At 42.6% G+C, this 120,911-nt stretch overlaps 7 protein-coding genes and 1 long non-coding RNA gene across 15 annotated transcripts; 2 read left to right on the top strand and 6 right to left on the bottom strand.

The window, feature by feature from the left end:
* Positions 1 to 1,477: 1,477 nt before the first annotated feature.
* Positions 1,478 to 14,874, bottom strand: LOC110525668 (DNA-directed RNA polymerase III subunit RPC4). 2 transcript variants are annotated; one of them, XM_021606003.3, is made up of 9 exons: positions 14,665 to 14,874; positions 8,255 to 8,423; positions 8,113 to 8,156; positions 3,540 to 3,697; positions 3,287 to 3,411; positions 3,022 to 3,190; positions 2,682 to 2,932; positions 2,449 to 2,601; positions 1,478 to 2,127 (listed from the first exon to the last, which is right to left on the bottom strand). In XM_021606003.3, the coding sequence occupies exons 2-9, from the start codon at positions 8,420 to 8,422 to the stop codon at positions 2,008 to 2,010; spliced, it is 1,188 nt and encodes a 395-aa protein (XP_021461678.2). In that variant the 5' UTR covers position 8,423; positions 14,665 to 14,874; the 3' UTR covers positions 1,478 to 2,007. The 2 variants fall into 2 exon arrangements, with proteins under 2 accessions (XP_021461678.2, XP_090093617.1); XM_090237491.1 differs by lacking the exon at positions 8,113 to 8,156 and having other exon boundaries at positions 14,665 to 14,848.
* A 46-nt stretch (positions 14,875 to 14,920) lies between these two features.
* Positions 14,921 to 18,546, top strand: LOC110525669 (uncharacterized). The gene is made up of 4 exons (XR_002473807.3): positions 14,921 to 16,223; positions 16,317 to 16,637; positions 16,808 to 17,382; positions 17,501 to 18,546. It is a non-coding gene; the product is annotated as an uncharacterized LOC110525669 (long non-coding RNA).
* Positions 18,547 to 41,241: 22,695 nt separating this feature from the next.
* Positions 41,242 to 49,262, top strand: phyhip (phytanoyl-CoA hydroxylase interacting protein). 2 transcript variants are annotated; one of them, XM_021606004.3, is made up of 5 exons: positions 41,242 to 41,627; positions 45,924 to 46,103; positions 47,743 to 47,917; positions 48,070 to 48,187; positions 48,278 to 49,262. In XM_021606004.3, the coding sequence occupies exons 2-5, from the start codon at positions 45,936 to 45,938 to the stop codon at positions 48,819 to 48,821; spliced, it is 1,005 nt and encodes a 334-aa protein (XP_021461679.3). In that variant the 5' UTR covers positions 41,242 to 41,627; positions 45,924 to 45,935; the 3' UTR covers positions 48,822 to 49,262. The 2 variants fall into 2 exon arrangements, with proteins under 2 accessions (XP_021461679.3, XP_021461681.3); XM_021606006.3 differs by having other exon boundaries at positions 41,281 to 41,627; positions 45,927 to 46,103.
* A 1,475-nt stretch (positions 49,263 to 50,737) lies between these two features.
* On the bottom strand, positions 50,738 to 62,909 carry LOC110525671 (DNA replication complex GINS protein SLD5). Of its 2 annotated transcripts, none has more exons than XM_021606009.3 (8): positions 62,632 to 62,892; positions 62,386 to 62,472; positions 62,161 to 62,274; positions 61,955 to 62,052; positions 61,714 to 61,802; positions 61,474 to 61,564; positions 61,039 to 61,143; positions 50,738 to 52,267 (listed from the first exon to the last, which is right to left on the bottom strand). In XM_021606009.3, exons 1-7 carry the CDS (start codon positions 62,722 to 62,724, stop codon positions 61,047 to 61,049), a joined length of 669 nt encoding a protein of 222 aa, XP_021461684.1. In that variant the 5' UTR covers positions 62,725 to 62,892; the 3' UTR covers positions 50,738 to 52,267; positions 61,039 to 61,046. The 2 variants fall into 2 exon arrangements, with proteins under 2 accessions (XP_021461684.1, XP_021461683.1); XM_021606008.3 differs by lacking the exon at positions 50,738 to 52,267 and adding an exon at positions 60,169 to 60,686 and having other exon boundaries at positions 62,632 to 62,909.
* On the bottom strand, positions 51,133 to 51,630 carry LOC149982826 (protein phosphatase 1 regulatory subunit 3C-B-like). Its single transcript, XM_090239415.1, has 2 exons — positions 51,394 to 51,630; positions 51,133 to 51,321 (listed from the first exon to the last, which is right to left on the bottom strand). Exons 1-2 carry the CDS (start codon positions 51,628 to 51,630, stop codon positions 51,133 to 51,135), a joined length of 426 nt encoding a protein of 141 aa, XP_090095541.1.
* A 269-nt stretch (positions 62,910 to 63,178) lies between the features above and the next one.
* On the bottom strand, positions 63,179 to 73,597 carry arid5a (AT rich interactive domain 5A (MRF1-like)). Of its 2 annotated transcripts, none has more exons than XM_021606011.3 (7): positions 73,474 to 73,597; positions 69,632 to 69,714; positions 66,420 to 66,585; positions 66,152 to 66,204; positions 65,147 to 65,244; positions 64,908 to 65,061; positions 63,179 to 64,765 (listed from the first exon to the last, which is right to left on the bottom strand). In XM_021606011.3, exons 1-7 carry the CDS (start codon positions 73,475 to 73,477, stop codon positions 63,536 to 63,538), a joined length of 1,788 nt encoding a protein of 595 aa, XP_021461686.3. In that variant the 5' UTR covers positions 73,478 to 73,597; the 3' UTR covers positions 63,179 to 63,535. The 2 variants fall into 2 exon arrangements, with proteins under 2 accessions (XP_021461686.3, XP_021461687.3); XM_021606012.3 differs by lacking the exon at positions 73,474 to 73,597 and adding an exon at positions 69,859 to 70,099.
* Positions 73,598 to 78,388: 4,791 nt separating this feature from the next.
* dbnlb (drebrin-like b) lies at positions 78,389 to 96,762 on the bottom strand. 3 transcript variants are annotated; one of them, XM_021606013.3, is made up of 15 exons: positions 96,333 to 96,555; positions 95,357 to 95,412; positions 94,814 to 94,926; positions 94,642 to 94,716; positions 93,804 to 93,950; positions 90,814 to 90,891; positions 90,494 to 90,645; positions 90,329 to 90,383; positions 89,994 to 90,068; positions 84,222 to 84,336; positions 83,749 to 83,865; positions 82,418 to 82,531; positions 82,147 to 82,226; positions 81,852 to 81,933; positions 78,392 to 81,620 (listed from the first exon to the last, which is right to left on the bottom strand). In XM_021606013.3, the coding sequence occupies exons 1-15, from the start codon at positions 96,413 to 96,415 to the stop codon at positions 81,484 to 81,486; spliced, it is 1,479 nt and encodes a 492-aa protein (XP_021461688.3). In that variant the 5' UTR covers positions 96,416 to 96,555; the 3' UTR covers positions 78,392 to 81,483. The 3 variants fall into 3 exon arrangements, with proteins under 3 accessions (XP_021461690.3, XP_021461692.3, XP_021461688.3); XM_021606015.3 differs by lacking the exon at positions 83,749 to 83,865 and having other exon boundaries at positions 78,389 to 81,620; positions 96,333 to 96,762; XM_021606017.3 differs by lacking the exons at positions 82,418 to 82,531; positions 83,749 to 83,865 and having other exon boundaries at positions 78,389 to 81,620.
* Positions 96,763 to 103,976: 7,214 nt separating this feature from the next.
* On the bottom strand, positions 103,977 to 115,300 carry ube2d4 (ubiquitin-conjugating enzyme E2D 4 (putative)). Of its 2 annotated transcripts, none has more exons than XM_036979778.2 (7): positions 115,223 to 115,300; positions 108,980 to 109,043; positions 108,724 to 108,755; positions 108,538 to 108,615; positions 108,334 to 108,439; positions 107,064 to 107,157; positions 103,977 to 106,838 (listed from the first exon to the last, which is right to left on the bottom strand). In XM_036979778.2, the coding sequence occupies exons 1-7, from the start codon at positions 115,283 to 115,285 to the stop codon at positions 106,793 to 106,795; spliced, it is 483 nt and encodes a 160-aa protein (XP_036835673.1). In that variant the 5' UTR covers positions 115,286 to 115,300; the 3' UTR covers positions 103,977 to 106,792. The 2 variants fall into 2 exon arrangements, with proteins under 2 accessions (XP_036835673.1, XP_021461693.1); XM_021606018.3 differs by having other exon boundaries at positions 115,000 to 115,283.
* Positions 115,301 to 120,911: the final 5,611 nt, after the last annotated feature.

A 120,911-nucleotide genomic window follows, 5' to 3' on the forward strand; every position in this document is an offset into this window, starting at 1 on the left:
TATCACATTTACATAAGTATTCAGACCCTTTACTCAGTACTTTGTTGAAGCACCTTTGCCAGTGATTACAACTTCAAGTCTTCTTGGGTATGACACTACAAGCTTGGCACACCTGTATATGGGGAATTTCTCCCATTCTTCTCTGCAGATCCTCTCAAGCTCTGTCAGGTTGGATGGGGAGCGTTTCTGCACAGCTATTTTCAGGTCTCTCCAGAGATGTTTGATCGGGTTCAAGTCCGGGCTCTAGCTGGGCCACTCAAGGACATTGAGATTTGTCCCGAAGACACTACTGCGTTGTCTTGGCTGTGTGCTTACGGCCGTTGTCCTGTTGGAAGGTGAACCTCAAATAAAATTGTATTTGTCACACACATGGTTAGCAGATGTTAATGCGAGTGTAGCCCCAGTCTGAGGTCCTGAGTCCTCTGGAGGAGGTTTTCATCAAGGATCTCTCTGTACTTTGCTCCGTTCATCTTTCCCTCGATCCTGACTAGTCTCCCAGTCCCTGGCACTGAAAAATATTTGCACAGCATGATGCTGCCACCACCCTGCTTCACTGTAGGTATGGTATTGCCAGGTGATGAGCAGTGCCTGGTTTCCTCCAGATGTGACGCTTGGCATTCAGGCCAAAGAGTTAAATCTTGGTTTCATCAGACCACAGAATCTTGTTTCTCATCGTCTGAGTCCTTTAGGTGCTTTTTGGCAAACTCCAAGCAGGCCGCCATGTGCCTTTTACTGAGTAGTGGCTTCCGTCTGGCCACTCCACCATAAAGGCCTGATTGGTGGAGTACTGCAAAGATGGTTGTCCTTCTGGAAGGTTCTCCCATCTCCACAGAGGAACTCCGGAGCTCTATCAGAGTGACCATCAGGTTCTTGGTCACCTCCCTGACCAAAGCCCTTCTCCCCCGAATGCTCAGTTTGGCCAGGCGGCCAGCTCTAGAAAGAGTCTTGGTGGCTTCTTCCATTTAACTTCTTCCATTTAAGAATGATAGATGCCACTGTGTTCTTGGGGACCTTCCATGCTGCAGGTACCCTTCCCCAGATTTGTGCCTCGACACAATCCTGTCTCTGAGCTCTACAGACAATTCCTTCGACCTCATGGCTTGGTTTTTGTTCTGACATGCACTGTCAACTGTGGGATCTTATAGACAGGTGTGTGTCTTTCCAAATCATGTCCAATCAATTGAATGTACCACAGGTGGACTCCAATCAAGTTGTAGAAACATCAAGGATGATCAATGGAAACAGGATGAACCTGAGCTCAATTTCAAGTCTCATAGCAAAGGGTCTGAATACTTATGTAAATAAGGTATGTTTATTTTTAATTAAATTGTCTTTTTAATAAATTTGCTATTTTTATTATGGGGTATTGTGTGTAGATTGATGAACATTTTGGATTTAATCCATTTTAGTATAAGGCTGTAACGTAAAATATGGAAAAAGTCAAGGGGTCTGAAGAATACATAAAGCACACAGGAACTTTTCTTTGTTATTTTTATTAATCTTACATCCAAGTAAAATGTCATCTTACATCCAGTAATTTAGGTATGCGTTTACAGGATACTACAGGGGCAATATTACTTTTCCCACTTATCCCTCACGAGCAGAGAACTGATAGGGATCTGCTTATAACACTGGAATAGGCCATTTAGAATTTGGCACATTCATGAAGAGAATACTGTACCTTCCCTTTATTGGAGTCACTTAGCACATCTTTTTTAGAACACATCTCAAAATATATTCTCCTATCACTTTCTGCAGAGAGAAAAATAAATACAATGTTCCGTAAACAAGCTGTCTATTCTTACAAAATAGTGGTAGGAGCTCTGACTTTCTATTACACATTCTGCGACTTTCCAGGACCAATTAACCACATTGGACACCTGAAAAAAGCTGGGTGTTGTCTGCTTGTGGTACTACTGTCCTTATAGACCTGATACAGCACTGCATGGTCTGTGTGTCTTTCTGGATTAGGTCCCCACTGTAGTGTAGATATTGCCTAATGGTTCGTCACACTCTGTTCTCCAACAGGGCTTCAAAGTCTGGCGAGCAGACCAATTTGTGTTTGATGTGTCCCAGCACTGACAAGTCACCAGTCCGGCCCTCTCCTGTTCCAACTGACACCAGCTCCTAATGGAATTAGAGGGGGGGGGGGCTTGTCAGACAATGACATACAAGGCAAACATAAAATAATATGTATATGTTTACATACTGTACAACTATAAAACTACAGAGAAGTGAAGATTTAAAGGGAAATTCTTCTTTCAACATCAACTTGAAAGAACATCAGCACCACCCCCAACATCAACATGAAAACGGCAGGCTTCTATGTTTTGTAGTAAAAAAGATGGAAGATAAGTATTTCCAGTGACATCATCCTGATACTGATCATCTGGTGTGCATCATATGATTTTAACCAACTATGAGAAGCCAAAAGTTGTTCTCTCTGACCTGGAGGAAAGCACACGAGGTTCCCAGAGCCACATCTAGTGTGACATGCCCCAGTATGAGCTGAACCCGACCAGACTTCCGCACCAACAGCCGTCCAACCAGACCCTCCTGCAGGTCCCTCAGATGACAACTGTTTTCCTCCTGCTGCTCCTCCTATTCCACAGAGGACAGACATGGAAACTGATCGTATACACAGTAGTCTTGCTCTCTGAACCACATATTTAAATACCTACTTGAGATTCCGTTTTCAAAAGCATGGACTGTCCATCCTCTGACTGCATCTCTGTCTTCACTGGCCTGACCTCTTGGGTGGGCGGCTGCCCTGGTAGGGAGTCAGGAAGCTGAATAAAGAACAGCTCCTCTTCTTTGGTCTGACTCCAGCTCTCCAGCAGCTCAGATAAAACTTCAGGCTCAGGGAGAGGTGGTGGTCTGAAAGTGGGTTCCATTTTCTTTACCTCTAGCGCATCTTCTGGCTCCTGTTTCACTGAAGAGAGAGGGAGACACATGGCTAGACAGTTGGAGCCCATTGTTTTGCCATATTGTTTCATTTTAACTGACATGTATTATTGTTACCTTTGACTGCATTTATGCCATCCATGGCCTCACTATCCTCTTCAGACTTGTCTGGTTTGGAGGAGGCTGTCACATCACTTTCCTCCTTGAATCCCCACCCTGACACAGCCAGGGGCAGCTGGACAGGACAGCTCCTTACATCACTCCTTAGGTGAGGGTCATCCAGGAACTGGTGGGAATTAGTTAAATTACTTTTAAGTAAGTGGGCAAGGAATAAATGCACAGGCAGACAGCATGATGAGACATAAGTACATGGAGGACTCACATTGTCTCGTTCCAGAGCGCGCAAAATTTCTTTGGTCTCTTCCTCGGTCTCCCTCCTCTCCTTCTTGATGTTGATGATGGGTGAGGGACCCACACTTGGTGCATCTCTCTCACCTTCATAGCCACCTGATTGGAGCACAGGAAGAAACTCATGGGTTAAAACACAAATCACAATACATCAATATGGTCTACACAAAATATTACACCATATAACATGTAATGGAATCCCAGCTGAATGAATGACCCGGCCATACCTCTTTTCTTAATCATCATCTCTGCAGGCCCCTGCTCAAAGATAGAGTGGGACTGGATGACCTCTGGACGTCCCCGGCCCCGACCGCCCCTACCACCTCGCTCACGACCCCGATCGTTCTCCCTCCTCTCCCTCCTTTGTCCACCCTCAACCTTCTGCCTATGGTAGACGAAAGTCAAACTCTCAACATATGGTCATTCCTAAGATCCAGTATGTGCTGGAACATTTTTAGAATCATGCACTGTATTTAAATTTGTCACTTAGCAGACCTACAGCTAGCGCATTCATCTTGAGATCTGTGTGTGTGTGTGTACACACACACGAAGTCAGAAGTTTACATACACTTAGGTTGGAGTCATTAAAACTTGTTTTTCAACCACGCCACAAATTTCTTGTTAACAAACTAGTTTTGGCAAGTCGGGTAGGACATCCACTTTGTGCATGACAAGTCATTTTTCCAACAATTGTTTACAGACAGATTATTTCACTTATAATTCACTGTATCACAATTGCAAGTGGGTCTGAAGTTAACATACGCTAAGTTGAGTGCGTCTTTAAACAGCTTGGAAAATTCCAGACAATTATGTCATTGCTTTAGAAGCTTCTGATAGGCTAATTTACATCATTTGAGACAATTGGAGGTGTACCTGTGGATGTATTTCAAGGCCTACCTTCAAATGCAGTGCCTCTTTGCTTGACATCATGGGGAAATCAAAAGAAATCAGCAAAGACTGTAGACCTCCACAAGTCTGGTTCATGGTTGGGAGCATTTTCCAAACGCCTGAAGGTACCACGTTTATCTGTACAAACAATAGTACGCAAGTATAAACACCATGGGACCACGCAGCCGTCATACCGCTCAGGCATGGAGACACGTTCTGTCTCCTAGAGATGAAGGTAATTTGGTGCGAAAAGTACAAATCAATCCCAGAACAACAGCAAAGGACCTTGTGAAGATGCCGGAGGAAACAGGTACAAAAGTATCTATATCCACAGTAAAAACGAGTCCTATATTGACATAACCTGAAAGGCCGCTCAGCAAGGAAGAAGCCACTGCTCCAAAACTGCCATAAAAAAGCCAGACTGCGGTTTGCAACTGCACATGGGGACAAAGATTGTACTTTTTGGAGAAATGTCCTCTGGTCTGATGAAACAAAAATAGAACTGTTTGGCCATAATGACCATCATTATGTTTGGAGGAAAAAGGGGGAGGCTTGCAAGCCGAAGAACACCATTCCAACCATGAAGCACGGTGGTGGCAGCATCATGTTTTTGGGGTGCTTTGCTGCCGGAGGGACTGGGGCACTTCACAAAATAGATGACATCATGTGGAAGAAAATTATGTAGATATATTGAAGCAAATGGGTCTTCCAAATGGACAATGACTCCAAGCATACTTCCAAAGTTGTGGCAAAATGGCTTAAGGACAACAAAGTCGAGGCATTGGAGTGGCCAGCAAAAAGCCCTGACCTCAATCCTATAGAAAATTTGTGGGCAGAACTGAAAAAGCGTGTGCAAGCAGGGAGGCCTACAAACCTGACTCAGTTACACCAGCTCTGTCAGGAGGAATGAACCAAAATTCACCCAACATATTGTGGGAAGCTTGTGGAAGGCTACCCAAAATGTTTGACATAAGTTACACAATTTAAACGCAATGCTACCAAATACTAATTGAGTGTATGTAAACTTCTGACCCACTGGGAATGTGATGAAAGAAATAAAAGCTGAAATAAATCATTCTCTGTACTATTATTCTGATATTTCATATTATTAAAATAAAGTGGTGATCCTAACTGACCTAAGACAGGGAATTTTTACTAGGATTAAATGTCAGGAATTGTGAAAAACTGAGTTTAAATGTATTTGGCTAAGGTGTATGTAAACTTCTGACTTCAACTGTATATATACACACACATACTACCGTTCAAAAGTTTGGGGTCACTTAGAAAAGTCCTTGTTTTTGAAAGAAAAGCTATAACAAATTCCATTAAAGTAACATCAAATTGATCAGAAATACAGTGTAGACATTGTTCATGTTTTAAATTACTATTGCAGCTGTAAATGCCTGATTTTTACATGGAATATCTACATAGGTGTACAGAGGCCCATTATCAGCAACCATCACTCCTGTGTTCAAATGGCACGTTGTGTTACCTAATCCAAGTTTATAATTTTAAAAAGGCTAATTGATCATTAGAAAACCCTTTTGCAATTACAGTGGGGCAAAAAAGTATTTAGTCAGCCACCAATTGTGCAAGTTCTCCCACTTAAAAAGATGAGGCCTGTAATTTATCATAGGTACACTTCAACTATGACAGACAAAATGCGAAAAAAAATCCAGAAAATCACATTGTAGGATTTTTAATGAATTTATTTGCAAATTATGGTGGAAAATAAGTATTTGGTCAATAACAAAAGTTTCTCTCAATACTTTGTTATATACCCTTTGTTGGCAATGACAGAGGTCAAATGTTTTCTGTAAGTCTTCACAAGGTTTTCACACACTGTTGCTGGTATTTTGGCCCATTCCTCCATGCAGATCTCCTCTAGAGCAGTGATGTTTTGGGGCTGTTGCTGGGCAACACAGACTTTCAACTCCCTCCAAAGATTTTCTATGGGGTTGAGATCTGGAGACTGGCTAGGCCACTCCAGGACCTTGAAATGCTTCTTACGAAGCCACTCCTTCCTTGCCCGGGCGGTGAGTTTGGGATAATTGTCATGCTGAAAGACCCAGCCACGTTTCATCTTCAATGCCCTTGCTGATGGAAGGAGGTTTTCACTCAAAATCTCACGATACATGGCCCCATTCATTCTTTCCTTTACACGGATCAGTCGTCCTGGTCCCTTTGCAGAAAAACAGCCCCAAAGCATGATGTTTCCACCCCCATGCTTCACAGTAGGTATGGTGTTCTTTGGATGCAACTCAGCATTCTTTGTCCTCCAAACACGACGAGTTGAGTTTTTACCAAAAAGTTATATTTTGGTTTCATCTGACCATATGACACTCTCCCAATCTTCTTCTGGATCATCCAAATGCTCTCTAGCAAACTTCAGACGGCATGGACATGTACTTGCTTAAGCAGGGGGACACGTCTGGCACTGCAGGATTTGAGTCCATGGCTGCGTAGTGTGTTACTGATGGTAGGCTTTGTTACTTTGGTCCCAGCTCTTTGCAGGCCATTCACTAGGTCCCCCCCGTGTGGTTCTGGGATTTTTGCTCACCGTTCTAGTGATCATGTTGACCCCACGGGGTGAGATCTTGCGTGGAGCCCCAGATCGAGGGAGATTATCAGTGGTCTTGTATGTCTTCCTAATAATTGCTCCCACAGTTGATTTCTTCAAACCAAGCTGCTTACCTATTGCAGATTCAGTCTTCCCAGCCTGGTGCAGGTCTACAATTTTGTTTCTGGTGTCCTTTGACAGTTCTTTGGTCTTGGCCATAGTGGAGTTTGGAGTGTGACTGTTTGAGGTTGTGGACAGGTGTCTTTTATACTGATAACAAGTTCAAACAAGTGCCATTAATACAGGTAAGGAGTGGAGGACAGAGGAGCCTCTTAAAGAAGAAGTTACAGGTCTGTGAGAGCCAGAAATCTTGCTTGTTTGTAGGTGACCAAATACTTATTTTCCACCATAATTTGCAAATAAATTCATTAAAAATCCTACAATGTGATTTTCTGGATTTTTTTTCTCATTTTGTCATAGTTGAAGTGTACCTATGACGAAAATTACAGGCCTCTCTCATCTTTTTAAGTGGGAGAACTTGCACAATTGGTGGCTGACAATAATATTTTGCCCCATTGTATGTTAGCACAGCTGAAATCTGTTGTTCTGATTAAAGCAATAAAACTGGCCTTTTTTAGACTAGTTGAGTATCAGGAGCATCAGCATTTGTGGGTACGATTACAGGCTCAAAATGGCCAGACACAAAGAACTTTCTTCTGAAACTGGTCAGGCTATTCTTGTTATGAGAAATTAAGGCTATTCCATGTGAAATTGCCAAGAAATTGAAGATGTCGTACAACACTGTGTACTACTCCCTTCACAGAACAGCGCAAACTGTCTCTAACCAGAATAGAAAGAGTGGGAGGCCCCAGTGCCCAACTGAGATAGAGGACAAGTAAGTACATTAGAGTGTGTAGTTTGAGAAAGACGCCTCAAGTTCTCAACTGGCAGCATCATTAAATAGTACCCGCAAAACACCAGTCTCAATGTCAACAGTGAAGAGGCGACTCCGGAATTCTGGCCTTCGAGGCAGAGTTGCAAAGAAAAAGCCATATCTCTGACTAGCCAATAAAAAGAAAAGATTCAGATGGGCAAAATAACAGACACTGCACAAAGGAATTCTGCCTAGAAGGCCAGCATCCCAGAGTCATGATGTACATGTCCTCTTGCTCAGTTGTGCACCGGGGCCTCCCACTCCTCTTTCTATTGTGGTTAGGGCCAGTTTGCACTGTTTTGTGAAGGGAGTAGTACACAGCGTTGTACGACATCTTCAGTTTCTTGGCAATTTCTTGTTTCACCCAGGACAAAGGAAGAGCTTCATATATCGTCACAGACTGAACAACTGAACTTACTCTTCTTTAGCTTTGCGGCCAATAATGTTAGGGGTGAAAGTTTTCTGAAAGATAAAACATGGGAGTCAAGATTTACTTCGTTAAACAAATACAAAAGTTCTGGTGGGACCATTAAACACGGTATACAATTCACTGAGCCTACCTTTTTCACACCTCCCAGGGTGAGGTCTCTGGAGCGCATGGAAGGGAGACGGCCAGGGGAGATAGTAGCTGGTAGCCGGCGTCCCATCACCAAACCCCTGCCACTTCCTCCGGGCGTTGCCGGAGTGTGAGAAGGGCCACCGGGGTTGCTTGAGCCTGGCTCAGCCATCCTGGACAACGCAATTAGAAATTATTTATTTGAAAAGTTAAAAACAGATGACAACTATCCACACACCTTTATTCAAGAAGTCTTCATAAGAACACCTATACTCCCCTCTGTATTTATGTGGATAGTTAAGCTAAAAATGTGTCGATTTGGCTCTTACTCCAGCATTTTGGATTTGAGATCAAATGTTTCATATCAGCCGATTTTATCTGAAGATCATGCGTCTCCAAAACTGCTATCCTCTCACCATTGCCAAAAAGAGTGGAGGTCACAATGTTTTAGGGGGTATGATCATTGTTCCTCTTACTTTGTCATTCATCATTATTCTGGATTCATTCATAATTATCCATATTCATGGTACATTGTTTCCCCTATATTCATTTAGCAGTGGCAGGCCACTCGGATGGTAACACATTCAGTGTAAACTTAAACGACTCAAACCAAATATAAAGTAGAAAATATATTGGAGTTAATTATTTTTCAATAAGATCTTTGAGAACCTACAATCACCGAAAAAAAAAAAAACTAGAGACTGTCAGGGAGAATCTAAAATTCCCAAAATGTCATGGCATGAGGCCTCATTGATTTTGTTATTATATTTTAGTCATTCAGATATAGAATTTCAGGAAATTTGTCTCTAAAAAAACTGCAAATTTTCTCTCAACCTCATGGCAAATGTGTAGGATTGCAGGAAACTAGCTCAAACTAAGAATCTTCTCGGCCCTTGGCAAAACCAATGATGTACACAGTGTACAAAACAAAACTCTTTCCGTGACAGACTGATCAGGTGAATGCGGGATAAAGCTATGATCCATTATCGATGTCACCTGTAAAATCAATCAAGACCAGTGGTCGAAAAACAGTTCACTGATGAAAAAGGACAAAGGAGGCTGACTTGTTCAGAGCAACAGATGGACTAGTTAGTCAACTGACAGTCCAGTACAACATTGGTGACCAAAGACCCATAAAAGAATGCACAACTCATCGTACCTTGACACAAATGGGGTATGGCAGCCAAAGAGTTCCACTTCTTTCTTTTTTTTGCTGAAACTGCGGTTGTAGTGGGCTAAGGAATGAAAACCAAAACATTGCCTGGACTGAGGAAGCCTGGATCCTGCTGTTTTACGCTGATGGGAGGACAAGGGTATGGCAGAAACCACAATACATGCATCCATCATGTTGTGTGTCAACGTTGCAGGCTGGTGGTGGTGGTGTGGGGTGCTTTTTCATGGCACACATTGGGCCCCTTGATAAAAGTGGAACAACATCTGAGGTCGAAGGAATTGTCTGTAGAGCTCCGAGACAGGATTGTGTCGAGGCATAAATCAGGGGAAGGGTATAAAAAAAACTTCTGCAGCATCGAAGGTCACCAAGAACACAGTGGCCACCATAATTTATAAGTGGAAGAACTTTGGAACCACCCAGGCAAACTGAGCAATCGGGAGAGAAGGGCCTTGGTCAGGGAGGTGAACAGAGCTCCAGAGTTTCTCTGTGGAGATAGGAGAACCTACCAGAAAGGCAACCATCTCTGCACACTCCACCAATCAGGCCTTTATGGTAGAGTGACCAGACAGAAGCCACTCCTCAGTAAAAAAGGCACCTGACAGCCCACTTGGAGTTTGCCAAAAGGCACCAAAAGGACTTTCAGACCATGAGAAACAAGATTCTCTGGTCTGATGAAACCAAGATTCAACTCTTTGGCCTGAATGCCAAGTGTCACGTCTGGAGGAAACCTGGCACCATCCCTACAGTGAAGCATAGTGGTGGCAGCATCATGCTGTGGGGTTGTTTTTCAGCGGCATGGACTGAGAGACTAGTCAGGATCGAGAGAAAGATGAACGGAGCAAAGTACAGAGATCCTTGATGAAAACCTGCTCCAGAGCGCTCAGGACCTCAGACTGGGACAAAGGTTTACCTTCCAACAGGACAACGACCCTTAGCATACAGCAAAGACAACGCAGGAGTGGCTTCGGGACACGTCTCAGAATGTCCTTGAGTGGCCCAGCCAGAGCCCGGACTTGAACCCGATTGAACATCTCTGGAGAGACCTGAAAATAGCTGTGCAGTGACGCTGCCCAACCAACCTGACAGAGCTTGAGAGGATCTGCAGGGAAGAATGAGAGAAACTCCCCAAATACAGGTGTGCCAAGCTTGTAGCGTCATACCCAAAGAAGACGAGGTTGTAATCACTGCCAAAGGTGCTTCAACAAAGTACTGAGTAAAGGGTCTGAATTAGTAATGCACCAATATGACATTTTCCTTGCCAAAAAACCCCCGATACCGATCACTGATATTTAATTTTTTTGTGGCCGTTTAAGCATTCTAGTACAGTTAAATAGTTAGCACACACACAGAGACGGACGCGTCTGGAAGAGGTGTCACTACAGTCCCTGGTTCGAAACCAGGCTGTATCACATTTGGCCGTGATTGGGAGTCCCTTACGGCGGCACACAATTGGCCCAGCGTCGTCCGGGCCGTCATTGTAAATAAGAATTTATTCTTAACTGACTTGCCTAGTTAAATAAAGGTTACACAGACACACCAAAAAGTTATTTTGTTGGCATTTACATATGTCCCCATTACCAGTAAAACATATATCAAAACCAATTTCTTTCACTTATTTGCTGTACTGTTTCGTTGTTCAGTCATTTCATTCTCAACCAGGATTTCTATGGAACGCCGTTTGGGTCTTTGTGTATGTTTGACGACACGCGTCAAATACACAACATAATCTGTTTCAGTAGCTATATAGCTAGGTGTCATTAAAATAACCCTAATTTATAAGACAGTTCTTATTTGATTAATGGTGGTCGGACCCATCTGTGTGAAGCTAGCCACAATAAGGATTAGCCACAATAGTGGACTTTGGGGGTAGCCTTCAAAATAAAAGTATGGCATAATTCTACTATTTGTATTCATTTGCATCACTGTCAATGACATACTTTAATTTTGAAGGCAAACCGCAAATTCCACTATTATGCTTATCTTTATTGTGGTAGATTCACAACACATAACCCTGTCCGGTCGAGTCTCACTAGCCAGACCAAGCTAGCTGGCTGCTTATAATGTTAGTTTTGGGCAGCAGGGTTAAGTAGCTGGCTAGCTATTTATTTTCAGGAACTGAAGTTTAATTTCAATAGGCGAACAACAAGTGGCAACCTAGCTAAGACTTACAAGGATTCCTAAATCATTAATAAGAATAATGAAAATGACTGCAGTTTCTACTGGTCACTGTTTTCAGGCTGGTTGTAATGGTGCTAGCTTGGTACCGAGCTAAATCTAGCTACCCCAGAAGTTGTTTTTTAGCTAATATCGGAAGCTTCCGATATGTTCACCGATATACAGTGCATCCCTAGTATGAATACTTATGTAAATGTGATATGTTTTTTTATTTTTAGTACATTTGCAAAAATGTGTGTAGATTGATGATTTTAAAATAAGGCTGTTACATAAAAGGTGGAACAAGTGAAGGGGTCTGAATACTTTACAAATGCACTGTATATATAAATATATATATTTTTTGCTGACAATTTAAAAGCATGCAAAACATGTTGAATTGAAGGAAATTAACTTTGTAACGGCAACATTTTGCCTCTGCGGCCAAGAGGGGGCCTCAAATTTTGGTCGGAGACTATGCCATTAGCTATGCCCACCACCCCCCACGCCAACTTTGACACTGCTGCCGAAGAAAATCCTAAGGTAACCACTGTGGTAGCATCCAAATTAATGTAGAAGTGTTCCGAAGCATCTTCTATTCTTATTTACAATAAAAGTGACTCCAAAATGATAATACATTATTTACCATTCAGTTCTCATTGAGCAAAACATTATCCGAAGCAATTAAAACAAACTGCAAATGCATCCAACAAGTTTGTAGAGTCACAAGCTTGATGTCGTCATTGCATGCTAAGAATAGGAGACAAAATACTAAACTTTTAATACACTAAGTGAATTTGTCCAAATACTTATATATATAAAAAAAAAAGTACTTCAACTCATTGAGGGCTTGATGATTAGTTGACAAGTTGAATCGGGTGTGCTTGTCCAGGGTTACAATAAAAATGTGTACTGTTGGGGCAACTCGAGGACCTGGGTTGGGAAACACTGTTCTCTCATATTAAACATTGTATCCGACATCCAAAATGTTGGAGTATAAATATGACGGGGAGTGTATATGCATGTAACCCATTTATCGACGCTACTATCTTTAGCGCCTATAGACCATAGTATCTCTTCTGGCCGGGCAAGTTTTGTTAAAGGGCGACTGCACTTCCTGATTTGGCCTCATTTTTCATCCATGTTCATTAAGAAAGGTCAAGACTGCAGGCAAACAAGAGTTATCTTGGGGGTGTTGTTTGATGCTTGTGATTGAATGGCAAAGATACACACAAGGGCAATAGTGAGTACAGCAAGGTAAGCGAAGTTAGCTTTGCAATGGAAAGAACCAAGTTTAGAAGCTGAGGACCCTGACATGCTGACCACACCGATCACGTCGCGTGCGTGAGCATTGCAAAATAAATGTACACATACATGTTAGTCAATCATTGCACCCACACTGCTCGCGCTTGCCAACGAGCGTCTGCGTTTCCAAGTGCTAAAATAGAAGTCAGTTCTATTTGTGACGCTGAACGGTGCAAGTCTTGCCTCTCCCATCTCCTCATTGGTTTATTGAAGCAGATAACCAATGAGGAGATGGCACGTGGATGATTGGAAGATGAACGGAGGTCGGTCGATCGTGGTAATACACCTTTATGAAAGTTAGACGCCAATCGCCATATAAAGTCCAAAGAAGAAAGAGCCTGAAGGAGAAGAGATGACTAGAAACGATTTGGTTGACTGTTTTATGTGTGGATTAATTGTCGAAGTAGAGGACCTTGTGTATTTCAGGTAAAATAACTCAACGTTTATATCCCTGTACAAATTAGCTAGCAACTGCAAGCTAGCTAGCAAAATTGGCATAAATGTTTAATGCTTTTCGACCTGTCCCCAAATTTATATAATTGGTTCAGAGTTTGTTCTGACATTTCACCCTGCGTGTCGTGATCATGTTTGGTGTGGGGGACAAAAATCAATTTGCGCGTGTCCGGTTTGGGGATGGTGTGATTCAGTTCTATGCTTAGGCTAAAGCCTGCGCTGACCTTGTGTTTAGCCAAGCTGACAGAAGCTATCTGGCATAGCTTGGTTATGGCTGCAGCTGGCTATCCTATCTACCTGATATTTCTCAGTCAAATCAGTTATGGCAAGAGAACAGGTATCCCCTGTTAATAACCTCGTTATTGTTATTTTATTGTGTTCCCCCGTCCCCACTGCTGCTACTTGCTGTTTATTATCTATGTCACTTTACAAATTACCTCCATTAACCAGTACCCCTGCACATTGACTCGTACCAGTATATACGTATATATAGCCTCGTTATTGTTATGTACATTTCTTGTGTTACCTATTGATTAAATGTTTTACTTTAGTTTATTTAGTAAATATTTTGTTAACTCTACTTCTTGAAGAACATTGTTGTTTAAGGGCTTGTAAGTAAGCATTTCACGGTAAGGTCTATTAAAGCTGCTGTATTCGGTGCAAATGACAAATACAATTTGATTTTAACACTGCCCCTTTAAAACAAAAAAGCTCTTTACCTGACTTGCTTTTCAAAGATGGCTAGAATGTACATGTTTTGTGCTCTTGTAGGAACCAACAGAACTAACAGTGATTGAGTTATATTATTAGCCTAAATCAGGACGATCCAATCTATTCATCACATTACGAATAGTAGGCTCTTTTACATAAGTCAGCAAATGCGATGATACATGGAATGCTTTATTTTTATGGTGAAAATGTACTCCCCCAAACTTGACTCAACGTAAATCGATTATTTCAATTGCGATACGGTTCTAGAAACAACGCCATAGGCGTATCGCAATTGAAAGAATCGATTTACGTTTATATGAAGTATTTGGCTGCCAGAACCAGTCCACGTCTAACGTACAAGGTCTTTGGACCTTAAGGAGTAAAGGGTAAAGTTAGGCTACATAAAAAGTATTTTTTGCGCTAATACAGAGCGCGCCTTTAATGTTTGTCTTTGATACCAAATGATTCAAGTTTTACCGGGCCTTTTTGTTAGGCCATTGGTATAACAGCTAATCAAGGAGTTACTGTCAACACATGTCAGCAATGCATGCTGGTTACATTATCTAGCTAGCTATGACTCTGACAATGCGTTTTTGATATTGTTGCCTTATTCAAATTACCTGATTGCTTCTTTAGATGTTCACCAAACCAAGAGAATTGCGTTTAAATTGACTGCACCCCTTCAATAAGCAAATCCGTGGCGATTTCTTACGTCATTGGTCAACAAGAAAAATCGGCATTATCTGCAGTACAGCGCCATGACTGCTAGTCCTGGCAGACTTGTGTTATTCACGGATCACGTGCGCGGAATTCTTCTTCTACTTCAATATGGCGGTTGGTTGGGGTTGCATGTCGCCACTTACTGTACTGGAGTGTGTAAATCAATCACCAGTGCTGCTAATTTTTGAAGATCCCGTAGTTTGGAGTGATATTTTCTATTGTGAGGGGGATTCTACAATTCTACATATTTTCATATGGTTTAGGCCCATGACCTAGGTGAGATAGATTTCAAAACATTTTAGCATTTTTTTTAAATCACGATTCTTTTAAAATGTAATACACACTCAAAACCCGATGACTTGGTTTGAAGTTACCTTGAGATTATTTGGGCATGCGCTTTATAGTATGCTAACTGGGGGACATTGAATTAGATTGTTCTTTCATTAGAACATGCTAATATTAATGATACTGTAGCCATAGGATTTATTTCAGTCTCTTCTTGTCTACAAGAAACCAACATATTACTAATTTGGCTGAACTATCCCTCTGAAATGTGACCCAATTCAGGAAACTAGGCATATGTCGCAAATCACGACTTCACAGGAGAGCCTTTTGGACATAAAAAATGTGTTTTTATCAAAATGCGTTTTTTTTAGCAGAAATGCCTTCTCGAACATGTGAACTTTCATGTGCCTTAATATCATTTCTTTTTTATATAATCTGTAAATACAAATAAAATGGCTAAAATACGAGCCTAGTTGGTTTAGCCACAATGAAAGCAGGAACCTTCCAGCTAGCCATGATTGGCTGAGATAATGAGTGGGCTGGACATGCCGAGAGAGGAGTTTGGATTGATCTGCGGTGTTGTACTTGTGTCTCTTGAAAGATACCGTATAACATTAGCCATGGAGAGCTGCAAATATGTTACTACTGCTCTCAATAACACTTCTGCCCTGAATTTATCAGGCGCTATCAACAAAGGTCAGTGGGAAAAAGTTGTGATGGACTACTTTCTGGAGGACGATTGTGCCATGCTAACTCTCTCTGACTCTGAAAATGAATCAGACGATGAGGAAATCCCTGATTTAGGTAAAAACGTTACATGTGTTAATAACAAAAGAGTCCAAGTTAAAGCGTGCTGTAAACTAGCTAACGTTAGCGGAGGTTAGATGGCTGGCTTGCTAACGTTACTCTATGGATTGGGATTTTTGTTCATTTTTTTAGCTAGCTAATATTACATGTCTAAACAAAAGACTCCAAGGTAAAGCTTGCTGCTTACACCTGAAGCATGAGGACTTGCTGCGAGTGGTGAACTTCATCAACAACTATGCAGAGGATAATGCAATAGTATTACCAGGATGCCACCCAGGACACAAACACTTTGGTGGAAAGCTGCTGCCATCTCATGTGACAAAGGCAGTGGTGTGGTGTCTCTACAAGGAATCGATGACAACACTTGGTATGTAAAACATAAACACATTTTGATTATTTAATTGACCTCCAACATGATTAGCACTACTTTTATTGATCTCACATTTTGTCTGTTTTCCAGAGGTACATGTAGTCGGGCTGTCTTCCTTCAGGAATCTGTGTAGAAATTGCTGCCCCACATCTCAAGCACTAAACCGAGGGCAGACCTGTGCTGGCAGTGCCAGAGGAACAACTATCAAATCTGCCAGAAGCTGTTAAGTCAGCCAAGCTGAAGAAGCAAGAGCAGCATCTCCTACTTGTTCAGAGTGAGCGGTCTGTCTACCAGTAGGTGGTTGCTGACTGCAAGACCAGCTGTCAAGACCTGCAGTTGTCTCAGTGGGCCCCTACTGAACCAGGAAGCAAAGACATCAGGATGCATTGCATCTTTAATTTTGCTCAACAAGTAAGCAACATGTCCTCCTTTATACTGATTAAGGACATAAATATACACCAAAAAACAGATAATAAATATATAATATGGGAGGCAGGCAAATACATTTCAACATGTAAAGACAATGACAGAGGTGAGACAATTAATTGCAATTTATCTTAATGTTCTTTTGTTGTTTGCAGGTGCACTATCCTTCTGACCCTATGCAGCCAGGTCCAATCTACTTTTTAACTCTTCGCAAGTGTGGCTTGTTTGGTGTCTGCTGTGAAGGAATACCACAAGTCAACTACTTGATTGATGAATGCATGTCATCCAGTAAAGGCAGCAGTACATTCATCAACTACATGCACCATTGTTTCACCAACTACAGAGTTGAGGAAACACGTGTGGACCTGAATTGTGATAACTGCAGTGGCCAAAACAAGAACAAGTTTGTGCTCTGGTATTGTGCCTGGTGGACCATGCACTAGCTCCACCACGGTCTGGACCTTCACTTCCTGATCACAGGCCACACCAAGTTTGCCCCCGACTGTTGCTTTGACCTCATCAAGCAGCGCTTCAGAAAGACCAGAGTGAACACTGTCTGAGATTGCTGTCCTTCACAACACCAGCACTGTGACGGGTCAACATCCCACAGCTGGTTGGACTGGAGGATGGTACGGTGCTGGTGGAAAGCTATGGCTGGCAACAACACCTAACTTCGTACGACTCCATACTTCAGGCCACTGCCACAGATCAAGCAGTACCAGCTCTTCAGGTGAATATAATTTTCATTGCATTGTATGAGGTTATTCTTATTATCTAAAATTGGGAGGTGCATTGATGTTGTGCAAGGTTGTAATGTCTTCTAATAGTTTTTATTTCCTGTTTTACAGCTTCGATGCTCTGGAGTCTGGTGTTGTCGCCAAGGAGCGTTTGGTTGGAGCGCTCAGTTGGGACCAGGTTTCCAACGCTGACATTCTTCCTCCCATAGATGGTCTGCCTGTACAAGCACCACCTGGACTGGATACAGCTAGACAAACTTATATTTTTGAGAAGATCAGGGAGTTTTGCGATGAAGAGGCTATGGACATCGCATGCCCTGCACCAAAGTCAAGGGCAGGACAGAAACGGGCTCTCTGAATATAGATTCCTTTGTTCATGCGTGGTTCGGATGGACCAGTCATTAGCACTACCTCTATTCAAATGACTCAACACACGCCGTCCATTGCTGCTACAATTTTTTTTATCCTGCTGCTAACTCTTGTCTATCACTGATATCGTTATTGGTATTGTTCTTGTACATACTGTATATTTTATGTATATTGACAATATATCTATTTCTGATATTGCAAGTAACCATTTGGCTGTACCGTGTACACCTTCTGTAGAGACCAGTCACTTAGCAAGACTTAGCAAAATATTGATATGTGTGGTCGTAACATGATTTGACATACCACAAAAATATGTGACCGTATCACATGTCCACCACAAATATGGCGCATGAATCTGTTTATGTACTGTACATGTGCACCTCATGCAGGTTTCAACTCAGGTTGCATGTCCTTAACTTATGTGATATGTGTAACAGTATATAAAGTATGCTAATGTACTGGTGTGAAGGCATTTGGGCAGTGGTGTAAAAATACTTCAAAGTACTACTTAAGTAGTATCTGTACATTACCATTTATATTTGGCCAATTTACTTCACTACATTCGTAAAGAAAAGAATGTACTTTTTACTCCATACATTTTCCTTGACACCCAAAATGAAGGAAAGGAAGGAAAAGAAAATTGTCCAATTCATACACTTATCAAGAGAATATCCCTACTGCATCTGATCTGGCAGACTCACTAAACACAAATGCTTACTTTGTAAATTGTTGGAGTGTGCCCCTGGCTATCCGTCAATATCAAAATACAATTGCGCCGTCTGGTTTTATGAGGCATTTAAAGTTATTTATACTTTTACTCAAGTATGACAACTTAGTACTTTTTCCACCACTAGATGTGGCTGGGGGTTATAGCATTTATTTCGCATGACCCATCAATTTAGACAAGTGTCTCTGGGAACGTATCATCTAATATTTAGAACATTTTTATCTGGACACTGTTTACATGGAATTGTTCCTCATTGTAGGCTACTACCACTTTTAGTCTTAATCTAGACTACTACCACTTTTAGTCTTAATCTAGGCTACTACCACTTTTAGTCTTAATCTAGGCTACTACCACTTTTAGTCTTAATCTAGGCTACTACCACTTTTAGTCTTAATCTTTACTACACACTGTTTAGCACATGACCTCACATGTGAATCCTTAAAGAGATGGGTGGGGCTGGTTTAAGAGGGTGTGAACAATGCTGAATGGGTGTAGACAAAGTAGAGCTCTCCAGTATGTAACAACTTTCAAAGGCCCTTTTCTCAACTTTCCCATTGCTCCTAAAAAATGCAGTGTATGATATACCATTTTGTAGCTCTGAGTCTCTGCTTTTATCCAATGTAAAAAAAAAATTTAAAAACTATTGCAAAATTTGCGACATAAAACAGCTGGTCAGTCACAAATAGGACCTGCCTAGAGGTAGTTAACCACCCATCTCTGATCTATATTTCCCATTCTACAAATTACCCCACATTTAAAAAAAAATAATCAAATGAATATCAATCTTCAGGTGGTTGAAGCTGATTTACAAAACCTTTCCATCATCTTAATCTACATAGGCAAGATCTACTGTTTTTGCCTAGCAGCGTGAGCACAATGCTAACATGACAAAATGTGATTATTTTTGTCAAGGGGCATTTCATTATAGCCTATTCTCATTTTATGACTTAGCCTATATTCAACACTGTCCAGTAATGCATAGCCCTCATTGAACTTTACATTTATTTTCAAAGATACACTGAACCGCTAATGGCGCTGGAGGGGGATGGCTACAATTTTATAGGCTCCTAACCAACTGCTATTTTGTTTGTTTTGTCATTTTTTTGTAGCTAATTTTGTACATTATGTTGCTCTCTTATGACCACAAAGAGCTTCTGGACATCAGAACAGCGATTACTCACCTCAAACTAGAAAAATATTTTTTCTTTAATGAGTCCGATGCAAAGGATATGCTGCTTTGTCAAGACAAGGCCCAAATTGCTATCGCTCGCGTGAAGAAAAGACGGAAATGCCGGGGGCGGAGGTCTGGGTGCCTTGTGAGAATTAGTCGGCGAGTGAGTAAACCACCACTACCCTCTGTATTATTGGCCAACGTGCAATCATTGGAAAAAAAACTGGACAATCTACGATTAAGACTATCCTACCAACGGGACATTAGAAATGAATATCTTGTGTTTCACTGAGACTTGGCTGAACGACGACAGAGTTGGCTGGCTATCTCCGTTTTTCGGCAGGACAAAGCAGCTACGTCTGGTAAGACGAGGGGCGAGGGTGTGTGTCTATTTGTCAATAACTGCTGGGGCGCGATGTATAATATTAAAGAAGTCTCGAGATATTGCTCGCCCGAGGTAGAATACCTCATAAGCTGTAGACCACACTATCTACCAAGAGAGTTCACATCTATATTATTCGTAGTCATCAATTTACCACCACAAACCAATGCTGGCACTAAGACCACACTCAACAAGCTGTATAAGCCCATAAGCAAATAAAAAAACGCTCATCCAGAAGCGGTGCTCCTAGTGGCCGGGGACTTTAATGCAGGCAAATTTAAATCAGTTTTACCTAATTTCAATCGCACTCCACACTTCCCTTTCCCACCTGGACAAATGGAACACCTATGTGAGAATGCTGTTCATTGACTACAGCTCAGCGTTCAACACCATAGTGCCCACAAAGCTCATCACTAAGCTAAGGACCCTGGGACTAAACACCTCCCTCTGCAACTGGATAAATGGACTTCCTGATGGGCCGCCCCCAGGTGGTAAGGGTAGGCAACCACACATCTGCCACACTGATTCTTAACACTGGGACTGCTCAGGGGTAGTGCTTAGCCCCCTCCTGTACTCCCTGTTACCACCATCATTAAGTTTGTTGACAACAGTGGTAGGCCTGATCACCGACAATGATGAGACAGCTTATAGAGAGGAGGTCCGAGACTGCCAGGACAACATCTCCCTCAATGTGAGGAAGACAAAGAAGCTAATCGTGGACTAAAGGAAGAGGAGGGCCGAACAGGCCCCCTGTTACGAACCCCTTTTTTCCTGCAGTCTAGGGGGGATGGAAACAAGACCCGTAACATATCTCATGCAAATCACACCAGTGAAAAAGTAACCGTGAGAACGAAAAGCCACAGACAACATAAATCTGTCAAACACTTCAGGTTTACTTCAAACACACAGTAAATTGGGGTGTGGGAAAAAAGGGGCCGAGCTGGACCCAAGGAAAGAAATAAAATATCCAAACAAACCCCTAAGCTGGTCTAGCCTGCTTTAAGAACAGCTAACTAACCAAAAATACAGTGGGTGGTCTGCCCAGTTCTAACTAGGGTATGTAGACACTGTTTTCCTGCGGGTAATGTAGGCCCATGGGCAACTTGTCTGGTTATCCCCTTTTCCCACCAACAAACAGCCATACACCATAACAATGCAATGATCACAGACAAAGTGACATGTAGGTGCAAAAACAAAATACTGATTGGGATACTTTTAAAACTATTTTAAACCGATTAGGGAATGATGATTACCAGCTGTGAGTAGGGGAGAAGGAGAGAAAAGAAATACACACAGGATACTTGTATCTGTAAAACCCCCATTAACATCAACGGGCTGAAGTGGAGTGGGTCGAGAGTTTCAAGTTCCTCTGTGTCCACATCACCAACTAACTATCATGGTCCAAACACACCAAGATAGATGTGAAGAGGGCACGACAACACCTTTTCCCCTCAGGAGACTGAAAATAATTGTGATGGGTCCCCAGATACTTAAAAAGTTATACAGCTGCACCATGGAGAGCATCATAACCGGTTGCATTACCGCCTGGTATGGCAACTGCTCAGCATCTGACCGGAAGGCGCAGAGGGTAGTGCGTACGGCCCAGTACATCACTGGGGCCAAGCTTCCTGACATCCAGGACCTATATACTCGGAGGTGTCAGAGGAAGGCCCAAAAAATTGTCAAAGACTCATGGACTGTTCAATCTGCTACCGCACGGCAAGCGGTACCTGAGCGCCAAGTCTAGTACCAATAGGCTCCTTAACAGATTAAATCCCCCCCACTGCTGCTACTCGCTGTTTATGATCTATGCACAGTCACTTTACAAATGACCTCGATTAACCTGTACACCGGTACCCCCTGTATATAGCCTCGTTATTGACTAGTACATTTCTTGTGTTACGTATTGATTGACTAGTACATTTCTTGTGTTACGTATTGATTGACTAGTACATTTCTTGTGTTACGTATTGATTGACCACATGTTTTTACTTTAGTTTATTTAGTAAATATTTGATTAACTCTATTTCTTGAACTGCATTGTTGGTTAAGAGCTTGTATGTAAGCATTTCACGGTGCATGTGGGGCGACAGGTAGCTTAGTGGTTAGAGCGTGTGGCCAGTAACTGTTGCCGGATCGAATCCCCGAGCTGACAATGTAAAAATATGTTGTTCTGCCTCCTGAACAAGGCAGTTCCTAGGGCGTCATTGTAAATAAGATTTTGTTCATAACTGATTTCAAATAGCCTAATTACGCCAGCAAAATTGGTAAGTGAAATAATACCAATTTTGCTGGCGTAATTAGGCTATTTGAAATCTGATGTCAAATTTAATTTGTCACATTTATTTTTTGTTTTTTTAATGTTTTCAAGTACTGGTGACAAATAATTCATCCCGATTACTGCATAGATTGTAATGGACAGCTATGATGTGCGTAAAATACTTATTTGAAGCTTGTACTGATTATAATAAGTTAATGTCGAGCTATTTTCCAGCTATGTGTTGCGCCATGTTTGTTGACAATAAACAACGCATTCTGGGTGTTACGTAAACGGCTGTCAGACCAAAGATGTTATAATAAGGTGAAAGATTGGTTCACTCATATTTCGAGTAAACTTCCGGAAGTGAATGATTGTAGATGACACACCTCTTTTAACATTAATACTGCGAACAGACCAGATTCATCTTGTCTACTCTTATCTTTGGTTGATACGAAAAAACAAACATGGTGGTGCGTAGAAAGTACCCCTCGTAGGATTGGGTTTTACTCAATTATTGAGATCAATGTTGAGCTCACCCGAGATGTGAATAATTATAAACAGTAATTGCTATTTGCTAATTCATATTGTGGTTTCTGCCAGCCGAGAGTTATCTAAATATGACCGCTTCTGTTACGTCTATCTTTCCTCAGTTAACGCTAGGACTAATGTAGCCTACTTTTTCCGTTTCGATGATTGTGTATGCTGTCGCTACTTCTGTGCATGTCTGAACATTGCATCCAAAATAAACTGGTCACATTCAGGACATAACTTTGTAATCACACCCTGCTCAAGGGCACTTCGACAGATCTCCCACAAGGCCAAAAACGGAGATTCGAACCCTCCAAGATCCCCCCCAAGGTTCACCAAGAGCTGTCCCTCAACCATCCGAGACCCCTCCCACAGTCCCCCCCTCTCCAAAGGAATGTTTTTATTAAAAATAAAAATGATTCCATTACCCAAACCGCAGACCCCCCTATTTCTAGGGTCAATTTTAGATCAATGTTATACATTTTCAGCCTTTCCTGAACCTGAGACCAGAAACAGGCTACCTGAGAGCAATACAAAAACAAATGGTCTATTGATTATGTATCCTCACAACAAAATCTGCAGAGCTTCGATGATTTTATGGCCCAAATATTAAACATTTTGTTGATGGCAAGAATTCAATATAATAATTTTAGCTGAACAGTCTTGAATCTTGCTTCGTTTTATTTACTGCTCAAAAAAAAAAAGGGAACACTTGCATAACACAATGTAACTCCAAGTCAATCACACTTCTGTGAAATCAAACTGTCCACTTAGGAAGCAACACTGATTGACAATAAATTTCACATGCTGTTGTGCAAATGGAATAGACAACAGGTGGAAATTATAGGCAATTAGAAAGACACCCCCAATAAAGGAGTGGTTCTGCAGGTGGTGACCAAAGACCACTTCTCAGTTCCTATGCTTCCTGGCTGATGTTTTGGTCACTTTTGAATGCTGGTGGTGCTTTCACTCTAGTGGTAGCATGAGACGGAGTCTACAACCCACACAAGTGGCTCAAGTAGTGCAGCTCATCCAGGATGGGACATCAATGGGAGCTGTGGCAAGAAGGTTTGCTGTGTCTGTCTGCGTAGTGTCCAGAGCATGGAGGCGCTACGTGGAGGAGGCCGTAGGAGGGCAACAACCCAGCAGCAGGACCGCTACCTCCGCCTTTGTGCAAAGAGGAGCAGGAGGAGCACTGCCAGAGCCCTGCAAAATGACCTCCAGCAGGCCACAAATGTGCATGTGTCTGCTCAAACGGTCAGAAACAGACTCCATGAGGGCCCAACGTCCACAGGTGGGGGTTGTGCTTACAGCAGGACGTTTGGCATTTGCCAGAGAACACCAAGATGGGCAAATTCGCCACTGGCGCCCTGTGCTCTTCACAGATTAAAGCAGGTTTACACGGAGCACATGTGACAGACGTGACAGTCTGGAGACGCCGTGGAGAACGTTCTGCTGCCTGCAACATCCTCCAGCATGACCGGTTTGGCGGTGAGTCAGTCATGGTGTGTGATGGCATTTCTTTGGGGGGCCGCACAGCCCTCCTTGTACTCGCCAGAGGTAGCCTGACTGCCATTAGGTACCGAGATGAGATCCTCAGACCCCTTGTGAGACCATATGCTGGTGCGGTTGGCCCTGGGTTCCTCCTAATGCAAGACAATGCTAGACCTCATGTGGCTGGAGTGTGTCAGCAGTTCCTGCAAGAGGAAGGCATTGATGCTATGGACTGGCCCGCCCGTTCCCCAGACCTGAATCCAATTGAGCACATCTGGGACATCATGTCTCGCTCCATCCACCAACAGACTGTCCAGGAGTTGGCGGATGCTTTAGTCCAGGTCTGGGAGGAGATCCCTCAGGAGACCATCCGCCACCTCATCAGGAGCATGCCCAGGCATGGTAGGGAGGTCATACAGGCACGTGGAGGCCACACACACTATTGAGCCTCATTTTGACTTGTTTTAAGGACATTACATCAAAGTTGGATCAGCCTGTAGTGTGGTTTTCCACTTTAATTTTGAGTGTGACTCCAAATCCAGACCTCCATGGGTTGATAAATTTGATTTCCATTGATAATTTTTGCGTGATTTTGTTGTCAGCACATTCAACTATGCAAATAAAGTATTTAATAAAAATATTTCATTCATTCAGATCTAGGATGTGTTATTTTAGTGTTCCCTTTATTTTTTTGAGCAGTGTATATCAACTCATACACCCTGTACCATTTGTTGGTATGTGTGAAAAGGTTTATGTGCCATGAACATGTTTTCATCTGATTGTAAAACAAAACACTTCAAAAATTAGGTTCCCTTCACACAAATTTATCCAGCATCCGAACAGTGCATTGTGCAACCGCCAACTTTCCCCCTGCTGGCTTGAGCAGGGGGACCTTGCGTGCACTGCAGGATTTTAATCCATGACGGCGTAGTGTGTTACTAATGGTTTTCTTTGAGACTGTGGTCCCAGCTCTCTTCAGGTCATTGACCAGGTCCTGCCGTGTAGTTCTGGGCTGATCCCTCACCTTCCTCATGATCATTGATGCCCCACGAGGGGAGATCTTGCATGAAGCCCCAGACCGAGTGTGATTGACCGTCATCTTGAACTTCTTCCATTTTCTAATAATTGTGCCAACAGTTGTCTTCTCACCAAGCTGCTTGCCTATTGTCCTGTAGCCCATCCCAGCCTTGTGCAGGTCTACAATTGTATCCCTGATGTCCTTACACAGCTCTCTGGTCTTGGCCATTGTGGAGAGGTTGGAGTCTGTTTGAGTGTGTAGACAGGTGTCTTTTATACAGGTAACGAGTTCAAACAGGTTCAGTTAATACAGGTAATGAGTGGAGAACAGGAGGGCTTCTTAAAGAAAAACTAACAGGTCTGTGAGAGCCAGAATTCTTACTGGCTGGTAGGTGATCAAATACTTATGTCATGCAATAAAATGAATTACTTAAAAATCATACAATGTGATTTTCTGGATTTTTGTTTTAGATTCCGTCTCTCACAGTTGAAGTGTACCTATGATAAAAATGACAGACCTCTACATGCTTTGTAAGTAGGAAAACCTGCAAAATCGGCAGTGTATCAAATACTTGTTCTCCCCACTGTAGGTATGAGATAAGTAATGTAGGGTATGTAAACAATATATAAAGTGTCATTGTTTAAAGTGGCTAGTGATACATTTATTACATCCAATTTTTTAATATTAAAGTGGCTAGAGATTTGAGTCAGTATGTTGGCAGCAACCACTCAACGTTAGTGATGGCTGTTTAACAGTCTGATGGCCTTGAGATAGAAGCTGTTTTTCAGTCTCTCGGTCCCAGCTTTGATGCACCTGTACTGACCTCGCCTTCTGGATGATAGTGGGGTGAACAGGCAGTGGGTCGGGTGGTTGTTGTTCTTGATGATCTTTTTGGCCTTCCTGTGACATCGGGTGGTGTAGGTGACCTGGAGGGCAGGTAGTTTGCCCCCAGTGATGCGTTGTGCAAACCTAACTACCCTCTGGAGATCCTTACGGTTGTGGGCGGAGCAGTTGCCGTACCAGGCGGTGATACAGACCAACAGGATGCTCTCGGTTGTGCATCTGTAAAAGTTTGTGAGTGTTTTTGGTAACAAGCCGAATTTCTTCAGCCTCCTGAGGTTGAAGAGGCTCTGCTGCGCCTTCTTCACCACGCTGTCTGTGTGGGTGGACCATTTCAGTTTGTCCATGATGTGTACGCCGAGGAACTTCAAACTTTCCACCTTCTCCACTGCTGTCCCGTCGATGTGGATAGGGGGCTGGCTGCTCCCTCTGCTGTTTCCTGAAGTCCACGATCATCTCCTTTGTTTTGTTAACATTGAGTGTGAGGTTATTTTCCTGACACCACACTCCGAGAACCCGCACCTCCCTCGTTGTTGTTGGTAATCAAGCCTACCACTGTAGTGCCTATTGGGGTGTTAAGCAAATTGGAGTGGGTCTAGGGTATCAGGTAGGGTGGAGGTGATATGACCCTTGACTAGTCTCTCAAAGCACTTCATGATGACAGAAGTGAGTGCTATGGGGCGATAGTCATTTTGCTCAGATACCTTAGCTTTCTTGGGAACAGGAACAATGGTGGCCCTCATGTGGGAACAGCAGACTGGGATAAGGATTGATTGAATATGTCCGTAAACACACCAGCCAGCTGGTCTGCGCTCTGAGGACGCGGCTAGGGATGCCATCTGGGCCGGCAGCCTTGCGAGGGTTAACACGTTTAAATGTTTTACTCACGTTGGCTGCAGTGAAAGAGAGCCCGCAGGAGGGCCGTGTTGGTGGCACTGTATTGTCCTCAAACCGAGCAAAGATGTTGTTTAGTTTGTCTGGGAGCAAGACATCGGGATCCGCGACGGGGCTGGTTTTCTTCTTGTAGTCCGTGATTGACTGTAGACTCTGCCACATACTTCTCGTGTCTAAGCAGTTGGATTGCGACTGTACTTTGTCTCTATACTGACGCTTAGCTTGTTTGATTGCCTGCGGAAGGAATGGTAGCATTGCCTTTCCCCAAATCCGAGGTCCTGAGTGCTCTGGAGCAGGGTTTCATCAAGGATCTCTCTGTACTTTGATCCATTCCACAAGCTTCCCACAATAAGTTGGGTGAATTTTGGCCCATTCCTCCTGACATTTTTACAATTCCTCCTGAGTCAGGTTTTTAGGCCTCCTTGCTCGCACATGCTTTTTCAGTTCTGCCCACACATTTTCTATTGGATTGAGGTCAGGGCTTTGTGATGGCCACTCCAATACCTTGACTTTGTTGTCCTTAAGCCATTTTGACACAACTTTGGAAGTATGCTTGGAGTCATTGTCCATTTTGGAATACCCATTTGCGACCAAACTTTAACTTCCTGACTGATGACTTGAGATGTTGCTTCAATATATACACATAATTTCCCTCCCTCATGATGCCCTCTATTTTGTGAGGAGCACTAGTCCCTCCTGCAGCAAATCACCCCCACAACATGATCCTGCCACCCCCGTGCTTCACGGTTGGGATGGTGTTCTTCGGCTTGCAAGCCTCCCCCTTTTTCCTCCAAACATAACGATGGTCATTATGGCCAAACAGTTCTATTTTTGTTTCATCAGACCAGAGGACATTTCTCCAAAATGTACGATCTTTGTCCCCATGTGCAGTTGCAAACCGTAGTCTGGCTTTTTCTATGGCGGTTTTGGAGTAGTGGCTTGTTCCTTGCTAATCGGACATTCAGGTGATGTCGATATAGGACTCGTTTAACTGTGGATATAGATATTTTGTACCTGTTTCTTCCAGCATCTTCACAAGGTCCTTTGCTGTTGTTCTGGGATTGATTTGTACTTTTCGTACCAAAATACATTCATCTCTAGGAGACAAAACGCGTCTCCTTCCTGAGCGGTATGACGGCTGCATGGTCCCATGGTGTTTATACTTGCGTACTATTGTTTGTACAGATGAACGTGGTACCTTCAGGCGTTTGGAAATTGCTCTTAAGAATGAACCAGAGTTCTTGGCTGATTTCTTTACATTTTCTGGTGATATCAAGCAAAGAGGCACTGAGTTTGAAGGTAGGCCTTGAAATACATTCACAGGTACAACTCCAATTGACTCAAATTATGTTAATTAGCCTATCAGAAGCTTCTAAAGCCATGACATCATTTTCTGAAATGTTCCAAGCTGTTTAAAGCACAGTCAACTTAGTGTATGTAAACTTCTGACCCACTGGAATTGTGATACAGTGAATTATAAGTGAAATAATATGTCTGTAAACAATTGATGGAAAAATTACTTGTGTCATGAACAAAGTAGATGTCCTAACCGACTTGCCAAAACTATAGTTTGTTAACAAGAAATTTGTGGAGTGGTTGAAAAATTAGTTTTAATGACTCCAACCTAAGTGTATGTAAACTTCTGACTTTAACTGTATAGACACACTACCGTTCAAAAGTTTAGGGTCACTTAGAAATGTCCTTGTTTTTGAAAGAAAAGCAATTTTTTTGTCCATTAAAACCACATCAAATTGATCAGAAATACAGTGTAGACGTTGTTCATGTTGTTAATGACTATTGTAGCTGGAAACGGCTGATTATTAATTGAATATCTACATAGGCGTACAGAGGCCCATTATCAGCAACCGTCACTGCTGTGTTCCAATGGCACGTTGTGTTAGCTAATCAAATGCAAATAGTCTGGGTCACCATTTGATTACCTGTTCAGGAGTCTTATGGCTTGGGGGTAAAAACTGTTGAGAAGCCTTTTTGTCCGAGACTTGGCACTCCAGTACCATTTGCCATGCGGTAGTAGAGAGAAGAGTCTATGAATGGGGTGGCTGGGGTCTTTGACAATTTTTAGGGCCTTCCTCTGACACCTTGAAAATAAAATACAGCCGCACACTCTAGGAGGTCAGATGCAAAAATGTAATATCCAACGTTTCGACAGCCAAGCTGTCTTCATCAGGGTATGACACCGCCTGGTGTAGAGGTCCTGGATGGCTGGCAGCTTAGCCCCAGTGATGTACTGGGCCGTACGCACTAACCTCTGTAGTGCCTTGCGGTTACAATTGCCGTACCAGGCAGTGATGCAACTCGATGTTGCAGCTGTAGAACCTTTTGAGGATCTGAGGACCCATGCCAAATCTTTTTAGTTTCCTGAGGGGGAATAGGCTTTGTCGTGCCCTCTTCACGACTGTCTTGGTGTGTTTGGACCATTCTAGTTTGTTGGTGATGTGGACACCAAGGAATTTGAAGCTCTCAACCTGCTCCACTATAGCCCTGTCGATGAGAATGGGGGCGTACTCGGTCCTCCTTTCCCTGTAGTCCACAATCATCTCCTTAGTCTTGGTTACGTTGAGTGATATGTTGTTATTCTGGCACCACCCGGCCAGGTCTCTGACCTGCTCCCTATAGGCTGTCTCGTCGTTGTCGGTGATCAGACCTACCACTGTTGTATTGTCTGCAAACTTAATGATGGTGTTGGAGTCGTGTCTGGCCATGCAGTCGTGGGTGATCAGGGAGTACAGGAGGGGCCTGAGCACGCACCCCTGGGGGGGGCTCCAGTGTTCAGGATCAGTGTGGCAGATGTGTTGCTACCTACCTTCACCACCTGGGGGCGGCCCGTCAGAAATTCCAGGATCCAGTTGCAGAGGGAGGTGTTTAGTCCCAGGATCATTAGCTTAGCGATTAGCTTTGAGGGTACTATGGTGTTGAATGCTGATCTGTAGTCAATGAATAGCATTCTCACATAGGTGTTCCTTTTGTCCAGGTGGGAAAGGGTAGTGTGGAGTGCAATAGAGATTGCATCATCTATGGATCTGTTTGGGCGGTATGCAAATTGGAGTGGGTCCAGGGTTTCTGGGACAATGGTGTTGATGTGAGCCATTACCAGCCTTTCAAAGCACTTCATGGCTACGGACATGAGTGCTACGGGTCTGAAGTCATTTAGGCAGGTTGCCTTTGTGTTCTTGGGCACAGGGACTATGGTGGTCTGCTTGAAACATGTTGGTATTACAGACTCAATCAGGGACATGTTGAAAATGTCAGTGAAGACACCTGCCAGTTGGTCAGCACATGCCCGGAGCACAAGTCCTGGGAATCCAACTGGCCCTGCAGCCTTGTATATGTTGACCTGTTTAAAGGTCTTACTAACGTCGGCTACGGAGAGCGTGATCACACAGTCGTCCAGAAAAGCTGATGTTCATGCATGCCTCAGTGTGCTTGCCTCGAAGGGAGCATTGAAGTGATTTAGCTTGTCTGGTAGTCTCGTGTCACCATGCAGTCTGTAATTGTTTGCAAGCCCTGCCACATAAGACGAGCGTCGGAGCCGGAGTAGTATGATTCAATCTTAGCCCTGTATTGAGGCTTTGCCTGTTTGATGGTTCGTCGCAGGGCATAGCAGGATTTCTTGTAAGCTTCCTGGTTAGAGTCCCGCACCTTGAAAGCGGCAGCTCTGCCCATTAGCTCAGTGTGAATGTTGCCTGTAATCTATGGCTTCTGGTTGGGGTATGTACGTACAGTCACTGTGGGGACGATGTCCTTGATGCACTTATTGATAAAGCCAGTGACTGATGTGGTGTACTCCTAAATGCCATCGGAAGAATCCCGGAACATATTCCAGTCTGTGCTAGCAAAACAGTCCTGTAGTTTAGCATCTGCTTCATTTGACCACTTTTTTATAGACTGAGTCACTGGTGCTTCCTGCTTTAATATTTGCTTGTAAGCAGGAATCAGGAGGATAGAGTTGTGGTTGGATTTACCAAATGGAGGGCGAGGGAGAGCTTTGTACGCGCCTCTGTGTATGGAGTACAGGTGATCTAGAATTTTTTTTCCCTCTGATTGGAAAAATCTAGAGACATCCTCAGATTTTGTGCACCAGCTGTTGTTTACAAATATGCACAGTCCGCCCCACCTCGTCTATCCTGCCGGTGCAGCGTGTATCCCGCTAGCTGAATATCCATGTCGTCATTCAGCCACGATTCCGTGAAGCATAGGATATTATAGTTTTTGATGTCTCGTTGGTAGGATATTCGTGATCGTACCTCGTCTAATTTATTATCCAATGATTGCACGTTGGAGAGTAATATTGACGGTAACAACAGCTTTCCCTCTCGCCTTCTGCCGGGCCTCACGAGGCATCCCGCTCTGTGTCCCCTGTACCTGCGTTTCTTCCTCTTGCAAATAACGGGGATGTTGGCCCTGTCGGATGTTTGGAGAATGTCCTGTGCGTCTTGCTTGTTGAAGAAAAAATCTCAGTCTAATCCGAGGTGAGTGATCGCTGTCCTGATATCTAGTAGCTCTTTTTTGCCGTAAGATACGTTTGCAGAAACATTATGTACAAAATAAGTTACAAATAACGCAAAAAAACCCCACATAATAGCATAATTGGTTGGGCGCCCGTAAAACTGCTGCCATTTCTTCCGGTGCCATTTTACCTCGTGTGGGTGTGGGTTCGATTAAAGGCTCAAAATGGCTAGAAACAAAGAACTTTCTTCTGAAACTCGTTAGTCTATTCTTGTTCTGAGAAATGAAGGCTATTCCATGTGAGAAATTTCCAAGAAACTGAAGAAGTCATACAACACTGTGTACTACTGCCTTCACAGAACAGCGCAAACTGGCTGTCATGTATTGTCATGTTGTGTCTTGTTTCTGTCCTTTCCTTTCACCCTGTCTCCCTCTGCTGGTCGTACTAGGTTACCGTTTCTGTCCCTCTTTCCCCCAGCTGTTCCTTGTCTTCTCTGACTACCTCATTCACCCCTTTTCCCACCTGTTCCCTTTTTCCCTCTGATTAGGTCCCTATATCTCTCTCTGTTTCTGCTCCTGTCTTTGTCGGATTCTTGTTTGTGTGTCTCATGCCTGAACCAGACTATCATCGTGTTTGCTGCAACCTTGTCCTGTCCTGTCGGAATCTACCTGTCCATCTGAGCCCACGTGTGTTCATCATTAAAGAAACTCTGTTTGTTAATTCGCTTTTGGGTCCTCATTCACGCACCTGACAGAAGAATCCGACCAAGAATGGACCCAGCGACTTCGGATCCTCTCCACTCAGCCGTCGAGATCCAGGGAGCGATGCTAGGCAGACACGAGCAGGAATTGTCTGCTGCTCGACATGCCGTTGAGACCCTGGCCACCCAAGTCTCCAACCTCACAGAACAGGTTCACCATCTCCGCCTCGATCCACCGGCCACTTCCAGGGCTTTCGAATCTCCGGAGCCCAGAATCAATAACCCGCCGTGTTACTCTGGGGAGCCCACTGAATGCCGCTCGTTCCTCACCCAGTGTGATATTGTGTTTTCTCTCCAGCCCAACACTTACGCCAGGAGCACTGCTCGTGTCGCCTACGTCATATCTCTCCTTACTGGACGGGCTCGTGAGTGGGGCACGGCAATCTGGGAGGCAAGGGCTGAGTGTACTAACCAGTATCAGGACTTTAAGGAGGAGATGATACGGGTTTTTGATCGATCTGTTTTTGGGGAGGAGGCTTCCAGGGCCCTGTCTTCCCTATGTCAAGGTAATCGATCCATAACAGACTACTCTATTGAGTTTCGCACTCTTGCTGCCTCCAGTGGCTGGAACGAGCCGGCTTTGCTCGCTCGTTTTCTGGAGGGTCTCCGCGCAGAGGTAAAGGATGAGATTCTCTCCCGGGAGGTTCCTTCCAGCGTGGATTCCTTGATTGAACTCGCTATTCGCATTGAGCGACGGGTTGATCTTCGTCACCGAGCTCGTGGAAAGGAGCTCGCGTTCTCCGTTGCCCCCCTCTCCGCATCACTACCATCTTCCTCTGCCGGCTCGGGAGCTGAGCCTATGCAGCTGGGAGGTATCCGCATCTCGACTAAGGAGAGGGAACGGAGAATCACCAACCGCCTCTGTCTCTATTGCGGTTCTGCTGGTCATTTTGTCACTTCATGTCCAGTAAAAGCCAGAGCTCATCAGTAAGCGGAGGGCTACTGGTGAGCGCTACTACTCCTGTCTCTCCTTCAAGATCCTGCACTACCTTGTCGGTCCATCTACGCTGGACCGGTTCGTCAGCTTCCTGCAGTGCCTTAATAGACTCTGGGGCGGAGGGCTGTTTTATGGACGAGACCTGGGCTCGGGAACATGACATTCCTCTCAGACAGTTAAGGGAGTCCACGGCCTTGTTCGCCCTGGATGGTAGTCCTCTCCCCAGGATTCAGCGTGAGACGCTACCTTTAACCCTCACTGTTTCTGGTAATCATAGCGAAACCATTTCTTTTTTAATTTTTCGTTCACCTTTTACACCTGTTGTTTTGGGCCATCCCTGGCTAGTTTGTCATAATCCTTCCATTAATTGGTCTAGTAATTCTATCCTCTCCTGGAACATCTCTTGTCATGTGAAATGTTTAATGTCTGCTATCCCTCCTGTTTCCTCTGTCTCTTCTTCACAGGAGGAGCCTGGTGATTTGACAGGGGTGCCGGAGGAATATCACGATCTGCGCACGGTGTTCAGTCGGTCCAGGGCCACCTCTCTTCCTCCACACCGGTCGTATGATTGTAGTATTGATCTCCTTCCGGGAACCACTCCCCCCCGGGGTAGACTATACTCTCTGTCGGCTCCCGAACGTAAGGCTCTCGAAGATTATTTGTCTGTAGCTCTTGACGCCGGTACCATAGTCCCCTCCTCCTCTCCCGCCGGAGCGGGGTTTTTTTTTGTCAAGAAGAAGGACGGGTCTCTGCGCCCCTGCATAGATTATCGAGGGCTGAATGACATAACAGTGAAGAATCGTTATCCACTTCCTCTTATGTCTTCAGCCTTCGAGATCCTGCAGGGAGCCAGGTTTTTCACTAAGTTGGACCTTCGTAACGCTTACCATCTCGTGCGCATCAGGGAGGGGGACGAGTGGAAGACGGCGTTTAACACTCCGTTAGGGCACTTTGAATACCGGGTTCTTCCTTTCGGCCTCGCTAACGCTCCAGCTGTCTTTCAGGCATTAGTCAATGATGTCCTGAGAGACATGCTGAACATCTTTGTTTTCGTTTACCTTGACGATATCCTGATTTTTTCACCGTCACTCCAGATTCATGTTCAGCACGTTCGACGTGTCCTCCAGCGCCTTTTAGAGAATTGTCTTTTTGTGAAGGCTGAGAAGTGCACTTTTCATGCCTCCTCCGTCACATTTCTCGGTTCTGTTATTTCCGCTGAAGGCATTAAGATGGATCCCGCTAAGGTCCAAGCTGTCATTGATTGGCCCGTCCCTAAGTCACGCGTCGAGCTGCAGCGCTTTCTCGGCTTCGCGAACTTCTATCGTCGTTTCATCCGTAATTTCGGTCAGGTGGCAGCTCCTCTCACAGCCCTTACTTCTGTCAAGACGTGCTTTAAGTGGTCCGTTTCCGCCCAGGGAGCTTTTGATCTCCTCAAGAATCGTTTTACATCCGCTCCTATCCTTGTTACACCTGACGTCTCTAGACAGTTCGTTGTCGAGGTTGACGCGTCAGAGGTGGGCGTGGGAGCCATTCTTTCTCAGCGCTCCCTCTCTGACGACAAGGTCCACCCATGCGCGTATTTTTCTCATCGCCTGTCGCCGTCGGAACGTAACTATGATGTGGGTAACCGCGAACTGCTCGCCATCCGGTTAGCCCTAGGCGAATGGCGACAGTGGTTGGAGGGGGCGACCGTTCCTTTTGTCGTTTGGACTGACCATAGGAACCTTGAGTACATCCGTTCTGCCAAACGACTTAATGCGCGTCAGGCGCGTTGGGCGCTGTTTTTCGCTCGTTTCGAGTTCGTGATTTCTTATCGTCCGGGCTCTAAGAACACCAAGCCTGATGCTTTGTCTCGTCTCTTCAGTTCTTCAGTAGCCTCCACTGACCCCGAGGGGATTCTCCCTGAGGGGCGTGTTGTCGGGTTGACTGTCTGGGGAATTGAGAGGCAGGTAAAGCAAGCGCTCACTCACACTCCGTCGCCGCGCGCTTGTCCTAGGAACCTTCTTTTCGTTCCCGTTCCTACTCGTCTGGCCGTTCTTCAGTGGGCTCACTCTGCCAAGTTAGCCGGCCACCCTGGCGTTCGGGGTACGCTTGCTTCCATTCGCCAGCGTTTTTGGTGGCCCACCCGGGAGCATGACACGCGTCGTTTCGTGGCTGCTTGTTCGGTCTGCGCGCAGACTAAGTCCGGTAACTCTCCTCCTGCCGGCCGTCTCAGGCCGCTTCCTATTCCCTCTCGACCGTGGTCTCACATCGCCTTAGATTTTGTCACCGGACTGCCTTCGTCAGCGGGGAAGACTGTTATTCTTACGGTTGTCGGTAGGTTCTCTAAGGCGGCTCATTTCATTCCCCTTGCTAAGCTTCCTTCTGCTAAAGAGACGGCACAAATCATCATCGAGAATGTTTTCAGAATTCATGGCCTTCCGTCAGACGTCGTTTCGGACAGAGGTCCGCAATTCACGTCTCAATTTTGGAGGGAGTTTTGCCGTTTGATTGGGGCTTCCGTCAGTCTCTCTTCCGGCTTTCACCCCCAGTCTAACGGTCAAGCAGAACGGGCCAATCAGACTATTGGTCGCATCTTACGCAGTCTTTCTTTTCGCAACCCTGCGTCTTGGTCAGAACAGCTCCCCTGGGCAGAATACGCCCACAACTCGCTTCCTTCGTCTGCGACCGGGCTATCTCCTTTTCAGAGTAGCCTCGGGTACCAGCCTCCGCTGTTCTCATCTCAGTTTGAGAAACAGACACCTCACAATTCCTCAACTGGCAACTTCATTAAATAGTACCCGCAAAACACCAGTCTCAACGTCAGCAGTGAAGAGGCGCATTCGAACCCCCCCCCCCCCCCCCGTTTATTAGCTATGCATAGTCACTTTACCTACATGTTCATATTACATTAATTACCTCGACTAACCTGTGCACCCACACATCAACTCTGTACCGACACCCCCTGTATATAGCCTCGTAACAGTTATGTTACTGTTGCTCTGTTATTTCTTTTTTACTTCAGTTTATTTTTGTAAATACTTTCTTAACACATATTTTTCTTTAAACCACATTGTTGGTTAAAGGCTTGTAACTAAGCATTTCACTGTAAGGTCTACACCTGTTGTATTCGGCGCATGTGGCAACTACAATTTGAATTGATTTGATATACATACAATATATTGTGTATGATAGCTGTTAGATATTGGGCTTTGTGGGATGTGCTTTTGCATGTTATTGCTGTAAGATGGAGTTAGCTAGCATGCTCTTATTGTAATGGTCACATTAACTCCCTGCTCATTCAGTTATTTCGTGATCGTATGAAGTACGATCACATCTGTTACGCTGGTGCCGAGACCAGTCTTCGCTGGACATCTGTTACACCCACTCCCAAGTGGGCTGGGACCCAGCAGAATCTCACTAATACTCCATAATACTAATTCTCCATAATAACATTAATGCCTCCAATAGTTGGTCACTCCTATTAGATTCTATTCAATACAGACAGGGATTCTGAGCATCCTACTATTCTGACAGGTTGAGCGTCCTCCACTCACTGGAGGGCAGCTACTATTGTCAACAGTTGAACTGAGTATACAGACAGTTAATCTGTTTGTCTTTAACATAGGCCTATCTATCTCCACATCAAGTTCAGGGATGTAAACGCTCGCTCCTGTACGTCAACTATCTGGGTGCTTGGAGCCATCTGTAAAAATCGGTAAAAAAAAAACGATCAACGCTTCTACAGTCGTGGCCAAAAGTTTTGATAATGACACAAATATTAATTTCCACAAAGTCTACTACCTCAGTTTGCATGATGACAATTTGCATATACTCCAGAATGTTATGAAAAAAGATCAGATGAATTGCAATTAATTGCAAAGTCCCTCTTTGCCATGCAAATGAACTGAATCCCAAAAAACATGTCCACTGCATTTCAGCCTTGCTACAAAAGGACCAGCTGACATCATGTCAGTGATTCTCTCGTTAACACAGGTGTGAGTGTTGACGAGGACAAAGCTGGAGATCACTCTGTCATGCTGATTGAGTTCGAATAACAGACTGGAAGCTTCAAAAGGAGGGTGGCGCTTGGAATAATTTTTCTTCCTCTGTCAACTATGGTTACCTGCAAGGAAACACGTGCCGTCATCATTGCGTTGCACAAAAAGGGCTTCACAGGCAAGGATATTGCTGCCAGTAAGATTGCACCTAAAGCAACCATTTATCGGACCATCAAGAACTTCAAGGAGAGCGGTTCAATTGTTGTGAAGAAGGCTTCAGGGCACCCAAGAAAGTCCAGCAAGCGGCAGGACCGTCTCCTAAAATTGATTCAGCTGCGGGATCGGGGCACCACCAGTGCAGAGCTTGCTCAGGAATGGCAGCAGGCAGGTGTGAGTGCATCTGCACGCACAGTGAGGCGAAGACTTTTGGAGGATGGTCTGGTGTCAAAAAGGGCAGCAATGAAGCCAGGAAAAACATCAGGGACAGACTGATATTCTGCAAAAGGTACAGGGATTGGACTGCTGAGGATTGGGGTAAAGTCATTTTCTCTGATGAATCCCCTTTCCGATTGTTTGGGGCATCCGGAAAAAAGCTTGTCTGGAGAAGACAAGGTGAGCGCTACCGTCAGTCCTATGTCATGCCAACAGTAAAGCATCCTGAGACCATTCATGTGTGGGGTTGCTTCTCAGCCAAGGGAGTGGGCTCCCTCACAATTTTTCCTAAGAACACAGCCATGAATAAAGAATGGTACCAACACATCCTCCGAGAGCAACTTCTCCCAACCATCCAGGAATAGTTTGGTGACGAACAATGCTTTTTCCAGCATGATGGAGCCCCTTGCCATAAGGCAAAAGTGATAACTAAGTGGCTCGGGGAACAAAACATCGATATTTTGGGTTCATGTCCAGGAAACTCCCCAGACCTTAATCCTATTGAGAAGTTGTGGTCAATCCTCAAGAGGCGGGTGGACAAACAAAAACCCACAAATTCTGACAAACTCCAAGCATTGATTATGCGAGAATGGGATGCCATCAGTCAGGATGTGGCCCAGAAGTTAATTGACAGCATGCCAGGGCAGATTGCAGAGGTCTTGAAATAGAAGGGTCAACACTGCAAATATTGACTCTTTGCATCAACTTAATGTAATTGTCAATAAAAGCCTTTGACACTTATGAAATGCTTGTAATTATAATTCAGTATTCCATAGTAACATCTGACAAAAATATCTAAAGAAACTGAAGCAGCCAACTTTGTGGAAATTAATATTTGTGTCATTCTCAAAACTTTTGGCCATGACTGTACCAATGTAATTGTCAACCAGTCCCCCTACAGTATATCACTCACTTCTGAGCAGTCTTTTTATTTCACATGGGTTAGATCAACAGGATCCGGGCGCTGGATTACCTCGTGCTGCACCTTTCGTGTTTTGCATAGAGGTGTGTGTAGCCTACTGTACAATCATCTGGTAAGCCTAATTAAATGGACACAACAAGGCTATATACATTTACACAGCCATAGATCAATATACTATTTATAAACAAACTATTTGTTTTTTATTTGGTGTGTTATTTTTATATTGTTTATGAATTGCATGAAAACATAATAATAGCCTGACAAGCATCCTACTAAGTTTGCAGTCGGCTTTTCCCAGCTGACAACTAACATTCTCACAACTTTAGAGAACATTCATGTGTCCAGTTTTTTGTGGGTTAAGAGAATATTCCATCAACGTATCACCAAACGTACACAGAACATATTAACATTCTAGACACATTTCATGGGAACATTGCGAGAACGTTTAAATGTCCAAAGAAAAATTCATTACACATCAGGTCTTATTACTATTGCCAAGCAAGGCTCTGATTGGTGAACCACTGATCCATTCATAGCTCTTTGTCTGTTGGCAAGGTTAGGGATACACATACAGTGCTTTTAGCATAGTGTTTTCAACCTATATACACTGTATTTGACATAGATGATTACATTGTGCATGTATACAGTAATTATTATTCTGCATATCATCACCTGGGATTTGAACTCACAAACTTCTTGGTTTACTGTCCGCCGATCTTCCTGCTATGCCACCAAGGCCATATCAGGTATCAGTTAATCTGACTATTCTCATCAATTGATTTTATTGACTTATTTCAGTAAAGGAAGGGCTTTCTCTATTTGTCTAATGTTGGTGTGGCATATTAAAAGCACTGTGTGTGTGAGTATCCCTAACATTGCCAACAGACAAAAAGAGTTGTGAATGGATCAGTGGATCACCATTCAGGGCCTTGATAGGCTTGGCAACATTAACAAGGCATGATGTGTAATGTCATTTTTTGGGGAGAGAGAACGTTTCTTTGGGATCATCAGGCAACGTCCTGACAACTGATATACAGAAATATTCTTGCAACGTTCACATAAAAAACTTGTCTAGAACATTAATATCTTATTTTCTGAGAACATGGCAACCATGTTCTGTTTATGTTTGGTGGGACGTTGATGGAATATTCTCCTAACCCTCAGAAAACTGGACACGTTAATGTTCTTGCAATCCCATAAAACACATCTAGAACATTAAAGTTGTATATTCTAAGAACACTGAAACCATGTTCTAGATAAGTTCTGCTTGACATTAAGGGAATGTCCTCCTAACTTTAACACCAAAACATGTACAAAAAATAAACTGGACACTCAAACATTAAGGGAATATTCCAGGTAACGTTTTCTCTCCCTATAATTCTTAGCTGGGATGTAGCTACAAAATGAACAAATAAAATGTTCTTGGATCAGCTGAATTAGTTGTTAGGTGTCCCTGCTGTCTCCGCCACCTCCATCTTGCCCTTGCATGGCTGCCTGGCATGTCTAATGATGGATGATTGTATTTTAATTACATTTTGATGGAATCAGTGAACTGTGGCTGGCTAGCCCTATAAAAAACTCTGGTGCTAGGTAATAACTCAGGGGGTATCTCTAAAGACAATGCTCCAGCAAACAGAGTATTCAGTCACCAATGCCCTAGAGAGGATGAACAGCTTTTATGAATGTACAACATGCACTAGATCACCTCACCCAAGGCTGTCTACACAGCTTTTTCCACATGCCCTTTTGTCCTATGTTGTCTTTATGATTCAATGACCACATGCGTTATTTAAGCCTTAGATTACCAAAATATAGGCCTACACCTGCAGCAATGAGTCTTTTCATTTTATTTAATCAAACAATTAGGTTGCTATTTTCACTTACATCAGGACCGACAAACATTTGTTATTGTGCGCAGGCACACATCATCAATAATCATTTGATTTGCAGGCATCCAGTACCAGTCTCTTCCTGTCCCATCAATGGACAAGGATGGATGTCCTGTGGAGGATGTCCATATGGTGTAGCATATTGTGAGCTACATGCATCCTCAGCAGATCTCCTGAAAGTGTGGCAATGGGAGCATTGGAGTCCTCTGATATCCAGTACGAGTCAGGAGACGCACTCTTTTCACAGCACTTTGATACAGCTACGACCGTACGTGATTTTCGTAGCAGGTTCAGAGAGCATTTTCGCAGCAGGTTCAGAGAGCATTTTCGTAGCAGGTTCAGAGAGCATTTTCGTAGCAGGTTCAGAGAGCATTTTCGCAGCAGGTTAAGAGAGCATTTTCGTAGCAGGTTCAGAGAGCATTTTCGCAGCAGGTTAAGAGAGCATTTTCGCTAACCCTAAACCTTTTCCTAACCTTAACCTAATTCTCCTAACCTGCTACGTTAATTTCCCTAACCTGCTGCATAAGTTCTTCCAACCTGCTACAAAAAAGTAACTTCCGGTCGTAGCTGTATCGAAGTGACGTAAAAAGAGTGTTTCTCATGAGACAGTGTAGTAGGATGTAGGATGATTTCTCTGAATGTCAGCTAATACTGTCTGCTACATAATGCTGCTGTCCCATGATTAGGAGCGTGCTGGTCAGTGATGTGTAATTCTGTTACCATTTGTCAGCAAGTTCCTGCTAATATGGGTGAGTAACAATTGCTCAAGCACCTCAGTTACAAATCTCTTGTTTGTGTTCTCAGCATCAGCAGTTGCTCCACTTTAGGCGATGCAGCTGTACAGCAGGCAAGTAAACATCCTCCTCAGATCCCAGCTAGGGGAGGAGGAGAATAGAGAGAGAGGGGGAGCATGTGAGGTAGAGAGAGAGTGAGGTAGAGAAAGGAGACAGAGAGGAAGAGTGAGCACGAGGAGAGAAAGAGCAAGTGAGAGAGAGAGAAGGAAAGCGAGTGAGAGTGTTCATTTCACTTCCTAATCGGTTTTCCTGGGGATCTATCATCGACTGCAGAAGAAAAGAAAGAGGCATGATAGAATAGATTTCTGCTCTTATCTTCTCTGGTTAAGGACCTATTGCACTTTTTACAAAGACACTTATTCACCACACAGAGGTAAGGCTATATATTTAGTCAGTCTCCTCGTGCATCAAGTGTTCAGAAGTTAAACAACAGCTATTGTTGAGTCACCGTAAGAAGAATTACAGTATGTTTGTTTATATGCTTGAAATGGCATAGTCTATTTTTCCATGCTTCGCCAGGTACTGTTTGACACTATGTAGATCCATTGATCCACGGATAATGTGAGTGAGGTTAATACTAGAATGCTTGTTTGAGTTTCTTATTATTGAGGTATAAGGAATCCTCATATTATGCGATAAGGCATATCTTGGAAATGGCTATTTGTCAGGGTTATAATGTCTAGTCAATGAACTCAGCTGTGGTACAGGTATTTAGAATTTAAGAAAATGTTGTTCCGTTCGCAATGCAGGTGTGATTATCATCAGCCCATTAGTGGAGATCTGCCAGTGTCATTAATAACCTGCCTGAAATTTGGATTAAACAGTCAATCACAATCACGAACAAGCTTTGAGAGATTACAAGAACCACTGTGTAAATAGGATCCTATTTGAGAAAATGTTGTTCTGTTCGCAATGCAGGTGTGATTATCATCAGCCCATTAGTGGAGACCTGACTATGACTGCCAGTGTCATTAATAACCTGCCTGAAATTTGGATTAAACAGTCAATCACAATCACGAACAAGCTTTGAGAGATTACAAGAACCACTGCATAAACACGATTATTTTTGTTGATAGGATAATGATTACCACACGATGATTACCACACAGTGATTCAGTGTAGAGTAGATCATAGGAGGATACAATTCAATTGAGATCATACATTCCCTCTTCCATATGATCTGATCCAGAGCAGAACGCACGCTCCACTTGCCTCTCCATCGCTTCACTTCCTCAACCTCAGTCAACTGACTGTCACTTATGTATGACACTCCCCCTTAGGATGCATTATCTGACTTTTATCTGGTCTTATCTGATAACCACTGCACTTGTAGAAAAATGTCTCGCAGGCATGGAGCTGCTTTCTGTGCATACACTATTCAGTGTATTTTTAGTTATTCTTTATTTAACTAGTTAGGAACAAATTCTTATTTACAATGATGGCCTAGGAACAGTGGGTTAACTGCCCTGTTCAGGAGGCAGAACAACAGATTCCTACCTTGTCAGCTCTGGGATTAGAGCCACCAACCTTTCAGTTACTGGCCCAACGCTCTAACCACTACGCTACCTGCCTCCCCTGTATGCAGCAGCATTCATCACAATACTGTCACAGCACAGTGGTAAAAGGGTTCTTTGGCTGTCCCCAAAAGAGAACCCTTTGAAGAACCATTTTTGGATGCATGTAGAACCCTTTCCCCGGATAGTTCTACATGGAACCCAAAAGAGTTCTACCTGGAACCAAAAAGGGTTATCCAATGGGGACAGTCAAAGAACCCTTTTGGAACCCTTTTTTCTGAGTGTAATGTATGTATCAGGGTTCTACATCAATGGAGAATGAGTAGTATGCCCTTTGCCGGTCCCTCTGTGAACACATTACAGCTTTACATAACAAAGTGAACAAAACTGTAAAATGTGGTACTATCAAAGATCAGAGGCCAAAATGTGAATGTTCACATTAAATTGCTTTACCCCATAATGCAATTGATCTATGTAAAGCTCAGTAGTCTGTTTTCTTCTTACAAATCTAAATAGCTGATTTATGGCCAATTAGATTTGGAGTGGACTCACAGTGCCATGAATTCTCTCTCACTGTTTGCATACTGATAAATAATTAAGAGGGCAAGCAGGACTATTTAAACGATGTGGGGAACTTGCGTTTGAACTGTGTTCAGACATATTCAGTCAGAAAGTGGTACAAGCACGACTAGGGAATATGAGGCTTTGATGGTTGTCCTATGAGAATCTCTTTTTGCCATAAATGCTGTGTGTGGAAGGAGAGGGAGAGGAGCAGGCAGCAGCTGGGTAACACAGGAGACCCAGGGAGGGAATGTGTGTGGTGCCACAACCAGCTTCCCCAGCCCCGTGTAAAAGACATAGCTCAGACGTTTCACAGCTCTGCGGCTTTAATGAGCTGCCGCGCTGCAGCATGTCCATCATGAGGTGGACCAGAACATAACACCTCTCCAGGCCACATACAGTGCGCAGATGCAGTACAGCACTACCCATCATGTTCACCCGTGTGTGACACAGCCAACCTAACACAAACCACACACTCCGTCTCTCCACCATCCACTCACTGTAACATCCACTCTCACTAATACACAAGCAGCACACAATATAGCAGAGATACTGGCTGTACAACTTACTGTTTATTGCTAGCAGCATACTGCTGAGTGTCTTACTGTTACAGCATATGTTATGTGTGTTTGGGCTTATAATCGGGGAATGGGCCATATGTTATGTGTGTTTGGGCTTATAATCGGGGAATGGGCCATATGTTATGTGTGTTTGGGTTTATAATCGGGGAATGGGCCATATGTTATGTGTGTTTGGGCTTATATTCGGGGAATGGGCCATATGTTATGTGTATTTGGGCTTATATTCGGGGAATGGGCCATATGTTATGTGTGTTTGGGCTTGTATTCGGGGAATGGGCCATATGTTATGTGTGTTTGGGCTTATAATCGGAGAATGGGCTATATGTTATGTGTGTTTGGGCTTATATTCGGGGAATGGGCCATATGTTATGTGTGTTTGGGCTTATATTCGGGGAATGGGCCATATGTTATGTGTGTTTGGGTTTATAATCGGGGAAATGGGACATATGTTATGTGTGTTTGGGTTTATAATCGGGGAATGGGCCATTTGTTGTTGGTGCAAAGCTGTTGTCATTATGAAATGGGAGAAAAATAGTACATGGAAGGTAATGAAGGATGAGAGGGTTATTAAAAAGAGCTATATTGTATTATAAGCAATATTGGCACTTTAAAAAAATATATATTTATATACAATGATAATTCCTCTCAGGAATGACTGAGAGAGTAAAAACAGCAAGAGTAGACAAGTCGATGCCTCCCATGCCTGTCTTTCATACTCACAGCAGGCAGGAACGGAGAGGAAGATGCATTTTCCCCCCTGGAAGGCACATCCATGGCATCATCAATTCAGCAAAGGGAAGGTGACAGCTAATCAAACACAATAGGCTGACCCACAGATTACACACAGTCCAGTCTTTAAGGCTATGTGCACCAGGCTGGATCCCCTGGTTGTTATTGGCAAATAAATAAGACCATAGGTCTTATGGTGTTACGTCTCACTTTTTCTATTTATCCCAACACTTCAGAGGCCATGAAACATTTTGAGATTTTCCCTGAGCTGCACTCTTCCTGCTTACTCAGCTTTCATTGTGCTCTGAAGACCATTGGAAATAAATTACATCAAAGGTGATTAACAGAACTTATGAGTCAGATTTAGTTGAACTTTCCTTAAGGAAAACTCTATGACTGTAGGACCATGTCCTCAGATTTGCAGATTAGGAAAATTAGGTGATGTGAAGCTAGAGGATATAGTGAACACAGGAGTCAAATCTGCCTGGTTGCCAGGAGACTGCCGCTGGTGGATTATGAAATAAGTCTCAATGCTTTACACTTTCCCAGGTATGAACAGGGACTTGACAAATTGTAACTAATCCAACAGTCGATACAGCCAAGCTGTGTGACATCTTGTTTCATCCATTAGTACTAAAAGTCCCAATGGATTTAGAATGATTCAAAAGGAAGGAATTGAGATCGGACATGGGACAATATTGCAATGTAGCTATTTACCGGTAGGTTATTTTATGATGTAAAATATTGCCAGTCCTGTACCCAGAGGTATTTACTATACAGGTCTATGGCATATGGCTCCCCTTGGTGATCAAGCAAAGAAAAAGGCAAAGGTTTTCATTTGGACAAGGTTGTCTAAGTAAGAGAAACCACTGCATTGCCCCTTGTGCCCCCTACTGCTGGTCAGATGTATTCATTTGAATGATAGGTATGATGTGCAATGAATAGATTGTTTTTTAGATCGAAATGACAAATACATATGGGTGATTTTTAAGGTTTCGGGAAACGTGCAGTGAATAGTGCCACTTTTTTTAGGATGTCAATATAAATGAATGTATTTATGGTAGTTTGTAATTTTGTCTTGCCTTTTAATCATTATGTGTGTTATTGTTTTTACCACCGAGGACCACTTTGGAAACAAGCAATTTCATTAAATGTTTTAAGGGATATCCTCAGGGTCCACATTGTAAATTTTGTTGTATATGTCTGTTACCCAATATAAATTACATTTACAAAAAAAATCAAATCTGATCCCATCATATGACCCTCCTTTCTCTTCTTGTTCAGCAGCTAACAACAATGGAGACAGCCCTTTCCACCCCCAATAATATCCAGATATGTGAGGTGACCTGCGATTCCTTCCGCATCGCCTGGGACATGACCCCTGAGGATACTGCCAGGGCCACACACTTCTTCATAGACCTGAGCCGCAAAGAGGGCAGGGATCCCAACCTCTTCAAACACAGGGTGTGTCTGACAGATTGTCACTGCTTTTCCCCTTCATAAACCTCCCCAGGCCCCCCAGGCTTCCCCCATGACTCAATGACTATTACTCTTTCCACCGATAGTGACTCTGACTCCCGCTGTCTAGATCCATGTTCTTTACTTCTCATCACAGGAGGCTGGGGAGAACGGCTCATAGTGATGGCTGGAATGGAGTGAATGGAATGGTATCAAACACATGGTAACCATGTGTGTGATGTTCGTGTCACCATTCAAGCCATTACTATGAGCCTGTCCTCCCCAATTAAGGTGCCACCAAACCGCTTGTTCTGATCCCTCCATGTCCTGTTCTCCAATAATAGACATTTCACTGCAACGTGATGTAATATGTTTTGATATAACCCAAGATAGCCTCGCATGAGACAGTGTCTATGCAGAACAATAGATAAAAGCCTGGTAATGAGTGTATCTGACTCTGCAGCAGTTACAACCCAGAGAGCAGTGCCCTTTAAGTCACTTCCAGTGGAGGAGAATGAGAATCTTGTGCTGCAAAATAGCTTTGGGCAAGTGACTCATGGGCACATTCGTTTCCTTTTGAATGGCCAGAAAACGGACAAAGCCTAAAAACTACAGCTCTGTTCTCTTTACTATGAACTGTGATTTTATTCCAGACCAGTCACTGAACTGATTATCTGTATACTACCCATTTGTTTCTTCATTTTGTATCTCTCAGCATCATGTTGTGAGTCCAAAAATATAGACCTAGCTAATTGCAATCAGTATTTGAAATACAAGAACGATTGAAATGGAAAATTAAGTGGCCATTTGTTATTTACAATGGGATCCTTTCAAACAGACTGGAATTATGCACTATAACATTTACTCTTTAGTCATTTAGCAGACGCTCTTATCCAGAGTGACTTACAGTAGTGAGAGCATACATTTTATTACTTTTTTCGTACTGGTCCCCTGTGGGAATCGAACCCACAACCCTGGCACCATACTCTACCAACTGAGCTACGTGGGACTACAACAGATTCAATCTGCTACTAAAACAGATCCAATCTGTTTACTGTTGGAAGGACAGATAGACTTGAGGTTAGCTCTTATCGTAATACCCATGAACTAGAATGTAAGATGTCATGCTCAGTCATTCCTGATGGGTGTTTCTGAGCCTTTCTTACATCAACCCTACTCTAGCCACACATGAGATACTTGAATAACTACTTTGGTACAGTTCTCTATTTAATATAATCTTCCAATGCCTTTACAAAAGCCCCTGATTTATGTTGTACAGAGCTGTTCAGGGTTGTGCTGCACTTGATTGGAAGTGTGTTTCTATCACTCGGAAATCAAAGCAACACAAACAAACTTGCACCAGGGTGGTTGCCATGGTTATGTGGGCCCTGTGAGCTTGTTTTAATTAGCTGCGCTTCTTAGAGGCCCTGGCCAAAACAAAGCCACTAATTTGATTAGATATACAGTAGCTTAACTAGACCAGTTTGTACCAGAATATGCTAAAGAAATGTATAATCTATGAGTGTGTTTACATAAAACATTTAGACCTACTGCCAATCCCATTTTTTACCTATGAAATGCTGTATTGTAGTAATTCAACTGATGAGTCACTTGAATTAACATGTATCCCTGTTTCACCCATCAGGATGTGCCCACCAAACTGGTGGCCAAGGCAGTGCCTTTACCCATGGCAGTGAGAGGTCATTGGTTCCTGAGCCCACGGACAGAGTACTGTGTTGCTGTGCAGACTGCAGTGAGACAGGCAGACGGAGAGTACCTGGTGTCTGACTGGAGCCAGGTGGTCGAGTTCTGCACAGGGGGTATGTCATAGAAATACATCGATTTCTATAGTAGGACATTTACCAATGTAATGCAGGCCTTATGACCTGCTGTAGCGTATTGATTCAATTGAATATGCCTACAAAGGATTTGAACAAGGAACTTCATAATTGACTGTTTTTGTATGAAACAGATTATGCCATGGACCACCTCAAACAGCTCCTTGGTAAAGCACAGGGTTCTGCTGGAAGATTGCTGCGGTTCTCTGTGTTCTATCGCAACCAGCACCCTGACTACTTCCACTATGTCAGGTCAGTACTATACCATACTCTGTAAATACACACACGTATAGGGATGTACTTGTGAAGTTCAATAACAAAATGTTTCTCCTTTTCTGTTAGAACTGAGTGCGGGGGGTTGATGCGCCCAGCCCTGAAAGACAATAGTGGAAGTCATGGCTCCCCTATCAACAGCAAACTGCAGGGAGTCTTCCTCAGCTGCAACACTGAGTTTGACACAGGTCTTCCTCCAAACGACTCCCCCTACGGCCCCCTGCGTTTCCAGATCCCGGCCGGGAACCTGCTGAATCCCAACACCAATCTTTACTTTGCTGACTTCTACTGTATGTACACAGCCTACCACTATGTGGTGTTGGTACTGGCCCCTTCTGGCTCAGAGGGGGATAACTTCTGCCGTAGTAGTCTCCCACTGCTGGACCTGACTGCCAACCCCTTCCTGACATACATCCCCCCCCAGAGGCAGGGAGAAGACCCCCTGTTCTGCCACGCCAGTGATGTCATCCTGGAGGTGCTCTACACAGAGCCGCTGTATCTGGAGCAGGGCAGTGTGCTGGAGATCAGTGGCCACCACCAGATGAGCCAGACCACGGCCAACGCCAAGAAGGACCCCAGCTGCAAGGTGTGCAACATCAGTGTGGGCCGCTGAGAGAACTGGCAGGACTGACAGGGTTTAGAGAACAGTGAGGATGTATATCGCCATCGTTGCAACAACAACAAAATAACTTGATAAATGGGCTGAGTGATTTAAACCAGTGTGAGGGACAGTAACACAACTGGGACAGCCCATCTCTTGGAGTATGTGCATGCTGCTTCCCCCATCCCTCCACATCACTACTAGAATTGCAAATCTCCATTAGCCTCTGTATTAGCCTCCACTGCTGGAGAAAGCTGAGATGTACACGTTGTATTTGTCAAATAACATTACGTAAGATATACATTTCTGTCTTCTCCTTACAGTACCTGTTGGTCTTAAGAGGATTCCAAGATGTCTTATACCTAAAAACACACTGTCAATTTGAAAACTTTCAAACATGATGTTATTCCGTTAATTCTCATAAGTGAATAATAAAGATTTTATTTGACTGTAGGATGTCATTTGGTATACCAATGCCCTCAACGAATGTGTCATGATTCCTGTGAAAGTCACACAGTAGCTGTGAATCATGTACACAGGGACCCATTCTCAGTGGTCAGGATGTCCAGTCACAGCTTGCCTCTGTCATCTTTCCTTTTGTCTTTTAGTCGATAAGTAATGACATGTCTCTGGCTGTCGGGATCAATGGAAGCATAATTCAATAGAAACAATGCCTGCTCCCTATAGTGTCTAATAACAGGCTTTAGTCATGTGGGCACCAGAGAACACAATACTGGGATAAGATTAGCTCACACTCACTCTCCTTTGAGGGATCTACACTGAACAAAAATATAGACACAACATGCAACAATTTTGAGTTACAGTTCATATAAGAAAATCAGTCAACTGAAATAAATTCATTAGGCCCTAATCTATGGATTTCACATGACTGGGCAGGGGCGCAGCCATGGGCATAGGCCCACCCACTTGGGAGACTGGCCTACCTACTGGGGAGCAAGGCCCAGCCAATCAGAATGAGTTTTCCCCCACAAAGGGGCTTTATTACAGATTTAAATATTCCTCACGTTTCATCAGCTGTCAGGGTGGCTGGTCTCAAACGATCCGCAGGTGAAGAAGCTGGATGTGGAGGTCCTGTGCTGGCGTGGTTACACGTGGACTGCAGTTCTGAGGCCGATTGGACGTAATGCCAAATTCTCTAAAATGACTTTGGAGGTGGTTTATGGTAGAGAAATGAACATCTGGCAACAGTTCTGGTGGAAATTCCTGCAGTCAGCATACCAATTGCACACTCCCTGAAAACTTGAGACATCTGTGGCATTGTGTTATGTGACAAAACTGCACATTTTAGAGTGGCCTTTTATTGTCCCCGGCACAAGGTGCACCTGTGTAATAATGAGCACGCTGTTTAATCAGCTTCTTGACACCTGTCAGGTGGATGGATTATCTTGGCAAAGGAGAAATGCTCACTAACAGGGATGTAAACTAATTTATGAGATCTTTTATTTCCCTTCATGAAACATTGGACCAACACTTTACATGTTGTGTTTATATTTTTGTTTGGTATAATTTTTTCACTTCAGTATTCCATGATGTACTCAGGATATCAAAGATTTCTGGGATATCCTGTCTACAGCAGTCACATGGACACTGAAATTAGCAGTCAGACAACCGTAAGTGTTTATGAGGCACTATTTCTTGGTTAAAACCTGGCAGTTACTCAACACTGTTACTCAACACTTGGTCAGAGAGGAAGTGCACTGCACACTGACAGAATTATAGAAGACTAGATAATCTCAGGCTTTCCCTCCAGCCATATTGTAAATATTACAAATAATTTTAGCTTTCGGTGAGCATGTTTGAAACTGAATAACCAGACCCATCTACAATTTCCTAATGACTATTCTATCCTACTGACTCTTCTTCCAGAATGCAATTTACAGAGCAAGCAGTGCAAGCAATGGAAAATATGAAAAACAGAACAATAGTTTATTTTAGCTGACATTTTAGCATATTACAGTTCACCTCAGATGAACTTAGTGAAGATGAGGGTCGAAGCATAAAATGTTACGGTGAAGTTCAGTGTAGCCTAGTGCAGTCTTTCTGTTGTCCAGATTATGCCCCACAGCGTTATGCCCCAGGCTTGTCAAAGACAAACATGCTGTAGTTCTGTCCATTGCTATTGTCCCAGAATGGGGTGCTGTACTTATCAGGTAGATAAAACAAATAATTTAATCTTCTCATCGAGCATGGGCAGGGTGATGTCAAATTCAAAGATGTCTGTGTCAGCTCCACCATAGCGCTCTTTCAGGAAAGCACAGGGCACGTCTTGTTGGCTGTGCTAAGAGTCAAAGGTGATGCGGATTCACACAGCCTTCTGGAAGGTCTGGTTCTTCACACTGCAGTTCCCCAGGAGAACCATGCCCTCCCTCAACCTGGCACGGAAACACTGGAAGTCTGCAGAGGGCTGTGGGAAGCCCAGTCGCAGCCTGCTCTCCTCAATAGATTTGCTGACAGTGCAGCTAGAACCATCCTGTCGTGTTGCGCCACCTCTCTGGGCGTGATGACCGTGGGTACATCCACTCCACCATTTAATAGAATATATTGGCTGCAGTTAGGGACAAACCTTAGAGTCAGTGAAAATCACATGCTTTCTCTTAGCCTTGACTTCATCCTCACCACTCTCATTCAGAGGCACATGTCTGTCTGGGGTAAGTGCTGTAGGACTTAGCCTGCTCTGGGAGAGCTGCTCTGGCACGGGGGTTCTGATGCAGGGTCTCAGAGAGGATGCACAGAACAGCTGGCACAGTGGTGAACACTGGCTCCAGCACAGCCTTACGGCCATGTCCAGAGGACCCAACATCTGTAATACCCTTTGAAGGATAAAGATGAAGGTCAATAAGCAAAGAACAATCTTCTACAGCTTACTGATAAATCATATGCATCATGATCATATAACCATTCTTACGTTGTACAGGCCACCATCTGTTGTTTCAATTTCTACATGGTAGCACTCTAGGCCTGTCAATAACAGACACATTTTATTTTGTGTGAGGAGTTACTTAATTTGGTCCTTACTACTACTATTCATAACACTGGATGGTATTAACACCAATCACCTTTTCTATTCAGACCTAAATTGGAACAAGTCATAGGAGTCATTACTCAGCCCAAAACCTAACAATAAAAACACATAAAAGCATACAAATACAAAAATCGTCAAGCACAGACTATGAGTCATGAATAAAAGTCAGTCGGTTATGAGGCTGCAGAGAGATATTGATTGTTGCTGATGTGGTGTTGAAGCTCGAGCAGCTTTCAGAAATTCAAACCTTCACTGATATTGTGGAAACAATTCCAATAATCCTGGCCTCTACTCCTGGCCATGGTGATCGACCCATGGTTCCACCAAGACCTGGGCCCAGGTCCAAGCTTTCCTCTGCCAGTGAACTCTCCCCCCCAGTCCCTCCTCCTCTAGGATGCCAGTAGTCAGCAGGGACCTGCAGAGACATATCATGTCACATAACACTTTCCACAACTGATTTTCAGAATATATTTACATGTCAAAGAAGTAGGTCACCTACAGTTTCTCTGTTCAACAGACAACAATATGTTGACGAGATAACATTGTGTGTTTTTCTAATTTACTGCACATTCATAACATACTAGTGTTCTACTATCCACAGGGTACTGTTCTAGATCTGTTATTGACTGGGAAACAAAGTATGAATGTAAATGCTATCAGTGGTGAACTACACTGAGTGTACAAAACATTAGGAACACCTGCTCTTTCCATGACATAGACTGAACAGGTAAATCCAGGTGAAAGCTATGATCCCTTATTGATGTCACCTGTTGAGTCCACTTCAATCAGTGTAGATGAAGAGGAGGATCAGGTTACAGAAGGATCAGTATGTCTTGATGACATTATTTATCATTCAGAGTGTAAATGGGCAAGACAAAAGGCTTAAGAACTGCAACGCTGCTGGGTTTTTCCACGCTGAACCGTTTCCCGTGTGTATCACAAATGGTCCTCCACCCAAAGGTCATCCAGCCAACTTGACACAACTGTAGGAAGAATTGGAGTCAACAAGGGCCAGCTTTCGGCACCTTGTAGAGTCCACGCCTCGAAGAATTGAGGCTGTTCTAAGAGAAAAGGGGAGTGCAACTCAATATTAGGATGTTGTTTCTAATGTTTTGTACTCTGTGTGTAGTGCAACTACACTGCACTATAAAGATGATTGAATGTTAAAGGAGATGTGTATAAGCTAAACTTTCTCCAATCGTCTATTCCTGGTTCTCCCAATTACATGAAAGAAAAATACAATAAGCATGAAAAATATCCTGTGCTAAAATGCCTTATTACCACACAGAAATGCTGGACAACACCCCATTTCTTTGGGCCGTACCTGGACTTTGACCCAGTGATGTAGTGGTGCCTGGAGAAGTGAGTATACTAATTAATTTAGTATAAATTAATTTTGCTAACTCTCTCTCTCTCAAAGAGTGCAGCGTATAAAGTCAGAACATCTGCTGTCTCAGCCACTGCCTGAAACCCACGGAGTACCACAAGGCTCGATCTTAGGCCCTACGCTCTTCTCAATTTACGTCAACAACATTGCTCAGGCAGTAGGAAGCTCTCTCATCCATTTATATGCAGATGATAGTCTTATACTCAGCTGGCCCCTCCCCAGATGTTGTGTTAAATGACTACAACAAAGCTTTCTTGGTGTCGAACAAGCTTTCTCTGCCCTTAACCCTGTTCTGAACACTTCCAAAACAAAGATCTTGTGGTTCGGTAAGAATAATTAACCCTCTCCCCATCAGTGTGATTAATACCTCTGAGGGTTGAGCTTGAGGTAGCCACCTCATACAAGTACCTGGGAGTATGGCTAGACGGTACACTGTCATTCTATTCATGCTAAGGTTAATCTAGACTTGGTTTCCTCTATTGTAATCGCTCCTCTTTCACCCCAGCTGCCAAACAAACCCTGAATCAGATGACCATCCTACCCATGCTAGATTACGGAAATGTAATTTATAGATCGGCAGGTAAAGGTGCTCTAGAGCAGCTAGATGTTCTTTACCATTTGGCCATCAGATTTGCCACCAATGCTCCTTATAGGACACATCACTGCATTCTATACTCCTCTGCAAATTGGTCATCTCTGTATACCTGACCACAAGTGGGTCTGGGTGTATCAACCAGAACTACTGGTTGATGCTTATTTTGAAGAAGAAAAAAAACCTATTAAGGCATAACTCCCCCCTATCTGAGATGCCTACTGCAGCCCTCATCCTCCACATCAAATCAAATCAAATTTATTTGTCACATACACATGGTTAGCAGATGTTAATGCGAGTGTAGCGAAATGCTTGTGCTTCTAGTTCCGACAATGCAGTAATAACCAACGAGTAATCTAACCTAACAATTCCAAAACTACTACCTTATATACACAAGTGTAAATGGATAAAGAATATGTACATAAAGATATGAATGAGTGACGGTACAGAACGGCATAGGCAAGATGCAGTAGATGGTATCGAGTACAGTTTATACATATGAGATGAGTAATGTAGGGTATGTAAACAAAGTGGCATAGCTTAAAGTGGCTAGTGATACATGTATTACATAAAGATGCAGTAGATGATAGAGTACAGTATATACATATACATATGAGATTAATAATGTAGGGTATGTAAACATTATATTAAATAGCATTGTTTAAAGTGACTAGTGATATATTTTACATACAACACCCATTCTGCCAGTCCCATTGTTAAAGGTCCCCAAAGCACACACATCCCTGGGTCGCACCTCTTTTCAGTTCGTTTCAGCTAGCTACTGGAGCGAGCTGCAAAAAACACTGTTTTATCTTAATCTCTTCATTCAAAGACTCAATCATGGACGTACTAACACTTGTGGCTGACACGCATGATGTATTGTTGTCTCTACCTTCTTGCCATTTGTGCTGTTGTCTGTGCCCAATGTTTTTCTTTTACCATATTTTGTGTTGTTGTCATGTTGTGTTTAAAAAAAAAATCCCAGTAGGAACCCTTTTGCCTTGTGGTAGGCTGTCATTCTAAATAAGAATTTGTTCTTAACTGACTTGCCTAGTTAAATAATACATTAAAAAAGGCTCCCAGTGACACAATATGAATGACCTAAAAGCTGTTCTGAGCATTAGACTAATAAACTCAGCAAAAAAAGAAACGGCCCCTTTTCAGGATCCTATCTTTCAAAGATTATTTGTAAAAATCCAAATAACTTCACAGATCTTCATTGTAAAGGCTTTAAACACTGTTTCCCATACTTGTTCAAAGAACCATAAACAATTAATGAACATACACCTGTGGAACTGTCGTTTATGACACTAACAACTTACAGACGGTAGGCAATTAAGGTCACAGTTATGAAAACTTAGGACACTAAAGAGGCCTTTCTACTGACTCTGAAAAACACAAAGAAAGATTCCCAAGGTCCCTGCTCATCTGCGTGAACGTTCCTTAGGCATGCTGCAAGGTGGCATGAGGACTGCAGATGTGGCCAGGGAAATAAATTGCAATGTCCGTACTGTGAGATGCCTAAGACAGCGCTACAGGGAGACAGGACGGAGAGCTGATCGTCCTCCAAACATCACACCTGTGGGACAGGATGGCAACAACAACTGCCCTAGTTACACCAGGAACGCACAATCCCTCCATCAGTGCTCAGACTGTCCGCAAAAGGCTGAGAGAGGCTGGACTGAGGGCTTGTAGGCCTGTTGTAAGGTAGGTCCTCACCAGACATCACCGGCAACTACGTTACCTATAAGCACAAACCCACCGTCGCTGGACCAGACAGGACTGGCAAAAAGTGCTCTTCACTGACGAGTCACGGTTTTGTCTCAGCAGGAGTGATTATCGGATTCGCGTTTATTTTCAAAAGAATGAGCGTTACACTGAGGCCTGTACTCTGGAGTGGGATCAATTTGGAGGTCCATCATGGTCTGGGGAGGTGTGTCACAGCATCATTGGACTGAGCTTGTTGTCACTGCAGGCTCAACGCTGTGCGTTAATCTCGATGCTGTGCATTACAGGGAAGACATCCTCCTCCCTCACGTGGTACCCTTGCTGCAGGCTCATCCTGACATGACCCTCCAGCATGACAATGCCACACTGCTCGTTCTGTGCGTGATTTCCTGCAAGACAGGAATGTCAGTGTTCTGCCATTGCCATCGAAGAGCCTGGAATCTCAATCCCATTGAGCACATCTGGGACCTGTTGGATCGGAGGGTGAGGGCTAGGGCCATTCCCCCCTAGAAATGTCCAGGGAACTTGCAGGTGCCTCGGTGGAAGAGTGTGGTAGCATCTCACAGCAAGAACAGGCAAATCTGGTGCAGTCCATGAGGAGGATATGCACTGCAGTACTTAATGCAGCTGGTGGCCACACCAGATACTGACTGTTACTTTAGATTTTGACCCCCCCATTTCTTCAGGGACACATTATTCAATTTCTGTTAAGTCACATGTCTGTGGAACTTGTTCAGTTAGTTTCTCAGTTGTTGAATCTTATGTTCCTACAAATATTTACACGTTAAGTTTGTCGACTGCGTTTATTTTCAGCAATGAGAGGACTTTTATTTTTTTGCCGAGTTTAGTAGGTCTACTATTGAAACAGATAAATAAGGCTGTCAACTGGGTCAGAAATTCACACGCTTCTGATTTGTTCCTTTTTTTACCTCAGGTTTTTGCTCGAAGTCATACTTTGTTGATAGTACAACATCAAAATTGGATGTTGTAAGTCCATAACAATGCTTAAACCACATCAGGAGACCACTTGGAATGTGTTTTGTGTAGTTATTAACCTTTAATTAAAGTGCACAGGCACCTAGCACTGTTGTTTGGTTAGAGGTGTTTCTGTAGCACATGAGATGGATGCTAATTGGATGGATGGATGCAAATGATCATGATTTCATTCTGCCAGGTAGGCATAGGCTTCTTTGTAGCTAGTTAACATTTAATTGAGAAGGTTTTTGGGAAAGCCTTTCCATCTACAGTACTAGAGTATGGTTAGGCCTATCATTAGCATTGCTTAAACAGCATGATCATTACACAGGTTCACATTGTGCTGGGGATAATAAAATGTGCAGTTTTGTCACACAACACAATGCCACAGTTGTCTCAAGTTTTGAGGGAGCGCAGGAATTCTGGCACCAGATATGTTGCTAGAATACGGAACATTCATTTATCTACCATAATCTGTCTCCAACGTCGTTTTAGAGGATTTGGAAGTCTGTCTAACCGGCCGACATAACCGCAGACCACATGTATGGCGTGGTGTGAGCAAGCAGTTTGCTGATGTCAACATGGTGAACAGAGTGCCCATGGTTGCGCTGGCATAAGCTAGACATCGAACACAACTGCATTTTATTGATGGAAATTTGAACGCACAGATACCGTGACGAGATCCTGAGGTCCATTGTCATGCCATTCATCTGCTGCCATCAGGTTTCAGCATGATAATGCACAGCCCCATGACGCAAGTCAATCAATCAAATGTATTTATAAAGCCCTTTTTACATCAGCTGATGTCACAAAGTGCTGTACAGAAACCCAGCCTAAAACCCCAAACAGCAAGCAATGCAAATGTAGAAGCACAAATGTGTTCACAATTCCTAAAACCTGAAAATGCCCCAGTTCTTCCATGGCCTGCAAACTCACCAGACATGTCACCCATTGAGCATGTTTGGTATGCTCTGGATCGACGTGTACGATAGCATGTTCCAGTTCCCGCCAATTTCCAGCAACTTCCCACTGCCATTGAAGATGGGTGGGACAACATTCCACGGGCCACAATCAACAGCCAGATAAGTCTATGCGAAGATGTTGCGCTGCATGAGGCAAATGGTGGTCACACCAGATAGTGACTGGTTTTCTGATCCAACACATTCATATCTGTATTCCCAGTCATGTAAAATCCATAGATTAGGACCTAATGAATGTATTTCAATTGACTGATTTTCTTTATATGAAAAGGAAAATCTTTGAAATGGTTACATGCTGTGTTTTATCTTTGTTCAGCATATTTTTGTTCAGTATATAAACACAAGTGCACAGATCAGGTTTCCAGATGAGATGCTGTAGCTAAATAGCTAAATGTCTCAAAGACCATGAGCTCATTGATATGGCAAGTGTGTGCGTATGCGAGCACTCGTTTCAGCTGTTAAACTTGGTAAGCCAAGTGTAAGCCATCCTATCATTATTATGATCGGATCATTCAGACCATGCCATAACCATTCTCGCCAGCTATGGCATATAGTAAGGTGAATAGTTCAACTAAGGATGTGATGTACAGCTTTCACTTTTGAATTGCTTCAGAGAAAAGCAAAGTGATGCAGCAAATTTTCCCACCAAAATGAATGCACTCTCTCACGTACACAGTATGACTCAATGACCTAGTTATTTAGAAGAGGATGAGCCGCAATTCCCCATACCGTGACCCTGATGCAATTACTACCCGGGGTTGTTTGTTTTCAACGAGCCATAAAGAACCAACCCTGACCTGACATTGACTCAACCGGATGTAGCCTAATAAGGGAAAGAACCATGACTACTAAAAAAGGGGCTATTAAATCCATTCTCTTGCATCAAGTACAGTTCTCAATCACAAGCCCTTCATTATCAGCAACAATGACAACTTATGATTCAACATACTTCCATCATAATTGGTTAAACTATAAAAATGTATGTCTTATCATGAATGGTCACTATGTTTTTACTGATGTACTTGAAAAGAAAGAGGTATACTGGGGGGGGGGGGTCATTGGATGTGTGTAAAAGTAATACATGTAATGATGCAGGCGTGTTCCTGAACAGCTGGTGTCTTTGTGGACCATTGGTGCACAGTTTATGGCTGATTAACCATAACTTAACTAGGGGCAATGTGGGACAAGGTCCTATTTCTTAGACTTAAATACCATGGTGTCAAAAATATTAACTTCTTATGGCTGGGAGCAGTATTGAGTAGCTTGGATGAATAAGGTGCCCAGAGGTACCCAGAGTAAACTGCCTGCTACTCAGTCCGTTGCTAATATATGCATATTATATTTGGATAGAAAACACTCTGAAGTTTCTAAAACTATTTGAATGATGTCTGTGAGTATAACAGAACTCATATGGCAGGCAAAAACCTGAGAAAAAAATCCAACCAGGAAGTGGGAAATCTGAGGTTGGTCATTTTTCAACTCATTCCCTATTGATATTGGTCATGTTGCACTTCCTAAGGCTTTCACTAGATGTCAACAGTCTTTAGAACCTTGTTTGAGGCTTCTACTGTAAAGGAGGGGCTCATAAGGGCTCTTTGAGTCAGTAGTCTGGCAGAGTGCCACAAGCTTGTGACGCTCGTTCACGTGAGAGTTAGCTCACATTCCATTGTATTTCTGAAGACAAAGGAATTCTCCGGTTGGGACATTATTGAAGATTTATGTTAAAAACATCCTAAAGATTGATTCTATACATCCTTTGACATGTTTCTACAGACTGTAACGGAACTTTTTTACATTTCGTCTGCTCCTAGTGAACGCGCTTCGTGAGTTTGGATTTGTTTACAAAACGCACCAACAAAAGTAGCTATTTGGACATAAATTGACATTATCGAACAAAACCAACATTTATTGTGGAACTGGGATTTCTGAGAGTGCATTCTGATGAAGATCAAAGGTAAGTGAATATTTATAATGTTAATTCTGACTTCTGTTGACTGCACAATATGGCGGATATCTTTTTGGCTTGTTTGGTTTCTGAGCGTCGTACTCAGATTATTGCATGGTTTGCTTTTTTCATAAAGCTTTTTTGAAATCTGACACAGCGGTTGCATTAAGGAGAAGTGTATCTAAAGTCCATGCATAACACTTGTATTTTCATCAACATTTATTATGAGTATTCCTGTAAATTGATGTGGCTCTGCAAAATGGAACTACTGAACACAACACGCCAATGTATACTGAGATCTTTTTAAATAAATATGAACTTTATCGAACAAAACATATATGTATTGTGTAACATGAAGTCCTATGAGTGTCATCTGATGGAGATCAAAGGTTAGTGATGAATTTTCTCTATTTCTGATTTTCGTGACTCCTCTCTTTGGCTGAAAAAAATGGCTGTGTTTTTCTGTGACTTGGCTCTGACCTAACATAATCGTTTGTGGTGCTTTCACCGTAAAGCCTATTTGAAATTAGACACTGGTGGGATTAAAAAGAAGTGTATCTTTAAAATGGTGTGAAATACTTCTATGATTGAGGAATTTTAATTATGGGATTTCTGTGGTTTTGAATTTGGCGCCCTGCACTTTCACTGGCTGTTGTCATATCGATCCCGTTAGCGGGATCACAGCCCTAAGAAGTTTTTAATTCCAGTCTTTAAACATAAATCTACACATTTATTTCCTTTGCTATCAACAATTGATATGGTTTACAAACCCAGAATTTAAATCATATATGGTCAAGGCAGCAAAAGCATGCAAAATACAAATGTATGCTTGGCAATGACATGCATGTATCCCTCAACCTTATTACATACATGTAGACACTATGAAGTGCCATTCATGTATTCCTGTGTCCTCCTCACACCAAAGGTATCTCTCACTTGTAGCCTTAGTGATCCAATGATCATCATTACAATTATAAGCAGGCTTCATGTGAGAGATATGTCCTCAGGTACACAACATTTCAACAAGTCAGTAATATATTTGCAGACATTCTAGTTAATGCCCCGCCCTTGGCGAGTTGGAGGTCCACAAATAATGTCCATAACTCCTTCCTCAATGTACTGCAAACAGTGTAGTTAATGTTCAATGAAGGGAGTCAGTGTTCCTCCGGTCATCCACCATCACAGTTGGAGACTAATAACCCCATCTGAACCAAGGACAGGAGGCTCCTAAAACATAGCCCAAATAGAGTAGGTATATTATTACAGAGACCGATCTGTGCAAACGTGTTAATATACGGCCTAAGTGACGATTTTCTTGCAGTTCACTGGCAAATTGCCTCATTGTTTAACAGGTATTATGCTGTTCAAGCAAACGTTCTGAGAATTTCCAGCTTAGTTAGTTCTCAAGAGACCATGTTGATGGCAAAAAAATAAAAATGATGACAGTACAAAACAGTCGTATGAAAGATTTGGATTTGAATCATGCACACTTCAACATATTCAAAAACATAGTATGGATTAGTGTGTGTGTCATGGATAAAGACATGAGGGAAATCAGTGTGGCCTATAAATTGAGTACCTTGACAGTTAAATTAGCTGTACTGCTCCACTTGAAACCAGGGGTGCTATAGAGCGATACCGCATCAGATGCTGAGAATCCACATCAAGATCCACAACATACTCTCTGAAAGAAAATATTGGACCAGAAAATTCAATGGAGTTCTTAGTAAACGGCCGGGCATTTCAATCAATAAGAATACACTGTCCGTGGAGTAAGCTTGTACAATATTCTTGAGGATAGTAACAGTAAAAAAAAAACATGTTATATACAGACACATGCTGCCACCTTCTGGATCTACAGAATACTGCAAAATAACTTCCAATGTGCTCCTCTTCACAACAGGAATCAAAACTTCTATTCTTGACACATTATCATCAAAGTGAGATAGGTAGAAAGCCTATTCCAAGCTGTAGCACCAATCAATCAGTCCAATGATCATATGCGATACTGTACCTCTGATCATCTGTCTCAGGTTCCACCAAGATGTTTTCCTGTCTCTCCCTCACACGTAGGAACACAAAGGAGTCCAGACAAGGCTCTGGTACTGGGAACATTTCATTTGACATTGCAGTTAATCACATGACAAGAGAATGCAATGCTTCCATCCATGAACATTATGCCACTGATGAGTTTTTTTACAAGCAGTCATTTGAATATTGGAATAGCTCATCTAAACATCGTGCTAGGACTCACCTGCTTTCAGCATATCCACTGTCTGTAGATTGGGGGGCATGTGTTTCAGAGCTACAGCCTTCAGATAGGTCTCTGTGTTGGCCAGATATCTACATGGAAGAGAGGGAACACATCACTAATGTTGCAAACATATTATTATTATAATAATAGAAGTAAATATGACATCAAAAGCAACTCAATGACCTTCCTCCAGGGATGGTCATTGTAACTGCAAGCCACAACACGTCACTATAACACTCACTCTTTGGCAAAAGCAAACTCCTCTGGAGACAGGAACGAAGGATCTCCCTCCACTCGAGACTTCTCTTTCTCCAACACATGTGGGAAAAACTTCTCAATCTACACAGGCAACAGAGGACCAGAGAGAAAGGTGTCAGTCTGAGCACTGATTTATAGTCCTTCTCACTAGAAGATGATCATATCATGCTGGGTTGTTGTTGGCATTACCTTTTGGAGGCGAGAGCGGAGGTAGCTGCTGAGGACAAAGCGGATCCTGTCAATCTCCATGCGGTGGACACTTGCCTTCACATCACCCCTCCTAACCCGCTGCAGGTTGGCCTCCTGTCAATGGAGACAACACAACATAGAAGTCCTGTTATTACTGGTATCTCACTGCTCACCGAGACAGCTGCTGCACCCCTCAGTTATTTGAGGAACCCCACCACCATTTACCATGTGAGTCAGCTGCTCCATCACACACTCTCCCATCTCTGACTTGTTCTCCAGAAGCTCAGGAGAGAACCTCTCATTCAGCCAGGCCTGGGGGACAGAGGAATACACAAAGTCCACTTTACATAGGAGCAGCAGCAGTGCTAAATACGTTTTTTTGTTTTGACAGGATCCGTGCATTGCAAAACGTATCGGTCTGGCTACAGTATTTTAGTGAACATGGCTAATTAGCTAGCTAGCTAACGTTACCTCTTCCAATTTCCCAATCAGCTCCGCTGGAGTCATCACATCTTCTTGGCCATCATCTCCTCCGCTGGCATCATCAGACAACGTATCCGACATCCTATACTTGCTTAGCCTACACAAAATGTGGTACTCTATTAAACTAGCTACGCAGAATGTTACTTTTTTACATATCTAGACAACACTGTAAATGACGTCGACAGCTCATTAACCTCCTCAGAAACAAGAGTCGCACACTTCCGGTTAAAGTTCGCGCCAACCGAAAGCAGTGCGTGATGACGTCTGTAGAGGTTCAAACATGCGCAAAAAATGCGCAGTCAGAGACGGTAAACAAATCCCTCCGTAATCTCTGCCCTAGTGTTTGGTTTACAAAATAATGTTTTATTATTATTATTTGCAAAAAAGCATGCGTTTATTGGCATTAATGAAATACAGTGGTCTACTTTCCATGGATTAAGTGCTGCACGTCCCCTCAACTAATTAAAATAAATGTCGAAAATTACAAATGACCATGGTTATTTACTTACCAAAGAATGCAGACTTGGATCAGACAGGAATTATTTTAGATTTTATTCAGAATAAACAATTACATCTGTGTTGTTTCATATTATTTCCATGCAAAATAATTTTATCATACAATAAAAAAACGTACATAGCAGTAAACCAGAGGGCTATTGTTACAAATACAGAAAGATGAGTCCTTTTTATTAGTGCAATTCTATCAGTTGCCACAGTGGGGAGCCCATCTCGGGATAATAATCACAACAACGTTTCTCTGTTGATCACTCACATAGAATGCAGCTGTGTTCGAGTCAAGTTTAGAAAATGTCTAGAACGAAGCAGGTACTGTCATTATCTCCATTTGACTTGTCACATTGTCTATAAGCTCTGCGAGAGGTAGGCTGGGCTATCACAGCCTAGTTTGAGGATAATGCACGCCAGTGATGCTGTAACCAGTATGGGGATTCAACATAGGAATGGAATAGGGATAGGAGTAGAGAGCAGGCTCATAAGGGGAAGCATTGGTGTGTCCCGTTGCGGCATGACGGTACATAGGGTTGATCTGGGACTGAGGCAGTCTGTTGGTGGATAGAAATAATGGGTGTACAGGTGGCTTCTGTCCAGAGTCTCCCCTTGTCCTGTCATAGGCTGGGACGAGGTAGGACACTGGTATGCTGACATTAGAGTGGAATACAGGTTGTTGCGTTGGAAGTGGCTTTGGCAACATTGTCGTGGACTTCTCCTTTTTCTCTGTCTGATAATGTCGAGGGACCATATGTAGTTTCTTAGTATAGATCAGATCATTATCATGTAACATGGGCCTATTTGGGTTCTGATGGAATGTGTAACCTGGTCGAAAGGGTATAGGCCGCAAAGGCTCTATAGATTTGGGATAAACTTTAGTGAAACTGGAGGTGGATGGAACCAAGCAAGACCTAACAGTATACGTGCAGGACGTTGGTGGGGATATTTGGTGAGCTGGACGTCTGTTACTCCCATTGCAGACAGGGCTCCATACAGAGTTTTTACTCTGACCTTTGATAGAAACTGTGTCACCCAGTAGAGGGCTGACCTGAGGGAAATCTCTTTGTCCTCCAGGGAAGCCAACATATTTCTTGACATCAGGGCTGCAGCTCTGAGGCTTGTGGACCCCACTGCAGGCAGATATTGGGTTGCTGGAAAAAGGAAGAGGTACTTCTGGTTTTGGAACTGGGGGCCTCTCTTCAGTTAGTGCTGGACAGTCCTCAGAGGAGATGGAGTAGGGGGATGGGCTACGGGAAGAGGAGGACGACGGAGGGAGAGGAGAGCCCTCCGAGGTAGTGCGTGTCCGGCTAGAACGGACCAGCCCTGGGGACTGGGAGCAGTGGATCACAGAGGGCCTGCCCTTACGGTCCTCCTGTGTGGGGCTCTGACAGTCCTGGGACTGACTCAGGCTGGCCTGGGCCATACGCTTCTTCTTCTCCAGAGGGGAGATGATGTCTGAAGCAGAAGACTGGACCTGACCTGGCTGGGATAGGGAGTACGCAGAGGAAGAGAGGTCGTCACTGACGGTAGTCTCATTGTTTGGTGGAGGACGGTCTGGGTGGAGCCTTTCAGATGGAGTGGTCCATGGAGACGATGGAGTAGAGTGTAGCTGGCCCTGAAATAATACAACATGGAGAGTTCACTTCCAGTCGTACAGTTTGGGGTACAGTAACTGTATGACAATCATAGGCTGGATTAATAGAAAACAGCCAGTGAGTTTTATGACAATAGTCACAAACAGGTGAAAAGTGAAGTACCTCAGAGTCCGTCTCCTTTTCCAGATGGGGCCTCTTCCTCTTGCCCTCAGACTTGCTTCCCTCAGGGCTCCTCTTGTACTGTTTGCGTGGTTTGCTTGGAGGCAGAGGTTTGTCCTCCTCTCCCCTCAACTGTCTCTCAAAGGGTAAAACAAGCCTGCATTGAAGACAAAAGAAATTACACAATGAAAACAAGCAGAGATGGAGTGAGTTGAAGACAGATTATCTGGAGCAGTGTTCACCTCTCATAGTGTCTGCGGGTACAGGTAGCAGCGCTGGTGCTGCCTGGGCTGCCCCCCAGCTCATCATACACATTCTTCCACAGCCGTCGTGCTGTCACCTGTTGGAAAACACACCATAGTGAGCAAACACACCCCTCTAAATCCCTCATCCAGAACCATTATGCATTAATTTGAGGTAAAGTATACGACTGTCTAATCTGTCTTTTTATATTAAGAATATATGGAGGGGGCCTCCCGAGTGGCGCAGCGGTCTAAGGCACTGCATTGCTAGAGGCGTCACCACAACCCGGGTCGGCAGGGATGTACTTGTCCCATCGTGCTCTAGCGACTCCTTGTGGCGGGCCGGGCGCATGCATGCTGACTTCAGTTGTCAGTTATACGGTGTTTCCTCCGACACATTGGTGCGGCTGGCTTCCGGGTTAAGCGAGCAGTGTATCAAGAAGCAATGCGGCTTGGAAGGGTTGTGTTTCTGAGGACGCACGGCTCTTGACCGTCGCCTCTCCTGAGTCCGTACGGGAGTTGCAGCGATGGGACAAGACTAACTACCAATTGGATATCACATAATTGGGGAGAAAATGGGGAAATAAGTACCACAAAAAAAAGAATAGCTTATATGGAGGGAGATGATTGGCCCATTACTAAAATAGAGAACAACGTCTTACTATAAGCTAAGCTCCTGTGAACTGAATTGGCATTTCATAGAAACCCTTCCTCTCTCAGCGCATTGAGCATGTACACATGCCACAGAGTGGAAACTTCATTCAGCAGACAGTGTGGACTCTGCTCTTAATGTGGTGGGTATGGTCATGTTTACATCCTGTCAACTAAAGATAATGTTCCACACAAGAACCTAAGCTGCATGGTGTCTTTCGCAACATAAAAAATGTGAGTAGCTGCCACTGCCATGTCTGTGTGATCAACAACCAGGTCAAGTGTAAAAAATATACAACTGTACGATATGGGTGTACTCACAGAGTTGTAACTGTACGATATGGGTGTACTCACAGAGTCGTAACTGCCAAGCTTCTCAACAGTTTTGTAGATTTTCCACAGGTTAACTGTGAGCAGAAACCATATGCATGTGAACATTAGGGGACATTGCACAGTTCTATAATTACTATTATATTGTATCATTCCCTATGAATTGTCTTAAAACACATGCATTTACAAACTACCCCAAAGATGGAGGTGATCTGGGGAGCAGGGAAAACGTATCTATGTAATAGAGATTGAGTAATAAAGCTACGGCTAAATCCTTTGAACATGGACTCACTCTGCTTAAAGCCCAGGTGTGGTATCCTCTCTATGGGTGTGCCTCTGTCCTTCATGAAACAGTGCAAATTGGCTATGAAGGACCTCTCCTCTGTCTCCATTGGGCTAGACCTGGGAGGCTCCTCACATTCACTGGCTGAGTCAGAAATCTCCATCGCTGCAGAATTCTACAGTAGAGACCATCAGATAGATGTACATCCAAATTATATGGATGCATACTATTACTGAACATATAAGTCTTCAAAACAGAACTGCAAGAAGAAAATAAACGAATCATACATTAGGAAACTTTTTTTAGAATTTCAAGTGAAACATTCAGAACATGACAGAGTTGGCTTCACCACTTTCAATAAGTAACCCATACATCCTGTATAAAGGGAAACCAACAGACATATGGGGTTTTCGGTCTAGACCTGATTATCAGCCTGGTGACAAGGATGTCTAGTTGAATAATAAATATGAAGATATCGAGCTCTATATACCTTATGAAAAGGCATCTTTCCCACCAAAGCTTTTACTCACAGGCCCTTTGTTATACATTTATTTTCCACTGACATGAAAGTAAACGTCATGAATGTAATTTAGAAATGACAAAAGACGGAGTAGCCTAGGAAGTAGTTCACATGATTAGAATATGTTCCATGAGAATGCAAAAAGGGTGAGGTTAAAATTAAATTAGCAATTATCTGTTTGAAATGATCAGTAGAGCTCTTGGTCCAGTAGTTTTCAGAGGCATATTTCAGGATTTGATTATTATGTTGAACTTGGAGCTTACTCTGTAACAATGTTGTTTAAGCAAACACAAATCAAACAAACGAGTAGAAAAGGGAAAAGTCACAAAATGCGGTGAATACCAAATGAGAAATGAAACGGTAGAGGCATGCAGAAATTAAGCCCTGAACAGATTACTGCCCTTACATTCAAGGCATTCATTTGGATGAGAAGTGTCTATGATACTTCAAACCGGTCAAACTGACACTAAAATGACCAAAGTATAGGAAGCTGATATTCACAAAACTGCAGACACCGTGTCATCATAATTTGTACTATAAATATTTGAAAAGTAAAACTATTATTTTTGGCAAAATTCACAAAGGGACAATGTCTGATTATATCAGTTTTGTGCACAAGCATACAGGTTGAATTTGCACAGAGCTATGGACTGATAGTGTAGAAGTTTGATATTTTTTATTACAATTTCTGCTCTCAAATGAGAGCAGAAAATGAAATACTGTATGTCAATACAATATCCCAATCCAAATGACTGAATACAGAGACTATTTTGTTTCTGTGGCGTATGCTGAGCTGTAGGCAACTGTCAAGCAGAGTTTCAAATTGAATCAGGTTCCTCTCTGTGGTTACTGGTTCCGAGAAGCAGGACCCAGTGGTGAGTAATAGTGAAGATGTGGGCCCCTATTTGGGATAGCCCTGACTGACTCACAGCTCTATACAGCTGTCCCATAGACACAGTTCCCAGCTATAACACCCCATCTTTTATCAATGGGCCTCCTCCAGCACCATGCAATGTTCTCTCGCTTTCGTCTTCTTCCTGCCTTGACTGGCCAGCTGCTACTCTCTCGCCAGCTCTCTCTCTCTTGCTATGGATACATTTCCATGACTTACGTTGGGTAGTAGGTTATTTTCAAAGTCATTTTAGGACAGGTGCTTTACAAATTTGTAGAATAATCGTTCCACACACAGCCATCTTCACACCTAATCAAGGAGATGAAAGATACAATGCAAAGTTCTTATGAACAAAGCAAAAGCATGTATGACTGGAATATGGATTAGTCATAGAGGGCAACATATTTCCAGAAAAGCAGAAATAGTATTTTTCTGAAAACTTAATCCATGTGTTGCATATGACTACTGAACAATGTGATGAAACCCTTTTTACAGTAAGCAGTACATATTAGAAGATAAGCCTACTGCTTTATTTGTATACTATACTGAATAAACGTATTCATGGCTGGACCACAAAACAGAGAGATGTCAGTCAGCTCTACGCGACATAGGTTTCATACAGGAAACGACTGCAGTCCGAGTCATAAAGCCCACCATACAATATTCATCATAGTTAACCACACAAAAATAAAGGCATGAATATCGTTGTGAAAGAGTGTCAGTAAACAGCATCTAAATTTCCACCACATTCACATTTTGGAAAAGGGCATAGGAAATGTTGTCGTCAATGTGTCGATAAGACTCTCACTATGATTGTTGGTGGCGTGCCGGGTTGATGCTATCGACAGGCCACTTGTCACCACAGAAACCACTGGGCTTTCATCTCACAGCAATGTCTTGGAAATTTGATGCATCTCTGCACTAACTTTTATTTTCTCATCTTCAATTACCAGAACTGTGTCTAGTGGAACTCCAGTTTCTGTTTGTGTAGATAGTGCAAATAGAGAGAAATGTATATTCTTTCACGCTCTATGAGACACGGCCTACTTACTATAACATTAAATAATCACTTTGCTGATTACTGATCTGAGAAATAAGATAAAACGATCAGATGTGATATTGCATGGCGTCACTTCCCAATGGGTACAAACGTCAATTCAACATCTATTCCACGTTGGTTCGATGTAATTTCATTAAAATGACCTGGAAACAATGTTTATTCAACCAGTGTGGGCCCAGGGGGTTAGTAATATTATTTCATATGATGAGGATTTTTTGAGAAGTGTATGCAACAATGAAAATGTGCAAAGGGTAAACATAGAAATACACTCTTCAATAACAACAACTTCAATTAAATGTGTTATTTGTATAATGTAACTCATTCCCTTTTCCATATAGTTCTGTTATCATATTGTATGCCCACACATGAAGTCAGACATATCAGAGACATGTAAAGAATGTGACTTAAGGTTACATGTGGTTTTGTTCTTTTACAACTTACTGTATGTAGTGAAGAAACACACAATTCTTCTACGAAAATGAATCCCTTTATAGGAGCCTAATACTTGACATGCTAATTTGACGTTTGAAGAAATAGAGAACTGAAAGCAGGGGGAAATGAAACACACAACACAAGAAATGAAGAATGTAAACATACTGGAAGTGAATGTGTTCTTGCAGACGCACATCAAAATTGAACTCTCTCTTTCCAATGTGGATGTAAATTCTAAATTCATGCAGAAAAAGACAGCCAAGTGTCTCAAGCTGCCTGGAGACAATATGAGTCATAAATGACCTGTCCTATCTTACCTGGTTCAGTGTCCCCTCCACACCTCTGCCCTCCTCCATGACTGGTCTCTGACTGGTGTCTCGCCCCCCTTCAGAATCAAATACTGCCACAAGGCACAGAGAAAAGACAGTGACAACTAGGCCAGAGCACACACCCTCCACTCCATATGGGCAATTTGTTTACCATAAGCAAAGAATGGTGTATGTCCCATGCATTTAATCCAGAACAAGATGCAATGAAACCCTACCTATGTGAAAAGCTGATGCCTTGGTTCACCTATGATTGCATTTCCAGTCCTGTGCTAACAGCAAGAACAAGTATACGTGTGATCTATCACTGAATATTCTGTAAGCTAACACACACTCCAGTAACAACGAAAGAAAACGCAGTTTTAATATAAAGCCACATGGTTACAACACCACTTCCTGCTTATGAGTCTAACCGCAGTTATGTGGTACCCTGCCTGATATGAAAGCATTACAACATGTGAATGAAAATGCAAAATGTAATGTAAAAGGCAGTTTTATTTTCAGTATTTAATTTGCATACTTTGATAATCAAATGATCATCCATCAAACCAACCCCCCCCCCTCCCCCCCCAAACACACATAATTTTCAGGCATAACATGTTAAGTGCCTGAGAATAGCCTTAGTACTGATACAGCCTTAGTACTGATACAAATTTAAAAGACTTAAAGGCTGAAGTTGAAAGTGAATGGATCCATGTACAGCCATGACAACTGAAAGTCAAATGTATTTGTCATTGAACACCCACATTCTAACCTTTTAACATTATATTCTTCCTCAAGGAGAGTAGCAGTCTCTTCAATAGCCCACCAAACATAATTGATATCACTTGTCTGCAAACCCAATATATCATTTTCTTTCGAAATCAGCTTGAATCATGCTTTCCATAGAACTTTGAGACCTTGGACTATAAGGTTATATCTGAATTTGTCAAAATTTTGTTGACATAGCCTTGTTCTTTTCAATGTTCTCTACCTATATAGTACTCTAAATACCCAAATCCATGTTGTTATTTTCAAAATAATACAAGATAAAAATTGCTGACACCATTCAAACCAATGAGGGTTCAGAACTTTAAAGCCAATTATCTCAGAACAATCTTTTTGCAAATAGAAATGTATATTCCCAAGCTCTCGACTTCCCTATTTCATTTGTTCAAATATGTACATTCGTCAATGTACAAAGGACATTTTTGGAAGGAAAAGGGATGTCATTGTGGCAGAGTAAATTGTTATTGTGTACACAGTAAATTGAAGTACTTAGTATATCTCATGCACATCAATCTACAGTTTATACTAACCTGCTTAAAGCTAGAATCCTTAATTGAAACAATAACAGTGGTCACTCCATCTACGTTTTGGTAAAAAGCTGTGGGATGGCCTTGGAGAAATATAGCCACTCAAATTCATAAGCAGAGCTATGGATGCAAGGACTGACATCCATGATATCAACCTTAGTTTTAATCATGTTTTGAGGCTATACAGTGTGAGTTTATATTTACATTGTTGACAAATATTGGGGCATAACTTGAATTTTGGGTTCTGATTCTGATGTGGTGCAAAGGTTGAACTAAGATCATGAGCAATTTAGAAGTTTATACTCTTCAAGAATCAATGGGTATATATAATTAATGTATACGCCCAAAAATGGTGTAGCAACTAAGGATTCCAGCTTTAAGTCATGATACATTGCAATTGACCAGTGTTCCAGTTTTATCAGCCCATCAGTTATTTAATTACTTACTCTCTCCAAGCCAGTAATTAGGAAGGAATGCTCCTTATATTTCTATATTGGCTTGAAATATGTATGTCAAGTGTTTCTGCTTAGTGACGAATTAAAGTACAAGTCAAAAGTTTGGACACACCTAATCATTCAAGGGCCTCATTGTAGGGCTACATTGTAGAATAATAGTGAAGACATCAAAACTATGAAAAAACACATGGGGAAAAAAAGTGATAAACAAATAAAACAATATTTTATATTTGAGATTCTTCAAAGTACCACCCTTTGCCTTGATGACAGCTTTACACACTCTTGGCATTCTCTCAACTAGCTTCACCTGGAATGCTTTTCCAACAGTCTTGAAGGAGTTCCCACATATGCAGAGCACTTGTTGGCTGGTGTTCCTTCACTCTGAGGTCCAACTCATACCAAACCATTTCAATTGGGTTGAGGTCAGGTGATTGTGGAGGCCAGGTCATCTGATGCAGCACCCCATCACTCTCCTTCTTAGTCAAATAGTCCTTACACAGCCTGGAGGTGTGTTGAGATATTGTCCTGGTGAGAAAAAAAATGATAGCCCCACTAAGCTCAAACCAGATGGGATGGCATATTGCTGCAGAATGCTGTGGTAGCCATGCTGGTTAAGTGTGCCTTGAATTCTAAATAAATCACTGACAGTGTCACCAGAAAAGCACCACCACACCTCCTCCTCCATGCTTCACGGTGGGAACCACACATGCGGAGATCATCCGCCCACCTACTCTGCATCTCACAATGACACGACGGTTGGGACCAAAAATCTCAAATGTAGACTCATCAGACTAAAGAACAGATTTCCACCGGTCTAATGTCCATTGCTCGTGTTTCTTGCCCCAAGCAAGTCTCTTATTCTTATTGGTGTCCTTTAGTAGTGGTTTCTTTGCAGCAATTGGACCCTGAGGCCTGATTCACGCAGTCTCCTCTGAACAGTTGATGTTGAGATGTGTCTGTTACTTGAACTCTGTGAAGCATTTATTTAGGCTGCAATCTGAGGTGCAGTTAACTCTAACGAACTTATCCTCTGCAGCAGAGGTAACTTTGGGTCTTCCTTCCTGTGGTGGTCCTCATGAGAGCCAATTTCATCATAGCGCTTCATGTTTTTTGCGACTGCACTTGAAGTAACATTCAAAGTTCTTGAAATGTTCCGGATTGACTGACCATCATGTCTTAAAGTTTGAAATGCATTCCAGGTGACTACCTCATGAAGCTGGTTGAGGGTATGCCAAGAGTGTGCAAAGGGTGGCTACTTTGAAGAATCTCAAATATAAAATTTGTTTAACGCTTTTTTGGTTACTACATGATTCCATGTGTTATTTCATAGTTTCGATTTGTATTTTTAAAAACTAGGCAAGTCAGTTAAGAACAAATTCTTATTTACAATTGACGGTCAACACCGACCAAACCCGGACAACGCTGGGCCAATTGTGCGCTGCCCTATGGGACTCCCAATCACGGCCAATTGTGATACAGCCTGGATTCGAACCAGGGTGTCTGTAGTGTCGCCTCAAGCGCTGAGATTCAGTGTTTTAGACCGCTGTGCCACTCGGGAACAAAGACGGCCCACCAAAGATGTCTTCACTATTATTCTACAACGTAGAAAATAGTACAAATAAAGAAAAACCCCTGAAAGAGTAGGTCTGTCCAAACGTTTGACTGGTACTGTAAATATTTTAAGTTTTATAACATTTATTTAAAATACAAATAAAATTAAGAATCGTACCCTTTGCATGGAAAACGATGTCATGTTTATATGTATATGTATGTTTTTATGCCTCTATTAAAAACAATAGCCTACCCAATGTAAGTGCCATTTCACAACTTCCCATCACAGTTTATTTCGTATAATGAAAACATAAATGTGTGATCGAGGTTACAAAAAACAGTAGGCTGTTGTCTAACTGCAAACGTTGAAATAAATGATTAAACAGTGCCACAATTTGCAGCCTACGTCACCATTATAACTAAGTGTGTGCTTTTGACAAGACATGTTGATTACTCTCCAGCTAAAATAATAAAAGCTGATGGTGCTCAACATGATTAATAAACTTCCAAAATGTTAAGAAAAACAACTTACCCATTTACAAAATAATCCCTTGACTCGCGACTTGGAGAAGGTTTACTTTGTTTCAGCACCACTTTACTGAAGAAGCTTCTCTAATTTAGCACACCTCGGAATAAGACGTTGTCAATGGATTATTATTGGTTGATCATGTCTACAATACAGCAAGTGAGTCTGGGAGTTGAAGTTTTTGACTCTGGGAATTACAGCTCTCTGAACACCCAGTAGTAGTCTCAAGGCACATTGAATCAGTTTTAATAATTGTTTACTTTCATGTAGCCTTTCTCAAATGTATGACCTGAGGCTATTTGTAATGAGTTCACTAGACTAGGCTACAAAGATGTAAAAACAAAAACGAATTATATATTTTATCTTTATATAAGTGCACACGTTGAACTAATAGCAATAGAAACATCTTGTCTGGATAGTCATCAAAATATGATTATCTGACATTCTGATCTTTTCAACAAAACCACACATTTGCATTTCATCCATGGGAATAATTTAGCCAATCATAATCTATACATAAACTTTGAATTTGGAAAATAAGGATGTATTTAACAAAAACCTATCAAATCAAACACAACTGTCAATATGTATTTAACAAAAACCTATCAAATCAAACGCAACTGTCGATATGTATTTAACAAAAACCTATCAAATCAAACGCAACTGTCAATATGTATTTAACAAAAACCTATCAAATCAAACGCAACTGTCAATATGTATTTAACAAAAACCTATCAAATCAAACGCAACTGTCAATATGTATTTAACAAAAACCTATCAAATCAAACGCAACTGTCAATATTGGTGCTGCAAACTATTTTATCCAGCTTTGCTTTAGAAGTTTCAAAAGTCAGTGAAATTCTTCCACTTGTTGCAGATAGAGTATGACATTTAGATATATGTTTAACCTTTAAATGTCAAAATAACAAAACTATCAGTTGGCTGGCCGGATCTCAGAGGGATTTTTTTTTTAAAAAGACAAAACAACCGTTTCACTGCTGTTTGAAATAAGGATTGGTGAAATAGAATTACATTTGATATACTAATGACTTGGGCAGGTGTTGAGCAATTTCACAGAACTTACAGTTTGTCACATGCATTGGTTACAAACGTCATAACTATATTACTGTTCTTCTTGGTTCGTGCAATTGTGATATTGATATGAGTTGATAAAATATTTAATTTGACTCAGATTGTGATCACAACTTGAATTCACAATTTACTTGTATTAAGCTGATGAAAACATGCACTTTTAGCTCGATGTAAAAGTGGTTGTTAGATCAGGAATATATACTGAACAAAAATATAAACGCAACAATCTTACTGAGTGACAGTTCATATAAGGAAATCAGTCAATTGAAATAAATTAATTAGGCCCTAGTCTCTGGATATCACATGACTGGGAATAGATATACACATTTGTTGGTAAGATACCTTTAAAAAAAGGTAGGGGCGTGGATCAGAAAAGCAGTCAGTATCTGGTGTGACCAACATTTGCCTCATGCAGGGCGACACATCTCCTTCGCATAGAGTTGATCAGGCTTTTGATTGCGGCCTGTGAAATGTTGTCCCACTTCTCTTCAATGGCTGTACGAAGTTGGTTGATATTGGCAGGAACTGGAACACGCGGTCATAAACGTCAATCCAGAGTATCCCAAACATGCTCAATGGGTGACATGTCTGGTGAGTATGCAAGTCATGACATTACTGGGACATTTTCAGCTTCCAGGAATTATATACAGATCTTTTCGACATGAAACATTTGCTGAAACATGAGGTGATGGCGGCAGATGAATGACCTAACGGGTCTCAGGATCTCGTCACGGTATCTCTGTACATTCAAATAGCCATCGATAAAATGCAATTGTGTTCATTGTCGATACCATAACCCCACCACCACCATGGGGCACTCTGTTCTCAACGTTGACATCAGCAAACCCCTAGCCCAAACCACGCCATACACGTGGACTGCGGTTGTGAGGCCAGTTGGACATACTGCCAAATTCTCTAAAACGACGTTGGAGGAGGCATATTGTAAAGAAATTAACATAAAATTATCTGGCAACAGCTCTGGTGGACATTCCTGCAGTCCACATGCCAAGTGCATGCTCCCTCAAAACTTGAGACATCTGTAGCATTGTGTTGTGTGACAAACCTGCACATTTGAGTGGCCTTTTATTGTCCCCAGCACAATGTGCACCTGTGTAATGATCATGCTGTTTAATCAGCTTCTTGATATGCCACACCTGTCAGGTGGATGGATTACCTTGGCAAAAGTGAAATGTTCACTAAACAGGGATGTAAACAAATTTGTGCACAACATTTGAAAGAAATACACTTATTGTTCATATGGAAAATGTCTGGGAACTTTAATTTCAGCTCATGAAAGACAGGACCAACACTTTACATGTTGCGTTTATATTTTTGTTCAGTATACATTGGACCTCGCAGGAGGGTTCTGTTCACACTGAGTCATAGTGAATCTTTACAGAATGCAAAATTATTCTACAAACCACCAGATTAACTGTTTCTTTACAAAACATATACAAACATTGTATTTGTCAATCTATCCCTGAAATTGGAAATGTATGGAATTGTAATTCAAATAGGTATACATAAAAACCAAAGATCTATAATTCATGACACCTATAAGTTAATACCAAGATAAACTGAGCATTGAGAATAGATGAGAAATGCGATGTAAAGAAAACCCCCTGCTATTCATCTCAGTCTTCCAGTGACAGAGGGGGTTGTGATGAGGTCAGCAGACTGTAAACTGAACCAGTTCAAAAGAAATGTTGTCATTCCAATCAGAACAGGTTTGACTCACAATCCTGGGAACGTATCATCTAATGGCCTTCTAGTCACAGTTTGCATACTACCATTAGAAAACCACTATAGGCCTACATCTTTTCTATTTCTTTGTCATTTTTTGTGACTTTGGGTTTCTTGTAAGTTTCAACCATTTTCAGTAACACAATTAAATTACTTTTTAAAAAGGGGACTATGGAAGGCTTTTAGGCATGTTTTTTTAGTTGAGGGAAAATTAAGTGAGATCTTATCTTACAGGATGGGGAAATGTTAAATCTTGCTGTTCTTGTGAAACTGAAACAGAGGTAATAACAATAAAAATCCCCAGCCGTTACCTTTATACTCTCATTCCAGGAAACTGCTTATAGAACACATCACAGCTGAGGTTCATATACAGCGCATTTGGAAAGTATCCAGACCCCTTCACTTTTTCCACTTTGTTACGTTAGCCTTATTCTAGAATATATATTTTTTTTTAAAGCAAAACAGGTTTTTAGACCAATTTGTAAATATATATATATATTTTTTAAAATACCTTATTTACATAAGTATTCAGACCCTTTGCTATGAGACTCGAAATTGAGCTCAGGTGCATCCTGTTTGATCATCCTTGAGCGGTTTCTACAACTTGATTGGAGTCCACCTGCGGTAAATTCAATTGATTGGAGATGATTTGGAAAGGCACCCACCTGTCTATACAAGGTCACATGGCAGAACAAAACCCACGAGTTCGAAGAAATTGTCCGTAGATCTCCAAGACAGGATTGGGTCGAGGCACGGATCTGGAGAAGGGTACCAAAAAATGTCTGCAGCATTGAAGGTCCCCAAGAACACAGTGGCCTCGATTATTCTTAAATAGAAGACGTTTGGAACCACCAAGACTCTTCCTAGAGCTGGCCACCCAGCTAAACTGAGCAATCGGGGGTGAAGGGCCTTGGTCAGGGAAGAACTCGATGGTCACTCTGACTGAGCTCCAGAGTTCCTTTGTGGAGATGAGAGAACCACCCAGATGAACAACATTCTCTGTAGCACTCCACCAATTAGGCCTTTACGGTAGAGTGGTCAGACAGAAGTCACTCCTTAGTAAAAGACATGACATCCCGCTTAGAGTTTGCTAAAAGGCACTTAAAGGACTGACCATGCACAACAAGATTCTCTGATCTGATGAAACCAAGATTCAACTCTTTGGCCTGAATGCCAAGCGTCACATCTGGAGGAAACTTGGCAGCATCCCTACAGTGAAGCATGGTTGTGGCAACATTATGATGTGGGGATGTTTTTCAGCGGCAGGGACTGGGAGACTAGTCAGGATTGAAGGAAAGATGAACAGAGCAAAGTACAGAGATCCTTGATGAAAACCTGCTCCAGAGTGCTCAGAACCTCAGACTGAGGCGAATGTTCAACTTCCAATAGCAAAACAACCCTAAGCACACAGCCAAGACAACGAAGGAGTGGCTTCGGGACAAGTCTCTGAATGTCCTTGAGTGGCCCAGCCGGAGCCTGGACTTGAACCCGATCGAACATCTCAGAAGAGACCTGACAATAGATGTGCAGCGACACTCCCCATCCAACCTGAGAGAGCTTGAGCGGATCTGCAGAGAAGAATGGGAGAAAGTCCCTAAAGCTTGTAGCGTCATACCCAATAAGATTCAAGGCTGTAATTGCTGCCAAAGGTGCTTCAACAAAGTACAGAGTAAAGGGTCTGAATACTTAGCTAAATCTGTTTTTCCCCAAAAATGTCTAAAAAGTTATTTGATTTGTCATTATGGGGTATTGTGTGTAGATTGAGGGGGGGTGGGGGGACAATTTGATCAATTTTTAGAATAAGTCTAACGTAACAATATGGAAAAAGTGAAGGGGGCGGAATACTCTCCAAATGCACTGTACGAGACAAAGGGGTACTCCTAACTGTGCCATCAATATCAAACAGTTACTGCTCCTTGAAAGTCTCCAAAGCTTTCACTGCAAACAGATTTCAGAATAATCAATATGCCACCTTACACAATTCTGTTCCTATTCTATCAGCTAGCTCATACCGCCCTCGTATGTTTAAATCGACTTACTGCTGCCACAACAACCAACATTTACAAAAGATGCTATAAGACAGGAACACTTTTTACTTTAACTCTTTTAATTATGACGAACATATTTGCATTACAATATACTCTTGAAAAACAAAAACATGGATACATCACACCTTGAAATGACCATGACCGGTTTTAAATCATTCTTTAATTCCTTTATCATTAATTAAAGTGACAATGTCTCAAACTTTTTCTTCCACAACGATTTCATTATAAATTAAAAAGCAGTGACGTTGCATAGCCTAATGGTTACGGAGTTTCAACACAGATTAAAAATGAGAGAAAACACTTTCCAGAGGACGACGTCATCCTGTTCCCCTCCTTTGGCACTGTCACAAGATAACAGCATCTGATCAAGGCTCTTCTGCTAGGTTAAGCCAATCACAGACCTGTATTTTGATGGAAGCTGGACCTGGCTGTGAAAGACTGGTTAAGCAGAGACTAGTTGTACACAGGACCAGGGTTGCAAAATTCTGGGAACTTTCAATGAATTCCCAGGTTTTCCAGAAATCCTGTTTATGCCCTTCCTGATTTCAGGATTCCTCCATCCACGATTTCAGGAAAACTAGGGAATTTATTGAAAGTTCCCGGAATTCTGCAACCCTACCCAGGATACATATGAAAACAGCAACAGCACGAGAGAGGAAATATGACTTCTGCTTTGTTTTGTGTAACTGGTCCCTGAAATAGTCCATTATACAAATTATCCAGGGGCTGAAGAGAGCAGGGAGGATATGGGGATGAGCTCTTTAGCATAACCATCATATACAGTTGAAGTCAGAAGTTTACATACACCTTAGCCAAATACAATTAAACTCAGTTTTTTACAATTCCTGACATATAATCATAGTTAGAATTCCCTATCTTAGGTCAGTTAGGATCACCACTTTATTTTAAGATTGTGAATAATAGATTGTGAATAATGTCAGAATAATAGTAGAGAATTATTTTTCATCACATTCCCAGGGGGTCAGAAGTTTACATACTCAATATTTGGTAGCATTGCCATTAAATTGTTTAACTTGGGTCAAATGTTTTGGGTAGCCTTCCACAAGCTTCCCACAATAAGTTGGGTGAACTTTGGCCCAGTCCTCCTGACAGAGCTGGTGTAACCGAGTCAGGTTTGTTGGCTTCCTTGCTCGCACACACATTTTCTATATGATTGAGGTCAGGGCTTTCTGATGGCCACTCCAATACCTTGACTTTCTTGTCCTTAAGCCATTTAGCAAAAAACTTTGGAAGTATGCTGGGGGTCATTGTCCATTTGGAAGACCCATTTGCGACCAAGCTTTAACTTCCTGACTGATGTCTTGAGATGTTGCTTTAATATATCCACATAATTTTTCTTTCTCATGATGCCAACTATTTTGTGAAGTGCACCAGTCCCTCCTGCAGCAAAGCACCCCCACAACATGCTGCTGCCACCCCCGTGCTTCACAGTTGGGATGGTGTTCTTCGGCTTGCAAGCCTCCCCCTTTTTCCTCCAAACATAACGATGGTCATTATGGCCAAACTGTTCTATTTATGTTTCATCAGACCAGATGACAAAAAGTACAATCTTTGTCCCCATGTGCAGTTGCAAACCGTAGTCTGGCTTTTTTATGGCGGTTTTGGAGCAGTGGCGTCTCCCTTGCTGAGCGGCCTTTCAGGTTATGTCGATATAGGACTCATTTGACTGTGGATATAGATAAGTTTGTACCCGTTTCCTCCAGCATCTTCACAAGGTCCTTTGCTGTTGTTCTGGGATTGATTTGCACTTTTTGCACCAAAGTGCGTTCATCTCTAAGAGAAAGAACACATCTCCTTCCTGAGCGGTATGACGGCTGCATGGTCCCATGGTGTTTATACTTGCATACTATTGTTTGTACAGATAAACGTGGTACCTTCAGGTGTTTGGAAATTGCTCCCAAGGATGAACCAGACTTGGAGGTCTACAAGTTTGAGTTCTTGGCTGATTTGTTTTGATTTTCCCATGATGTCAATCAAAGAGGCACAGAGTTTGAAGAAAGGTCTTGAAATACATCCACAGGTACACCTCCAATTGACTCAAATTATGTCAATTAGCCTATCAGAAGCTTCTAAAGCCATGACATAATTTTCTGGAATTTTCCAAGCTGTTTAAAGGCAGTCAACTTAGTGTATGACCCACTGGAATTGTGATACGGTGAATTATAAGTGAAATAATCTGTCTGTAAACAATTGTTGGAAAAATGACTTGTGTCATGCACAAAGTAGATGTCCTAACCGACTTGCCAAAAGGGTGTTTTAATGAGTCCAACCTAAGTGTATGTAAACTTATGGACTTCAGGTGTATTAAAAAAAGAAAAATATAGTTATTTCACAAGAATATGATTGTCATTATTTACACCCCTATTTTCCCTCAAGTTCAGCCACCCAGAGAGCATAGCAAATATAGAACCTTTTGGTTTTCTAATATTCAATTCCACTGCAATACCAAACTACTGTTGGAAATTCACACAGGATTCCTTTCAAGCAAAATCATTTCTGACAAAGAAATACTCACATAAAATATTAGTCTGAGGAAAAGGCAAAAAAAGGCCAAAGATCATAGTTGGTACCATTATGTGAGCTATGAAATATTATCCTGAACCCAACAGGAGTGAATGCTACAAATAACAAAAATAGTATATCTGGAACAAAACTGGATTCACTTTTTAAGGAATGTGATCTACAAGTGCAATTAATGTTCGCAATGGAAACTTGAATTGAAAAATCTAAAAAGCCTGACAATTTACTGCATCACATTAAAAGGTGAGAGATTCAGTTTGGGGTTGGCCAGTATATGGGTTTTCATCAAAACCTAAACTATGCCATCTAACGGCTCACAACATCAACAACATAATTGAATTGCTTCCTTCAACAGGGATAGATTTGCGCGACCCCTGGTCCCATGGTTATTGTTCATATATTGGTCCATAATGTGGCAGATACAGTTCAGCAAACTATTCTAAAGGGTTCACTGTTGAGTTACTTCTGACCTGCTGAGTTCTGGACCAAGCACTTTTCCTACTGCCAAATTCTTCTGGGGGGGGGGGGGGGGGGGGGATCTTTTCTATTCTGCCTCCAATATGCTGATCTAGTGAGTGGGCGAGGTATGGACCTAAATAACCTCCACGTAATTGGCTGGGAACATTCCAAAATGCCCGTCTGGGCTGTAGCCCCGCCACCAGCCCTCGTCAATCATCTCGATGCCAGTGATGATGTCATCAGGATCGAAGGAGATCTCTGTGTCATCAGCTGTGGAATGAAAGCAATACCTCAGGTCACTATGCCCATTCAGATATACTTATGGTATTATTTGACGGTGTCTATTCCCTCACAGACTGCCAGTTTCCTACTAGCAGTTCCACCCATATAATTTCTCCGTATTGGGGCAAAACGTCACGGTTACACATTTGTCACATACAGAACCAGTTCAGTGGACCGAGTGTCAGCTGAAATTTTTGTGTAGGCTGTGATGATGCTTACCAGCCTGGTAGTCGTATAGAGCCCTGGCACAGACACCTCGGTCCGTCTTCTCCCCTGCAGGCTCAAATGTGTTCTCTTCCACCTGAGGGAACAACAAGGGGTGCTGTACCTCTGAGAATGCCCTTCAAGTGTTACGTTCAACTGCAAATATTACCCGTTACATCTTCTTTTGACATGAATGGCATTTGAATAATGAGAAGGTATTTTCAGATTACAAAACGTATGTTGTCGCCGTTTATAATTAAATCCTCACCCTTGCGGAATGATTCTCACATGTGCCATGACAAATATTCACCTGTGGGGGCTCCTCATAGAGATCATTTTGGGCTGGCTCTGTGGGATGGTTGTGCTGAGTGGGAGGAGCTGGTGCCTTCACTGAAAAGGGGAAAAGGTCAATTGTATTTTTTTAAAGACCATCTCCCTCCACCAACAGGCGGCAGCAGCAGCAGGGATCCAGAACACTAAGTAACTTAGAAATGTGTCCAGAGAAATGGTCATGATGATTCACAGATGAGAGGAATGACTGTTCTGTGTTCAGACTGAGGTGCATTTGGAGTAGGGCCCACCTTCATCTTGCCACTGTTCCTCAGGGACTGCATCCTGAACAGGGGTTGCATCCTGCTCATCCAAGCACTCAGACTGGGATGACTCATCCACAACGAGCTCATCCACACTGGGTTCTTATTAAGATATACACACACATGATATAGGAGTACAGATACACACAGATGGCCACAAATGTACACATTTACTAAGGCATGCACTCAGAAATATTCAGAAACTGAATATATCAGCCAGGTCACCCGTGATACAAGTCAGAAGTCAACATTCATACATTGCTGAGGACGTCAGGAGATGACGTGGAAACCAGCCACTGTGGGTAACAGTGAGCACTGTTACCTTCAAGTAGGTTTCGGTTTTGCTAGGGTGCATCTGCCTCTGATTCCATTGGTTGCATGTTCGAATCCAGTGACAGAAAGTTGTTTAAGATTTTTGTTCTAAGCCTATTCTAAACCTTAACCATTCGGTGTTAATTTTTTATTTTATTTCACCTTTATTTAACCAGGTAGGCTAGTTGAGAACAAGTTCATTTACAATTGCAACCTGGCCAAGATAAAGCAAAGCAGTGCGACACGAACAACAACACAGAGTTACACATGGAATGAACAAGCGTACAGTTAATAACACAATGGGGAAAAAAAGAAAGTCTATATACAGTGTGTGCAAATGGCATGAGGTGGTAAGGCAATAAATAGTAGCGAAGTAATTACAATTTAGCAAATTAACACTGGAGTGATAGCTGTGCAGCAGATAACTGGAAGGAGAGGCGGCCAAAGGAGGTGTTGGCTTTGGGGATGACCAGTGAGATATACCTTTTGGCCCGTGCACTGCGCACAGGCCGCCACTGGAGTCGCTAGCGCGATGGGACAAGGACATCCCTGCCTGCCAAACCCTCCCCTAACCCGGATGACGCTGGGCCAATTGTGCGCCACCCCGTGGGTCTCCCGGTCACGGCCGGCTGGGACAGAGCCTGGACTTGAACCCAGAATCTCTAGTGGCACAGCTAGCAATACGATGCAGTGCCTTAGACCACTGTGCCACTCGGGAGGCCTTGGCTACAGTGATCTAATGTGGGCATGATGATGTACAGTGGTCTAGTCATGGGCATGAGCCTCAGGGTGACGTTAAATTGCAGTAACAAGAGAGCAAATGGAGTAGCATTAGGTCAATAATTTGGACTGATTGATTGAAAGGGAGCAGCATCAGGTAGAGATTGGACCGAAACATCTCTTGTATGTCACAGTCACCCATGTGTGAAGTATTTCTCTCTCTCTGTCTGTGTGTGTGTGAGATAGGGCAGGGTCAGTTTGTGTCAGTGGTATGAGTGAGCTCAGACCTGCAGCAGGGACAGGAGAGGCAGAGCCTGCAGAAAGTGGGGAGGCTTGGCGCAGGGGCGAGCGGGACGGCTCAGGCTCACATGGTTGCTTAGAGAGAAAAGGGCTTTGCAAACGCCCTGAGAAACACACACCAGAGCAGACAGACAGACATACACATTGGCCGGAGAGGTTACCCAGCAGAGTAGACAACACAAAGCAGATGTGGTCTAGAGACAAGATGTGATACGAGACAGTCTGTGTCTGACAATGAGTTAAAGCTGATGAAGGCAGAGTAATGCAATAAAAATCTCCTCCTGCATGTTTCAACATGGCCCAGACAATCCCCTGATCTCCCCCACACCTGACAGATAGCTAGCAGGTACATTTATGAAACACCCATGGCAGAAACATTTTACAGAATAATCTAAAATCCTCATTAGGAACTACACTTGGCATATTAATAGCAAACAGTTGTATTGAATTAGTAGCCTACCTGGCTGGGGGCTGGAAGTGGCGTGGGCAGCAGCAGGGGTGTCCATGCCCTTCTCTCTCTGCTTGAACATCTCTCTGGGGTTCATAGAGCGCTGAGAGATCAGATTGGCTGCCTCCTGAAACACACAGTGAGAGTCAGACATGCACACTGGCCACTGTAGAGCTATAGAAAGGAAAGGGAAAGGGGGATACCTAGTCAGCTGTACAACTGAATGCATTCAACTGAAATGTGTCTCCTGCATTTAACCCAACCCCAGGGTTAATTGCATCGCTCAGGGGCTCAGGGAATTTTTACCTTCTCAGCTCAGAACTCTTAGTAGTTTAACACCCCAGTGAAATTCACTGCTGATAAGCAAAATGGCATAATCTACAGCAGGGGTTAGCAAAACCTGGTCCGGAATTCAGGCAAAAATTAGTTCAGGTGGGCTTTCATGCTTCAGCAAACAAAGAATCGAGAGAAGTTCTTACCAAGAAAAACTTCCAAAATTCTAGGTAGAAATTAGTTGGAGCACAAGATTTATATATTTTAGCTCTCTTTAATCCATTGTACAGGACGCAAACAGGTGACTGACAGAGGTCAAGATGAAGTCATCAGAGTGGCCTGACCATTTATAGCCTGGTGGCCCATTGAGACACAACAATGTAAGAAAATTATAATTTAAACATAAGGTAAATGGCAAATTGTAGCACAGAAAAACTACAAATAATAAAGAGAAATAGTGTGTCTCCTTAATAAATAGACCATGTCAAAATATACATTTACAGTGCCTTGCGAAAGTATTCGGCCCCCTTGAATTTTGCAACCTTTTGCCACATTTCAGGCTTCAAACAAAGATATAAAACTTTATTTTTTTGTGAAGAATCAACAACAAGTGGGACACAATCATGAAGTGGAACGACATTTATTGGATATTTCAAACTTTTTTAACAAATCAAAAACTGAAAAATTGGGCGTGCAAAATTATTCAGCCCCTTTAAGTTAATACTTTGTAGCGCCACCTTTTGCTGCGATTACAGCTGTAAGTCGCTTGGGGTATGTCTCTATCAGTTTTGCACATCGAGAGACTGAATTTTTTTCCATTCCTCCTTGCAAAACAGCTCGAGCTCAGTGAGGTTGGATGGAGAGCATTTGTGAACAGCAGTTTTCAGTTCTTTCCACAGATTCTCGATTGGATTCAGGTCTGGACTTTGACTTGGCCATTCTAACACCTGGATATGTTTATTTTTGAACCATTCCATTGTAGATTTTGCTTTATGTTTTGGATCATTGTCTTGTTGGAAGACAAATCTCCGTCCCAGTCTCAGGTCTTTTGCAGACTCCATCAGATTTTCTTCCAGAATGGTCCTGTATTTGGCTCCATCCATCTTCCCATCAATTTTAACCATCTTCCCTGTCCCTGCTGAAGAAAAGCAGGCCCAAACCATGATGCTGCCACCACCATGTTTGACAGTGGGGATGGTGTGTTCAGCTGTGTTGCTTTTACGCCAAACATAACGTTTTGCATTGTTGCCAAAAAGTTCAATTTTGGTTTCATCTGACCAGAGCACCTTCTTCCACATGTTTGGTGTGTCTCCCAGGTGGCTTGTGGCAAACTTTAAATTACACTTTTTATGGATATCTTTAAGAAATGGCTTTCTTCTTGCCTCTCTTCCATAAAGGCCAGATTTGTGCAATATACGACTGATTGTTGTCCAATGGACAGAGTCTCCCACCTCAGCTGTAGATCTCTGCAGTTCATCCAGAGTGATCATGGGCCTCTTGGCTGCATCTCTGATCAGTCTTCTCCTTGTATGAGCTGAAAGTTTAGAGGGACGGCCAGGTCTTGGTAGATTTGCAGTGGTCTGATTCTCCTTCTATTTCAATATTATCGCTTGCACAGTGCTCCTTGGGATGTTTAAAGCTTGGGAAATCTTTTTGTATCCAAATCCGGCTTTAAACTTCTTCACAACAGTATCTCGGACCTGCCTGGTGTGTTCCTTGTTCTTCATGATGCTCTCTGCGCTTTTAACGGACCTCTGAGACTATCACAGTGCAGGTGCATTTATACGGAGACTTGATTACACACAGGTGGATTGTATTTATCATCATTAGTCATTTAGGTCAACATTGGATCATTCAGAGATCCTCACTGAACTTCTGGAGAGAGTTTGCTGCACTGAAAGTAAAGGGGCTGAATAATTTTGCACGCCCAATTTTTCAGTTTTTGATTTGTTAAAAAAGTTTGAAATATCCAATAAATGTAGTTCCACTTCATGATTGTGTCCCACTTGTTGTTGATTCTTCACAAAAAAATACAGTTTTATATCTTTATGTTTGAAGCCTGAAATGTGGCAAAAGGTCGCAAAGTTCAAGGGGGCCGAATACTTTCGCAAGGCACTGTATATTTGTTTGTGAATCCGGAAACACAGCGACACCAAAAATCTAAGCAAGAACATTATAGAAACGAGGACAGTGAAAACTCATTGTTAAGCCCAGGGGTGTAAGACTCAGTACATGGAGGGCCGGCCTATTGTCAGCCTTGTGTTCTGCAATGCAGAGTTTTAATGCTCGTATAATTTGACCAATATAAGCAGCACCGCAGATGCATTTGAGCATGTATATAACATTTGTTGTGCTGTTCTCGGGTGGTAAAAAAACGTAAGTATTGGTCAGCCAATCATAAAACGTTTACCACCTGGGAACAGGTGGTAAATCCAAAGCTTCATCATTATTTTCTTACATTGTTGTGTCTCAATGGGCCACTAGGCTATAAATAGGAGCTAAGCGCAAAGGTTAGATCACTCTGAGGACGACGTCAGCTTGACCTTAAAACGTCAGTCACCTGTTCACATCCTGTACAATGGATTAGAGGGAGCTAAATGAAGTCAAATCCTGCTTTTGTTGAGTGCTCCAACTCCTTTCTACCTCGAAGTAATCTGATTTGTGTGTGTGTGATATATACACACACACAAAAGTATGTGGACAACAGTTCAAATAAGTGGATTCGGCTATTTCAGCCACACCCGTTGCTGACAGGTATATAAAGCATAAGTGCCCGACCTCACTAACTCCCTGGAGCAATGTTCTAAAATCTAGTGGAAAGTCTTCCCAGAAGAGTGGAGGCTGTTATAGCAGCAAAGTGGTGGACCAACTCCATATTAATGCCCATGATTTTGGAATGAGATGTTCGACGAGCAGGTGTCCACACACTTCTGGTCATGCAGTGTCTGTGATCGTGTCTCAATTTAATCATGGTATGAAAATGTTATTTTCAAGTAAAAAAGCAGGAAGCACCAGGAAGCACTCGTTCTATAAAAAAGTGCTCAGATGAAGCAGATGCGAAACTACGGGACTATTTTGCTATCACAGACTGGAACATGTTCCGGGATTCTTCCGATGGCATTGAGGAGTACACCACATCAGTCACTGGCTTTATCAATAAGTGCATCGAAGATGTCGTCCCAACAGTGACTGTACGTACATACCCCAACCAGAAGCCATGGATTACAGGCAACATTGAGCTAAAGGGCAGAGCTGCCCCTTTCAAGGGGCAATGCCCTCCAACGAACATTCAAACAGGCAAAGCGTCAATACAGGGCTAAGATTGAATCATACTACACTGGCTCCAACGCTCGTCTTATGTGGCATGGCTTGCAAACAATTACAGAGTACAAAGGGAAGCACAGTTCCGACCTGCCCGGTGACACGAGCCTACCAGACGAGCTAAATCACTTCTATGCTCACTTCGAGGCAAGCAGCACTGAGGCATGCATGAGAGCATCAGCTGTTCCGGACGACTGTGTGATCACACTCTCCATAGCCGACGTGAGTAAGACCTTTAAACAGGTCAACATTCACAAGGATGGTGGGCCAGACAGATTACCAGGACGTGTGCTCCGGGCATGTGCTGACCAATTGGCAGGTGTCTTCACTGACATTTTCAACATGTCCCTGATTGAGCCTGTAATACCAACATGTTTCAAGCAGACCACCATAGTCCCTGTGCCCAAGAACACGAAGGCAACCTGCCTAAATGACTACAAACCCATAGCACTCATGTCTGTAGCCATGAAGTGTTTTGAAAGGCGGGTCATGGCTCACATTAACACCATTATCACAGAAATCCAAGACCCACTCCAATTTGCATACCGCCCAAACAGATCAACAGATGATGCAATCTCTATTGCACTCCACACTACCCTTTCCAACCTGGACAAAGGGAACACTTATGTGAGAATGCTATTCATTGACTACAGCTCAGCGTTCAACACCATAGTACCCTCAAAGCTCATCACTAAGCTAAGGATCCTGGGACTAAAAACCTCCCTCTGCAACTGTATCAACACATCTGCCACACTGATCCTCAACACTGGAGCTCCCCAGGTGTGTGCTCAGTCCCCTCCTGTACTCTCTGTTCACCCATGACCGTATGGCCAGGCACGACTCCAACACCATCATTAAGTTTGCTGACGACACAGCAGTGGTTGGCCTGATCACCAACAATGACGAGACAGCCTACAGGGAGGAGGTCAGAGATCTGGCCGGGTGATCCCTATCCCTCAACGTAACCAAGACTAAGGAGATGATTGTGGACTACAGGAAAAGGAGGACTGAGCACGACCCCATTCTCATCGACAGGGCCGTAGTGGAGCAGATTGAGAGCTTCAAGTTCCTTGGTGTCCACATCAACAAACTAGAATGGTCCAAACACACCAAGATGATCGTGAAGAGGGCACAACAAAGTTTATTCCCCCTCAGGAAACTAAAAAGATTTGGCATGGGTCCTTAGATCCTCAAAAGGTTCTACAGCTGCAACATCGAGAGAATCCTGACTGGTTGCATCACTGCCTGGTACGGCAATTGCTCGGCCTCCGACCGCAAGGCACTACAGAGGGTAGTGTGTACGGCTCAGTACATCACTTGGGCTAAGCTGCCTGCCATCTAGGACCTCTACGCCAGGCGGTGTCAGAGGAAGGCCCTAAAAATTGTCAAAGAACTCAACCAACCCAGTCAAAGACTATTCTATCTACTACCGCATGGCAAGTGGTACCCAAGTGCCAAGTCTAAGACAAAAAGGCTTCAACAGTTTTTACCCTCAAGCCAAAATATTCCTGAACAGGTAATCAAATGGCTACCCGGACTATTTGCATTGTGTGCCCCTGCCCCCCAACCACTCTTTTACGCTGCTGCTACTCTCTTGATCATATATGCATAGTCACCGTAACCATATCTACATGTACATACTCCCTCAATCAGCCCGACTAACTGGTGCCTGTATGTAGCCTCACTACTGTTATAGCCTTGCAACTTATTTTTCACTGTCGTTTAATTTTTTTTTATTTATCCATTGTTTACCTAATACCTTTTTTGCACTGTTGGTTAGAGCCTGTAAGTAAGCATTTCACTGTACACCCTTTGTATTTGGCGCACGTGACAAATAAACTTTGATTTGAAATACAATCTTGTTGGTCTTAGTTGTGATCAATGTGCAGTGTCCAAATTCTTATACAAATTATTTTCCATCCCCCAAATCATTCCCTCAAACAAAAATCAGCCCCCAGCTGAAACTAGTTGCTTACCCCTGATCTACAGTATGACAAAAACATGTACAATTTCTTTATTATGTCTAAAGAAAATGTAGAAGATACAAAGAATGTACAGACAGGAAAATTACTAAGTTAAACTGTGAAAACTTCTGATTCAAGCAAAGTACAGGTTTGATCGAGTCACTGAAAAGGGAAGCAGTTCTGAGTCAGTGTATAGGGAGAATTTGGACAATCACATTTAACTCACATTGGCTTTCTCCACAGATTCACCACGCTTCATCCCTTTCTTCTGAGTTGCCTGGAAGTCCTTCTCCTGCTCCTCCTGATGGTGCATCACACATAATTGAACACTACCTCAGAGGCTACACCTAATGGTTCTGTTTAGTTTGTTCTTGTGCTAATCTTATGTCCTAAATTTGTGCTTTGACATTTAAAAACATAATTGAGGTGGGGTGCATGTTGCAGACTGACCTACTGCCTCCCACATGAGGATAAACTACCAGTTAAACATAACATAACTGATTTTAACTGATTCTCCTCAGACTGCAGGCCTGTCCTGCTGTAAGCCAGCAGAAAACTCACCCATTGTTGTTTCTCATCTTCTCTGCTCTCAGCTTCCTGCTGCTGCTGGTACTTCCTGTTAAACAAATGGTTGTTAAAAGAAGGAAGTAGACAATGCAAACCAGTCTGTCAATAATGTCAGCTAGATAACCAACAGCTAAGTGAACTAACCACAGTTTTACTCACTTCTGCTGGTCGATCATAGAGGCCCTTTCCTTGTCTCTCTTCTCTCTGAGAGTTGCCTCCTTGGCCTCTCGATCCTTCCTGTCTTTCTCCAGCTTCTGGCGCTCCTCGTCTGCCTTGCAGCGCTCCTCCTGTCGCCGCTTCTCCTCATCTTTCTGAGACAGACACACGGGCCATGAGCACAAGGTTAGGGTAATGTAAAATGTGTCATAACGGCCTTGCATGACACCAGAACACGCTGAGCTATGATCAAACAAATATAACCAGTCTGTAGAGGATCAGTGAGTCCCTGTAGTGGGAGAAAGGTGTTGAAGCTGGCTTACCTCTGCCTGCGCCCAGAAGTTGTCTTTATTGGTGCGTTTGATTTCAGACATAGCGTTGGTCTTCTGATAGACAGAGCCCTGTCATAACAAAATGTGTTAGAGAACAACAAAAATCTCCTATGCTCCAAACAAGTTGTCACTCCTGGACACCAACCCCTACCCAGATCCAATACTGACGCAGCATGTTGGGGAGTTAACAGGCTTTAAACAACCTGCCTCGTCGGAGCAGTTGCCATACCAAGCAGTGTTACAACCCGTCAGGATGCTCTTGATGGTGCAGCTGTAGAACCTTTTGAGGATCTGATGACCTGCGCCAAATCTGTTCAGTCTCCTGAGGGGGAATAAGTTTTGACATGCCCTCTTCACGACTGTCTTGGTGTACTTGGATCATGTTAGTTTGTTGGCGATGTGGACGCCAAGGAACTTGAAGCTCTGAACCTGCTCCACTACAACCCTGTCGATGAGAATGGAGGCGTGCTCAGACCTCCTATTCCTGTAGTCCACAATCATCTCCTTTGTCTTGATCACATTGAGGGAGAGGTTGTTGTCCTTGCACAACATGGTCAGGTCTCTGACCTCCTCCCTGTCGGCAGTCTTATCATTGTCGGTGATCAGGCCTACCACGGTAGTGTCATCAGCAAACTTAATGACGGTGTTGGAGTCGGGCCTGGCTGTGCAGTCATGAGTGAACAGGGAGTACAGGAGGGGGCTGAGCACGCACCCCTGAGGGGCCCCAGTGTTGAGGATCAGCATGGTGGTTGTGCTGTTACCTACCCTTACCACCTGGGGGCAGCCTGTCAGAAAGTCCAGGAACCAGTTGCAGACGGAGGTGTTTAGACCCAGGGTCCTTAGTGATGAGCTTTGAGGGCACTATGGTGTTGAACGCTGAGTTGTAGTCAGTGAATAGCATTCTCAAATACAGTTGAAGTCGGAAGTTTACATACACCTTAGCCAAATACATTTAAACTCCGTTTCTCACAATTCCTGACATTTAAAGCTAGTAAAAGTTCCCTGTCTTAGGTCAGTCAAGATCACCACTTTATTTTAAGAATGTGAAATGTCAGAATAGTAGAATTAATTATTTCTTTCTTTCATCACATTCCCAGTGGGTCAGAAGTTTACATACACTCAATTTGTATTTGGTAGCATAGCCTTAAATTGTTTAACTTGGGTCAAACATTTTGGGTAGCCTTCCAACAGCTTCCCACAATAAGTTGGGTGAATTTTGGCCCATTCCTCCTGACAGAGCTGGTGTAACTGAGTCAGGTTTTTAGGCCTCCTTGCTCACACACGTTTTTTTCAGTTGTGCCAATACATTTTCTTTAGGATTGAGGTCAGGGCTTTGTGAAGGCCACTCCAATACTTTGTTGTCCTTAAGCCATTTTGCCACAACTTTGAAAGTATGCTTAGGGTAATTGTCCATTTGGAAGACCCATTTACGACCAAGCTTTAACTTCTTTAACTTCTCTAGGGTAGGGGGCAGCATTTGGAATTTTGGATGAAAACCATGCCCAAATTAAACTGCCTTCTACTCAGGCCCAGAAGATAGGATATGCATATAATTAGTAGATTTGGATAGAAAACTCTAAAGTTTCCAAAACTGTTAAAATAATGCCTGTGAGTATAACAGTACTGATTTGTCAGGCGAAAACCTGAGAAAAATCAATTCGGGAAGTAGGACTTTGTGGTTGTTGTAGTTTTCTATTCAATGCCATTACAGTATCCATTGACTTAGGACACAAATTGCAGTTCCTATGCCTTCCACTAGATGTCAACAGTCTTTAGAAATTGTTTCAGGCTTGCATTCTGAAAAATGAGGGAGTAAGAGCAGTCTGAATGAGTGGACCCTGCCGTGTCACAGAGCTTTTTCAAGCGCGCGACCAGAGAGAGTGCCTTTCTTGTTTACCTTTTATATTGACGACGTTATTGCCTGTTTGATGGTTCGGAGGAGGGCATAGCGGGTTTTCTTATAAGCGTCCAGGTTAAAGTCTCACTCCTTGAAAGCATCAGCTCTACCCTTTAGCTCAGTGCAAATGTTGCCTGTAATTCATGGCTTCTGGTTGGGGTATGTACGTACAATCACTGTGGGGACGACGTCCTCGATGCACTTATTGATAAAGCCAGTGACTGATGTGGTGTACTCCAATGCCATCGGAAGAATCCCGGAACATATTCCAGTCTGTGCTAGCAAAACAGTCCTGTAGTTTAGCATCTGCTTCATCTGACCACTTTTTAAAAATGTTTATAGACCGAGTCACTGGTGCTTCCTGATGACATTTTTGCTTGTAAGTAGGAATCAGGAGGATAGAATTATGGTCAGATTTGCCAAATAGAGGGCGAGGGAGAGCTTTGTACACGTCTCTGTGTGTGGAGTAAAGGTGGTCTAGAATTTTTTTCCCTCTGGGTTGCACATTTAACACGCTGATAGAAATTAGGTAAAACTGATTTAAGTTTCCCTGCATTGAAGTCCCCGGCCACTAGGAGCATCGCCTCTGGATGAGCGTTGTCTTGTTTGCTTATGGCGGTATACCGCTCATTGAGCACGGTTTTAGTGCCAGCATCGGTCTGTGGTGGTATGTAGACAGCTACGAAAAATACAGATGAAAACTCTAGGTAGATAGTGTGGTCTACAGCTTATCATGAGATACTCTACCTCAGGCGAGCAAAACCTAGAGACTTCCTTAGATATCGTGCACCAGCTGTTGTTTACATATACACATAGGCCCCCGCCACGTGTCTTACCAGAGGCTGTTCATCCGCAGACTTGTGCAGTAAATCTAACCAAAACGTCCACAGGCAGAGATGTTATTACCGAAAACAAATTAGCTATATGAGAGCATATCATTCGACCACAACACAACTTGCCTCACTGTACAAGTTTCCAACATAATGTATGCACAGATCCTTATAAAATGAGGAAACAAGCTCATAATGCACAACTAAAATGTTTTAATCTCTAAAAAGAATAAGATGCTGTATTTGGTACATACCACAGGTCCCTGGGGACCAGCGTCTCGGAACTTGTTGGACTCTTTGTGGAAGCTATAGTTGGCCCCCGAGGCCTTGCCCACCTTTTGCATAATAGCCTCAGGTTCCACATCCTCCTCTGCACGGGCATTTATTGTGACATGGGCACCCTGGAATTACAGCAGACATTTTAGCTACAAATAACACGCATTACAAATTCCAGATAAGGCCATGAAAGGGCTGTCCGTATGAGGGATATTTGATATCTGACAGCCACCACCCATAGATTTTGTTGACATGCAGTTAGCACGGTGACTTTCATGATAACAACCGATAACTGGGACTACTTCAAGCGCCTATTTAGAAACCACAACTTCACCCAAAGCAGCCTCCAACTGCTGCTGCTGCTTAACTCAAACTAGGGCTGTCAAACAATTAAAATAATTGAGTTAAAGGCATTAATCGCGATTAATCAAAATGTCTGGATTTGCTCAATTTCGGCCATAGCGATTTGGGCCTTTATCCATTTAAAAAAACAGTGCATACTACGCTTTAATTGTCAGAGACGGAAACACAAAATTATCTACATCAGAATGTTTTAATAGCTTAACGCAGTCAAAAAATGTGCCAATAAACATGTCACGCATTAACTTTGACTGACCTATCTTAAACACCAACATGCTATTACAGGCACTTACAGAGGTGTCTATTCCTTTCCTGCAATAGCTATACATTTCATATCCTGTTGAGGTCAGTGTTACAAGTGTACACACAAAAAGTTGCATCCAATGGATTTTCTTCCTTAGCTAAACACAAGTTGTCTGTGTGGAGAAAATGTCTATAACATGCCAAATGAAATACCTTGAGAAAATTTGCCATGGAGCTGACATGATTGGCACATAGTCCTTTCCGGGCATCTTTCACACCTTCTCCAGTCTGAAACACAAATAGTCATGAGCATCATTCAATTTAAATTTCAAAATACAGAGGAGTGCCACCTTCAGAAGAAAAGGGAGCGTAGCACAGCACTCACCCAGTTGATGAGGACATATTTGCACAGGCCAGAGTTTGGGTCCTGGACACGACAGAACGCGTACATAATTTTCCCGCTGCTAAGTTCCTCCACCAGTTCCTCCAGTCCACCATCTGAAACAGTATCATAATGTTGTCACATTGTAGAATGTATGTTCTATGCAAAGTAATGTACATTACTGTGTAAAGCTTACATGTTGTATTCAATATGGCTACATGGCAGACAATAATGCCCGTAGGCACTTTCAACATGTTCCGTTTTGACAGGGTATGTGCTGTAAGATTCTTCCTGCATTATACATGCTTTGGTTGCTACCTATCTTTTCACATATAAAAGTTGTTCTTATTGAAACAATAAAAGACTGCAAACTACTTACTACCTTTGCTTTCATCTTTTAAATTGCCTTACTGTGCTTTGAGAGCAATTCAGTGGCACACCATAAGTTAAGGTGATGATGATCTTAAGACAACATTGCAGACTCGATTCCAAACGGAAAACATTTAAATGTTGGAGCCTTTCTAAGTTCCTGTGTACCACACTCACCTCCCTTCTCTGCCAATCGGATATCATTAGTGTTCCCCTCGTAGGTGTACAATGCCCTGCAGAGAAGAATGCAAGGTTACAGGATCACACTAGCATTGCAAATAGTAGATTGTTGTTTACACTGCTTATTAGGCTACCATACTGTCAACATCATTGTTCACATCCATGTAACACTTAGCCACTGCTTAAAAAGTTATTGCAGAATAGCATCCTGGTTAGGTGATGTGCCCTGATCAAACAAAAACATGACACTGGGTTGAACTGCATAACTTTGGAGCAGACCATTAACGTGAGCAACTGAGATCCTGTAATAGTGAACTATGTAATTATATGGTAAAAAAAAAACACTTCTGAGAGTCTGGTCCCCATTCAGCAATAGGAAGTGTGCTAAGAATTAAACCCTCTGGGTTTGATAAACCTCTTGAGAGGTAAACCAGGTTAATTCATTAATTCAGGTCATCTTGATCTTTAAACACTTCCACCAACAGGTTTCATTTGAACCTCAAATGACGAGTGAAATAATTTGCTCCAAGTACTTTTCTTTAGCTAAAATTAGCTGATTAACCTTAACGTTATTGCATGCACCTATTTAGGCATTGCAATAACCTAAGAAATCAACAAAATAAAAACCACAACCCGCTAACGTAGCTACTAATGTTATCTAGCATCATCCTTACTTAGCTAACTAGCAAGCTAAAACGCTAAGGAAATTGGCAAACATGACATGGTCATCCGATTTGTATAATTGGCTACTGTACGAACATGGCAATAATATTTTTACTGTTTCGTTGATACAAAATACGTTATTGCACAACAAGCAAGCCAGCTAACTAACTTACATGATAGGCAAGAGAAATTAAATGCTAGGAGCTAACGTAGCTAGCTAACTAAAAATAGCGGATGCACCATTTTATGGCGATGCAATTAGATCGCTAGATAACGTTAGCGAGCTTTCCTGCGATGCTACCCTCCTTACCAATTGGTGTTGGATTTCTCATCTACCACCTCCTTGTAGGCATTTGTCAGGGCAATGCCATTTTTGCTTAGGTTCACTGCCATCGTTCAGTCACTGAAACAGTTGTGTATTGCCGTGATAAGCCCGTCCTACTCACGGAGGAGAGGCGGTAAAACCGAATCGAATTGACTTCTGATTGAGATCTCAGCACACCGGAAGCTCGCCTTCCAGCAACACAAACGATGACGTCACTCGTACGGTAATGAAGAAAGCTTCCAAATAAAAGCCCACATTTCAAAACATTGCAATGTAGATAACTCACTCAAATATATTAAAATAAAAATGTAATAAAAAATATGTTTAAAAAAAAATAATTCTACCCCCAGTAATGAATTAATGCAATGTTAACACTGATACGTTGAGAATATTTGGCTGTAGAGAGAAAACGATTATTCCTGGTTCAGCTAAAGTGAGGTCGGAAATACTCAGTAGGGTCTCTACTAACCAAATATGTGTGGTTTTGGAGGCGGACTGTGTCCTACATACGCAGCAGCACTTCCTCAGCCCACTCTATAGCGCCCAATGCAATATACTGTAATAGACTGTACATGGGATACATATTGGCTTGTAGAGAGCAAACTGTTCTACCTGTCTCAGCTAAAGTGGGGTGGGAAATACTCAGTAGGGTCTCTACTTACCAAATATGTGTAGTTTTGGAGGGGGACTGTGTTATAGACATATGCATTTAGTCCTATACATTATAGTCATTCCAAAAACAATACATTAATGTACTGTTGTGTTTAATATCAGTTGTAAAGACAAAACACTAATATTTTTTTGCTTACCCTGTTTGCTTCCAGTGTGAAATGAAATGTACACAAAGACAGACACAATGATGGACTGGCAATTCAAAAAAATGCATCAGGTCAATCGCTTAGCCTGACAAAAAGTCATTTTTAGGCAGTAATCTAGTAAAATCATGTTGCTATTGGTTTATACAGTGCATTTGGAAAGTATTCAGATCCCTGTACTTTTTCTACATTTTGGTACGTTACAGCCTTATTCTAAAATTTATTAAATTGTCCCCCCGTCATCAAACTTAACACAATACTCCATAATGACAAAGCAAAAACTGGTTTAGAAATGTTAGCAAATTTATACAAAATAAAAACAGAAAAATTATTCAGATCCTTTACTTAGTACTTTGTTGAATCACTGACAGCAATTACAGCCTCGAGTCTTCTTGGGTATGACACTACAAGCTTCGCACACCTGTATTTGAGGAGTTTCTCCCATTCTTCTCTGCAGATCCTCTCAAGCTCTGTCAGGTTGGATGGGAAGTGTTGCTGCACAGCTATTTCAGGTCTCTCCAGAGATGTTCGATCGGGTTCAAGTCTCGGCTCTGACTGGGCCACTCAAGGACATTCAGAGACTGGTCCCAAAGCAACTCCTGTTCACCCTGGAAGGTGAACCTTAGCCGCAGTCTGAGGTCTTGTGCGCTCTGGAGCAGGTTTTCATCAAGGATCTCTCTGTACTTTTCTCCGTTCATCTTTCCCACAATCCTGACAGGTCTGCCAGTCCCTGCCACTGAAAAACATCCCCACAGCATGATGCTGCCACCACCATGCTTCACTGTAGGGATGCTGCCAGGTTTCCTCCAGATGTGACGCTTGGCATTCAGGTCATCAGACCGGAGACAATCTGAAACCTTTTGTCCAAAAATTATACAGAAAAGCTAATTCATGCTTGTATCACTTCTAGATTAGACTACTGCAATGCTGTGCTCTCTGGCTAGCCAGATAAAGCACTAAATAAACTTCAGTTAGTGCTAAACATAGCTGTTAAGGCTAGGGCTTATTTCAAGGTTTTACTGCTAAACTACAAAGCATTACATGGGCTTTTCCCTACCTATCGCTCCGATTTGGTCCTGCCGTGCATACCTACACGTACGCTACGGTAACAAGACGCAGGCCTCCTTATTGTCCTTTGAATTTCTAAGCAAACAGCTGGAGTCAGGGGTTTAGAGCTCAATTTTTATGGAATGGTCTGCCTATCCATGTGAGAGACGCAGACTCGGTCTCAACCTTTAAGTCTTTATTGAAGACTCATCTCTTCAGTAGATCCTATGATTGAGTGTAGTCTGGCCCAGGGGTGCGAAGGTGAACAGCAAGGCGCTGGAGCGACAACTCGCCCTGGCTGTCTCTGCCTGGCCAGCTCCTCTCCACTGTGAATCTCTGCCTCTGACCCAATAATGGGGGCTGAGTCACTGGCTTACTAGTGCTCTTCCATGCCATCCCTAAGAGGGATTCATCAATTCAGTAGGTTGAGTCACAGACGTGATCTTCCTGTCTGGTTTTGCGGTCCCTCTGGCTTGTGCTGTGGAGGAGATCATTGTGGGCTTACTCAGCCTTGTCTCAGGGTAGTAAGTTGGTGGTCTGTTGATATCGCTCTAGTTGTGTGGGGGCTGTGCTTTGGCAAAGTGGGTGGGGTTACATCCTGCCTGGTTGGCCCTGTCCAGGGGTATCGTCAGAAGGGGCCACAGTGTCCCCCGACCCCCCATCTCAGCCTCCAGTATCTATGCTGCAATAGTCTATGTGCTGCAGTCAGTCTGTTATATCTGGTGTCCTGTGTGAATTTAAGTATGCTCCCTCTAATTCTCTCTCTCTCTCATCCTCCTCCTCCTCCCTCCCCTCCCAGAGGATCTGAACCCTGGGACAATGCCTCAGGACTACCTGGTCTGATGAATCCTGGCTGTCCCCAGTCCACCTGGTAGTGCTGCTGCTCCATTTTCAACTGTTCTGCCTGCGGCTATGGAACCCTGATCTGTTCACCGGACGTGCTACCAGGTCCCTGACCTGCTGTTTTCAACTCCCTCTCTCTCCATACTGCACCTGCTGTCTCGACCTCTGAATGCTTGGCTATGAAAAGCCAACTGACATTTACTCCTGAGGTACTTACCTGTTGCACAATCTACAACCCTGCTGGTCATCTTTGAACGTTTGATCATTTTTAAGAACAATCAAGCCTTAATGGCCACATACTCTTAAAATCTCCACCTGGCACAGCCAGAAGAGGACTGGCCACCCCTCAGAGCCTGGTTCCTCTCTAGGTTTCTTCCTAGGTTCCTGCCTTTCTAGGGAGTTTTTCCTAGCCACTGTGCTTCTACATCTGCATTGCTTGCTGTTTGGGGTTTTAGGCTGGGTTTCTGTGTAGCACTTTGTGACATCTACTGATGTAAAAAGGGCTTTATAAATACATTTGATTGATTGATTCTTGTTTCTCATGGTCTGAGAGTCCTTATGGTGCCTTTTGGCAAACTCCAAGCAGGCTGTCATGTGCCTTTAACTGAGTAGTGGCTTCCGTCTGGCCACTCTACCATAAAGGCCTGGTCGGTGGAGTGCTGCAGAGATGGGAAAAACTTCTGAGCTCTGCCTGAGTGATCATCGGGTTCTTGGTCAACCCCTACCAAGGTCCTTCTCCCCCGATTTCTCAGTTTGGCCGGGCAGCCAGCTCTAGGAAGTGGTCTTAGTGGTTCCAAACTTCTTCCATTTAAGAATGATGTGTGTTCTTGGGGTCCTTCAATGCTGCAGAAATGTTTTGGTGCCCTTTCCCAGATCTGTGCTTCGACACAATCCTGTTTTGGAGCTCTATGGACAATTCCATCGACATAATGACTTGGTTTTTGCTCTGACATGCACTGTCAACTGTGGGACCTTCTATAGACAGGTGTGTGCCTTTCCAAATAATGTCCAATCAATTGAATTTACCACAGGTGGACTTCAATCAAGTTGCAGCAACATCTCAAAGATAATCAATGGAAACTTTGAGTCTCATAGCGAAGGGTCTGAATACTTATTTACATAAGGTATTTCTGTAATTCCAATAATGTATTAAAACAACTGTTTTGCTTTGTCATTATGGGGGTATTGTGTGTAGATTGTGTGTAGATTGATGAGAACTGTTATTTAATAAATTGTCTAACACATACCAGAAAGCTGAGAGTAGGAGAAGGGAATTGGTCACTGAGGTCTGGTGGTGGAGGGACTGGAGGGGGCAAGCAGCAGGGTAGGGTCAGGCAGTGGTTAGATTCTACAAGCCAATATGTAAATATGTATCCCATGTTCAGTCTATTACAGTGTTTTGCATTGGGCGCTATAGAGGGGGGTGAAGTGTTGCTGGGTATGTACAACAGTCACAGTAGAGACCCTACTGAGTATTTCCCACCCCACTTTAGCTGAGACAGGTAGAAAAGTTCTCTACAAGCCCATAAGTATCCCATATACCATGTATTGCATTTGATTGAAAGGAGTGGGTGGAGTACTCTCTATTAAACCCATTGCCCAGCACAAGAGACCTATTTATGTTTTGAAGACTTAAAAGTGTATTTCTTTAAATATAGCGTACACAATAGCTTTCAACACACCAGTCTTTGTGTAAAGTTAAAAATAAATGCTGTATAAATAATACAATATTAAAATGTCAAACTTTCCATATTTTTTTTAAAATATGATTGCAATGCTGTGAAAAAAAAGTTGTACTGCAACAGAGCGCAAAAAAAAGTATTTTCCCAAAGTTTAGCATGTAGAGGGACTCTATTATTTTTTATCTGCGATCGAGCAGCCAGCATAAGATCCTGCTGCTGAGAGAACGGTAATCGATTTGCCACATCATGAAGAGAACATTCCAATCCTCCACTCTTCCCATTAGGGATGAAGACAAAATACAATGACTATGCGCCCTCTTCTGGAGGATTGAAGTAAATGTGGCCATAGGGACCAAGACAGACTGGACATCTTCTTCGTGTAGACGCTATGTTGCGTATTGCTGCCTTTCAGTTTGGAAAGTGCATTACATATTTGTTCACAAAAAAAAAGGCAAAAGGGAAATGGGGAAAAAAGGATACTGCACCTCCATCTACAATGTAGAAAACATTAGCAACACCTTCCTCATATTGTGTTGCACACCTTTTTGTCCTCAGAACAGCCTCAATTCATCAGGCATGGACTACAAAGTGTCGAAAGCGTTCCACAGGGATGCTGGCCCATGGAGACTTCAATGCTTCCCACAGTCATGTCAAGTTGGGTGGTGGACCATTCTTGATACACACGGGAAACTGTTGAGTGAAAAAAACAGCAGCATTGCAGTTCTTGACACACTCAAACCGGTGCGCCTGGCACCTACTACCATACCCCGTTCAAAGGCACTTACATATTTTATCTTGCCCATTCATCGTCTGAATGGCACACATACACAATCCATGTCGCAATTGTTTTAAGGCTAAAAAAATAATTATTTAACCTGTCTCCTCCCCTCCAACTACACTGATTGAAGTGGATTTAACAGGTGACATCAATAAGGGGTCATAGCTTTCACCTGGATTTACCTGGTCAGTTGATGTCATGGAAAGAGCAGGTTCTCCTAATGTTTTGTACACTCAGTGTATATTCCACTATCCCCAATACATCCCACCATACCTTCCCACTACTTTGGCCCCAACAGAACCTACTCCAGGCCATCAGCCTAGTAGGCTGAAACCCCTTCGCTCAAAACCAAACCACCTGTAGTTCTTCTGCACTAAAATCTCTGATACCCAAAAACATATCTGCTGCTGCAACCAATTCAATCTTCTGGGATTTCCTTTCCATCTGTGCTGTACAATTAATAACCATAGCAATAAACGGCAACAAGCCAATCTTACACAAACTGTTCAGGTCACTCTGTACTTGCCTACTTCTCACAGGGATCTTCTCAGGCTCCCTCACCCTTTGCCCACCATCCTATACTTTCCTTACTGCCTCAGCATGACACTTTCTGCACTGCCCTCATCCTGGAAATGTAAATCTGTCTTACTTGCACAGGACATTTCTGATCCCTAGCAACATGGTCACTCCCACAATTGAAACGCTCCACCTTTTCCAACAAAACAATACACTTCTCACACCTCGCAATCTCCCTCCTATGTACTGCTGCAACATAACTATGAACTCGGCACATGAAACACCATGGTGGGTTCGGAACAAAAGTTCTCACGGGATAACTTAAATACAGTGGAGGCTGCTGAGGGGAGGATGGCTCATAAGGTCTGGAATGGAGTCAATGGAATGGTATCAAACACGTCAAAGATGAGGTTTCCATGTGTTTGATACCATTCCATTGACTCCATTCCAGACATTATTATGAGCCGTCCTCCCAGCAGCCTCCAATGTTATATACCCTACCATGACTTTATCCAGCAAGCACATCAAAACACTGCAACAAAACTTAAAAGAACACAGGTTCTCCTCAGTCTCGCGCTCACCACCGCACCGGGTCAGCGTCGCACCAAAGGCAGGGATCCCCAACTTCAATTGATTCACCTTAACACTCAACCCCACCCTTCATCACTCCTTTCAGTGCTCTGCTCCGGAAAACAAAGCATAACACCACTTTCATCCCGAGTCTCGAAACATGCAGCGTCCTCTCCCACTGAGCAGCAGTTACGCAAAAACTCTACATAAGTCCATCTCTGGATACTTTGACTGAATTGACAGAACCCAACTCCTTCTTTACCCAGCCTGATACAACTAACAGATCGGCCATGAATCTTACTCCCACTGGGTCAGAGTCCTCTGACATTTTCCTGATCATTGGGGTGAGGTTCTCACCTGATAACACAGGTTATTTCTCCTCACTTTTGTCAGGATCAATTTCAAGATCACTATCCATCGACTGCTCAGAGCATTCAAGTTATATCCTGCACTTGTCTCAGCAAGGAGAAAGTACTTAGCTTGTCTATCAGTTGGTTTGGGTTCGGACCTCGTGCCGTTTTACCTGTCTTGCCTTTCTCGCCATCCTTCTCACTCGTTCCTACAACATGAATTCTATCTCTGAGTGGGACTTCTGGAAACTCAGTATCGCCCGCTGCTGCCATGCCACAGGTCAGCTAGCTCAATTAACTTAATGCCATGGCATTGTTGAATACTTGTTTCTGATTGGCTTGAATGGCATGCTAGAGTGCATTCTTTCCCAATAATGCATGGTATATTTGCGCGGTAGAATTAAATGGTTTTGAAAGAAAGTCATATTGAAAAGATTCACATTGTTGAATTTGATTTGCATAATGGCAAGAAAGGACTGATGGTTTGGTTAGCTAAATTAACAACTACTGTAGGTATCTAGTAAACTTGCTAACTAATTCAGTGGATGTTTAACACATTTCTAGTGGCAAATGTGTTAAATTATAGGCATCGTAAAAAAGGCATAATCAACTCTATGCATTCTCTGGAAAATGCAACTCCATGGAAGGTCAGTTCTACATCATTCATTGTTTTCCATAGAACACAAAGCACATTTGTCTTCATACTGTTTGTGTTTCGTGAAATCCACTGACTTGTCTCTGAAATAATTGACAATTCAACATGGCCTTCAGCTGGTTGTCTCTTTGGCCATACTCTTTCTTAACCGTCTTGTCTGCACAGTATAGGCAACCATGGAGTAGAAACCTGAACTTCTTAATCTCTGATATTTCATTATTTGTTACAAAGTTGATAAAACCCTGACAACAGCCCGTCAGACCAGACATGGATAAAAAAATATACACTGAAAACTACACAGATGAGGTAATGTATATTTTACAATAGTTTTAGATGAGTCAAGAAATGAGTAATGGAATTAATTGCAGAAACATAAAACAAAAAGGAGTTTTATTTTTTTAATTGACAACCCAATTGTTATTTTCTGTCATGTGTGTATGCAAGGGGAGATAATTTGTTATGGGGATGGGAAGTCTTAATGACATACCTAGAAAATCGAGATGCATTTATTTATGAAGGCTGGTCCTGAATTTCAAGTTAGCAAGGCTGTACATTAAAAAAATTAGTTGTGACATTTACATATCAATTGCAAGTCTCTAGTGATAAAATTAAATTGATTTCCCTTTAGGGGAAACTAGCCCTGATAGCAATTTACAGTATCTATACACAAAATGATGGTTAAGGCTAAGATTTTGTCAGAGGTGTCAGGCAAATGAACTGTAAAGAAATCCCTGATATCTGACAAATGGTTGTGAAAATGTTCTCCAGAGTGCAAAGCATGCCAAGCTGCCTATCATGACCTCCATTAAGAACCCATTGGACCAATGAGATCATTCAGTTTGTATCTCTTTGGATCAAACCAGGATGTCATACTGAAAGAAACATTTGATGGATTGAGGCTGACTGCGTACAAAACGGACAACTGGAAGACAGATTACAAAACTAAATAACCAAACAAAGCCATATATGGCGCAAAATCAAGCAAGCTGAAGAAATACGTTTTGTCCAGTGGCATTACTCACTGCCTCAGTCTTTTTAAGAAATGGTTTGACTGCCAGATGATTGACTGTAGTCAGTGGATATTCAATTCGTTGCTGCTAAATTGTAGAGCAATTGTGAAAAAGCAGTGTGTCAAAATCATAGCCTCATGACCAATTCTAAATGTAATTCATAATGACAGTATGCATCGGGCTCCTAAATCAAAACCAGGCTACAGTATAGTGTAGACTAGAGTACAACCTCTTTTCCACCCCAATCAGCCTAAATGATCTTTCACTAAATCCATTAAGCGTTTCGATGACCAAATTTCTCATATCCCCCCCCCACACTTTTTATTCCCTTTCCATGGCAACAGACAATTTATAGCTCAAGACAGATGCATTCTAACTAGTCCAGCACCTCCACTGGATTATGTTTACTTCAAATGTGATATTACTAATGCAAGATTAATCACAACGGTGGTCATTTTAGTGACAAAAAAAACTACAATCAAGCTTGCAGAATACTAGGTTACAAATGTATTGCCTATGTGCACTATTGTGGACCCTCTAAAAATAAAGAGAAAGTAAAGTTCCAATGATAAGAACAAAATCTCAAGACATGTGCTAAAACAAATATGCAGCTGGCATGACCCAGGTTACAGCTCATGTTAAGATGTAAAAGGCATGGGAAACATGTGAAACACCTAATGAAACTTCACAATAAACAAAAGATGAAAAAGTTACTCACTTGAACAAAAAACTACATGTTCATTCATAGATCTGCAACAGTTGTCATTAAAGAACGTATTTTCAAGCTCCCATCTAAATTAAAAATGACTCCAGTTTTAACCAATGGCATATTCAAAGCAATAGCATGTATGAACAAAAACAGTTTGAAAACATTCACATCATTGTGTTGTACAGTAAAACAATATGTGATAACGGCGAGAAGTTGAGTAGGGAAAGCTAATGAATGACCCATGTCAGATAAAGTCTCCAAAGACAACTTCTGGATTAAAGCAGCATGTCAGTGTGCAACACAGATCTGGTCATTTTCATCACATCACAGGTCACTACAGTGCCCTTTCAGACAGGTGAGTTCAATATATACCTGAGCTACTGTATTTACAGGGTTGCACTAACGCCAGCCTCATGAACCATCCCAATCTCACAAGTTTACATTCTGTTACGCTATGCGTGTACTCAACTGTATGGCTGGGAGTAGTTAAACTCAAGAGATGAGCTTTACCAGGGTTTAAGTGCTACCTTACAGTAGGATTTTATGAAGTAAGATGCTAGCCCTGGATGGATCTAGGACAAGAAGCAGGGACATAGACGACACAGGTGAGAAACGTGGTAGAGGTTCCAGAACTTTCTCCCTGGTCTCTTGCCCATGAGCACAAATGCCAGTCCAACCCAGGTCAGCTCACCTTGATAGCACCTCTCCAAGGACCACCTGTCACTGCATTTGGGACATTTCCAAATACATTGACGGATAAAATTAATTGGCTCAGGGGGATACAGAATGACTGTCTGAATCGTCTCACATTATGTCCGGGTGTGAGAGTTTGGGTAGAACCATCTCCAGAGTCTTAGTGAGCCATTGAACCACGCTGCTGCATATAGCCATGCACCTTTGTGCTGAGCACTCCAACTCAATTGCACTTCTAACGTCTGAGAGGAGGTTGTTACAATAATACAGCAAGGCCACGGAATACATAAACATACAGTAATACAAGACATTCAGAGGGGCAAAGAAAGTACCTTTGAAAGGAGTGCGAACCAAGCTGCTAACTAGTCCCCTCCAAATTCAAAACCCAATGTTTCAGCATTCAGTAGAATAACACAATGATATCATTATAATAACAAGTGATCATAAGAATATGAATAGTAACACTGATAATAATAGTCACAATAGAAGTAGTAATAGTTAAAGTCAGGGTGTGGTCTGGACTATGGGGAGGTTCCAGTATTCCATAAGGGAGTGCTTTCAGGAGTCCCTTAGGCCTTGCTCAGCTGATCCATACAAGTCATGAAGAATGGCACATGGCAGCAGCTCGGCACTTAGCAGCCAGGTTGCACTGTCCCTTATTTTATCGCTTCCTTCTCCAACCAGAGTGTGTAGTTATGTTTCCCCTCTTGTTCGTTTGCCTTGTGTTAATATTAAACATGTGTTTCTTCTTTTAGTGTTTTCATTTCACAGGCATTCTCACATTGCATACTTCTGTGTCCATTCTCTTGCTAGTCTGTTGTACCTGTAAAACAAAATGGAAGGTTTGCGCTATACCTGAAAAACAGAACTAGCACACTGGTATTCTAGACCTTCACCAGGGTTGACAAACATTGGTATCAAATGAAGGTCTATTGACAAATGTTGGCATTAAAATATACATTTAACTGTTTGAGGAGTAGGCCCTATTCAGGAATACCAGTATGCTGGAGTTTCAAAGCAAAGGAATCAAACACTATGGCACACTCACTTTTCCCTGTCAGCTTTGTAGGTGTGTGCAATCTCTGGTACAAGAGGGTCATCTGGGTTCGGATCGCAAAGCAGAGAGCAGATTGACAAGAGAACTAAAAAAGAATTGACAAGAAAATCATCAAAATTCAATAACTACATCTGAAACCCCTCACCCTGCAGACCCCCACGCACACAACATGTCAATAAAATGTTTATTTTAAATATTTTATTATGCAAAAAGGAGGCCAAATGCTTCTGTAACAGCTCTTAACCATGCATTTTATTTAGGGGAACTAAGAGCCTTGAATACATCTACACACAGCTTTCATCCATATTGCTATGACAGCTGTTGTGTTGACCGACCACCTCTTCACCGGAGACAAAGTGGCACATGATAACGATTTCCCTTCAAGTCTAAGAACAATATATTTACTATTCTGACAACCATTTGAAGTAGAAAATAACAATGGATTGCTGAATTTGAACTAATTGTCTTGTACATTATACCATACACACCCATATACGGTACATTCATGATACACACATCACAACTGCTGCTGCCAGACTTATTACTATTACTAAATACTGCACAATTTAAACACTGGCCCTCCAAAAACCCCTTCCCAAAACACATAAATATTAGATTATAAATTGTGCCTTCCTGTACTATACTTATGCACAACAAAAAAAAGTGATTCTACTGAGCCATATACTTTATATTCGTATTCTTATGTTTTATTATTTCTTATTGTTGCATTGTCGAGAAGGAACCTGCAAGTAAACATTTTGTTGGATGGTGTATACCATGTGTATCCTTTACATTCAAATAATACAACTTAAATACCTGGAGAGACATTGACTAGGTCAAACAATTGTTTCTTAAAATGGTAAACCTTGTAAACAAACCAACTAAATGTGTAAACCTACAGTTCTAAAATTAGCATGTTTGGAGAGATATGCTGTCTCTGTCCTTAAATCAATGCTAACATTTGAAAAGGTCCTATGCATTATATTTAAATATATTTTCCCTCATCATAATAAGTTATATTGAAGTAATCCCTGGAAATATTTAATTCCAACTTCATGTCAGATCCTATAGACTAGAGCTGGGCGATATGGACAGAAGTCCATGATAAATTGACAGAATTTTCACAATAACGATAAATTGAACAATACGTTTATAGTATGCATCGATATCAGTAAAATGTCTGAAATAATTGGTTTGATCGGTATCAATTTTCTATTCATCATCCCAGCTCTACTATAGACAAACATTCATAGGGGCTTACCTTTTGATACAGTGAGTGCAGGCGACCATTGAGATCTCAATATATCCAGACAAATGCTTCCATTACTGTTGATATTGGGGTGGTAGATCTTTGTCGTGAACGCAACCTGCAATTGAATTGAAACATTTTATCAACCAGCACATACTGCTAGCACTATGAATTGTTTCCTAATGTAAACTGATCTTATGTGCTTTTAAAACTCACCTTTGGTGGTTTGAAGGGGTAATCTGTAGGGAAGTGTATAGTCAAAAAGAACACCCCTCCCTGATAAGGACTGTCATTCTAAAAGAATAGAAGAAAAACATGTTTAGAAGGAGAAGAATACCCATAAAAGCTTAATTGTTGCTAAGCTATATGTTAATAAGAGAAAAGGGAAATTAAATCACATACCGGACCCATTATTGTCGCCTGCCAGTGAAACACTAAATACAATTTCAAATGGGTTACAATTAGTACAGAACAATGCAATGTCATAGCCTAGCCCATTGCATGGGTCCCACTCAAAAGTTACCTAAATGTATGTATAGTGTAGGCGTGCATTTCACACTACTGAATGTCTAACAGACTGGCACAGACTGTTTTTAAAAACATGACAAATATGTCCTTCATGTGATCAATATATAGGATTTATCCCATAGTTACTTACAATCATCTCCAACTGGTCCCGCTGAGCACTGTGCAGGCGGATCCCTCTGCAAATCTGTCAGTTCCTAAAGAGATTAACAATAATAGATCAATAACATTTTTGAGTCCACTTCTAGCTGATGTGGCAGATAAGGAAAACAATTCTGTCATGGATATACCTGTCTCATATGTTACAGATATACAGTACCAGTCAAAGTATGGACACACATACTCATTCTAGGGTTTAGGGTTGCACATTTTGGGGAATATTCAGAGGTGGAAACTTAATACCATTTAAATATAGATGTTTTTTGCATTGGATATATTTACCATATCATATGGAGACAAATGCAAATGATTAAATCCTTCCAATAGAAAAAAAATAACTATTTAGTTATGAATTGGACTTTGAGTTGAGTTGACTTTTCACATGGGATGATTTCACTGAACAAAAGAAAGGGAATATTGAATGATCCCCAATGATCCATCGCATCTCCCAAAAACATTTTCAACATACATCTGTAAAATTATATAGTCTAGAAACTAAAGCTTTGGTTGTCTTCCTCTCAGGCTTCCATGTCTTCTCCCTGGACCTACTCAATGTCCACCTCTTGAACATCAGACTCTGAGGCCTCGTCTTCACTGTCACTTTCCAACCTTGTTGAGGATGGCTCAGTCAGGCTCAAAAAGCCTCAAATTTGCCCGGATGGCCACCAATTTTTCAAGCCTTGTATTGGTCAGCCTGTTGCGTGCTTTGTTGTGCTGTCTCTGCCTGGCCGGTTCCCCTCTTTCCACTGTGATTCTCTGCCTCTAACCCTATTACAGGGGCTGAGTCACTGGCTTACTGGGGCTCTTTCATACCGTCCCTGGGAGGGGTGCGTCACTTGAGTGGGTTGAGTCACTGATGTGATCTTCCTGTCTGGGTTGGCACCCCCCCCTTGGGTTGTGCCGTGGCGGAGATCTTTGTGGGCTATACTCGGCCTTGTCTCAGGATGGTAAGTTGGTGGTTGAAGATATCCCTCTAGTCGTGTGGGGGCTGTGCTTTGGCAAAGTGGGTGTGGTTATATCCTTCCTGTTTGGCCCTGTCCGGGGGTGTCCTCTGATGGGGCCACAGTGTCTCCTGACCCCTCCTGTCTCAGCCTCCAGTATTTATGCTGCAGTAGTTTATGTCGGGGGGCTAGGGTCAGTTTGTTATATCTGGAGTACTTCTCCTGTCCTATTCGGTGTCCTGTGTGAATTTAAGTGTGCTCTCTCTAATTCTCTCTCTCTCGGAGGACCTGAGCCCTAGGACCATGCCTCAGGACTACCTGACATGATGACTCCTTACTGTCCCCAGTCCTCCTGGCCGTGCTGCTGCTCCAGTTTCAACTGTTCTGCCTTATTATTATTGGACCATGCTGGTCATTTATGAACATTTGAACATCTTGGCCATGTTCTGTTATAATCTCCACCCAGCACAGCCAGAAGAGGACTGGCCACCCCACATAGCCTGGTTCCTCTAGGTTTCTTCCTAGGTTTTGGCCTTTCTAGGGAGTTTTTCCTAGCCACCGTGCTTCTACACCTGCATTGCTTGCTGTTTGGGGTTTTAGGCTGGGTTTCTGTACAGCACTTTGAGATATCAGCTGATGTACGAAGGGCTATATAAATACATTTGATTTGATGTGTGTGTTCCCAAACAAGGAGCAGTTGCGCTCTGAGGCGGCTGATGTTGGTGGGATTTGGAGGATGATGGAGGCAACAGGGGAAAGAGCCTCAGATCCACAAAGTCCCTTCCACCAGGTGGCTGATGAGATATATTGGCACGACTGCCATTTGCATCTCCATCCCAAAGCCCTTGCTTGGAAGTGTAATTCACCAGACTGCCAAGAACCTTGCCCTCATTCAGGCCAAGGAGGCGAGACACGGTAGTGATGACACCATAGGCCTTGTTGATCTCTGCACCAGACAGAATGCTCTTGCCAGCATACTTGGGATCCAACATGTACGCAGAGGCGTGTATGGGCTTCAGGCAGAAGTCTTCACGCTTTTTGATGTATTTTGGAACTGCCGTTTCCTCCGCTTGGAGTAACAGTGAAGTGGGCAGGGCCGTATGGATTTCTTCTCTTACATCTGCAAGCAGAGTCTGAACATCTGATAGGATGGCATTGTCTCCCTCAATCCATGCAATGGCTACTGCTTTTGGTTTCAGGAGTTTCAGGCTGCTTACCACTCTTTCCCCAAATACATCATCCAGGAGGAACATGAAGGCTGCTTGGTCTAAAGCGGAGGAGTCCTACCCTCACATCACACCCATTGGCTGTGCTGCTCATGCATTGAATCTGCACCTCCGTGGCCAACCATTGTTCCTGTTCCCAAGAAAGCTAAGGTAACTGAACTAAATGACTATTGCCCCGTAGCACTCACTTCTGTTATCATGAAGTGCTTTGATAGACTAGTCAAGGATCATATCACGCCCACCCTACCTGATACCCTAAGGCCCAATCCAAATTTGCTTACCACCCCAATAGGTCCACAGACAATGCAATCGCCATCACACTGGACAAGAGGAATACCTATGTTAAAATGATGTTCATTGACTATAGCTCAGCATTTAACACCATATAGTACTCTCCAAACTTGTCATTAAGCTTGAGACCCCGGGTTTCGACCCCGCCCTGTGCAAGTGGATCCTGGACTTTCTGATTGGCCGCCTCCAGGTGGTGAAGGTAGGAAACAACAACTCCACCCTGCAGATCCTCAACACCGGGGCCCCACAAGGGTGCGTTCTCAGCCCCAAGTTTGGCTTGTCACCTAAAAACACTCAAACTTCTACAGATGCACAATCAAGAGCATCCTGTCGGGCTGCATCACCGCCTGGTACGTCAACTGCACCGCCCTCAACCGCAAGGCTCTCCAGAGGGTAGTGTGGTCTGCACAACACAATCACCGGGGGCAAACTACCTGCCCCCCCAGGACACCTACAGCACTCGATGTCACAGGAAGGTCAAAAAGATCAAGGTCAACAACCACCCGAGCCACTGCCTATTCACCCCGCTATCATCCAGAAGGCGAGGTCAGTACAGGTGCATCAAAGCTGGAACCGAGAAACTGAAAAACAGCTTCTATCTCAAGGCCATCAGACTGTAAAACAGCCATCACTAACATAGAGGCTGCTGCAACATAGACTCATCTCTGGCCACTTTAATAAATTGACTTAATAAAGGTATCACTAGTCACACATTTTCACGTTTGGATGAAAAGCGTGCCCAGCGTCAACTGCCTGCTACTCAGTCCCAGTGACTAATATATGCATATTATTAGTAGATTTGGATAGAAAACACTCTGAAGTTTCTAAAACTGTTTGAATGATGTCTGTGAGTATAACAGAACTCATATGGCAGGTGAAAACCTGAGAAAAATCCAACCAGGAAGTAGGTTTTCAAAGCTTTGGCCTATCGAAAACAGAGTCTATGGGGTCAAATTGCACTTCCTAAGGCTTCCACTAGATGTCAACCGTCTTTAGAAACTTGTTTGAGGCTTCTACTGTAAAGGAGGGGCTCATAAGGGCTCTTTGAGTCGGTGGTTTGGCAGAGTGCCACGAGCTCATGACACGCGGTCATGTGAGAGGTAGCTCTCATTCCATTGCTTTTCTACAGACAAAGGAATTCTCCGGTTGGAACATTATTAAAGACTTATGTTAAAAACATCCTAAAGATTGATTCTATACTTCATGTCTGGACCTAGTGCTCGCGCCTCATGAAGATGGATTACTAGGCTGAATGCGCAAACAACAAGGAGGAATTTGGACATAAATTATGAACTTTATCGAACAAATCAAACATTTATTGTGGAACTGGGATTCCTGGGAGTGCATTCTGATGAAGATCAAAGGTAAGTGAATATTTATAATGCTATTTCTGACTTCTGTTGACTCCAACATGGCGGATATCTCTTTGGCTTGATTTGTCGTCTGAGCGCCGTACTCAGATTATTGCATGGTGTGCTTTTTCTGTAAAGTTTTTTTGAAATCTGACACAGCGGTTGCATTAAGGAGAAAAATATCTTTAACTCTGTGAATAACACTTGTATCTTTAATCAATGTTTATTATGAGTATTTCTGGAAATTGATGTGGCTCTGCAAAAATCACCGGATGTAACGCACCAATGTAAACTGAGATTTTTGGATATAAATATGCACTTTTACGAACAAAACATACATGTATTGTGTAACATGATGTCCTATGAGTGTCATCTGATGAAGATCATCAAAGGTTAGTGATTCATTTTATCTATATTTGTGCTATTCGTGACTCCCATCTTTGGCTGGAAAAATGGCTGTGTTTTGTGACTTCGCTCTGACCTAACAATCATATGTTGTGCTTTCGCTGTAAAGCCTTTTTGAAATCGGACACGATGGGTAGATTAACAAGAAGTTTTTTTCATTTGGTGTATTGCACTTGTGTGAAAGTTACATATTTCTAAAAAATATTTTTGAATTTCGCTCGCTGCCTTTTCAGCGGAATGTTGTCGAGGGGTGCCGCTAGCGGAACCCCTGGCCATAAGAATGTAACACTTTTTTGGTTACTACATGATTCCATATGTGTTATTTCATAGTTTTGATGTCTTCACTATTATTCTACAATGTATAAAATAGTAAGAATAAAGAAAAACCCTGGAATAAGTAGTTGTCCAAACTATTGACAAGTACCGTATATTTTTTCTAAGCAGGCTGCTGTTGTCTCTGCAATTCTGCATATCTTGGAAAAAACTTGGCATAGGTAGTCACATCTGGGTTGAGTTCACTGGGTCGTATTATTGGACTGGTAGTCCATACCCGTTTCAGTCTGTTCTCTTCTGTTTGTTTTCTAGTGAATACGACCCTGATTCAGACACAGTCACACACTGACTGAGGAAACTGATGTGGAAAATTATTCAGATATTGTGAAATAGGCTACACCACATCGTTTGACAACGGTTGTCTGGTTGAAAGATGTAACAGCCAAATTAACTATCAAAGCCTCTTCTCAAATTTGAAATTTAGGCTAACATGACCAATTACTATACAGGCCCTCTCTGTACCATACTGTGAAGTGATGATAATGTTACACCCTACAAATGGTATTACTTTTATTACAGTGAGAATAGAGACAAAATTAAAACAGACCACTGTTTCAATTGTTCGCCAAATTCACAAAACTAAATATCCCTACTAATGAAAAGTTTCATTACAGTGAGAATACAAACAAAATAAAAACAGCCCACTGCTGTTTCAATTGTTCACCAAAGTCACATATGTTAGCAGTTATGGTGTTTACTAGCAGTGTACCATTTGAGTTTATATGGAATGACATCACTGTTATTGTTCTACAGCAATCAGTACACTAGTTAGTTAACTATTTATGCAAACGCTGTCCATTCTGTTATAAATACACTTGCTTGCCCCAGTGCCCCATTTGCCATTCCATATATGGCAACATTGACATTGGGGTTCAGTATTTGGCAACCTGCAAACAGCTGTCATATGTCACGCGTGCGCATTAGTTTCCAGCACACTCATTCATGATGGAGCAAAGATGGCAAAAGATAGCTACCGCTAGCTAGCATTAGCAACCTAGCCCCAAATTGTACTCTTGCCGGGTTCGTCTGACAAATAAATGACTAGCTAACTAGTGATTTAAAAAATAACAAAAACACGCTAAATGTAGTCATATTACTTGTACACCAACCAAATGCAATTGGTACAGGCCCCTTAGATAATACAAACGTTAACTAGATGGGAGGACCGCTAACCTGCAAAAAAAAATACTGTCCTGCTAAGCTAACGTTAGCAAGCTAACAGCTTACAATGCATGCAATGCGTCAATTGCAAAGGGCCACCATTGGTTACTCGTCTTTGTCTATATGTGAAGTATTCAAGGGGAGCACAAATAAGTGTGTGTTACATGAAATGTGGAGAACTATAACGTTTCTGATTGTAAGAATAACTATTTAGTTGACTAACGTTTCCGTTAGTTGCAACGCAGGATGACAGGAAGAAATAAGCAAACAATAACAAACACTCACCTTTTGAATTCTTTTCAACGCCATTGCTCGTTTAATTAGATATGTCTCTCTAATACACTGCCACAGATAATTTGGGTTAAATTACGATGTTTTTCAAACCAGTTACTTTATGTATATAAATAATGTAACTATCGTGGGATCTTTCGAATATAACTGTAGTTTCCACGGTAGAAGGTTGGCTAGCTTTCTCATCCACTGAGGTATAATATAAGAACGTTCTCACCCCCTCTCTCCTTCCACTGCTGCTGGAGAGGAGTTCCGGAATATCGCGAGACGAGAAATGCATTGGACAGCTGACCCTAACCAGACAGGAAGAGGCGAAACGAGAGGGATAACAGGGCCCAGATAGCATAATGTTAGCAGTGTGGTTAGGTTTATGTTTAAAATCACATTTTAAGAAGATACATTGTAGAAATATGCGTGTTTTATGACTTTGTGGCTGTAATAACTAGTGACGACTAGGCACAACGCCGATATAGTGTTTTTTTTCTCAAGGTTGGCGGGATAAATACTTAAATAGGTACACTCTTTACAACCTAATCATTACAAAACGTCTGTTTGATCAAATAAGCTAGTCAATGTTTTGTTAACCAAATTAAACACTCATTGACCTCCATACAAAAACGTAGGTACCTTTCGGTCTTACATTCTCCCGACTGCCGTTCCATTTTTGAAGACATTTATTTTCATGCTTAGAGTGGCCACTAAAGTATCTGATTAATTTAAAATATATTTGTGTCGCAAACAATTTTTTATACATTCTGAAATGAAATATCGGCTTGGGGCGTAAGATGTGGCCTTATAGCCATTTACAATCTATTAGGCCTACGCTTTTTGGCCTAGCTACCTATCTGACAATGAAGGCAGTTATTTTATAGACATGAGCATCGATTTATTGACTGCCCTTTTGTAAGTAAAGAAAATCTATATGCTTCTCATATTTTGGTTAATATTTATTCATATTTGATTTAGATCATGTAATCATTGTGTTTTAGCTGGATGAGAAGAACCAACATTTTTTGGTTTCTAAGTGGGTATCCTGTTTGGACCACAAAGATTTTCAACATGATTTACGGTTATTCCAAAAATAGTCTGATCCTGCCAAGATGTGGTACAAGACATTACAGTTCATTTTAATGGAGAGCTCAAACAAAATTACCATATTAAGCATACATTTACAGGGGCAATCTGCAACCATTTAGCACACAGCAGCACATACAAAACTTCATAAACCACATGTGAGCCTCTGACCACAAGATGTCCCTGTTTGACTTCAAGGATAAGCAGGGCCCACTGATCTAAGGGCCCTGCAGTAAACTCACTCAGCTGATGAATCATGCACACCATTATCAGAAGTATACTGATAGTGCTATTAAGAAGCTCCATAGCAGCTATATCAGTTTGTCAACAATATTTGTGTACATTTCAAAAGTATAGGGGTGCACTCTCACACAGTTTGACTGGGATGAGAAAAATATGTTTGGATCCCAAATTTGTGCAGGTAATTTTTCTGCAGAGTTTGCATAAACACCTTAGATTGATATTTTTTTTTGCCATTTATAACCATGTAGTAGAATATATCTCTTTCTTATTTTTCGGTGCCTCTATATTCTAGATGTATTCTATTATATTTATTCAGCATGATACAAAACAACAGTTATGCAAGTTGTTAGGTTCTAAATAAATGTATGAAACATTTATCCAACAATAGGCTACACTACATGCACATTCATTAGCAGAAACTTTTAAATGTATACATTTGCTTTAAAATGGATTTTTCTATATAGCTTTGTCAATTACAATGGTGATAGACCAAGGGATTGTTCAGTCAATATCCAATCATTGTAAAGGCGTATTCATCTGTGAGTCAGCTGCATCCTCCAATTTCTGCACAGCCTTGTCTTGCAAAGCTCTATGAGTTTCCCTTTATATGTCTTAAACAAAGGTGAAAAAAGAGCTCTCATTATTTTAGTGAGTATCTATGAATGGGTGGCAGTGTTCATCCTTCTTAAATGGCTGATTCAATGTCAGGTTGATGATCCCATCGTCAATGTGACACTGAGGACCATTTTCCTTTGGAAAGCTAGCGATTCCTTAAGATAATATCTATTGTTTGCTCATCTCTGCGCTCTCAATGACCTGCCTGTCCTCAGGGCCTGCCTATAATCAGATTCAGCCAGCCCAGCAGTAGAGGTAGCAGTTCAGGCCTTGTGCAGCAGGGGCCTTGTGTGCTGATTCTGCCTACTTGCCCCCACACTCTCTGTTGACCTCAAGCCTAAGCTCGAAAAACTTCCCACAGTCATTCCACCACTGTCTCCCTCTTAGAAATTTAAATGTGCACTGTTTGGCTACTGTGGGCTTTAAACTTAGATCATCTGGGTGACTACCACTAGAGAGCCCTAACCCATCATACATCCTGCACCAATAGCAGATCTACATTCTTTAAAAAAACGTTCCTACAGTATCTAGAACCTAAAAGGTTTCTCTGACTGTCCCCATAGGGGAAACCCTTTGAATAACTATTTTTTGTTCCAGGTAGAACCCTTCCCACAAAGGGTTTTACATTTACAGTGGGGAGAACAAGTATTTGATACACTGCTGATTTTGCAGGTTTTCCAAAGTATGTAGAGGTCTGTAATTGTTATCATAGGTATACTTCAACTGTGAGAAAAGGAATCTAAAACAAAAATCCAGAAAATCACATTGCATGATTTTTAAATAATTGATTTGCATTTAACTCAAAAGGGTTCTACCTGGAACCAAAAAAGGGTTGTACTTGGAACCAAAAAGGGTTCTCCTATGGGGACAGCTGAAGAACCCTTTTGGATCCCTTTTTCTAAGAGTCTAGGACGGTCTGTCAGGGTGATATGGATTAAAAAAATAACTTTCTTGGCAGAGAGCAGGTACAGTTTGCTTGTTTCTTGGGTAACCTATTACCAAGGGGTTAGGGAAATCCCCACCTATCCCTTGTAGTGGGGAGTTTTTAGTTACAACGTTGGTGCCCCCAGACCTAAAGTTATGTATGTGTCTTGGTGTGGATGCCCAGGGACAGGTATGATATGGGTAGGGTGGCGGGATGGCTGAACTCTCTCAACTGAAGACAATGTAATAAAGTGGTGTAATTTGAGAGCATGGCGGTGTCTGTTTCTTATGACATGTCTCTCTCGGACCAAGAGTCAGAGGATTCATCAGAGGATTGTTCCACTATCAGGAACGAAGGGTTCTTGTCATTTAATTTCTTATACCCAAGCTATATTTTAACATGTTCCTTTACTGAGTTAGTCTCCGCCAGAACCCCAAGCTAAATCTGCTGTAACAATGCACATAGGTTCACAATAATTTTCACAATAATTCCAAATAGGTCCTGCTTATGTCTGAATTATCCAATAAACGTTCAACCAATTAAAGTTGAGCTCAGCCTCTGAGAGCCCCTCGAGGTACTCTACCTTAACCAAGTCCATGGCTGTTCTCAGAGGTTCTTATATGGAACAAAGATCCATAATTCCTACTTACAGAGAGATATTTGTACACTCCCTGTATTAATGTTCTTGATTTGATTATACACTCTCAATTGTGTGCAGTCAATTCTCATGTTTGCAGCGAAGTCAGCATCTTTGGGCACAATCCCATCCTTCTTTGACTAGGCTATTGAAAAAGGGAATTATGTGCAGTGCAATCACTGATTCATGGTCAATTTCCTTAACTCTGATTTTATTTGGTTTGTCAACGTTTAGGTGGCAGATGATGGCCCATTGACCCAGTCTAAAGGAGGTCTGAATCAGCCCACAACTATTCCGCATGACAGTGTAAGCACTCGTGTGCATGATGTTTGCCACAACCTACCAATCCGACACACCAAATCCTTCTCAGATTGACTAAACCTCCCTGATCTATAAAGGTTCTGACAGGTAGACCAGACTGACTAGCAAGAGTTCCATGGGCACAGTTTTTCAAAAGTTACCTATCCAAATTTCAAATCAAATCAAATCAAATTTTATTTGTCACATACACATGGTTAGCAGATGTTAATGCGAGTGTAGCGAAATGCTTGTGCTTCTAGTTCCGACAATGCAGTAATAACAAGTAATCTAACTAACAATTCCAAAACTACTGTCTTGTACACAGTGTAAGGGGATAAAGAATATGTACATAAGGATATATGAATGAGTGATGGTACAGAGCAGCATAGGCAAGATACAGTAGATGGTATCGGGTACAGTATGTACAAATGAGATGAGTATGTAAACAAAGTGGCATAGTATAGTATAAAGTGGCTAGTGATACATGTATTACATAAGGATACCGTCGATGATATAGAGTACAGTATATACGTATGCATATGAGATGAATAATGTAGGGTAAGTAACATTTATATAAGGTAGCATTGTTTAAAGTGGCTAGTGATATATTTACATCATTTCCCATCAATTCCCATTATTAAAGTGGCTGGAGTTGAGTCAGTGTCAGTGTGTTGGCAGCAGCCACTCAGTGTTAGTGGTGTCTGTTTAACAGTCTGATGGCCTTGAGATAGAAGCTGTTTTTCAGTCTCTCGGTCCCAGCTTTGATGCACCTGTACTGACCTCGCCTTCTGGATGATAGCGGGGTGAACAGGCAGTGGCTCGGGTGGTTGATGTCCTTGATGATCTTTATGGCCTTCCTGTGACATCGGGTGGTGTAGGTGTCCTGGAGGGCAGGTAGTTTGCCCCCGGTGATGCGTTGTGCAGACCTCACTACCCTCTGGAGAGCCTTACGGTTGAGGGCGGTGCAGTTGCCATACCAGGCGGTGATACAGCCCGCCAGGATGCTCTCGATTGTGCATCTGTAGAAGTTTGTGAGTGCTTTTGGTGACAAGCCGAATTTCTTCAGCCTCCTGAGGTTGAAGAGGCGCTGCTGCGCCTTCTTCACGATACTGTCTGTGTGAGTGGACCAATTCAGTTTGTCTGTGATGTGTATGCCGAGGAACTTAAAACTTGCTACCCTCTCCACTACTGTTCCATCGATGTGGATAGGGGGGTGTTCCCTCTGCTGTTTCCTGAAGTCCACAATCATCTCCTTAGTTTTGTTGACGTTGAGTGTGAGGTTGTTTTCCTGACACCACACTCCGAGGGCCCTCACCTCCTCCCTGTAGGCCGTCTCATCGTTGTTGGTAATCAAGCCTACCACTGTTGTGTCGTCCGCAAACTTGATGATTGAGTTGGAGGCGTGCGTGGCCACGCAGTCGTGGGTGAACAGGGAGTACAGGAGAGGGCTCAGAACGCACCCTTGTGGGGCCCCAGTGTTGAGGATCAGCGGGGAGGAGATGTTGTTGCCTACCCTCACCACCTGGGGGCGGCCCGTCAGGAAGTCCAGTACCCAGTTGCACAGGGCGAGGTCGAGACCCAGGGTCTCGAGCTTGATGACGAGCTTGGAGGGTACTATGGTGTTGAATGCCGAGCTGTAGTCGATGAACAGCATTCTCACATAGGTATTCCTCTTGTCCAGATGGGTTAGGGCAGTGTGCAGTGTGGTTGAGATTGCATCGTCTGTGGACCTATTTGGGCGGTAAGCAAATTGGAGTGGGTCTAGGGTGTCAGGTAGGGTGGAGGTGATATGGTCCTTGACTAGTCTCTCAAAGCACTTCATGATGACGGATGTGAGTGCTACGGGGCGGTAGTCATTTAGCTCAGTTACCTTAGCTTTCTTGGGAACAGGAACAATGGTGGCCCTCTTGAAGCATGTGGGAACAGCAGACTGGTATAGGGATTGATTGAATATGTCCGTAAACACACCGGCCAGCTGGTCTGCGCATGCTCTGAGGGCGCGGCTGGGGATGCCATCTGGGCCTGCAGCCTTGCGAGGGTTAACACGTTTAAATGTCTTACTCACCTCGGCTGCAGTGAAGGAGAGACCGCATGTTTTCGTTGCAGGCCGTG

Source organism: Oncorhynchus mykiss, chromosome 6 (assembly GCF_057628025.1).
Source record: "Oncorhynchus mykiss isolate SJ-2025 chromosome 6, ASM5762802v1, whole genome shotgun sequence".
Taxonomy (NCBI): Eukaryota; Metazoa; Chordata; class Actinopteri; order Salmoniformes; family Salmonidae; genus Oncorhynchus; species Oncorhynchus mykiss.

Excerpts from the sequence above, each read along its gene's own strand:
- LOC110525668 (XM_021606003.3), bottom strand. The coding sequence starts at position 8,422 with ATGGCTGAGCCAGGCTCAAGCAACCCCGGTGGCCCTTCTCACACTCCG. Across the intron at positions 3,698-8,112 it reads GGCCGCAAAGCTAAAGAAGA|GCAGAAGGTTGAGGGTGGAC; the intron begins GTAAGTTCAGTT and ends CGTCTACCATAG. Across the intron at positions 2,933-3,021 it reads TGGCATAAATGCAGTCAAAG|TGAAACAGGAGCCAGAAGAT; the intron begins GTAACAATAATA and ends CTCTCTCTTCAG.
- phyhip (XM_021606004.3), top strand. The coding sequence starts at position 45,936 with ATGGAGACAGCCCTTTCCACCCCCAATAATATCCAGATATGTGAGGTG. Across the intron at positions 46,104-47,742 it reads CCAACCTCTTCAAACACAGG|GATGTGCCCACCAAACTGGT; the intron begins GTGTGTCTGACA and ends TTCACCCATCAG. Across the intron at positions 48,188-48,277 it reads GACTACTTCCACTATGTCAG|AACTGAGTGCGGGGGGTTGA; the intron begins GTCAGTACTATA and ends CTTTTCTGTTAG.
- LOC110525671 (XM_021606009.3), bottom strand. The coding sequence starts at position 62,724 with ATGTCGGATACGTTGTCTGATGATGCCAGCGGAGGAGATGATGGCCAA. Across the intron at positions 62,473-62,631 it reads TGATTGGGAAATTGGAAGAG|GCCTGGCTGAATGAGAGGTT; the intron begins GTAACGTTAGCT and ends TCTGTCCCCCAG. Across the intron at positions 61,144-61,473 it reads CCTGAGACAGATGATCAGAG|AGAGTATGTTGTGGATCTTG; the intron begins GTACAGTATCGC and ends ATTTTCTTTCAG.
- LOC149982826 (XM_090239415.1), bottom strand. The coding sequence starts at position 51,630 with ATGTTGGGTCCTCTGGACATGGCCGTAAGGCTGTGCTGGAGCCAGTGT. Across the intron at positions 51,322-51,393 it reads TGATTTTCACTGACTCTAAG|AGAGGTGGCGCAACACGACA; the intron begins GTTTGTCCCTAA and ends CATCACGCCCAG.
- arid5a (XM_021606011.3), bottom strand. Across the intron at positions 66,205-66,419 it reads ACACCTGGGCTTTAAGCAGA|TTAACCTGTGGAAAATCTAC; the intron begins GTGAGTCCATGT and ends TTCTGCTCACAG. Across the intron at positions 65,245-66,151 it reads AGCTTGGCAGTTACGACTCT|GTGACAGCACGACGGCTGTG; the intron begins GTGAGTACACCC and ends GTTTTCCAACAG.
- dbnlb (XM_021606013.3), bottom strand. The coding sequence starts at position 96,415 with ATGGCAGTGAACCTAAGCAAAAATGGCATTGCCCTGACAAATGCCTAC. Across the intron at positions 94,927-95,356 it reads CCGATTGGCAGAGAAGGGAG|ATGGTGGACTGGAGGAACTG; the intron begins GTGAGTGTGGTA and ends ATACTGTTTCAG. Across the intron at positions 90,646-90,813 it reads ACTTCTGGGCGCAGGCAGAG|AAAGATGAGGAGAAGCGGCG; the intron begins GTAAGCCAGCTT and ends TGTCTGTCTCAG.
- ube2d4 (XM_036979778.2), bottom strand. The coding sequence starts at position 115,285 with ATGCATTTCTCGTCTCGCGATATTCCGGAACTCCTCTCCAGCAGCAGT. Across the intron at positions 108,440-108,537 it reads ACCCCTTCAAACCACCAAAG|GTTGCGTTCACGACAAAGAT; the intron begins GTGAGTTTTAAA and ends ATTCAATTGCAG. Across the intron at positions 107,158-108,333 it reads TGCACTCACTGTATCAAAAG|TTCTCTTGTCAATCTGCTCT; the intron begins GTAAGCCCCTAT and ends ATTCTTTTTTAG.